General features: G+C 34.6%; 2 protein-coding genes across 3 annotated transcripts; one reads left to right on the top strand and one right to left on the bottom strand.

Annotated features, from left to right (window-relative positions):
• Positions 1–11,810: 11,810 nt before the first annotated feature.
• Positions 11,811–58,593, bottom strand: LOC111049282 (protein NDNF). Of its 2 annotated transcripts, none has more exons than XM_039431944.1 (9): positions 58,135–58,593; positions 51,137–51,465; positions 34,912–35,024; positions 29,847–30,117; positions 21,829–21,982; positions 20,466–20,693; positions 15,870–16,094; positions 14,739–15,037; positions 11,811–12,213 (listed from the first exon to the last, which is right to left on the bottom strand). In XM_039431944.1, the coding sequence occupies exons 2-9, from the start codon at positions 51,463–51,465 to the stop codon at positions 12,078–12,080; spliced, it is 1,755 nt and encodes a 584-aa protein (XP_039287878.1). In that variant the 5' UTR covers positions 58,135–58,593; the 3' UTR covers positions 11,811–12,077. The 2 variants fall into 2 exon arrangements, with proteins under 2 accessions (XP_039287878.1, XP_039287882.1); XM_039431948.1 differs by lacking the exon at positions 11,811–12,213 and adding an exon at positions 13,175–13,577 and having other exon boundaries at positions 58,135–58,484.
• Positions 58,594–74,531: 15,938 nt separating this feature from the next.
• On the top strand, positions 74,532–126,488 carry LOC111064562 (brefeldin A-inhibited guanine nucleotide-exchange protein 3). The gene is made up of 32 exons (XM_039419896.1): positions 74,532–74,911; positions 75,633–75,766; positions 76,117–76,251; positions 77,225–77,390; positions 78,339–78,465; positions 79,610–79,888; positions 80,669–80,801; positions 81,400–81,497; positions 82,717–82,901; positions 84,816–85,036; positions 86,152–86,259; positions 86,640–86,787; positions 87,696–87,856; positions 88,594–88,756; positions 89,961–90,068; positions 92,295–92,504; positions 93,333–93,549; positions 95,146–95,325; positions 98,424–98,588; positions 100,311–100,647; positions 106,755–106,971; positions 107,691–107,832; positions 109,122–109,525; positions 110,819–110,989; positions 111,555–111,669; positions 118,311–118,539; positions 119,874–120,115; positions 120,989–122,066; positions 122,536–122,773; positions 123,238–123,640; positions 124,327–125,404; positions 125,927–126,488. Exons 1-32 carry the CDS (start codon positions 74,827–74,829, stop codon positions 126,140–126,142), a joined length of 7,893 nt encoding a protein of 2,630 aa, XP_039275830.1. The 5' UTR covers positions 74,532–74,826; the 3' UTR covers positions 126,143–126,488.
• Positions 126,489–134,754: the final 8,266 nt, after the last annotated feature.

The raw sequence follows: 134,754 nt of genomic DNA, 5'->3' as shown, positions 1-134,754 counted from the left end.
CCATACTTTCAAGGCAATTTTGCTACATTGTTGATACTGTAGAAAGAATTAAATTATAGGCTATTACTGCTGTCATCTGGGCATCTGGTGACCAACATTTACATCATGGAAATAATCACGCATTTAAGCCGCCTAAATCTCCAGAGAGCCACAGATGTACATAAATAAATACGTCACTCGTCAGGCAGACAACTACGTATGTATGGGCACAGGACTGCAATCTTCGAAGAGAAACCAGTGACTATAGTATACAGGCTGGATTGTGTGTCATTGAAAAAAAGACAGTGTAAGTTTCTCTAAGGAAGGCCTATATGAAGTATGTGAATTTCTTGAAACAAGAGACTGAATAAAAAATAGACTGAATCTATTTTTAAAACAAAAATAAATATCAATAATATGAATTATGCTCTTTGTAGTTACCAAACAATTGTTATATTTTTTCGACAACAATTACTGGTCTTGAATATGTAATAAAGAATTTTGACTACTGCCTATTATTTATCTGATCCTTGGGAGGGGGCCTAGCCCCCCCCCCTAAATGGCGCCCCTGCGTCTGAAAAAACCGCTTAATATGGTCTGGCCCTAAAAGAAGAGAAGTTTCTCTTTTCTGTGTTTCTACCTTTAGTCCAGTCACTATATTATACATTGGTGCATGCAATTTATATTGTAGTTCTGATTTTTTAATATATTATTTGGGTACATAAGAGAAGTCCAGAACCAATTTCTTCATGCAAAATTTCCTTGTGCTAGATACAGAATGGCCCAAAAACCTCGATTTTTTGGCTCATTTTCTAGTTTTAGCCTATTTCTGCCAAATCTCGTAATCGGACAGAAAAATTTGCTCTCACCCTTTTTCTAGATTATGGAATTCTGAATAAAATGAGATCATTCGGAGCTCTCTATCTCCAATGAATACTGAGTTATGATTTTTCAAAAATGAGTTTAAGCTTAATTTGAAGAAAAAATAAATTTTGATGAATTTTAGTTTCTGATCAAAATATCTTCCGATTGTTACCATTAAGATGTATAATTCAAAATCCCTCGGGGCGTATTTTTGTGCTCTACAATCTGAGATTAGGTAGAGTGCTCTATCTCATATGGATTTCCAGGTACACCTGACAACAATGCTCCTTGTATTGAGAAAAACACCTAATTTTCAGCTTCAACCATCATCACCAACTACATTGTCCTCACATTGATATTTTGCACAATGAAATTTTTCCTTCAAATTTCACTCATTTTTGAAAAATCATAACTCAGTACTCATTGGAGATAGAGAGTTCCAAATGCTCTCATTCTATTTAGAATTTTATGATTTAAAAAAAATGCGAGAGCACATTTTTCTGTCCGATTACGAGATTTGGCAGAAATAGCTGAAAACTGGAAAATGAGCCAAAAATACGAGGTTTTTGGGCCACTCTGTATCTAGCACAAGGAAATTTTGCATGAAGAGATTGGTTCTGGACTTCTCTTATGTACCCAAATAATATATTTAAAATCAGAACTACAATATAAATTGCAAGCACACCCCCTTTTTTATGTCTATATTGACTGGACTACTTGGCCGCTCCACTACTTTGACCCTAACCAGAGCTCCACTACAGCGGTCTGTACAAAACACAAATAGGTGAGTGTTTTTAAATTACCTTACTATGAAAATTATTGAGGATTGGAATGAGGCTTAAAATTATTATAAGAATCTGAAAATGAAAACTGAGAAGATTTTACTTGAAATCTATGGAATTTGTCAAATATTTAGAAATATCATTTAGTCCAGGCGCTGGCTTACATTGAGCATACATGAGAGAGGCAGAGAATTTGACTTCGGATTATTGTTAGGGGGTCTTTAGTGTATATGAAACTCGATGTCGTCACGTCCCAGGGTGGTCGACAGCTTGGGGGGAGGGGGGTAAGTTGTAAAAAACGCGCGCTTATAAAATCGCCTGTCCTGCAGTTACTATTTATAGTACAGCTTTAAATTTTTTCTCAAAATTATGTACACATGACTGGCTTTCAATGTGGTCCTGTACATTTTTGCGATAAACCGCACAGTTTTTCCGTAAAAAAATAAAATATCTCGAAAATGTATTTTTTCATTATGGACTTTTGTTATTTCTCGAATATCCAAGTCATTAGCCGACTTAGAGGAAAATGCTACCAATAAACGTTATAGGCCGTTTCTTCCTGAATCCAATAATATATATAGTTTGGGGGTTACGATCATAGATGCGGCGGTGGGAGGGGGATAAGTAGCACTGTTACGCTGCGGCGCGGTCCTCCCTCATGATTAATGCGCGTAATGGCCTGTCTATCGCATTGCTCCTACTAGTCTATGCATTCAAATTATGTATTTCAGGAACGCTATCTTATGTATTTTCGGTCGCTGAACACGATTTTTCAACTCTCAAGCCTCAATAATTGATAATTCTCATCATAATATACAAATTATGGTCAAAATTACAAACTTCTTCTCAGTCTGCAAGGAAACTAAGAAATGACTGTTTGAAATAAACGAAACTTTGGGTTTCAAGGAATATATTACGATTGAATAATGATAATATTTATATGTGTTCATGTTTTATTTCAAATTACTTTATTGTCATGTGCAGCAGGCTAAATTATTAATTACACACTGGCCACGCTTACTTGATATAGTGGTCAGTTAATTTCCATGAAATGTTTGTGGAATTTCTTAGTTCTTCATGGTGGAAATTGAATTCATCATTCATTCATTATCATAATGATTATGTTTAGAATGAAAATGTTAATCTTTCGTGAATCTTCAGTTTGTCGTGAACTTTTGAGAAATATAATATTTTGAGGAACAGTATTTTTATAATGATATTTCACCAACTTTTGATTGATTCATCCATTATGCTATTCCCGTTCAGATTGTTTTGAAATGGTAACAAGTTATTCAGTATCAAAATTTGTGGATTCGAATAGTTTTGGGCCATGCCTGTTATTCTTCCCCAAACATATTTATATGATTTTATCCACAAATGAATGAATGAATGTATGTATTCCTGCACTTAGCTAAGGTATGGATTATTCCTTTATAGATTCTTGTATGTCACATTAATAAATCTCTGCCACAGATTTAGAAATCATGTCTCGATGGTTTGGAGAGCATATTATTGGAGTGATTCTTTTACTCTGCTGCTTCTAATATGTTCACTACCGTACCTTTGTTTGGTTTTAGACCATAGACATGAAGAGCTATGTCCACCTGTATCACTCCATCTTTATTGAGAATTTTCATAACTCTTCTCATCACAAAGTTTCCATAATCTTGCAGCGTATTGAAGTTTTGAAGAGTGAAGTAGGAGTTGAATTCAGGAGAGCCATGTCATCATTATGCGAATTTGACAACGATATTTAGGGATTTAGTCAAATCCACAACTAGTTTCACTTACAATTTCATGGGCCAAGTGAGATTAAGAGTTTTTTTTCAAATATCCATGAGATGTTGACAGAGATTGTGGTTATTGTAGAAATGCATGCTGCACTAAAACTTCAATGCTGAATTATCTTTAAACAGCTACCTAGTAAAAATACAGAGATCAGATCTTTTTGTTCTAGAATTGACTAAGACTAGGATTTTTGTTTGATTGCATCGTGGAGAATGAAAGAACTCTGTTTCTTTTTATAGGTGAGAATACACTTTTACAATTTGCCACAACTATGTTCAGATAAAATTCGTTGGAGACCGAATAACTATTTCTTTCTATACGTTCAAAAGAGAACCACACACTTCTTCACTTGCTTCCAGACCATTGATAACATTATGCAGATTCTGTTGTCCATCAGAGTCTTGAAGAAAAATGTTATGTTCTTTTGAGAAGGTTATGCTTCTGAAAATCATTCTCATCTCTCATTATTCTTGTTTTACTTCATTCGATGACTTTCTTCACAATCTCCAGTGATATCCATAAAGATGTCAACATACTTGAACAGAATATCTTTGATGGAAGATTTATATAGTAGCAGCCATTCTAGGAAAGCCTTTGAAGAACTAGCTATTCCATTCACTCAGTTTTGGATGATTGAATGAGGGTTTGCTCCAAAGCATGATCGGTTGTCACATTTATTAAATTTTCAAGGTTTCATTTGACAGAGTGTCAATGTATTGACTGTATAGAGTTAATGTTTCCTTATTGGAAATTATCTTCTACTTCTATGGGTATTTTTTGAATTTTTTAGATATAACACAGACTCCATAACATAGTTTGTGTGATTGAATGAAAAAATTATGGGATCTTTTCTCGTACATTTTCTATTTGCAATACCAGAGTCCTTCCTTATGAGCATGAATACAATTTAAGATAATTTAAACTATGTTACAATAATCAGTCATAAATTTCAAGTAGTCATTGATTTTGCATTGTGATTCTAAAAAAAATCCACAAATAGCTCCTGACTTCTTTCAAATATACTTTGACAATCTCTCATATTTGAACCGTTCATGAGTCCTTGTAGTTGTTTCATTGAATTGATTGCTTGCTCTCACACCTTAATAATACTGATCTCCCCTCAATAGATTTCCAACAGTATTCTCTCCAAATATATCAAATTCAACAAAGATATCTCCCATTCCACTTTCATTCAAGTACCACCCCAAGACAATCAGTCAAACTCAGCCAGATGAAAAGTATATATTGATAGATATAAGTTACAGAAATCAGATGATAAAGCTGCGTTTACACCAAAGTTATTAACAAAATGTTAATAACTCAATCTTTATAGATTATATTAGATTGAACGGAACTTGGCAAACACATAGACTATGTCCATCATGTGTATGATAAGTTATGTTCAATCTAATAGAATCTATAAAATTAAGTTATATTAACATCTCGTTAATAACTTTGGTGTCCTTTCCCTTGTTTCACCTACCGTATCTAAAAATGAAAAGGCTATTTTTCAAGTCCCAATGATAAAGATATGGATTAAATTTGTTAAATATGCATTGATATTTTGGAACTCCTGGATAATTGAAAAACAGTTTTATTTGGTTTTGAACTTTGTTTTTTCCTTATTATAGCTCTCCTATTTTATAATAGTTATAAAATAATTATAATACGGTACCGTATTATAATTTTTATACTAGGTGTACTGTATTTATAATAATTTATTTCAATAATTATCAACATTAAATATTATAACTTTATATATAGTTTTATGGGTAGGGTCTATCCTATTCTAGAAATTAAATTTCATCAAACATTATATTTAACAATAATATTAATTAGATGCAGTACCTAAATTTGTAAATTATAGTACCTAAATAGTTATTTGTGCATCTAGTGCGCCAAGTGTCAGTTTGCTGCACCGAAAGAAACGTTTATGCCCGAGCCGTAGGCGAGGGCGGAATGGCTTCTTGAGTGCAGCAGAGGAACTTTGCGCACGTATTTCACATTTAATGTTTCCTACAGTTACCATTGAATATGAGAAGTGGTTGATTGAATGATTATAGGTAAAATGATTATAGGTAAAATGATAAAATCATTAGATAGGCTGAAATCCATCAAATGTTTGTGTGTGTGTGTGTGTGTGTGTGTGTGTGTGTGGTGTGTGTGTGTGTGTGTGTGTGTGTGTGTGTGTGTGTGGTGTGTGTGTGTGGTGTGTGTGTGTGTGTGGTGTGTGTGTGTGTGATGCTGTTATTAATAGCAACTTTAATTCATTTAAAAATTAATACTCCAATTGAAGTTGAAAATTCTCAGCCAAAGTTCTCATTTTTATTCATTCAAGAATCAGAAAAAATACAGATGGAACAATAACTTCACATTCAAAATACACGCCAACAGCTTTGTTGGCTGAACCGAGATGCAAGATGGCTGAACACAACAAGATGGCTGAACCGACAAGCGCGCGACCTATCGGGAAGAATCGTACCTAAGTTTGTTTCATCCAACTAAAAATTACTGAAACACAATTCAGAAATTTAGACTTTTGCTCAAATTAACGAGGAAAATGCTCAATGTAAACTGAAAAATATTTATAAAAATAACATAGACAACAGAGAATATTTATTGTAGTATTGTTATGTTTTTTTTTATTTTTATTTACATGAATATCGAACGGTAATCATTTAACCTCAAAATTCGAATTTTATAATGTATATTTGCTACTTTTCTCATTTCTTGGAGTTGAAATAATAATTATCAATAGAAAAGAACTATTATTTATTATTTAATTATGATTTAGATAAACATTATTCTTGTTATGGATTTCTAGATTGGGATTTTATCATAAATGTAGGGTAGCCATTGAAATGATTCTTATCTAAATCTAACCACAGTCATTTTTACCAACTTAATTTTTGTTTTTGTGCACTAATCCTCCATATAACCCACCAACTATTTTGTGTTGCCATGTTGCAAATCTGGAGTGCAGAAAAATTTTTTCCCGCACTAGAGCGGAAAAGTGAATCTTTACTAGAGCGTTCTGTAATCAGTGCAGGAATCGTCACTTTTCAAGGTAACTGTAGGAAAAAAATATTAAACACTATAATATTATTTCTCTATATTGAAGGGAATGAAACAAAATTTTTAACACTGTATTTCTCAAAAAAGAAGTCCAGTGGCGTAACGTTTCCAAACCGGGCCCCCCCGCAAAAAAAATTCCGGGCTCCTCTTTTGAAATTGTACCACCTTTCTCCAGCCCCCTTCTCCCTTAATCCCAAGCATTAAACTCTAATGTGAACGTACATCTTTCATGAGTGAATAACATAGCTTAGTTGAAAAAATAAAACTTGTTCTCGATTGAATTCTACAATTCAAGCCAAGAATTATATTTTAAGCTACAAATATAGAATCCATCCTTTAGAGCTAGAACTAGAGTTAGCAAGTAGTATCTAGTTTCGAGATTCATGAATTATTAAAATAATAAAGATAATACAGTACTTTATAAAAACCTTTGAAGCCTCCAAGTTCTGCAATCACTGCCTGCTGGGTACAGTAGCACCTTGGCTCTTTCTCCCACATGTCTATTTTTTCACATGTTTGTATTCTGATTTCTTGTTCGCGCACTTAAAAAAGTTTAAGTTTTAGGTTTTATTAAGAAGTTTAAATTTTTTAAGGTTTCAAATTAGAGTTCGATTGATAGTATTATTTATTTTATTGATTTGAAAAAAATGTTCAAAAATGGTAGCCTACCTTTGAGTTGTAGGATTTATACTTTTAATTTATTCTGTCATCTTGCTTTTTGAGGTGCAAATATCCTGATAACTCCATCGAGTTCTATTTCACGGGCTCTCTTATTCTCTACGCTTAGTCTTAAGATTCATGAGTTATTAAAATAATACAGATAATACTTCATAAAAACCTTTGAAGCCTCCAAGTTCTGCAATCACTGCCTTCTGGGTACAGTAGCACCTTGGTTCTTTCTCCCACATGTCTATTTTTTCACATGTTTGTATTCTGATTGCTTGCTTGTTCCCGCACTTAAAGAAGTTTAAGTTTTAGCACAGAATTACAAGGATAAGTTTAGCACAGAATTATAGGAGTTTTCTCTGGTTTTAGGTTTTATTAAGAAGTTTTAATTTTTTAAGGTTTCAAATTAGAGTTCGATTGATAATATTATTTATTTTATTGATTTGAAAAAAATAGTAGCCTACCTTTGAGTTGTAGGATTTATTTTATTCTGTCATCTTGCTTTTTGAGGTGCAAATATCCTGATAACTCCATCGAGTTCTATTTCACGGGCTCTCTTATTCTCTACGCTTAGCACAGTAAGATTAGAAAGATGGTCACTACCAGCACACAATTATTGAAGCTCTGTCAATGGAACTATAATTATTATTACGAGTAGATTTGAACAATGACTGTTTTTCTTTCTTGCCTTATTCATTATTTTCTACTTGTATTCTCTTGATATTAATTTATAACCAAACTGATAACATTGTTCTATTGCATATTTCTTCTTACACAATGAATGAAACCTGTCATTTTCCACAATAAAACTTCTGCTTTTTATCAAAAGTTACTTCCATGATTATTTAATTTTTCTTTTTAAAGTATGCAATATATAATTATCATTCCGGGCCCCCTAGACCGGGTAATTTAATTTTTTCAGAAAACCTATATCAGCCTACATATTATCCGGGCCCTAGCCCGGGCCTCGTAGGGACAAATTATAATATTATTAACATTAAATATTATAACTTTATATACAGTTTTATGGGTAGGGTCTATCCTATTCTAGAAATTAAATTTCATCAAACATTATATTTAACAATAATATTAATTAGGTGCAGTACCTGAATTTGTAAATTATAGTAACTTACCTAAAAAAATATTAAACACAATAATATTAATTCTCTATATTGAAGGGAATAAAACAACATTTTTAACACTGTATTTCTCAAAAAGGAAGTCAAATTATAATATTATAACTTCATTATATATTTTTATGAGTAGGGTCTATCCTATTCAAGAAATTAAATTTCATCAAACATTATATTTAACAATAATATTAATTAGGTGCAGTACCTGAATTTGTAAATTATAGTAACTTACCTAAAAAAATATTAAACACTATAATATTATTTCTCTATATTGAAGGGAATAAAACAAAATTTTTAACACTGTATTTTTCTCAAAAAGGAAGTCAAAGCCCCCACTTAGACGTAGAAGTAGTTGAAATTGTTTTGTTTTTTCGGATTGGTTTCTACGGATTTGCAGATTTGACGCCTAGTGAGATCGGACTCCCCGATGTAGTATTGCTTCAGAACTTGCTTATATACTTACAGTGAATCCAAAACTCTCTGCGCGAGTTGAGATGTACCGGAAGTTTTTCATCGTTTTTATGAATTTTGTGGTAACAAATTCCAATTTTATTGTTGAAAATCACTCCTTTATAGTGAAAATCTTGAAAAATTCAAAGTATTATTGCAAGTTTATCAATCTGTGAATTGATATTCTTGAAAAAAGGCCTTTCTAAATTTACATGAAAATGACAGTGATTTTCTTACTAGAAGTTCTACAACGTTCTGTTAGATAGCGCTTGATTTGTAGTGTATGATTTGGCTCCAAGTTCAAAATCCACCTTTCAGTTTCAAGGCTAGAAAATCCTGTGCTGGTGTGTGATTTTTCTCTTCTGAAAATCAAATAATTACAATTCAAAATCTATAATAAACTTTATACTAGTGTAATTTTATTGTGTATGGATGCAAAAAAATATTAATTGGATTGTATTTACCGCCAAAAACAAAATCAATTTACTAAGCATTATTTGTTTTTTGTTTTTGTCGTTTGTCAAGCAACGTTGGGATTTTTGAGGTTAGAGTGAACTCAGATTGTAGAGATGAAAGATTGAAAATAAAATTTTAATTTTCTACTAGAAAAAACAACTTAGAATATAAATGTGTTGACCCTTTAATATTATTTCTGTGCTGGGATCTTTTTCATGAAATCTCAAAAATTCTAAAGAAGAGTCAATCGAGCGTCCACAAAAATGTTTTGAGATAAGCTTTTAAGCAAATAAATTTCAATGATCTGTATAACTTGTATTCTTAGACAATAAATTATTATTCATTTTAGATGTTTTATGGAAAAATATAAAAATGCATTATACCGGACAAATAGGTAACTGATTGAAAATCAGTTTACCAGTATTGTAAAATTGAAAATGATTATTATTTTGGGCAAGAATATTATTTTTATCTTTTTATAACGTTCAACTTGCAGCTACCCTATTGGCCAATTCTGTTGTGTTATTAGAATTTTCATACGTTTTACTATCTTTTATTTTGTAATCTAATCAAGTTTAATGTTATAGTTAATTATTATTATTATTATTGATATTAGGTAACTAGTAGTTCTGTGAACAGTAGACCTCGCGCAGTTATAACGACGTCCCAAACCATAAGCACATCCACACTGATACACTAACTATTTATTTGATCAGATCATGCTTACACAAGATTTAATTATCATATAACGCTTTCCGGAATTTAGCGCGAGAAAACCAGAAGACATCTAGGCGCCCAGACGAGCTGTTATAAGTTCTTTGCATCCTATTTAATAATGCATAAAAATTGCATTCAATGAGGCATGCAATATCATTTATAGTCTACACAGCTGCTAATTTTTTACCAAGTTACATTGAGATATTGAATTGCATGCGTCATGGCATGCAGTATAAATAAATTATTTATAGTCAACTCGACAGCTGATTTATGATGAATAATTTATTCTATAGTCTGATTTTCACTCTAATATTGACGTATGAAGGAGGCTTCTTTTTCCTTTTATATTATCCTTGAAATGCAAAATTTCCAAAAACCTTGTATATACGTCGATGCGCAATTTAAAAAGGAACATACCTGTCAAATTTCATGAAAATCTATTACCGCGTTTTGCCGTAATCCGTAAATGCGCAACATATAAACATTTAAACATTAAGAGAAATGCCAAACCGTCGACTTGAATCTTAGACCTCACTTTGTTCGGTCAATTAACAAAATTAATTAATTTTTATAAAAGTACCTAGCATAATATGTGCATTCTTATATTTAGCCTACTCGACTTACTTTTTCTTGATAGGCTACTGTATTAGTGTACCTTACCAAAAACATCCCTCTCTGCTGCGGTAGATTCTTCCTACCAAAATTTTATTGTTTTTAAATTGTACTTTTTGTTTAGTTTATTGAAATACTCTAATCCATCCATCATTAGTTAATTAGTCCTCAGTCCTGTCGAGCGTGTGGATGACAAGGCCAACGTAGTCAAGCTTACCAGCATGGCCAGCGACTGTGCCAACGTGTGGACTAAGCATAAGACCCCGTAACTATACGGGTGTCATATAGACGCGCTGAATTAATTCAGCTTGTTAACATGATTGTCTATACGAGCGAAAAAGACGCTTCCCATAAGAGGCCATACATTCTTAAGATGCTAAATAGATTCAGCGCGTCTATTGTGCCCGTCTATAAGCAAAATTTATTTTGCTGTTGGGTTTGACTTTTATTTGTCTCAAATGATCGAAATTTCCCTCCCAGCAAGGGGTTTGGAGTCATAGTACCTCTTCTACAGAAGATATTACACGCATATACTTAAGGGTATATAATATCTCATTTGTGAGTAGGCCTATATCATGGGTCATGACAGTATAGGGCTATTCCAAGTTGACTTGGGCCTATCCAATTTTTGGCTTATTGAATAGCTGTTCTAGCAATTGCCTTGTGTAGTGTCACTTATTTTCAAAAGTACCTGCTTGAGTTAGTTTAAAATAAAGTTGGCTAGCAATTTTTTTTCCTTGGTAGCTCTAGAAATTTTTCCAGCAACCTATAGCAGCTGCTTGAAAATTCTATTTTCTTTTTTCTTAAAAATTGAACTGGTTTTGCGCTAACATTTTCTGTTTCAATTAAAGGATGAATTTTTTCAAAAGATTTGTTAGAGATTACGATTTTTGTTTGACTTTTAATTTATGCAAAACAATACTAGGCTCTATTTTAACTGAGAACATTTTAAAGTAAGCTCTCATATTGCTTCAATTTTGTTATTTGTTATTAGTTTTCATTCTTGAAACTGATTATTAACATTACTCAACCGTTTCTGTGAAATTCTTTCCCAGAAAAACTTTTCCACAAGAGTAACCTACTCTTCCAGAATTCATATTGTACTGTTTTAAAACAATACTTACTGCCATTTTCCCATGAAAATAATATCATTTATCAGCTTTAAAACTACCTATCAAATTGAAGAAAAAATTCATTTCAATAGTGAATGAAATGAATTTGAAAGTATTGACATTTTATAAATAATGTAAATTATTAAGGAAATGCACTTGTCAAAGAAACACATCAATTTAAGGAATTTTTATAAAAACAGTTTTAATATTCCAAATGATAATTTACAAAATATTTTCAGGTGTTTCTACAAAACGTTTCTTACAGTTGTACTAGAATAAACTTCTGTTACTCCGATAAAATCACTGTTCTTGGAAATGGAACTATCGTAGATCACTGAATTTGAGCACAGTTTTGATTTTGATTCAGCTTCGATGATGATTCAGTTGGCTATGCTGACAATCAACGATTTGAGGTAATTGTGAGGTTGGTGGAGTTGCTGATGCTACGAACAGCGGGGCTTTGTTTGCACTTTGAGAAGGTCGTACGACAGAGATTTTCCCTGCGCTTTTTTCACTGTCACTTGGATGAGGTATTCATGGCCAGGCTTTAGATGGGCGATCTTTTGCGTTATCACAGACCTGCAGAAATATAAGAATGATTGAGCATCGATAAATTAATTTTGAGTTATCATTGTTATTTTCATAATTCATATTTAGAACATCATTCGATTGTTAGACTATAATAACTTAATTTAAATTATAATACTCAACTTAGTTTAAATCTGTATCTGAGTGAATACTCATGAGTGATCAACATATACAAGTTATAAGTTATACAATACCGTGGTTATAAGCTGCCATGACTGGGTTCCTTAAATTGATGACTATAGCAGTTATATTCCAATAAAAAGAATATCTTATTGTTTTTATTTCGCTTGTAATGTATTTTCGGGAGAATAAACTTATTTAAATTTCATATCAATTTATTGAATGAAATAGAGTAGAAGGACTCTTGTTCTACCTGCGCTAGGGCAGAACATTGATGATGATGATTAATTTATTAGGTAAGAAAATCACCATTTTGGAAAGAGATCAGGCTAAAAATATATGTTATATTGTCTTAAAAATTGAACTAGTTTTGCGCTAACATTTTCTGTTTCAATTAAAGGATGAATTTTTTCAAAAGATTTGTTAGAGATTACGATTTTTGTTTGACTTTTAATTTATGCAAAACAATACTAGGCTCTATTTTAACTGAGAACATTTTAAAGTAAGCTCTCATATTGCTTCAATTTTGTTATTTGTTATTAGTTTTCATTCTTGAAACTGATTATTAACATTACTCAACCGTTTCTGTGAAATTCTTTCCCAGAAAAACTTTTCCACAAGAGTAACCTACTCTTCCAGAATTCGTATTGTACTGTTTCAAAACAATAGACTACTTACTGCCATTTTCCCATGAAAATAATATCATTTATCAGCTTTAAAACTACCTATCAAATTGAAGAAAAAATGTATTTCAATAGTGAATAAGTATTGACATTTTATAAATAATGTAAATTATTAAGGAAATGCACTGCTTGTCAAAGAAACACATCAATTTAAGGAATTTTTATAAAAACAGTTTTAATATTCCAAATGATAATTTACAAAATATTTTCAGGTGTTTCTACAAAACGTTTCTTACAGTTGTACTAGAATAAACTTCTGTTACTCCGATAAAATCACTGTTCTTGGAAATGGAACTATCGTAGATCACTGAATTTGAGCACAGTTTTGATTTTGATTCAGCTTCGATGATGATTCAGTTGGCTATGCTGACAATCAACGATTTGAGGTAATTGTGAGGTTGGTGGAGTTGCTGATGCTACGAACAGCGGGGCTTTGTTTGCACTTTGAGAAGGTCGTACGACAGAGATTTTCCCTGCGCTTTTTTCACTGTCACTTGGATGAGGTATTCATGGCCAGGCTTTAGATGGGCAATCTTTTGCGTTATCACAGACCTGCAGAAATATAAGAATGATTGAGCATCGATAAATTAATTTTGAGTTATCATTGTTATTTTCATAATTCATATTTAGAACATCATTCGATTGTTAGACTATAATAACTTAATTCAAATTATAATACTTAACTTAGTTTAAATCTGTATCTGAGTGAATACTCATGAGTGATCAACATATACAAGTTATAAGTTATACAATACAATAAGTTATACAATACCGTGGTTATAAGCTGCCATGACTGGGTTCCTTAAATTGATGACTATAGCAGTTATATTCCAATAAATAGAATATCTTATTGTTTTTATTTTGCTTGTAATGTATTTTCGGGAAAATAAACTTATTTAAATTTCATATCAATTTATTGAATGAAATAGAGTAGAAGGACTCTTGTTCTACCTGCGCTAGGGCAGAACATTGATGATGATGATTAATTTATTAGGTAAGAAAATCACCATTTTGGAAAGAGATCAGGCTAAAAATATATGTTATATTGTCAGTTGAAAAGATGGGACAACCGCGATGCCACTGCCTTCTATAATAAATAGCATTCTCAGGCCCGGTTGCACAAAGACTTGTTAATTTTTAACCGGGATTAAATGCCACGGGAAACAATCGGAGAAGTCTTCTTTGATTGGTTCTCATGGCATTTAATCGCTTCTCTGATTGGTTCTCGTAGCATTTAATCGCTTCTCTGATTGGTTCTCGTGGCATTTAATCATGATTAAAATTTAACAGGCTTTTGTGAAACTGAGCCTGAGAATTCTATCAACTATAGAAGGTAGTGGTAACTCAGGGAATCGGCAATGCTGTTGTCCTATCTTTTCCACTGACTTTACATTTATTTATTTATTATTTACTCTAAAATGTGGTTCTCACTATAGCAGTACTTCCTATATACTACAGGACCTGAGCCTAGAAAAAAAAATGGCCGCCATATGTGGTGGTCTTATAGAAATTCCTACTGAGAAAAAAATCACTAATCAGCTGTTAGAGAGCGTCTCAGTTTGTCGAAATATCAGTTCGTCTAGTTCCCGTTTAAAATATCAATGCTGGCCACCACATACGGCGGCAATTTTTTTTCGCAGGCGCAGGTCCGGTATATAGGAAGTCCTGACTATAGCCCTATTGGAATTAATGAATAAGATTTGCTCGACTGACAGTGGATCGTTTGGCGAGTTGTCGAGGCACTGAGTGACGGCGAAGTCGGTTGCCGATCGCAGCCTGAGGTCGAGACCGCACTGGTTGGCGCGACGGTGGAGGTTGGCGCGCACTGGGTGGTTGGGGGTGAGAGGGGGTAGGTGTGTGGCGCGCACGCAGTAGTGCGCCGAGTCGCTGGGCTCCGGCACAGGCAGCCAGCCCACTGTCACACTGTCGCACTCGCGCAGCCCCACGTATTCCATGATGCGCGACTGCTCCGGCAGTAGTGGCAGACTTGTCGCGTGCATCGTGGCCAGCACCTGTCCAACAAAGTGAATGCGTCAATGCCTCAACCGTCAACACTTGTCATTTTGTTTGATTCACTGTTCAAACTCTCAGTAAAGGCTGTTCGGTACACCTTTTTATTTTTATTTAAATTGTTTAATCTTTTTCAATATAATTGTCAAGATCATTATAAGAGTGAGATAAAGTAATAACCGAAATCGGTCTTTCTAAGTATCAATAAATCTGTGGTTTTTGACAATCTCTTAGTCTTTTCCATTCAATATGAATAATTACCACAATGTCAACTTCTCAACTACACAAAAAGTGAGAAAAAGTGGCAACTGGAATTTTTAAGTGGTCTAATAAGGGAGTTATGGGTTGTTGAAGTAGAAGAACTCCGTTTTCTTTCCAGATCATAAACTGTTTCGAATTTTCATACATGTATCATACATATTTTAATGTTGTATGACTTGTATAAGTCATACAACATTAGAATATCTGTAGTAATATAATAATAAATGAGCGTGCGTAGGGGTTTTTGTTTAAATTTAGTTTAAACTGGCACTGTGCAAACGGCGCCGCACTAAGTGTCTCTTTGTCAAAGTTTGTTTAGCTATCAAACCCGTTTAATTAGTCTGTGGTTGAATTTATGTGTTTCAATTGAGTCGTCAGCAGATGGTTTAAACTGGAATCCTAGTTTAAACTTTTTTTGGAAAAAGTGGCCCTTAGGCCCTTATGGACCATTTTATTTTGAACGGGGTAAATAAGCTGTTTGTTTGAACTCAGGCTTTAACTCATTGTAATGAATGCATTTATGGTGCTAAGCTATAGTAACTTGTAGCTGCAGTAGCTTGTGTCTAGACTAACCTCGACTCCAGAAACTCGCCTGAGCTGTTCGGGATCTCTGGACATGACGTACATGGAGTAGCGCTGGCCGACCTCGGGGTCGTCCACTTTCAAGCGGCCATAGCCGTCGATCCGCTGCCGAGGCACGATTATTTTCTTCTGAAACCGTATTTCGGCTTCCACTGAACCCCCGCACGGCAACACGTGCCACTCTAGCGTTGAGCCGGGCTTTGCAGTCTTGCCTACCTGCAATCACCAAATCACTTGTTTTATGATCAACATCTTATGCAAATTTGACTGCAATCGATGATTAACAATGATATGTTTCAAGTAGGGCTGGATTGATGGACTGGCTACAAAAGAGAGTACTCGGGCTTGGTGGGAGCATAGAAATAAAATAGAATTTACCAATCACATTACCTTCATTGTTTATTGTTTTTGAAGGGAAGGATTCAAGGATCCAAAGGTTCAAAGAACCCCACACGTCAACCAAAGCTTATTGTGTTACCAAGTAGTATGTTAGTTGGGCAAACCAATACCTGTGACATTTACAAGAACCAGTTGTTTTTCCCTATGCTAAAATCCCATTCATCACCTGGTTGCTTGTCGCAATCCAGTGTGATATGCTTGGCAGTCTCTTCAGACTGATTAGTCCTCGTGACCTACGTGAGTTCCACTCCTGGCCTTCTTTGAAGGTCCTTCCGCTGAGGAAGGGGCGGCCAAGTTGCCTCTAGGGCGTCTGGCCACCCTTGACTCAGCCTATTGACCCACATTTGTGCCTGGAGTTTCACCCATCTCTGGTCTCTTGGGTTTTTCTTCTTACCCCTCCGAAACTCTGCAGGGTTAAAAGCCTCCCATCTCCCAAGAAGTTTTGCCTGAATGGCCGCCCTTCTTTGAGCAGTGGTGAGTTTTGGCCTCTCCACCCACAAACCTACCCTACCAAACCTCACCCGTCGTGACCTACGTGAATTCCACTCCTGGTTTTTTGTAGGTCCTTCCACCGAAGGAGGGGTCGCCAAATTGCCTCTACCTAGGGCACCTGGTCACCCTCGACTCAGCCTCTTGACCCACATTCGTGCCTGGAGTTTCACCCATCTCTAGGCTCTTGGGGTTTTCTTTTTACCCCTCCGAAACTGCCCTGATGGGGCAGATCCCTTGGGTTTGAAGGCAAGGCAACCTGTGGAGTTGCCTTGGGGTCCCTTTTAGTCACCTCCTACGACAAGCAGGAATACTGTGGGGGAATTCTGGTTTTCAACACATTCTTGAGTACGATGTTAGACTCAAAGCTCCCCCAACCCACAGGGGGCTCACATTACCTTTACCTCAAAATCAAAATCAAAATCAAAATCAATTTATTTCCATGAAGAACAAAAAATACAAAATATTCATTTTTTACATTATACTTGGAATTTACACTGCAAGGTCTTGGGACCCGTGCGCAGTGTAAGAGTGTTGTATTTTCATTAAGTAAAATTACTAACAAATTTTTTTAATCGTACTGTATTTGCTATGTTTTGATTTAAACTAGAAGAATATGAAAAACTGTAAAAAATAAAAGAGAAAAAGACAGAAAGAACTGATAGATAAAGAAAGAGAAAAAGACAGAAAGAACTGATAGACAAAGAAAGAGAAAAAGACAGAAAGAGCTGATAGATAAAGAAAGAAACTGAAAGTTTAAAAACTAATATAACTGATCGAAACGCCATTGTTAAAGATAAGTTAAGTTAAGAAATTTTCTGTATAGAGAAATAATAATATTGAGATATAGTAGAAAAAAGGGAAAATATAGAAAGATATATAGAAAAAAGTGACATAATAGATTTATTTTTCATCCAAAATGTATTTTGATCCTCCATATTCAAGCATTCACTCAGAAAAGGCGATCTGTAATATTAGATTCTTTGATCCATTTTTCCATTTCAACAATGAGCTTGTTATTGATGCTATTTGTTATAAAGTGATGAGGGATGAAATTTACCAATCTAGAACAAGTGAACATGAACTGTCTCCCACAAACACTCAAATTTACTCTGGAAGACTCAAAAGTCAGGCTAGACGGTCATGCTGACGTCTATGTCTATGTCTATAAATGTCTATGTCTACGTCTATGTCTAAGGTTATAAATTGATTGTCGTAAATTATACATATGTTTATTTTTTGTTGATATTCAGTAATAAACTTTTTATGTATAGTTGTCTGACAGTTAAGACATTGAACTCTGCAAATAAGTTGCGAGTAGGATAACGTCTAGGCTTGCCTAATATTGTTTTTATTAGAAGGGCTAATAAAGCCCTTTACCTATTTATCTTGTAAACAGAGAACACTTGTATTGCTCATTAAAAAAATGTAACATCATTCTATGATACCCCTCCTGAGTATTGTTGTAGTCAAACTTCAAATGTGAAATATGTATAATCACTCAAACTTTTAATTAGATGGATCCAAACCTCGAAAATCTGGAATGAAAGAGGTCGAATGAGAATAAGCAAATTTGATCAGTTCTCTGTCAGAATTTTGAAGTTTAGTTGCATTTTGGACTACTGTGGGAGAGGAATGGACATTCTATCTTCAGAATTGAATTTCATAAGCGAGTAATTAATAACTTATTATATTTGGATTATATAAGCTCTTCTAATTGAGAAAATAAAATAAACAAAATATTAGCCTTATAAATTCTTCTTCATAGTGGTAAGCTAAGTAAATAAATTGTCATAAAACCTAAACATCTTCTAACTTCTTCTCTCTTCTGTCTTACATTCTCTTTTCTGCCTTAAAATACCTATTGGTCGATTTATAGGTGGTGGCTTCCTCCCTATTGTTCACAAGAAGTTTATATCACTATGAGATATATGTAATAAGGAGAATGCTCTGATGTGTCAATTGTCGAATTTCGATGACTCTGTGAATGCGTGTGTGTGTGTGTCTTATCTTTTTCATATGTCCCATTATTCAAACTCCTATTCACGCACAAGGGCTTTGCGGAAGCTCTTTTGTGAATAGTATTTTTGTTTGCATCGGTTCTCACATAACATGTTAAGGTTCATTTCCATCATCAGTTACTTAATTTCAAAATGTTGTTTTGAGTTGTGTACTTATAAGTTTTAAGTTAACTTTTACTGTATTTTTGATACATTATAATATAGAGTCAAATTGAATTTTCAGAAGTACCTAGTATCTTTAAATTTTTAGTTATAGGTATCCGATGAGATGTTTTGTATTTTGTCGTATTGCTGATGTGAACAATAAAACTTGAAACTTGAAATTAGACTTAAATTGAAAAATGATGGACTATTCTTCACCCTAATATCAATCGTCATTCCATTCTGTTGATAAGTTAATTTTTCTATAATTTTAAATTGGATCTTAGCATTTTATGAAAAAAAGTTAATCGTCAGTAAGGAAGCAATCTTCGGCCAACGTTATTTTGATAACGCAAAATTTCCGGGACTAGGTATTTTTTCGACAATGAAAATAAAAATAAAACTATCAATATTAATGTCGAACAATGTCGAATATTAAAGTCGAACTGTTGTCAAATCTTATGCAATAATCGATATGGCTTTCTTTGCCTAGTACCTTATGAGGTACTATGTGAAATGACTACAGTTAGAAAAACAATAATTTATCATTGCTGAAATTTCACAAAAATATGCATTTCTTCTATAAAAGGAAAGTCTACCTAGATGTTACTACTGAGGTTTGCTGTATCTTGAGTCTATATCTTGAATGATGAAACATGGAAGGTTCATTTTATTCAGATAACGTGACTTTTGTGAAGGCAGTGTACTGTTTGTGACGGTTCTTGTTTCTTGATTCTTGAAGTTGGACATTCGGTGAGATCTGATTTCCTCATTAAAGTAAAGCGTGCCAGTGGCTATTTATATTGAGTTATTGAGTGACCAAATCCAGAATGCAGCTATTGTGCGAGAGGTTTTTGAATATTTGTGCCTTCGTTTAAGTATGTTTCATGGCTCAACAAGCCAATGTTTCTTTATGACTCAATTCAACCATACTAAAATCGCCACATATTACGACTTTACAAGTTTTGAAAACTCCCTGAAGTTTTGAGTTATCAACAGCTGAAGTAACAACTATCCAATTTATGCAGCTTCAAACAAATAATCTAAAAACGGTAAATTATTTAGATTTCTCGTACAGTTTCAGTGATTCATCATGGTATTAGTACTTCTAGTATTACTAGTACGTAGTATCACAGAGCATGTTCATGCTATCTTTCCTCTATGGTGTTACCGGTATATATTTTCTTGTATTCTACTAAAAACTTGGAACGATTAATTTGATATAAAACTACTACCATCAGAACTTGATCGCCATAAATAAGACTAAAATCCAATTGAATTGATGAGAAATCTTAACTCGATCAGATTAGTTGAATAATATGTGATGATATTTTTTGAACTTTAAAAAAACCTGAAGGCGACCTACTAATACTAACAATTTGATTTATTCTAGAGACACATGCTCATTGAATGGAGCAGATTGAATTTGTTTGGAATAGAATGGATTGGAGATCATTGAATGAAAGTAAAATAAGTTACAATTTTGAACTCTTTTTGTTAAATTTTATTTTTTTCTTGATTTTGGAATTAAACCGACCTTGTATCTAAAGATAGCCTTTCCATCGAGGTGTCTGAGTGAAACGGTCACCGGACGGTTGTCTCGCAGACCGAGAGCTTTGTTCCTCCCATCGTAGAGCAGCGAAGCATTCCCGAACGGAAACGTCAAGTTTGTCTTTTTATTTATGGCAAACACGTTGAAATAATACATTTTGCCTCGTTCCATGTTACTAACTGTGTAACTTGTTTTTCTTTTCACACAGGCCACCTGAAAAGTGGATAACGATGGAAATTAGTGTTTACAATACAATTTTAAATAACTGTAACAATTTTTTATTGAAATTTAATGACGAAATTTGATAGAAATAACATGTAGGTATTTAGACGACAATCATGAGCACCACCAATTGAAACTTATACATCACATTTTGTTCCATCAGTATAGAATGTAAACCTAATATACAAATCAATTACATTAGATAATAATACTAATAATAATAATAATAATAATAATAATAATAGTAATAATCATTTCTCTGGATGTTGGAAACATTCCGGAACATTACATTATATTTTTATACATTTTCAATAATATAACATTATTCAACATTTTCAAAATGATACCTCTTTACATAATATGTGTCAAGGATATCATTAAATTAATACAAAATATGCTAAAGACAGATTAATACAAAAAAATCCGAAAATCTAAAACTATATCTATTACCCTAATTATTATCACCTAGTACCATGATACTAAATGCAAAGATGAAAGAGCTATTGATAAGGCTAGTAGGAGAAGACTTGAGCACTAACCGCCAGTTATAAAATAATACTTTAATATAAACCTAGTTTACAATGATAAACAATCATAGAAAAGTTATCAATACTTTTCTCATTGTATTATTCGAAATACAGTTTTTAATGATTAGAAGATTCTCCATAATATGTGATAATGTGTATTTTTTTTTCAAATGAAACTTTTAATCAATAATCACTGATAGTTCATCAAAATTCAATAAATTTATTTTATGTACAGGAATGGATCAACAGGTTTTCCCTAATATGTTTCCTTGATACATGGATTGCCAACAATTATATCACAACAGAATTAAAGTTAAAGTTAACAAGCCAGCTCAAAATAAAATTGAATGATGAATGATGAAATTGAGATGAAAGGATTTGATAAATTACTTCAATCAATCAATGTATCAATTTGATGTGAACCAGTTCTTAATAATTCTCTCTCAAATAAAATAATTTTTCATTGACTAAAAAACAATACATCATCAACTTACAATATTTATCACTTACAATCATTGTTCATTAATTCCCAGAAATCAACATTCACACGCGTTGAGATTGATCAATTGAATGTTTTATGTGAAGAAAAATGAACTCACCCTGACATGAGGAGTGTAATGATGTGAGTGATACTGTGGCTCCCTTGAGTAGTATGTGTTCTGCTCAGATTCGGAAATTGCTTCACACAAACTGTTGTAGTGCCTTTTGGTGCTCACAGTAACACAGTAGTTCATCAGATACGGATCGTATGGGCTGAAATTGGAAATCAATCATTGATTTGAAGATACTTCCAATTCATTAAGCATTTCATTCAATTTTTCCAATGTGATTCTATGATATGGTAGTCAAAAGACTTTAAGGCTGTGCAAAGGCTAAAAATAAACTTTTTACTCGTAATATTTTTCAAAGTTTTTTTATTTGTATATCATCAAGCTATCAAAATGAAAAAGTTTTCTCAGGAAAACATTTTTTTTTCTGATCATTACTTTTTGAGATATGAGCGACTGAAGTTTGAATTTTTGGGACAGAAAATTTCAAATCCGGTACGATATAAATCCATGAGATTTAGAGGATGGATTTTTCATGGTATTGATGATCTAGTAAAACAAAAATTTTTATGAAAATATCAATTTTTAAGATAGTTATCCAATTTTCTAAAAATAACCAAAAATAACTTTTTGTTGAGTTATTTTTGGTATATTGAATAACTTTTCCAAAAATTAATATTTTCAGAAAATTTTTGTTCTACTAGATCATCAATACCATGAAGAATAATCCATCCTCTAGATCTCATGGATTTATATCGTACCGAATTTGAAATGTTTTGTCCCAAAAATTCAAACTTCAGTCGCTCATATCTCAAAAAGTAATGTTCTGAAAAAATGTTTTCCTGAGAAAACTTCTCCATTTTGATAGCTTGATGATTTACAAATCGAAAAGCTTAGAAAAATATCATGAGTAGAAAGTTTATATTTAGTCTTTGCACAGCCTTAATGGAAACGTTGTACTTCCTGATTGAAACAGCAATTAAGTTAATCAAGTAACTTTTTGATTTTATCAAAAACATCAAGGGTACATGATACATTTTATTGTGTTTTAATAATTTCAATAGCCCCAAAAAGAAAAGTGATTACTTTCTGATTCTATGAAACCATAACTCTTGATATACTGACTTTTGAGTATCACTTTATTATCATTGAATTTAAAATCTAAAAACCTACTTATAATAAACAATATTTTCACAATACACTAATATTGTCATCTTCCATATAAATATTTAACTTATTTGATCGTATTAATTGCTTCCAAAAGGCTTTTGCCAAATTTGCTTTTCTTTTATCAATTTATATAATGGTTTGGATGCTCTACCAATACTTCAATGAATTAAAAAAATGCAAATTACCTCCAATAAGCTGTATTTAGTAGGCTAAACATGTTAACTAAAATGAATACTGCAATAAACCCCAATTCCTGCTTAGTCAAGGTGGATCCCCAATAATTATTATCAGTATCAGCGACCAGTACTGTGTAAATATAATTACCATGAGCTCTAATAGCTTTATTCCCACTCGGCCCGACCAAATTAGTATGAATAGTCTCATTGGAACTTATGGAAAAATTATCCTCACTGTACCTCTCATCAGCTTTTACTCATATCGCACTGACATGACTGTATATCTGTATTGTATCTACTCGGTTATTAATCTTTTATATAATTGAAATACGTCTAAATGTATTTTATTCGAAACGTGATTTGTTACAAACATGTTATTGATTCGTTGAAGCCAACTAAGAAGGCCTCGACCAATACTAGCTCGACAATATTGTCACACGGGGATTATCGCGTGAGTTGAGTGAAGATATGCAAAAGTGATCAGAGACTGGCTGGTTATGGATTGGGGCGATTGAGAAGTGGCGAATGATAGTTCAAGTTTGGCCAAATGTTTGTTCGCTGGTGAGAGGCTCGACCAATCGCAAGAGCCGTGACAATCAGTAGGCAGTAGACAACTGACAGTAGATTGATTGATTGATTGAGTACTTTATTTATGTAGATTACAATATATACTGGCTTATACACTTAAATATAATTGCTTACAATACAGCAAAATTATAGATGAATTTACAAAATATAAATTAAGAAAATAATTATTGAGCTGTATATGATATGAAAAAAGCAATTTGTAATAGGCCTAACTATAGATAAAATAGATAATATTGTTATGCATCTACATAAATTGGCGGAGCTTTGGACTTATCAATGTCCATTCTTCGATACTATCATTCTTAGATAGTAGACAACAGGCAGTAGACACTAGATAGTAGTCAACAGACAGTAGACAGTAGACAACAGACAGACAGACAGTAGGCCGTCCAAGTGGGAAGCCACCACCGCGTGCGTGAAAAAATTCTGGCAAAGATCTACTAGCAGGGCTTATGCGCCTGTTGCTCTAAGTAAACTGCCATTTTGACAGGTCTTTGTGCCAGCCATAAACTAGGAGAGTTATGATTTGGCCGCACGAAACCCTTCATTAGGAGTTGCACCTCGTAAAACGTGTGTGAGTGTGTGTGAGGGATGCCCTTGCCCCGCCAGACAGCCTGAAGACGACCAACGACCGACGCAGCTTTCAAAATAGACGTTGATGTTTGTCCGCCTATTTTGCCACCGGCGACTCTCAAATATAATAAGCCTTACTTGCAACGTCGCATCGCTCGGCTTTGTTTGTACGACTTTACAATGTTCGGTACACTAACATACGAATCGGAGAATGTGAGACATGAAAACGAGAGAGATAGACAGAGAGAAAGAAAGGAATGAACAGAGAGGAAAATAGGGATGGACATAAAGTGAATAAGGGACAAACAGAAATTGAAACAGAGATGGGGTGATGGGCAGGAAAAGAAAGAAATGTTGGGAGAAATAGAGGGAGAAAAAGAGTTTAGAGAGAGAAAGTATGTGTGTGAGAGAGAGGTAAGGGACAAACAGAAATTGAAACAGAGATGGGGTGATGGGCAGGAAAAGAAAGAAATGTTGGGAGAAATAGAGGGAGAAAAAGAGTTTAGAGAGAGAAAGTGCTTCACGGTGGTTCGGAACCCACCTAAATCCACTCATCTATCATTCTCATTCATCTCAATAGCCACGAACAAGCCTGGGGTTCATGTGGGCATCATCCTCCGAAAGAAAGCAAGTCATGTTTACTTATAGTGCATTGAATTGTTCAATGGAGGAATATATACGTATAAAACTTTTTTGATAAATTTTCGAAACAATGTTGTTGATGTATAGCTTTTGTAAACAATCAAATCAATAAGTATAGATAATTATACTTATAATAATATTCATTATTACTCTAAAGATTTGAAAGTTATCAGGTTTGAAATTCATTTGAATGGTTGAGTTATAGTCACATCATAAGTACCTATACATCATAAATATATACGTATAAAACTTTTTTGATAAATTTTCGAAACAATGTTGTTGATGTATAGCTTTTGTAAACAATCAAATCAATAAGTATAGATAATTATACTTATAATAATATTTATTATTACTCTAAAGATTTGAAAGTTATCAGGTTTGAAATTCATTTGAATGGTTGAGTTATAGTCACATCATAAGATTCCGTGAAAAATTACGAAGCATCGATCAAACTAATTTTGAATTATTATATTGATGAATTTCCAATTATAAATAGTCTACATATTTCAAGACTTAAAATTTCTGCAATCTGTTCTTATCAGGAACAAAAAATTAAAAAAAGTTATGGGTTAAGCCTATCCTTCCTCACACAATAATTTTATTGTTTGTGAATTTCAATATGAATGTCAGTGGAATTAACCAATCAACGAAATGGAAATGAAAATAGGAAAGAAGAGGAAAGCTTGGAAATTGAAATCAAATGAAAAGTTCATTAGTTTCTCCGCAAGAAGATATTTTAACAAAATAAAGAGTTAGTTTGGGTATAGTTTAGACATTTACAGAGAGCATAGAGAAGAATTCGAGTAGATCAGTAAAGAGATTAAAAAGACCAAGCCGCGGTCTATTGGTGTCTGTGGAAGAGAATTATTATTGTTACAAACAAGCAGCTCAAGCTCTCCATTCACAAGCTTCCCCATATAAACAAGTTGATAAGCCAGGCTCATCAGGGGCACCAGTGTTATCAGGCCGGCTCTCAAGTGTTAACAGCTGCCAATCCTCATCGCTTCGCACTACTTTAGCAACATTTTGTTTGGCGCCATCAACATTGTTATTTATCCCAGTTGGAAGTTTTCAACACATCTCAATGCAACTAAGTAGAGTCGATTTTAAAACAAGCGATGATTACAACTGTTGGTGGTTGTTTTATCTAGTTTGTAAACTAGAAATAATGCTGAGTACTGTTTCAGACTGGAACCATAAGTACTGAATGAGACAGTAGGAATATTGAGATAATAATTATTATTGTTCTGTAGCGTCCGTGCGTTGAAAAAGCGTGTTCCGTTTAGAGTAGCGTCTATTTTATAGAACACTTCCTACTCTGGATATTACTTTTGACAGTTGCAATACACAAATTCTGAAGCCGTTCTATTGCACGTAAAATTTGCCGAAGCATACTCATTCAGTCACTTGGTGGCATGTGGTGGATATACGGATTGGCTGTTAGGGGTGATGTGGAGGCCCGCTATTATTATTTTACTTTCTTCGCCCTATTGTAGCTTGATCCCTACTTGAAGTGCAACCAGGGCTCATATGTTTTAGTACCGAATGGGCTATGTAGCGAATCAAGAATTAAGTTTAGTCGGTAGAGACAAAAATTGAATATTGGCGTTTCTTTTTACTTGCTCTATTGAGTCTTGATCTCGGTTGCACTCATATTACAGTTATTCTCGATAATAGTAGGCTATGTCTGCATTGATTGTGTTACCGAGTTTCTTTATTGTAAAATCATCATTTTAAAGGAATGTAGAATAGGAATATATTATAGTGTATATTGATTATTTCCATCAAATTATTATCGACTTTCACTTCTACCGCCTATGGAAAAAATAGTCAACTAGAATTATCCTAAACAAAAATGTGTACGGTACTAAGAGGTTTTTTGCTTGAATCAAAATCACATTCTCTCGTAATTCTTAACAGGAAATTAAAGCTACCATCCTTGAATCTCCTGTATCGACTACTGTATGTGACATAAATTCGTTCATTTAAATCTTTGATGTGGAAATGAGCTAATCTTCAATTTCATTCAAGTGATTATGATTTTTAAGTCTCCGCTGAGCCTTAAGGAAAGAAGAATGGGGAATCCCATTTGACGTCAATGAAAACTACCTATTGTGCTATTAAAGGAAGATACCTATTCGTTTCTGCGGTCGCATGTCTCCAAAAATAACTTTGAAAAATAATAAGGTCGCTTAATCTTCGTTTATCTTCCAGAACTAATTAACACGTGCCGCTTTTTATCCTCATTTTGTGGGTTTGTAGGTTTTTTGCCGAATGTATAGTATCGTCAAATGAAATAGTCTCTAGCCAACGTGGAACTTCTGGATCAACTCTTGATATTTGATCGCCGAAACCTTGAAAGGTCCTATTTTCTCCTACTCTAGGAATATAGTGAAGCTACAAGCGGCAATCTAAAAAAACAATAGTGGGGAAACACTCATTTAAGCGTAAGAGTAAGATTAGCAGAGAGGCGGAATAAATATTTTTCAATTATAGAAATTTCTTTAACAAATGAGTATTCTATCAAATTTCAAAACGTCTAGTAAAAATAGGATTTGATAGCTCGTGATCTTCAGGTGCCCGATTTCCCCCTACATATGAAAAATACATTTGACCGTGATAAATCAATGCTTTTCAATTCTTTTGTTATGTAGTCTGATTCAGCAATGTCCACGAATAGAAACGCCTATTCGTAATATTCATGGAAGTTACCAAGATAGTCATTTTCAAGTAGGTCGGTTTATTCTTGTTTTAGCAAAGAATAACTGGTGCGCATTCATATTTAAACCCATATCCTATTTATAAGTGTGTTGCAACTATTGTAGGATCAATATGAAAAACGAGAGATACTCACCCTGTCTGTTGAAAAATTGAATCAAAGTATAGTTTTTGTTGATTTGGGAAATCTAGAAAGCTTGGAAGTGTAGGTTCGCCCTAGAGAAGTTGCAAAAGCGGTTAATCTTTTTAGCAGACATAAAACGTTCTGTACGGTTTTTCTCTTCTTATTGTTCTGATCTTAAGCAAACAGTATTGTATTCAATGATCTGTAATATCATTTGTATAATGGAATTTGTCATGTAAGTGATATCATTGAATAAAACTTGATTTGATTCACTGTGCATCATTGATCTGAAAGTTGGGGACTCGTCTGCCTAATAAGCAATTAGACTCTATAATAATACTTTGGAAATGGCGATTCTTGACGACTGCTCGCATTATTTTTTGCGGTCCAGCTATTGTAATGAGCGTGCGATCTTGGAAGTGAGGCACACGATTTGGGTCAATGTCAACAGGAGCCAGGTGGGCAAGCAGAGAGTATAGAATGTAAATTGCATTCTATATAGGCCTACTCTCTGTGGGCAAGCCAGTTTGGCGAAGATGCTATGGGGCGTCACTTTGCCCTAATTGTAAAGCAGTTTCGTCAGCTTTTGTTTAAGCTCTACTCTTGTCCGCCAAGTAATTTCAATGAGTATGTGACCAAATAAGAGGATGTAGTTCTGTAGAGGTAAAAAATCCCAGATTTCTCTCGGTGATATCGCTTTCTCTTCGAACATTGTTCGGTCTGTTTTATTCGGGTACGTCTTGAATAATGGATAGGTTTCGATCCTCGATAATCTTTCGGATAAGATTCTCTATTTTGTAACTTGTATATTTGATCATCAACCAACTGTATTATCATACAGTCATGAATACTCACTTTTCTTCTTAGGGATACTGAAATACAATAAAAGTTAAAAGCACCCTTTTCATTTTACAAAACTAGCTTCAACTCTTCAAGAGCCATTTTCAAGTTGAAAAAATTGAATTGTTTTGCTCAATTTTGCCCAATGTAAAACATAACACTTGAAAATGGATCTTGAAGAGTTGCAACTAAATGTGTTTGGATAAAATAGAAAGGGTACTTCTAAATTTTATTGTGTTTCTATCTTTATCTTTATCTTTATCTACGGTTCTTTTATAAATGTTTCAGGATGAGAATAAATTTTTAAAACTTGTAAATGACAACGATATCAGCTTGGAAGTATGCATCAGTACACAAAGCTTGTCAAACAAATATTGAGTTTCAATTTATGATATAAAAGTCTCCGTTGGACTTGGTAGCTAACTCTCTTGACAAAAAACTAGGAATTTATTGCTATAAAAATGAAAAATGTTGTTAGAAATTAGTGAAAAAATATATAAATTAATTAATAAAAATAATATAAAACATGTAGTACCCTTTTTATTTAAAACATTTTAAAACTTTACAACATTTCAACGATTAATTTCGACCTACTTCGGCCATTTTCAAGTTAAAATGCAAGAATAATGAAGTTGATTAGATAGAGTCTTTTTGCATTTTAACTTGAAAACGGCCAAAGTAGGTCGAAACTAGTCGTTGAAATGTTTTAATGTTTTAAATAAAAAGGGTACTACATGTTTTATATTGTTTTTATTTAATTGAATAAAGTAGCTCATACAAGAGAAGTGATTTTATGTACTCTCAATTTACTTATTCAAGTCAGTTTTCAATTTCAATAATAATTGTTCATCTCGAAGTTGAATTTACGTTTTCTCAAAAGAATATCCTGTTATAGGAGTGGCCGTAGTCGAGTGGATCAGATGCTGGCTTTATGATTCAGAGGCCCGGGTTCAAATCCCGGCCCGGGCAAGATATTTATCTTGGGCCACTCCCGTGTTTCGGATGGACACGTTAAGCCGTCGGTCCCGGCTGCCTAAAAAGCAGTCGTTAGGTCATGTCAGAGGCCCTGAAATTGATCAGTTGCGACCTGAAAACTCTGACACCAGACCTGAGCCAGCCAGGTCACTCGATATTATTTATTATTAGCTTAAGAAGTATTGTACTTTCCTTTCTCCAATTCAAATCTAAAATATTTACCTAATTACGATTAAATTAGCGTATCTCATGATGACACTGACCTCTGTTCCCATCTGACAGTTAGCTTTTTGTCGACTTGTCGCTTCTGCAGTCGAATTTTGATCTGCTTGTGCGAGTTGAGGGGGAGCAGCGCGCTCTGCTGGAGGGTGGCGAAAATGGTGAAGTGTGCGCTGGAGTGGGGGGGCGCAGTTACCTGTAGCATGTAGAGGCCGTTATGTGCCGGCGACACACTCGTCATTTGGGGCACCAGCCCCCCCTGTCCCACCAGGTTCCCCGATTCTCGTATCGGTGCGTTCTCGTTGTTCCCCGTCACTGCCAATCATCAAAAAATGCAAATTATTTCTTTACTAAAAACTAATACAATACAAATATAAAGAAAATAAAAATCTCAGTACCCTTTTTTTAAAATATTTTATCACAACATGTTTCGGTCATTTATGCCATTTTCAAGTTATCACTTGTTCAAGTTATCTACGGTTAAATGACCGAAACATGTCGTGATAAAATATTTAAAAAAAGGGTACTGAGATTTTTATTTTCTTTATATTTATATTACAAGTAGCCCTATACAGGAAAGTGATAATACAATACAATTTGCAATAATTTACTATGTACATGTAATGTTTTCCTTTTTTTGGACCACCCGAATTCTTATTTATTTATTTTATTTTTACAAAATATGAAAGAAAAACTAAATTTGAACTAATTCATTTTGATTTTTGTTTTGAACCCTTCAACCCCCCCCCCACGCCTAAGAATTTCAATGACGCAGTCTGAGTACCGGTTGTACGATTAAATTTTAAACGTGAATAATCTCGAAAGAACCAATCAGAGAAGTCATCTTTTCAAAATAGCCTTCTCTGATTGGTTCTCGTGGATTCAATCATGATTAAAATTTAACAGATTTTTGTGCAATCGGCACTGAGTATTCGCCCCCCCTCCCACTGGGCACCTATGTTATGTTGATAAAGCAGGCTGCACACATGGATAGTAGCTTCCACTTGAAACGGAATTTGAAATGTCGTGTACATTTGACTCAAGAATAGTATATGGACTAAATACTATCCTTGCATTTGAGTTGTTTACAATTCCGATTCCGCGTTTTCGCGGCAGCTATAGTCAATCGCACGAAAATAGTCCGATGAAAATTGGAACGGTGAGTGAGAATTGCCAAAATGAGCGTGAAGCGTAAAATCGAAGCGTGATCTAAAAGATAAGCAACCCAAATAATAATATTTTTGAAGCTTTCGTTGCGTGATTTTACAAACAATTATCTCTGAATTCTCGAAATGTATTCACTTGGCTGCAGGCCTGGATAAAAAATAAAATTTATCATTTGGTTACTATTATCATTGGTGTTACGGATTTTAGTTTCAATATTTTCATTGAATTTGCCTTCAATGCCTTGGAACCAATTATGAGACACCGAATATTTGTTATTAAATAAAAAATATGGTCCACTTTCCTCAAGTAGCATTATATTTTTATTGTCGAAAATTTTGGTTGTAATAGGAATCTTTCAAGAATTCTTTGAAAAACACATAAATTGTTTATTTGGCACTATTGAGAGAAATCCTAAAATGCCATTGTTCATAGATCAGTAGTTATAGTTTGGTGAAATTAATGTTTGTGTCAGTAATTTTCTGACAATTTTCATCACCCAGCATTAGCATTTCTACTCTCGCTGAGCAATCTCTCAATCTCTGCTGATGTAACAGTAAATGAAACTTCCTGGCAGAAAAATCCTTTTCAAAAAAACACTTTCGAATGCAAATTCCATCAACCTGCATTTTAAGATCAATAATTGTTGATTGTTTGGTTTAAAAATCCCGTGTCAGAAGGATTTTTATGAACAAAAATATTCCATGAAAATTGATTTGCACATCTTTTAGCACAGACTCATTAAATTTGAATGTTTGATGAATGAAAAATCGAATAATTATAAAATGATGATCAACTCTCTTTTTTCAGTGCATTCCTAGAAAAAGTCTGATGTTACTGAACAGAATAATATTGGGACGTTTTCTCCAATCTCACCTCTAACCCATGAAAAATGGATTGTACTTGGTAAGTGAATTCAGCTTCTACTTCGCAGATAGGTAGATAGGAATGTTATGTCATGTTTGTAGGTTAAATTCAATATTGAAACTATAATATACAGTATATAAAAATATGGCTGAAGATCTCTGATTTTCACTGATGATGCTATGCACTCCTAATCATAACTTTTTTTTCAATTTTATGACCACATAGGATCACTGTAGTCTCTGGTTAGCCCTCTTTCTTCGTTTATTCGCTTCAATTCTCTTCCTTTCTTCCCAGTACCTTTTCATTCTGTCAGATCTTTCCTTTCTCAATTCATCTGAACAAACCTGTTGCCTTCTCCTTATTGTTTTTAATCATAACTTTAATATACTACCGTATAGACTTTTTGTACTGTCCTTATTGCATATCCAACCTTCTTTTGAAATCTCCTGATGATGGAAGAGAAAAATATTTTTTCTTAGGACAAAATCAGTTTTTATTTGAATACATTTTACGTTGTCAGGTATGATGATACCTATTTTAGCAAACACTTAAACATGATGAGCAAGAAAAGATCAACATAACAATGCTATGATAGATGAAAATACTGTACACTAAGAATAATAATCTCTTATTACACAAAGTATATGTTTTATGTGTAAACAATTTTTTCAATTATTTCATTCAAACTAAAGGATAAGAATTTGTCTTTAAAATATTTGGCTCATTGAAATACAGTATCTTCATACATCTTTTATTTACTCAACTTTGAATCACCTCCAAAAAGTTGGCATTTGCTGTACATAATAAGGAAAAGATGGAATACTTATTATTGCTTCGAAGTACGCCGAAAAAGAATATATCTTATAGGAAAATTCTATAAATCACGACTAGAGGATGTTTCCTCGTATGACTTTGATGATAAATCACAATAAAAATCCTAATCCATGATCCTTTGTATTGTTAGGTTTGAAAAAACTATTTCTCTTATACTTGAATCGTTTCTCAATGGTCAGAAATCCAGAAAAAAATGAATTGGAAGGCCAACAAATTAATGATGAACAATCAGTTAATTTTCCATTTGTTATGAACAGGTATCCTTTCACATTAATTATTATTACTGTCAGCTGCTTTATGCTCTTCTCAAAGAGTGAAGCGGAAAGGTTATTCAAATAATTTTGATCTTACATTTTCAGTTGAATGAGTTCTAAAAATAAAAAATTGTTGGAGAACTTATTTCCGAAACCAGTATTAGAGAGTCATTCCAAAGAAGTTATTCTAAGGAATCATTGCTTAGATGCTATTGCTCAATGAGTCTCTACACGATTGACATCTCATCAATCATTAAAATGTATCTTGAAAGAATTGAATCAAAGAATTGAAGAATGAAATTATGTTTAAAACGTGAATGAGGTGATCTCCAATCAATATTAACCAATGTTAAAGTATGTATCTTTTCTCTTCACACATATAACTCTACGTATCTGGGATATACTCTCATAAACCAATTAGCACTATCATTCGTCTACCAAAATAGAAAGATAAATAGATGTAATTGAATTCAAATTTATTTTTCCTGATGACTTAAGAGATGTTGACGCATCTAGATTCAATGTCTGGAATTTCCCTGGCTGTATAGAATTAGAGGCCAATGTTATACACTTGAAATTAGTGTGATTCCTCCTCAATTCTTGTTTGTTGTAGAGGCTATTTCCAAATGGAATGCCGTCAACCCGTCATTCAACTACTTGAACACATTCATTATTTTCATGGATAAAAATACTTTTCAGTGAGATATATGGTCTGTTATTCACAATCCATAGTTTAGTCTACTCACAAATTAGCCATTATACACTAATTGTGGATTGATTTGTGTAGTGAGAATAATAATTAATGATTTGAAAAATACGAAAATAGTTTTCCCTTGCAGGTATTTCAAAATTAATATGAATCATTTGAAAGCATAATACCTACATGTGGAAAATAGTCATGCAAATATATATACCGATTTTTCCATCTCCAACTTGTGCTGATGGGGTAACAGGAGTCAAATGTTTACAGGTTTTTCTTCTAAATAGATAGTAATTTATAAGGTTGTTAGCTATTTTATTTCAAGTTCATGACCATTTTTCAAAGCCTACTTATATTTATTTTAGTGTGGTCTATGCAAATGTATTCGCGTCTTATCGATTTATTTCACATTTAATTAAACGTTGTTGAAATAAGGAGCAATTTTAATATTCCTTCAGGTAGGAATCCAGTTGCTAAGAATTTTAATAATCGTTTTCAATTACAAGAATCGAAGCCTATATAAAGGTCATACGAAATACGGTAATATATCCAGTATCGGTATTGCAGTAAATAAAAAACAAAATATAATTTATATTAGAACAAAATTATTTATTTGTTGTAAATAATACCATCCACCTCTTATTATGATAAAGATTTGTACGAACCTCATGTGTTTTAACCTCAATTTGTTCTCAAATAGTTTGGGATAAAAAAGTGTAATTTAATTAATCTGAACGTGTAATTAAAATGTATGTATTCAGGGCTACTTATTTTTTATTCATAAAACAACAACATAGTACCTTTTTTCGAAAAGTTTTTAATATAAAATAACAGATTAAAAATACAAGATAAACTGAACGTGTAAATACTGTATTCTTTCATGCTTAGCACATAGAGCATGCACATGAGGAGATAAATACCTACGATCCTGGCCTGGAATGCGAATCGTTTGTACTTGATCCGTCACAATAATGTGGAAGGTATTTACTCCCAACGCAAGTCATAAGAAATCACATTTTTCGAAGGTGAATTAACGAATAAGATCAAAATCTCAAGACCAAAAGAATGAAGAATAACTTTATAAAACACAATTCACATGAATGATTTAATGTATATCTAGGAACATTCGAGTGAAGGAATTATTAGGAATTAAGAATAAATTTCAAAAATACAATTCTCATGAATGATTTAACGTATATCTAGGGACATTCGAGTAAAGGAAACTATTTACTATCTTCAAGTATATTGGTTATAGCATTTGAATGAAGTGTAATAAAAAGGAATGCTCACATATGCCAGTCTCGTTTTCGTATCGATGGCGCAGTGCCCATTTGATTGGTGTGTTGCATGGAGTAATAATAATCGTCAGTGTGGTGGATGGCCTCTGTAGCAGAAAAAAGTACCTGAAATGTAGACGCCACTGATAAATCCAACAAATTGACTAATAAAATAAAAACAGCTCTTGACTCATGAAAATCTGCAATGGTCCGTTAAACTTTACAAGCGCAATTATATGGAATAGCCATGAAGACTCAACCAGCTTTCGAGAGACACTTTAAATAATATAAAACTTGACCAAATAATCTAGTAGGTCTATTAAAATTTCAGAAAAACACACATCTCAAATTATTATTCGCTGGGAAGTTGGTGTTATTAAAATACAGCTATAACTAATGATGAGAAGATTCCTCAACTCTGTAATTAATAGGAATCAACATTTTCGAAAGGCTTTTCCAATTTTAATAATGTTAAAAATGTTTAAAATCTCTTCTATAATACACAAATAAATACCACAAACCATTCATGCCACAAATAAATGGTACAGTAATTTATCAGTGTAAAAGTTTGCAGTTTTATTAATATGTCTGATTCTGATATTGCAGTTTGATATGTCTGATTCTGATATTGCAGTTTGATATGTCTGATTCTGATATTGCCTGTGAGCTATGATTCTTCAATTTTTCTATTAAACCATTCATAGGCTTCATATTTTCTCGCTGAGAATGTTATATGGTTGTAAAATACTCACAGTTCTTCATAGGCCTACTAAAAAAATAGAAATCTCTTAATCTAATAAAAAAAGATTTACACTTGAAAATGGCTCTAATAAATTGAAACTAGTTGTGATTTGTCAAAATAAAAAGGATTCTTGATAACTTTTATTGGGATTCAATGGAATTAATATATATGCCATATGAATGGTGATTATGGTACATACAAATTATTTGATACATCATAGAACGGTGCTGATATTGTACCGAAATAATCATATAATCTATCAGTTACTGTCAATAAAATTGGTCAACTAATATATAAAATAAGTACGGTAACTTATAACAGTATCTGTTACGTTTTACATTATTTTCACTGGTTTTATCCTTTATTGAACTATTACATTTGAAATAAAAGAGATAAACATGCTATAATATCGAAAATTATGTTCACAGATTCCACAGTAAATGATTGATGCTGGAAGCAGCAATTGCAATTGAAGAGGCGATTGAAATGGGAGAAACTAGAAGGAATGAATTACAAGGAGGAGTAGAAGCTTTCTGTTCAACACACAACCTGATCAAGTTGGCCTACTTGGCAAAGGAGGTAAGACCAGTAGTTCTCATTCAATTAAGATCAGCATAAATTCATGAAATTCCTGATAATTCATCAAACATTCTGCTCAACCTAAACCTAATGAAGCAATTCCATTTATGTATGACATATAGGTTTAAAATATGAAAATTCTTACAGATTTTATTCAATTTCAATGTCTTACAGATTTTGTTTAATTCCAATGTCTGCTTTTTAAATATCGTCTGTTCTCCTTAGATTGATCTTTCTTCTGCGATTAAAAATAACAGTTTATTCCATTCATATAGTTTTATACTTCTTCCCTGAAAATATATCATATTTATACATTTATCTTGATGTGCGGTATCAATAATAACATGTTATAATGATAATATAATATAATGCATGTCATATTAACCTCAGAACGGAAGGGTAAAAAAGGTTACAAATCGTTGGTCTGACAGACTCAAAATTAAAAACAATTTTTTAAAAATCTTAGTATAGCTTTTTGTTAAAAGTTGAAATAAGGGTCAGCCATCCACTTCACGTTTATCATGACACAATATTATATTGTAGCATGATTAAGGACAGCTTTTATTTCAAATTGATTAATTCAATAAAGGATAAAACCAGTGGAAATCATGAATATCATGAAGCAATAATATTGTTTGATTTCACTGTTACTTTTAGATGCAACTGTTATTGTTACTGTTACAAACCATATGTCATACAAAATATTTGTTATGTTGATAACAAAAGTCACACAATTTTCTCGAAAATGAATCCTCCTCTGCTTCCCTCTTATTTTAATTGTATCTTTCCACTGAAATCGAAAAAATTGCCAAGCTGAACAAAACTATACCACTCAACTTTGTTGTCGAATGAGCCATTAATATATTGAAACTTTAGGCATATTTCCAATTGAAAAATGCGTTTTTCTTAGAAAACAGCAGCTAAGAGGAAAAGTATCAAATGATTTTCCTTATAATAATTGCTATTCATGCAACATTTACATCCTATCAAAATAACACAAGTTCACATGATTCATGCTTATAGCTGCAGATTTTCGATTAATGAGAGTGATTAGAATATTCCAAGTTATTCATCTGTCTAATGCGAGTTTGATTTATGAATGTATTGTCCTATCTTAATTGAGTTTCCAATGTCTAGTCTAGATCCATAAAAAAAAACATTTAAATAGTTAGCAACAGTGTTGCATAGTGCTGCTATAAATTAATATGCATCAATATCTCAATTCGAGTTATTGTGTTGATACTTTTGTTGAATGTGTGTTGATAACCTATTGTTACGTAACACTCTCATGAATTATTAGCTTCCGACTCGTCAAGCAGGTCATTGTCTTTATTGTGTTTGAATGACCTATAGAAAAGTACACTGTTTTCTAAAACTGATCCGTCGAATCTGTTGAGATTCATAACAATTTGTAGATGAGATTTACGAATTCCTAGGTTCAATTTCTTGGCTTACGAATGGAAGGGATTTAGCAAGCATTTCAGCAAATCACTTTGTTCTGGAGAGAAATTAGAAATCGTAAAATAAATTCTGAGGAGTATTAATGGGCCAATGATTATTTTTATCGTAAATTATGCGATTTTTCCAATCATGATAATTCCGATTTGCTTTTGTATAACCCAAATTGTTTTGTACCTATGTTATGCTTGGCTAGATATTTTGTATGCATTCTGTTGAATTGTACCTGTGTGTTTGGAAGATATGCGGAATATTCGCTTGAAAAATTTATTATATTATTAAGGAAACTTTTTAATACAGTGTGGAACAGACTAATAAACAATAGGGAATTAAAATTTTTAGAATAAAAATAATAGAATAAGTAATGTATATGACAACTACACTATATGGGAATATATTTACCAGGCCTGTATTGTATTGCTTCTACATTTAATTCCCTTCTAAAGGTAGCTGATTTGAGTTCAGAACGTCATTTCCCATTCAAACCACTTGAAAAAATTTGAAGTTTTAGAAATTCGGATCATTTTAACTAGGTATTGCTGTATAATATTTGTATTGGATTTAGAAAAGCGTCGCTTTATGATGGATGACAACTGCAATATGCGAATGTTTTGAGAAAATAGATTCTTAGTCATTTGTCTGTTTTGGACCAACAACTGTAGTTTATGCTTCTACAGACAGCATATTTAAATTCATCTCTCATATCCTCTCTCATTCAATGCAATCTATTCTGACCAATGCAATCTGATGGAAGAATATGTTGGAGTGGATAATTTCTTCCAAGAGAGTAGTCCTTTTAAAGTTTTTTATTAATAACTTTGCTGGGGATGATGCCTACGTAACCCTTATAAGTGGTTAAGTTGTAGAGTGAGCATTACTGTCCAAACTTCGCCACCTCAACAAATAAAAAAGTCAATCTATTCTATAAGTTTGTGCGAAGTTTAAAGCTGTGCTTTTACCAAAGTTATTAGCAAAATGTTTATTTTTCCGTCCTTATAGATTCTATTAGATTTAACGGAACTTGACAAACATGTTCATCATGTGTATGATAAGTTATGTTTAATCTAAAAGAATCTATAATGACGGAGAAATAAAAATTTTGTTAATAACTTTTGTGTAAACGCAGCTTAACAGTACTGGTGAGAGATTCGATGTTCCAGATGGGTTCCGAACCTTTGGGTGCCTAAGTATCGCGAATAAAGAGTCAGATTTTGTTGAAAAGAGTCAGCTGTAGAATTGGTTGAGGTTTAGATATCGATATACGCGGATAGGCTCCGATTTTGGAAGAGTTGGACGGAGAAAAAATAAAAGCAAACGATCTACGCAGCTTGTCTGTTATTTTTAAAGTAACAAAGAGTGGTTCGCGCGAGAAGAGCGTGTCTGTCTTTTCTGCAGTTTTTTGTCGGTCGGGGTACAGCAGCATCACGCACGCTGTCTGTGTTCTGTGTGAGTGTAGAAATGAATCATGCCGCTGAAACGATTTTAGCAGCTTTCTGTACTGAGGCACAGAGGCAGCGTCTGAGTCTGACCTTCGACGGCTACGTCATTTGGGATTGGGAGTCGAATCTGTCTGCCTCGGCTAAAAACTGCCGACTTTAACACGCTTACTAATCTTTGGCCGTCGGTTAAGTGCCAATTATTCAGACTGACACCAGACGAGGAGAAGACGAGTGCAGGAGAAGGAGGAAGCAAGAAGTGAGGGAGGACACGTGCTGCCTGCCTAGATTCATTCATAAATATTGCGCTTTCTGTTGTTGTTACTACACGTATCAACTACAAACCAACGTCTGCTTCCTGGCTGGCCGGCCTCACTACTACACGTTTCCCGCATAAAAGCAATGCAACATCATCGATTGCACTGGTCTTACACTGTTGGACATTGCAGCAACTGTCACTGATAAGGAAAGGCAACTGCACTTGTCTATTCGCGGCATCGTCTCAATTCATTCAACTTTCATTTTTATCTAACTTCAATGTGTTTTTTCGACCAGCAATAATTCATGATGAACTACACTTGACCGTCGATCTTCAAATAAATCTCATTCTCTTATCTAATTATAATGCATTTTACTTGCTGATGTTCATTATTTGCAGTACATTCAATATTGTTGTCAGACGTCACTCCTCTAAATTCTCTCTCAACACATTACTTGTTGTACTTTTATCAAATTCTACAGCGCATTTAAATCCTGCGTTGTGTTGTAAACTTAACTGAAACTAATGAACATATGTATTAAGTATTTGAGTTTTTTCTTTAGGGCTACTTTTAATATAAATAAAAATATAAATCTCAGTACCCTTTTTTTATTTAAAAGGGTAAGGTACTAATACTAGATTTATATTTTTATCTGTATTGAGTATTTTTATTAGGAAAGTAAGGAAATTAGGAAAAAGGTTATCGTATCATTTTATTGGTTATTCTGGAATAAGCTTACGATAAATATTGTCTCTCTCATATATTAGATCTTCAAATTATAGATGTGTGGATTTTACGGTACCGTTATTATTAATTTAATTGATTTGGTTGAATGATTTATCATTAAATTAATTAATGCGGTTCCATCTATCGTTCTTGAACAAATTTCTTGTCCTTTGCAATGCATTTATTATTACAGAATGTTCTTCAATCACTAATTTTATGAAACATGATGAATTATTAGCGAACCATGTTGAAAAATGTATGAGGTGTTTGGAAATTGATAGATTGTAACTGATGTAAGATCAGAAGCCAATATCGACTAGACGTGATCGTGTCGTAAGTGTAGTTTTTTCCCATATTTTTATGTGTATGTTTAGGATTTTTGGAATTGTATCAACGTATTCTCGCTGTGTTGTAATAATTCGTAAGAAAAGTAGATGTATCCGGGCAGATATGTTAGAATATTGAATATATTAGTGAATGCTCTTGTGCGCGAAATATTATCAGGCTTCTCTTGAAATGTTAATTTCCAATAATTTCTTCTAAGGGGTTTTCAATAATTGTTGGGGTTGGTGTATGGAAAAGCTATTACTACATGAATGATTCATTCTTGAGACAACGTGAGCAGGCGCACTCTCAGCAGCCTCCACTCTCCGAGATTCATTTATTGGTACACGGGGCAAGGGAGGGAATGTGGATGTGGAGTACAGTATGTGCTCTGTACTGTGTAATGCGAAGTGCTCTGTGAATGACACCTCCTGCAGCTTCCTAGCACTGCATTCCGCATCACACCTCTGGGCTATTAGCGCCGTTTCGCCCAGAATGGTTGTAGATCTTTTTTTGGTGAGCTATGTCTAAACTAGTTGAACTCCAAACATTTTTTAAATAAAGTGAAAACGATAGACCAGCTTATCACTTTTAAAATTAACAATATTCAACACTATACATCTCATAGCTTAGTAGCTTTAGCTATTTAGATTTAGTAGCTTCAACATAGCTATTGTATTCAGTTTAAACACATTAAAAATCATTTTGAAATAATGTAGCAGGCATTTTGAATAAACTTTTAAATTCACAAAATACAATTTACATATGGAAATTACTGAGATATTGCAATTTATAATTTTATAATTTGGATTTCCGTTTAATAGTAATTCATTAGCATTTGAATAATTGCAATATCTCAGTAATTTCCATCTGTAGACTGGCTGGCCGCTATGGCTTCGTTTAAAATGAACGCTACTATCAAGAGATTGTCAGTTTGGTGTGAGAGTAAGCATTCCTGACTGGCAATTAGGAGGTACTGGGTTCGATTCCCGGGCTGACAAATAATATTTTTGAATAGTAGCGCTCATCGAATTTCCATCTAGCTGCTTACCCTGTTGTCAATATTTGCAGTAGCAGAAGTCTTCGGGATGAATTACAGCATTTAATATGGATTTTCGTTTAATAATAATAATTAAATACAATTTAAACAAAATATCATTGAGAGTACGGTAGTCTTACTTGAGAAGTCTTGCCCGTTTTTGTGTATAGTTTTTGGCAATTTTGAATAAATTGTTAGTTGCATCTGTGATTATACTGAAAACTCTGGCTATACTGCAATTTTGTAAAATTTAATTAATGTAGGTCTATTTGCTAGCGTTTCACCTTCAAGCGTTTCTAAAACACAATGAATTTGAAATTATATGGTCCTGATCCCTGATGCTGATTAAATTCTAAAACACAATAAATCCAAAGTAATATGCTAATTAAATTATTGCAATCATCTCTGTAAAGCTTGGAACGTCACTTGAGCTGAAAATCTGTTTAGAAAGTACAGTAATTGAGAGTCGGCTAGCCCAATCCCTAATGGGTTGCAGGAAATATTGATGGTGGGACATCAAAATAGTCTGGCAGTAAATATGTTTTGTTTGAGTGAGCATTCGGATGCATTTATGCAGAAGGAACCAGCGGCGGCCGAAAGTGAATCGGAAAAGGACCAGACTGCATGCATTTGTCTGTGTCTGCTGTTTTGCATGTCTGAGCGCAAGGCAAGGCACTAACCTAACCTACAGCTACTGCTGCTGCTGCTGCAATGCACCTTGTCCTTGCTGCCCGTTCAGTCTCCAAATTTGTGACAAATTTAACACTTCTCCTTCGTTGCGCTGCGCTATGCTGCGCTTCGGACCCGAATATGTTAAACGAACGTTATTCAACGCCACTGATAAAAAGACCTAATAGAGTTTGTTCGACGAATCCGTCTGGACTTTCCAGACGACGACTTAAAAAAAGAACAAATGGGTTCCAGACTAGATCTGACTGCATGCCACCTTGTCTCCACTCTGCACTCTGTTTTCGCGCTGTCTCGCAGTGACTAGTGACCGATCGGTTTCCGCCAGATTAAACGTGAGATTAGCACGCTTCTCAAATAACTGCCCTGCTCCCCTGCTCCCCTGCTCCCGTGCTCGGGTGGCAAGTGCCAGCGAAAACAAAAACAGTTGTGAATTAGGCTAATGACAAATGGCGAATGCCTGGTTTTACCAGCAATAAAGCTCAGAGCCTTGTATCTGATATCCAAAATGAGAATCACTACCTAATCTTTGAAACTATACGAACTGGTAATAGATGATTTCCAGATTCATTTATATCTTCTATTGGATTCTATATTGCAATCAAGTCAGTTTCAGAAATTCTATTATTTTCATAAGCTAGATCAAAATTGCAATGATTTAGCGAAGAGAAATAAAAAAATAAATAAATTGATAAATAATAATAAATTGGATGGTATAGGTATTACCTTTTGTGTATATCTTCAAGATATGTAAAGCGTAACATTCATAATATATCTGCGTTGTACCGTACAAGTTCCTCTAGATACTGTATATCTAGAAATTGTATATAATCTAGAAAGTAATTTCAATTAATTTTAAAGAAACGTTATAGCCTAAACTATCTGCCTTCATAAAGACTGTAGAATCCATGAGCCCAATAGGCCAATACCAATAGAATCCATACCAATTAGCAGTAGCCTACTCGTTTTTGAATCTTTGGCTGCATGGAATTGGCAGAGAGTTTGCGGAAAATCTTCATCATTATTGATTAATTAATTGTGTTGAGTAAAAGCAATTTTTTTCGACACAAGTTATTTCTTATTCTGAATTGAATTTAAGTATCTATATTGTTCATCTTTATAAAAAATTAGAAGTTTTATTGTTTTCATGGTCCAATAAATGTGATAAATCTCAACCAATATTCTCTATTTAACCTATTCTCTAGCATCAATATTCGTTTATCTATTTCTTTTTTCTATTATTTTCTTATCAGGTAGCAAACTTTTGCGGTTTTCCCTGTATGCTCCCACACTTTAATCTTAAATCCCACACATAAATTTCAACCAATATTCTCTATTTAACCTATTCTCTAGTATCAATATTCATTTATATATTTCTTTTTTCTATTTTTTTTATCAGTTAGCAAACTTTTGCGGGTTTCCCTGTATGCTCCCACACTTTAATCTTTAATCCCACACATAAATCTCAACCAATATTCTCCATTTAACTTATTCTCTAGTATATCCATTAGTCTATTTCTTTTTTCTATGATTTTCTTGATCAGGCAGCAAACTTTTGCGGTTTTCCATGTATGCTCCCACACTTTAAATGTCCATAAATAGAATAAATCTGAATTTGATAAGGATGACACAAAGAAGAATGTTGTTATATACATGATTATATCGAATTGTATAATCATGGTATCGAATGTGATAGTTGAATCACAAGCACAACACTTGTGGCGTGGAAGTGGGCCTTTCTTATTTAGGAGGTCGGCCACTCTGCGCCGCGCCGCGCGTTATTTGCAACACGTGCGTGACAGGCCGGGCCTGAATAGCGTTCGTTAAAGTTCGATCGTTGAATCGCCATCTGCTTCCTCCTCTACTCTTCTTTAACCGGTGTAAAATTGAAATTTCCTTTTATTTTTGGCGCTGCTGCTGTTGTTGTGGTAGTGAGCCGGTGCCGGTGCCGGTGCCGGTGCCAAATTGTATCTCACTGATCCAGCTCATGTCGACTAGCGCCAATTCCTAGCTAACAATAGTTTAAATAGCACAGCATGTGTTACACCAAAAAAGTTCTCATTTTCATCCAAGCTCCGTCTCACGTGGTTTTAGTTTGGTAAATGATTGCTCCTGTTCATTATCCTTAATTGGTTGTAAATGGCTAGCTTGTCTCTTCGAATTCACGTTCAAACTATAAATTTACTTGGGGGTACTTGTAATTTCCATACCAATTAAATAATTCAAGTAGCCCTATTAAACTAATTAATTAAATTCACTTGATTACTTCGTCATTGAACACTTCTATATATACGTATAGAATCTTTATTGTTTTAAAATCTTGTTACCAGACTTATTTGTGTGGTTTAAAATAAACTCTGATAGTATTTTACGTTTTGATATATCACTATATGTCGACAATAAATTATTCTTATTCAATTTGCATATACGCGAGATTAGGCTGCTCTTGAATTTCAACCAAATTCTCGCAACATTTTTCTTCCATTCTATTTGTTGAATATTTTCTGATAGAACAATATCAAATCACTTTTATTGAGAGCCTCGTTTTCCATGATTTCTTTCACTTTTATTTCTTGAACATCGAGGATTGGTATCCTCATTCGAGTGGATGAAAATAAATTTGGGGTTTCATAATAATTGTTTTCAATAGGGTTAATTGTTACAAATTATTTATCGTATTGAGATTCATGAGCTTCTAACAGATCTCTCCTGACTTTGGTCTGGCAAGTCTCAATCAGGTTGATACATTTACAATAATTAGTTTCCTTCTCATCACTATAATATGGTTGGCAGTTTTTCAAGAGTCGATATGTCACATTTTCTATCGACTTTCTTCCTTGCTTACCATTTACTTCTTCCATAAAATGATAAAATCAAATCATTAATTTTGAAAGTTGTTATATTACACCTTCTAACTAACTCTCTAAAATAAATAATGTATTAATATTATTGTATTGTTTCAATATTTGATGAATGACTAATTGGTATTTCAAATTATTGATCTAAACTATTTACAGTTATTTGTTTCCAAGAGCAACAGAGTTCGATCACCCAATGACCAAGTTAACTAGCCTAGCAATGATCAAAGAACGAGGCAGTTCTTTATTACATGGAGATCTGATCGGTTCGATCACGAGTTCAATGTTAAGATTTGAAAATATTGGTTTCAGTTATACGGTACCTTACAGGTTTGCTCCACTAAGATGATTGGAGTAAGATACTAGTGTACAAGTTGGTGTTTATTTGCTATTGTTCAAGATGAACTTATTGATCAGTTTTGTATTTATTTAAAGCAATGATCTCGCTTTTATTAATGCAATGTTCTCTCTGACCTGGCTGAACCATTATCACGCTCAAGAACGGTTCACGCTTGCTCACTGCTATTCACGTCATTCAGTTTATTATTTCACTCTTTAATATTGTTCCTCACTTGGAAAAAGTATCTCACTACTTTGTATAATATTTAAAAATAATGCATGGGCCACTCCAATGTCATGTATGACAACTCTTAGATGAAATCCAAATTGAAAGTAAAGGATCAATATTGAGGAGTCTCAAGTTTTGTAGTTTAGTGGCAGGCGTAAAATCGAGTTAAGTACTTAAAATCAAGTTTTTGAATGCTCCAAATTATAATTAGGCTATTTATTCATTTACATTAACCAATGCACAAATCAAATACATGATTAGAATAAAAACCTGTCATCCAATAACTCTTTTTATTTCTACACCTATATCGATGACCACTCTCTAAATAAACTAGGAATATATAGTGTGATTTATTTTGAAACGTTCCGAGAAGTTATCCTCCAGATGTTTTGGTCCTTGTATACATTTTTAACGAGACGGGAGTAGCCTACTGAAATGACTCCAGTTTCACTTCACACTATTCAGCGCTGGATAAATAGTCTTCTCTTGTCTATTCCATTCGTCTTTGTCATAATTCTACATAATATATTACCTTCCTCTTTCTCTTCTCCTTCTTCTACTCAGTTCAGTTCTCGTTGTCTTTTTTCCACGGTCCTCCAGCTGTCCAACCCATCCTATCAAACACTTCACATTGCAATTGCCACTTCAAAGTAACATCCGCTAGGTGTGTTGTACTTGTACAGCGAACAGCCCCCTGCCTTCCGTGAAATGATTGATCATTGGTTTGGTCGTTCGCAGTCATTCTAAATTAAAACCGGCAATAATTGAGAATTAAAAAGGCGAATACAATAGACCACCGACCGACCGACAAGCTGATCGCTTATCGCGGAAATTGTAATTCTGTCTTCCAATTTCAGATTCGTTAGCAAGTAACAAAGTTTTCCGTCCCACGATGGAATGAAGGTGCCCTTGAATAATGACAATACAATTCGATCAGTGCAATGATTTCAACTAAAGTCGTTCGTCATCCCAATTGGCAAATAGAGGTGTTCTGCTGTGAAAAACCATCGATCAATCAGTCTGAACAATAAATTGATGCCGCTTCGATATTTTAATCAAACAGCCATCATGTAAGCAGAGAACTATTGCAGTACTATTGAGACGTTTGTATCAGTCAAACATGAACCTAGGGCATGTATGTGAGAGATGAGAGGAATGATAAACGATGGAAGAATGCCAGTTGGAGTCATGAATGGCATGGCAGGGGGGTGAAGGGGTTTAGGCAGCTCGCAGCTGGGCATTTGTGGTTGGCACCAAGGTAGGCTGGTTGGTGATTGGTGGTTGGCAACTTGATTCAGCTGATTTATTTATCCATTCTCAATTAGGTCTATCGTGTCCAATTACAGTTCACTTCAAAGTTGACAAAGCAACACATTTCCCAAGGTATACTTATGAATTCTTGAATTTCTTTGATATGTGCATTGTTATTATTGCAGAACAGTAGCTCGAATTATTAAAAAATATAATCATCCTATGTCTTAATGATGCAAAACATCCTATGTCTTAATGTAGAATATCGTATGTTGAAAAGTGTCTGTAGATCTAGTTGTAATACATCTTATGTATATGAAAAATATCTAAATAATGAGTTATTCTTTAAAATCTCCTAACAAATGACATTATTACTGTAAATTGAGTAGGAACAGTTATGGTACATTATTAAATTTCAAAATTTGAGAAAAATATGAAGTTTTTTGCTCTCCTGTAAAGTACACCATTTTGACATACGACCTTTTGCACTTACAGCGACGATATTGGACAGTTTCCAAAATTACTATTCCATTAAGATTAAAAGTTTAATTTTATTTTAATTTTTCAGTTTCAATTGTTCATAAGGTTGAAACGCTCAACCCTTTATTGCAGATGCAAACTTGCATCCTGAATGCAACCTGGGTTTGTAATATTGTTTGATTAAAAATCTACGATCTTGTCCAATCTGTGAACTTCATTGGGGGATGCACCTATATTCAAAAATCATCTTTCTCGTCTTTTGTAAATGACCAGCATTTTTGGCTACTGCTCAACCTCCCTCTAATTGAATCATTCATAGGCCTATGAACTGGATGGACTAGTCAATTACTGTTCTTTCATTCTCAATATCTCATTTTCATGATGAATAGTGACCGATGTTTGGTTATACTTTCCACTTTTCTTAAGCAACTAATTTTTTTGGATGAACAGTTTCACTATTTAACTGAAAACTTCAACATCAGACCTTAGTCAGCAAGGTCACACATTGAAACTACTTTAATAAAACTATTGATGAATTGGTAAAAACGCCGGTGGGTGTAGGACAATGCGGTTGTGATGAAATGAAGATGGTTCTGCGTATAACTTGATGAAAATAACCACCACTTTTTATTGATTTTGGGTATTGCAATGTAATGTAGCCTATGCTATTTAAAAACTGTCTTCATCACTTTATCTGTGGTGGAACAAAGTACCGAAAAGTCAACAGCATACAGATATAGTATAATATAGTTGAATTTTGAGTAAGAGTTGGTTGAATGAATGAGTTCCCTGGACGAAGTACTCGTGTTCAAATCATCCCAAAACGACTTGGAAGCGTTGCTGTTCAAATGAGGAGATTAGCACTCTGCTAGTTGCGGATGGAAATTATAAATTATAATGTGGTTGGTAAGGTGAAAACGTTGTGTTTGGGAGAAGCCGGCGCATAATAGAATTTTACGATCGTCGGGCGCATGCTCCGTTTATTATTCGCGCAGCGATCGTGTAGCGAAAAATGCGCGCCGCAAGATTTCCACCACGAAGCACATTACTCCGACAAACGATTGACGCACGCATGCGCAGGAAAGGTGAGAGCCGCGGTTTAATTGTTACAATAAAGTACATTGTAGCGCTGATAAATAAGTACGAAAAGAGTGGCGAATTCGCCGTCTATCGACAGTTTCATCACACTTTCAAAACGGACCTTCTGGCTTAATGTCGGTCGGCAATTTTTTCGATATTTCTTTTTTGGTTGGTCGTTGCTATCGGGTCGTGAGCCAACTATGAAGAACAACGATGCCCCTCCCCCCTCTGCACCTATACCCTGGCCCAGCTCCATTGCTCCTACTTTATTAGTGTTACTTATTTGACCATCAAAAGCAAGCAACGGAAACTTGGTTCAACATTTTTACTCAAGCATTGTTTTAGTCACCTTTTCACTTAGATCGAAGGAAAATAATGAAAACCAATTGAAGTAGGAGAACCCTACCTATCACATATTATTACAGTCTGGTATGGTATTTATTCTGAAATTGAATACCAAGAATACCGGTAATAATTATTGTACTTGCTTCGTTGAATGGAATGAACCAATTCACAATGAAAAGTGCTATCCATAGCACTTTGTACTATTTACATTCATTAACGATACTCTGTATATTTCCTTTCAAATTTTCAATCGAATGGTGTCCCACTATGAACTTCGTTCAACCATCATTATGGGAAAACGGTGAGGAAATCTGAAAGTCAAGTCATCTTATCCGTCGATTGACAAAGGGTAAATGCGAGAATATTAGGTTGATTTTGACTAAACAATTCAAGAAACTCATATAATATAGTCAAAAATTTATTTTCAGTATAGACTAATTGTTATTGGCTATTGTTCTCTTGAAAAAATTAATTAAAACACTGGTGATGGTAAAATTATGAAAGAGTTTTCGTTGTATTTTATGATTCGTTAAGAATCATCACAAAATACATCGAAAATTCGTTAGTAATGTAACGAAGTTACCAATGTTAATGAGAGGGCGAAAGGAATTCGCTGTGTGCGAATCTATCATCTGCCTGTATGAGTGAACATTAAGATTCCAGCTGGTGCCAGGATTCTTTGCACTCTCAATAAACGTACAGCTTGGCCGATTGTTATTGCAGTATTACGGTGCAGTTGTATGGACTTTGGGTGCATGCACTTAACTCAATATGAGACATTTTGCCATTAGATGATTACTGCCAGCCAATGAGATCGCCTTCAGCACGTTTTTGAAAGTGTCGCAGTACCTGTGTGCTCAAAATAGCAAAGCATTACCATTCATTCACTCACTTCATTCACTATAGGCTAATTGTCATCATTTCTCAGCTTTAAATTGCACTTCAACTGCGTGTCATTACTTGCAACACGGTACATGAACGTGAGTCTTCCAAATAACAATAAATAATCGTGAAGGAGAATTTCTTGACTGATCAATAACCTCTTGGTTATACTCCTCACTTTCAGGCACTCCAATGTCAGTTGTTTGTCTCCCTCTAATGTGACAAATATAATGTTTTCACCCTCTAATTTGCTTGTAATGGATACTTACATGCCTTGTCTTACAAGTCTATCATGCCATATTTTATACTTTCTCATGACGAACTTTGATAGCGGAATGGTTAATTAAATAATGAGTGTCTTTGAAACTATTAGAATAAAAAGCAGTCGTTTGGTCATGTCAGAGGCCCTGAAATTATCAGTTGCGACCTGAAAACTCTGACACCAGACCTGAGCCAGCCAGGTCACCCGATATTATTATTATTTATTAGAATAAAAATTACTAGCGCACCATATTGAGTTGCATTGATCAATTCGTCACTAGTTCTTCACCCCATAAACAAATACACTATTAATAGAATGGTCTTTCACCATCAATGTAAAAAATACGCGTATTTTAAATATTTGGTGAAGTGGAACCCTTGGAATCTCTCTTCTTACAGAAGTCGTAGACAATGATATTTATGTTAATATTGGGCGAATCAAAGTTGTAGTAATTTTTTGCTAGACACATTTTCGACTGTACAACATAATGTAAACCATTGTTGCTACTAATCGTATTATGTGATATGTTATTTATACAGTTTGTTTCATTATTCACACTGATTGTGAGTATTTTTCCTTTCGTAAATAAATTACAATAGCAATTTGGTCGAAGCAAGTGCCACTGACTTTGCTGTACAGTCGAATATGTACAGTGAAACGCATAATTAGTGGCTGACCCAAGAATATTAATGTGATGCCATTTCGGAGTTATCTATGTCTGAAACAACATTTGTTGTTTTGTTTATACAATTTGAACCAAATTTATCATGAATGTAGCATTTTTTCGTAAAGAACATTTAGGGCCGGTTTCCGAGCTCGGGATTTAGCAAAGTCCTAGACTTTAAACAGCTGGAGTCAGAAAATTGGCCTTCCAAAACGGGGCGTAGTCGCAGCTTTTTTAACAGTAGTCGTAGTTTTTATTTTCTCATTTCTATAATTGGAAACAGACATTCCTAAATAATTCAAAGTAGCTGAAACTTTACATTTTTTTCTCTTTATTTTATTTTTTGTTCAATTTTCTAGTTTTTCGAAATTTAATTCAAACGTGACTATGACAATGACTGCGATTACGCCCCGTTTTGGAAAACCAATTTTCTGACTCCAGCTGTTTAAAGTCTAGGACTTAGCTATATCCCGAGCTCGGAAACCGGCCCTTAATGAATTGTGTATAATTGGATCAATAAACGAATGAATGAGTTACTCAATCGTATAAACTGAACGAGTTATTTAACTAAGCGAGTTATTTAGAGTAGTGACTGACCTCTTGGATTCACCGTGATGCAGATAAGAGGTGATCTGATGGTCCTCGTGTAAAATTGGTATGCTGTCGTGGAATGTATCCTCCTTGTTGGCGTTTAACTTGTAGTGGGTGGCGGCGCGGGGGCGGAGTGAGAGGGGAGGCAAAGTGCGCGGGGGCGGTGGAGGTGGAGGCGGCACTCGTTCTGCCCTCTCCCTGAGTGAGGCGTTTGACGCCATACTGATGAGTGAATGCAGCTGAAGCTGCTCAGCTGCCGACAGACTCCTTCCAGCTGCTAGCACCGCAGCTGCGAAGCCCCCACAAACCCACGTTAGCCATAAAAGCCACGGCATCTGCCAACAAACATCAACATCAAAAATATAGGAATCAAAGACTTACTCTGATTTATCTGAATAATTATTAGATCAAAATCATTGATACCCTATAGATTTAATTCAAATAGTTAGGTTAATTAATTATTCTATTATAGAACTTCGTTTCTATGGACAAAATGACGGTGGTCAAATACATACAAATAAAACGCGAACTAGACATGCCTTACCACTCTCTCTGTGTGCACAATCCCTAAATAATTTTTTTTGGGAAATGTTTAAACGACACCACAATATTTTAAGGTAAAAAATAATTTATTGGCAGAAATTAGTTTCTTGGAATATGCAATTGGACTTGTTAGTGTAAATAAGATAGTTAAGATGATTTTGACGCTGGGAAAGTGGAGACTCTGAAGATAGCCTGCACTCTCTTCAATAGTTGATGATCGATATAAACGATGTTAGACAGCTCTATCGCTTATCACAGCTCAGTCAATGTAATAATTTTGAATATTTTTGGAGGGTATTTGAAGTCTTTGGTGAATGAAACATTCGTACATTGCCCGAATTTTTATAAACTATAGAGCAGAAAATCCCTCTAGTCGATGGTTTTTGGAGTGACTGGAACTATTGGAGTGACTGGAGGTTCACTTCAGAGCATTTCCCCATGATTGTCAGTTTCAAAAATGACACAATCTCAACAATATTATTTTTGTACGTTCATAGGTAAGTCAAACAGCATATTCTGAGAAATCTATTTCTGCCAATACATTTTTTTCACCTTGAAATAGTGATGTATTTTTCATTTATAATCCGTCCGTTCCCCGTTGCATTTACCTTGGTGTCCTGTAAGCTGGGTGCTGTACTTGTGGGTTTAGAGATATTCTGATTTCTGGCAATATTATTATTTTGGTATCAGTGGATACGTTACGTCTAAAATTACAGTCTCTGATGGAATTATTTATTTTGTACTATTTTCAATCATTATATTGTTTTGGGAGAATCTATGCATTCTTAAAATTGAGGGATCCTTCTTCTGCGATACGATCCAATCTCTCTTACCTGCTTCAAATAAAACCAGTCATGACTCAATTATCTATTCATGATAATTCCTCTGTTGAAATAATGGAATTCTCCTTTTGCGTTACGATCAAATATCTCTTCCCTGCTTCAAATAAAACCATTCATGCCTGTTCACTCCATTAAGTGTCTTTGTATGTTATATTCGTAATTAGTTTTCAACTATGCAACCTGTCCTTTCAAATCTTCTCATAACATTAATTCCATGTATGAAAATCGAAGTTTCTGTTCGATTTATGGGTCAAAATATGTAGGACAAAGTAATAAAGGAACAAGTTGGAAGTTGCGAGAATCGTCGCTATTGAAGAGTGAAATTTTGTACGCCTTTCATTTAGTGTTCAAGATTCAATTATAGCTGGCTGGCAAAGTGCACAATTATCATGATTCACGCTTTACTATTATTATTGACACAAATATAACTTCAAGATTGGAACTCTCCGGTTTTCCTTATTCAATGCAGGAAGAGTCAGGTTCAACTAAGTTGAAGTTTCTAATACATTGAGTTGCATTAACCAATTTTGTTTGTTCTGAAGCACAGTTTTCGAAATTAGCTGGCGGAAATGCCATTACGGCAGACGCATGTTCCGAAACCACAGAGGTGGTTTTAGATAGTTGGAGCGCATCTTCGACAATAATTTTGGTTATCTGTTCTGTAACTGCGGTAGCCTAATGAGTGAGCTCGTAAATCTCAAAGACATGCTCATGCCCACAGATTAGGCTATTACTATTTCTTTAGCGGTGGCCATCCATCTTTCATACTGCACTGACGTAGGTTGAGTACCTCTCAAATGATATGATTGTATTTTTATCTGATAGGAAAGAGATGGGCTAATTGAAATGAGAAGCTTCATTTCCTTTGAGTATTACCTCTTCTCCAGAACAGATCTCAGTTTACGATTGGAACTAACAATTCGTATGCAACTGCAATCCCAACTTCATTCGACTGATTTCTAATAAAAATTATTATGCTGGCTCATGCATGCAGGCGACTCGGAGAATTCATTATTAGGTCGCATTGGATGAATTTGATTCTTGTAAAAATCAGTTTTTGGAAAAATAGTGGGTTTCTTCCAATAATAAAAAAGTACTTGAAGTCTCTCCAGAAACTTAGTTTCTCTCTATTAATTTGTCAGACAAAAATTGTTCAATATTTCTTTAGTTATGTTCTACAATGTAAATTGAGAAAACTTTTATTGTATTGATTTTCAAGGAAATTAATAATTTCCACTCATCACTAATAATTATCAGTCTCATTACCCACGCACAAACCTAGAGCTCATGTGGACATCACACTCAATAAAGAAAAAATATTATTTGCTGTTTGAGGAGTGATACTATTATAATATAAAATTAAATTGTATTAAGTAGAATAACGTAGTTTATTGTCTCTTCTAATTGGATTTAAATAGAAAATAATATCTGAAGTCATTCAATTACTAGTTAAAAAAAAACTTTCAAGTGGTTTCCCGCGTGTGATCATGCAGCGCTTAGTCCATAAGTATGAGTATTGAATGGGCTGCATGTACTTTCATAACCATCAAGCTGAGTTAACCTATTTTTGGTCTCATTTCAACCATCACGTTAATAGTGACTGCAACTTTCCCGTAACGTAATGGCATATGAATTGTAGGTGAAATTGCTAATAATGAACTGCACACTACTCAAATCACTTTCATTTAATTCTTTTTGTGGTACCACGTTACTTGCATCTCGCATGTCGTGATATTTCCGTAACAATCTCTCTTCAATGAATCGACCTATGAATACTGTATGATCATTATGCCTTCAATCATTTCCCAATATTATATTTTTGACTTCTTCTCCTCCTCGCTTATACATTATTGATTTTATCCGTCTTGCTAATTAGTAATGTTCAGATACGAATCTATTTCAATATTGCAATCAATTTCAATTTGGAATTTCTCCTACCTGATAATTTCCGTGTTATTCACCTAAACGTTTGTGAAATTAATCCTTCTGTTCTATTCTTGTTAGTTTTAAAAAATATATATTTATTTTAATAGGAGTTCTCGTAGACCTATTATTTTTGTTATATTGTGAAAGATAAAATGTCTCAGTACGTTGAAAGAAGCTGAACCCTAAAAAATTGCATAATTTTTATTGTGGAGTGGATTTAGGTCTTTATCAAGTGTATATTTGAAGAAAATACCATTGATTGCTTAAACTTGTCTAAGTGGGAATGACGGGGGATGTTTTTTCTTGGAATTTAATTTATATCGGTGGTTTGATGGTGTCAACATCGAGGAGCTTTGAAGGCTGTCATCAGTGAAATGTTTCCAAAAACCTGATGCACAGCCTTAATTTTCTTCCTGAGGGCTATTTCCACATTATCTCTAGACTTGTGTATGGGTACTGAGTTGGATGAGAGATAAGTGGATCTACAGCTTTAAGTTGCTTCCGAACCACTCACTGGCTACAGCCATAGAACTGTAAACTCATAAATTACAATCTCATATATGATAACTCATAAATAATAATCAAATTATACATGATATTTAGAGGAGTTGGTTATTCAAGTGGTCACCCTCACAAAGAGACTAGCAGACTAGTGTACATTACTGTTCAAACTTCGCCACTCCATCAAATAGAGAAGTCATTCTATTCTATTACTGTTTATTCATTTACTATTCTATTTCGTTGGTTATGTTAAAGTTATAGATTCTTATCCCAACTTATCGACAACTTATCAGCGCAACGACAGAGCCAATTGCTTCTAATTTATATCGGTTTATTATTCAGTAAAGTGATCCTACTAAGGATAGTCTCCTATAGGGAAATACAAATTGTAATTAATTGTATCAGGCTTTTGTTATGTATTTCTTTTTTTGTTTTATTTGGTATTCATATCAATAAAGATAAGGAGAGATGAGGAAATAAATGTTAATATACTTTACCACTCTACATTCGTTCAAATTCATGAATTGTAAAGTGTTGTGTGGCAGAGAGGACCTGGAGTCCTAACTCCGCCCTTAATAAAGGCTATCAATCCGCTTGAATTCAATAATCGAAGTGAATGGTGAAGATTAACTGTGAATAATTAATTGTTACCATATCCGTTTTTTTACATTCCAAGTATAGAAATACTACTCAAATGATAAAACCTTCCTGCATTGATTGAAATGTTATCAAAGGAAAATTACTTATTTGTTTTCATTTGAAAAAATACCAGTGTATCTCTATCTCCTCTTCTTATAAATATTAGCACATTTTTCACAATGATACATTGGTTTCATTTTTGGACACTTGAGAGATCTTTCAGCGCAGAGCTCACCTTGTGTGTTGACAACTATGATGAGAAAATCAACAGATAACTCAACGAAATATAATACATGCCTCTCAACTTTCAAATTTTGCAAACTACAGTTCCATTCATACTTTTGAACAATCTTGACGCTGGTTCACTCTCATTCCAATCTTAATTTCCTACTCCCGTTTATTCATCATTCCAGAGTGGCATTGTATTGTTTATTGTATACTAGCAGGTAACCCGTGCTCCGCAAGGCTCTAATTAAAAACTTGACAAACTGAAAACTTGACGCGATGAAATCTTGAAGAATTGAAAATAGGCCTATAACCATCCTCAGTAAATCTATATGCAAAATCTCAAGTTAATCAGTCTAGTAATACAGACGTGATGATGCGTCATTCGTGAATTTCCTATCCCGCACCTGTATAAGCCAGTTATTTCCTTTATTATAATATAAATCAAAATATAGATATAGAACTACGTCATATTATGAATTTCCTCTCTTCAACTGATCTAATCGAGTAGAACTTTTATCTTTTTTTTTCTCTCACTTTTTTGAAATTTATTCTAAGATATCTTCTATATTTCTATCGTTCCTTCAAGAAATGTTAATTTTTAAGAAATTATTATGGAGTTATTTTAAGAAATTATTTTCAACTTTTCTTTGATTAGTTCAAAATAATGTCACAAGTTTACAGTTTTTATTTAATTTCATTATAATGTGAAATTCAGATCTACCAAGGTTTGGCTTGCATTGAAGTACAATTGATTATTGTATGGTATATTGTATATTGTATGATCATTTATAATTGTATCACATTTATCTTAGAATTTATGAAAAGGAAAGTGATAATGATAATATTACTTCAATGAAATAGAAATATGGGTTATACTATACTGAATAAATAAAACATTCCCCTGTGAATATAGAGAACTAGCCTAAAAGCTCGGACCTCGAACAATTCGTTTATCATTAAGAAATGATATTCTCACTTAGGTTCCTAATAAGAAGTGAGTTAGAGTGGTTTACTGTCAAATGAGTTTGACCGCCAACTTATAGCTCAATAGGAAAGTTAATATGAATGCATTGTTTATTAGGCCGATTAAAGAGTCCTTTCCATTCATCCTAGAAAAAAATCATTGATGTGAAATCATTGTTTATTTCAGTTTCCTATCTAAATCCATCAACACTGTTTAAACAAGATTAGATCCCCCTTTTCTATTTATCATTAATAAAAAAAAGCTTAACGAGTTTATTATCAATTTGTTCAAAAACGTCCAAATATGAATTACGAGGAGATGAAGGAATTGCAGATGTAATTCTCTTCCTTAACTTCGATTGAAACAAATGAAATGCATGAGATGAATAAATGAAATGCCTTCGATCTTCCACGATCAAAAGTTGCCGAATTAGATTTTTGGTGGGTTTGAGTTTTTTCAATCATTAATGTCCTAGTCCACGGTTTTATCTAGATTAAAACTTTATCTAAACACCCAACAAGTATATTTAGCTAGAAGGTACTTGGTCTGATTCAAAGATTCAACTGATTTAATTTGAGATTTTCTAGCAATATTCATTCATTGAATGGGTGCTCATCAAAGAAGAAAGTAATATTTGTCTTAGATCATTTTCATTACTGTTCATCGATTAACTTGTCAACTATGCCTTGGTATTGCTTTCTCTGTTATATTTATTCTATCCCTCCAATATACTATAACATCCACCGTGATACAGGAATCTTAAAGCATACTACATCAGATCTATCCAATATGAAAAATCATAGGATCATCTTGAAACTATACTAATTTTCCTTAAAACTCATTAAATGTGATAGATATTTAGGGCCTGAACCGTGAGATTGACTCAGGAGCATTCCATCAGAGAATAGAATAGAGTAGAATTGGATAGAACCAAATAGAGACAAATAAATAGGCAAATTAAACAGTATCTTTACTCTGATTCCATCTAGTATTGATCTACCTATTACTATCACCATGACATTGATTGATTATGATGCATTTTCGTCAAAAAATTGATATTGTATTATCAGGTTATTTTAGACTGTGTCATCACCGAAATTTGGAAGAAAAAATAGCACAAGTATTACCTTAGTATTTTATCTATCAATGTTATTACATCAGTGTCGTTTGTAACATAAATAAATAAGTTATAATTACCTTATCTTGATTTGACTGTGATTTCACAATAATTTAGCGTTTTTCTCATTTGTGAATGGAAGTGGAACTCTAGACTAATTTTCGGTAGGTAATAAAGTCAAGTTTGAATGCACACAATGAACAAATTGAATTCAGTATACAAAAAATAGAAACGTATGTTTTACCTTCGCTGTCAGAAGTGCATGCTACTCGGAAGTGGTGTGTGAACTGAACATAACAACACTCGGAAGGTCTCAATCGTAGATTGTTTTTTTATTAAAGTTTCATGTTGCGGGAAGGGCTTTCGAGACGGATACTAGTAGAACCCTAAAGAGAAAAACCACCGCACATGTGTGTTGAGTTTAGAGTGAGAGGGGATGAACTGTGAGGGCTTTTTATTGTAGCATCCCTTAGAAAAAAGGGGTAGTTTGGCTAGTGGATGTGGTGAGCTGAGCCGGGCTGTGTTGAACGCGGGAGAGAGTGAGCGCGAACTGGGATCTGGGACCGGTGCCTCAGTCTCCGGCGTTCGCTGGAACTTTTAACACATTTTCTCCCCACCGCACGCCAAATCTCTGTCGCGCATCTCTCTCTGCGCATGGCTGTTGTTAACACAAACATGATACTTTTCAATTATTTTCTCGATTAGTGATATTTCTAATTAATTAGATGCTCGATTGCTACAATTATTATTTTGTTATCAGTGAATAATTGCCAGACTTGTTGTCTGTCGGTTTTTGATTGATTAATTTTCAATAAAATTTGACGTAATGTTTTTTGATTTACGTAAAAATTACAATCAATGTTGCATTGATAGTACGCTCATTATTCATTTTCGATTGGTCCAAACTTGCTAATTCACAGATAATGGACTATTATTAGACATGCATTTCTGTATGCAATTCTGAGTATAGTAATCAGAGTTAGGAAAAATCTGCCACTGATAAGCCAATTAAACATCGATTTTTGGACGTTTGATTTTTTTGCCGTCCTTATGAAATCTACCAGATTAAACGGAACTTGGCAAACATATGATCACATCATCTGTTTGTCATGTTATGTTTAATCTAACAGAATTTATATGGACGGCATAAAAATCGTAAGTCCTAAAATCGATGTTTGTGAAACTAGACATACGTCCTCTGCTGAACTTGACATTTTTATTATAAGTTGTAGGGAAGATATTCTTTCTTATCGAAGAGTACCTTTTTGTGTGGCTGCTTCATAGAGTATTGAAACTTCTTAATGAGTTTCTTACTGTGTCGGATACTTAACGATGCACACGATTCGGTGTGAATAGAGAATTCTATCAACCATTGGGTTGTAAATCCCAATCTTGTATTTCTGCTGTAAAATGTGTTCTCTACTTATGTTATTTTGTTGGAATGAACGACTTTGGTCGTGTTATGTGTCTTGACTAGTGTGTCGCAGCTTTGCAGATCTCAAATTATTATACTGTATTTCAATATTGTCCCAAGATAAGTCTCTAATATACAATATTTGATCTTATCTCTTGCTGGATGAGCTCACATAATCTTTAAAGGGCGAGTCTAAATTAGACGTTTTTTCAAGCGTTTCGGAGTCGACAGGGCAGGAAGCTCTCAGATTGGCTGATTGGTTTGGCGTTTGAAAAATCGCTTGAAAAACCTTATATGGTTTCGCCCTTACACTTTCGATATTATTGAGATGGAATGATGAAACAACCATTTGATTGGTGGTATTCGAACCCACTACCAGTCGCAGCTAAAGCAGACTTGAATGTGACACTCCTTATTACTCTTGTAGACCTACCTTTACCCTCGATTATACAGGGAATTTATTGGAGTATATTATTGGGATTTGTCAAATGAAAAGACAGCTCTGATGATGTCAAATGAAAAGGCAGCTTAAACAGTGCTACACTATAATAACCTTACGAATGTTGTGACTAAAATTTTTTATATGTCAAATGAAAAGGCAGCTTAACTAGTTCTACACTATGATAATCTTATGAATGTTGTGACTAAATTTTTTATATGGCGCACATCAAGTATATATCCGAATTCTTCCCCAACGTTGATGAATGTGCCTTCAGTAAACGTAGCAACAGATGTTTCAATTCAGCTTGATCAGCTGGTAGTGGAGACATCTACTAACAATCCTTGATAAAGCCCTAAACGTAAAAATCATAAGGCGTTAGATCAGGAGAACGTGTAGGCCATGCATGGCAATTGATAGGTAATGTAATATTGAGCCTATCTAGCTCTAAGATACAGTGGCTTTCAACCTATTATAGCGGATTAGAGCGGAAATATTGCACACTGGTGCCAGCAAACAAACCGGATTGAGTTGTTTTTTCCACTTGATATATCATTTCTTCCAAATGTAGGCTGAGTTTGATGTAAAAAATATTATAAAGTGTTGAACCCTTGATATTCATTCATAAACACTTTGTACTTACAGTGATTGAGCTATCATTACGCACTATAATGTAACAAATATAAAGAGTTGAACTGGATATTCATTCATAAACACTTCGTTCTTGCAGTGCTGTGACTATTTCTTGCAGTGGCTATTATTAAGTACTAAAATTATTTTCTAAGAATGATTCTCACATGATTACTAAATTAGTGCGTGTGTAACGGGAGGAATAATGATGTGGGATAAATTGATGTACAGATTTGATGGGTTCCGAACCACCGGGAAGTCATAACTGAGAAGGCCTATTAGTAGTCCTGTTTCTTAACCGGTCAGCCGTTACAGTTGAGCGCTTTTATATTTTAAGTATTCATTTTTCAAACCCCAGTCCTTCTCATCAAACAAGAAAATCTTACTCATGCAACAACTTTCAAAACTCCAGTTTATAAAATTGCATTCTGTAACCTGTTGTTCGAAGCTCCTCCATAAAAATGTGCAAGCTGCAGTATCTTCATATTTCTGTGCAGCCTCTCAACTCACACAGTCATTTGACATGAATATGTACAAACATCGCGTGCTTTGCGATAAGATCTATAATTCCTGTTCATTGAGAACATAGCTATTATCATCGACGAATGCATTTGGTACAACCTGATAAAGATGTAGCATCTAATGATATGTTCATGTGTTGAAGTGAAGATAATGCTTCGTATATCTCAAGTGACAGTTTCCATAAATAAACTTGTTGGGGCGCTTTTCGTATGAAAAGTCTTTGTCGAGAATTTCCGGAGTATCGTAGCTACTTTGAACAGTATTGAGCTGTTAGCACCGTATAATCACGTGATTAGGAGACATTAGCGGCCGAGCTTTCATAAATAGGAGAGCGGGTCTCTCTGCACTGCACTGCACGGCGGTACACCACACCACACCAATAGACCATAGTCTCTCATTTCAAGATTTACATTCGGCTTGATTGAACTTAATTATAGCTGACTAGCCTTCTAATATTCTGCAAAGAACACGATCTATCTCATGAATATTTCTCACTCTTACTCCCGCATATCGGCGTCGTTGTTATGGGATAGAATCAGGTGCCTTACAACAAGTTGTTCTCTGCCACTCTGTTCCCCTCTCGCACTGCCGCTAAGCTCAGCCGCTCTCATCAAGCGTTCAATGTTTATCGTTGTTCACTTGCAGAGGCGCATCCAATAATTCAAACCCTGCCTGTGACCAGGATGGTACACTCTTCCCACAGTGATGGTTACCGGGGAGGATTTTCAGGTTTATGACACACTAAGCATCTTCAAACGTGTTGATTGAAGATTATATATGTGTTTTACAGGTTTTCAACAAAGAATTGTTCTGAAGCAACATAATTCGCCCCAATTTTACTTGCGTTTTACATTTGCGTTTTACTTGCATTTTACATCTACCGCTACCCTCTAGCAAGCTTGAATATAAACGTATGCGAAATTCAAAGTGCAGTGTAATACTCAGATGAGAGCAGCATTACAAATTATTAAGCTGCGTTTACACCAAAGTTATTAACAAGATGTTAATAACTTAATCTTTATAGATTCTATTAGATTAAACGGAACTTGAAGGTGTGTACAGATTTACGCGCCGCGAACATGAGCAATTCACTTTTAATCAGCTGATGCCAAACTTTTTATATCTGTATCTTACCGTTTCTGTAAAAATACAGATATAGTCAGCTGATTAAAAGTGAATTGCTCATGTTCGCGGCGCGTATATCTGTACGCACCTTAACAAACACATATGTTCATCGTGTATGATAAGTTATGTTCAATATAATAGAATCTATAAAGATAACTTTGGTGTAAACACAGCTTTACTTTATTAATGGCATTACTGAAGGTTGAAATTATTTTTCAATTGGATTATAAACGGAGGGACAAGAGAACTCCATTACAATAAAAATTATAATTCAGGATGTAGTTCACTTCCAATCTAGAATTAACTCTGTGCAAAAAGTGATGGCATTTATTATATTCATTCTTTTCCTTATCGCAATCTGTTCTTAAAATATTAGGGTTCAAGAATTCACTAATGTTTTCATTCTTATTGAGGCAATAATATGTCACCAAATAAGTTTCATTCCACAATGAATAATCTTACGTTTAAATTATCGTCAGTAAGTCCTCTTATACCCTTCATGTTTCTTCATACGTGGTCCCTCACACCTCTACATCGTTTTGAAATACGAGAAGTTTCAAATTTTTCTATCGTTTTCTCAATAGAACGCGATGAACTAGGATAATATATGTTGTCAAATAGTCGCGAAATTCCACGATATAGAGCCCGTAACCACACGACCACACGTTTGTGGTTCTCAGAGTCTGCGGAAAAATTTTGAAACCAAATATCACCTTCAGAATAACATGAGCGAAAAAGAAAACAAATGAGCGAATTCCATTTTTGAAGAACTTGAAGCTAATTCATTGTTTAGTTGGCCTACATTTCTCCATTCAGATTATTCAGCAACACTGAGCATATAATGATACATAGAATATTTATTCCAAATCCACGTTAATTTGCTTCCTAAACGTTCAATTCTATAGAATTTTGATATTCATATCTTAAAATTATCTTTAAGGTTCCTATTGGAATATGAATATGGTGGGAAAAAATTCTGGAAACATTATAGAGGTTCAGTTGAAAAATGAGATAGACATGCGTTCTTATTTCCTTATTGACGTACAAGACAGGGAACTATTAAATTTTATCGGGTATACACGATTTACTGTTGAGAAAGTTCTTACTGGAATATTGAGAAACAGGAAGATGCGTTTGCATTTGATCTGTAGTTATTCAGAATTCTTACTCATTTTTAAACTGTTTTGTATGTACTTAAAGTGAATGGAATACTCTTCTCCCATTCAGAGAAGTCCTATGATACATCTCGTGCCTTATTTGGTTTCAGGTCTTCTATGGTTTTACCTATCATACTAATAGACACTATTATTATATGTTTTATGAGTCTCATTCTTGAACGAATTTGAATACAAACTTCACAGAAGACTTAATTAATTTCAACAATTTATCTTATATTTTACTATCATGCACTACAATATTTTCAGTGACTGCATTCATAAACGATTTCCAAGAACGTATTAAGATGGAATCAACGAGGAGGATTTCAGTTTGTTGTTAGGTAATCAAACCTTGTTATAGGCTAAGTTCGTTTTTAATAATAATTGTTGAGCCTGTAGGTCATTTCTATAGTGATAGACCGTATGAGCATATAATTTTATAGAAGTTTTACTACTCGTTTATACATAAGTTGTATAAGTTTAATAAATTCTGTGGGCTCTAGATCATTCTCATCAGCTGTCACCAAAGAGAACTAGAATCTAGAATACGTACGTAATGTTCTCAATAATATTTTAATCATATGTGGTGTTTTCAGTTTCATATTTGTCTATGGGTATATCCTATCTGCAAAATTATGAGGATTATGCTTCAGGTACTGTAGGTGCAGTTCATCTCTAATGAATACTTTATTTATCTAGTAGAATAAGTAAATAAGCTGCTTCTAATCCGGTAGGAATAGAACATGATATTGGTTAGGAAAATATGATTGGCTGCTTTTTCCATAGACTCCGATCATGCTGGAAAGTTATTGATGAAATCTTCCATGTTTCCAGATGTACAGTTTATTTTCCCAGTCTTGCATTGATGAGAGCCGAATCTACTGAAATCTGAATAGATTGAAACAAACAATTGGAGTTTACCTCTTGGGAGGTCGGATCCTCATTCCCAAGTCTTGAAAGAGCCGTTTATAGCTTCAATCCAAATGGATCTTCAAATTGCAAAAACACTAAATGGTTGTGTGATGTCACGATTGCGAAACAGACAAGCAAATGAATACAAACGATTGCCAGTTGCAACTCAAGCACACTACAATGCTACTTTGAACATTATTTCAGCAAATGTCTGAATCCATGATAAGGCTACAGATCATGCAAATAATTCAATCCCTTAATCCAGTCTGTGATAAATTAGTAGAGATAAATGTAATGGATCACGTTCGTCAGCACATTATGCACATCGTGCTATATCATTTAATCGAAATGTTTAGGATTGAGTGATCATATTTTCCCATGTAGAATCCGGGATGCCACCAGATCAAATCCCTTTAATGTATTATAACTCCACTCAGCCATTTCATTTCACGCCAATTTATTGAATACATTATTTTAAAGGATAGAAAATTGACTTTATTTTGCTTGTGTAGGAATGATTACATGATTACGTGAATAAATTACTTTGCGAGAAAATGGTTTCCTTTGCGGAATCTATTTTGCGAGTAGATCCACTTTGAATCTACTTTGTAAGTAGGACTAATTCATATCATAATTCTAGCATAGAAATTTCTATTTTTTTGTAGTAGAATGATAGAATCCGGGTGAAATGACTAGAAAATAGGGTTACAACCTCAGCATTCAGGACCCCTGGAAGAATTGGACCTGTTAAGATGTGAGTAAAAATGTACAATGCAATGTCGAATAGAATTTTAGTGACTGGCACCGTATTTAGTTCATGCAGTCAATTCTGTTCAATGTAAAAAAGCAGCTACTCACCTGTCACCTCATTATGAAGTGTGAGTTTTCGTCAAATCAATTCTGGAACAAATTACTTTGAACTCAGTAAGATGCTAGAGCATTTTCTTGATTCGAATAGATTTGGGAGACTCATAATATGAGAAAAATCTAAGCTCGTACAAATTCTAACAATAGATTATATTTTTTCAAAAAGCTAATGTACTTCTTACAGTATAACTGTACAAGAATTCATGTTTTGAATAAATTATTGCAAAGGTAGTTAGTTGCATGGTGTTCCATCTACTGAGAGGCAGGGAGGCTGTGTCCTTATTTAGTCTTCGAGGAAAGTCGAAGAAATGTCCAGTCCTGATTACTTTTATTCATAGGCCTGAACTAGAGAGGGGTTGAGAGGGGGGGGGGAATTCGCCTCATGTCGTTTGAATTGAGATTGCCGTGTCGTATTCGTTATCGTCTCAGCTACAAGGCAAAAGGCAACTTACCGATTTTTCGTCACAAAAAGCGCCAACTTGAACTTGGTACGCCGATGGGAAATAGGGATGCATCGCAAGGATAATGGCTGGATAAAAACTTTGATTTTTCTTTATGCACGTTCAGTATGCGGTGTAATGGTTATTGCGAACGGCTCTGCAAAGCTAACAAACTTATTAGAAAACTTGGGAAAAAAGTTGCTGCTTTGTGGACAAAACGCTCTGAAACCTAGCAGGAACGCAGCATAGTATGCTAGGCTCAGTCCTAAAATGGCAAAGTGTCGAAGATATTGAGGCAGTCGACGATTTATAAATCACTTGTTCATGATCTCTTCGTATAGCAAACTGGTTGTCGATGCTAATCCTGCCTGCTGACTAGCTTCTTCAGCGGAATTCATTTTGATGGATTACATCTGACTCGCAATACCAATTGCACGTATTAGTGCAGACAACTTCCACTCTTCCACTCATCCATCTACTTAACTCACTGCTTGCCAAATGCATTGTACATATCCATTGACATAACACAGGAAACTCTCGGCTCTTCCGCAATTCATTGTTGTGAATTCATAATTTTTGGGGCACATATTGATTATGTAATTATAGCCTACTATTCATATGAGATTGTTCTATCTATATTTTTAATACAACTACATTCATCAATATTTTCTCCCATTCCACCTTTGCAGAACACATTATCTCCACACACCACACACACCCTGACATAGACAACAACCTCGAAATACTCCACTATTCCCACAAAAACAGAAAATTGAATTTACTAGAACAGTTTGAAATATACAAACACACCAAACAACAGCCAAACAATATTCTAAATGACCAAATCAACTTTTCCTCCCTGTTTGACAAACTCATTTAAATCCTCCTCCATTAACCACCAAAACTCCCATCCACCCCCACCAAATTTCACCCTCATAACCTTAAACACTTCAGTTTCTGTTTGGCTTGAAAATGTGCGATACCAGCACGAAACGAACGTCGCCACATCAAAGAATGTAAGTGTTTTTTCACTTTAAAGTTTTACAAAATTTAATAGTAATATTTTCTCTGCAAACTGAATAATTAAAAAAAGTATTACACTGTTGAACTGACTGCACAGAATCAGTGTTATAGTGAATATAATCAGTCTCATCATGTATGTTCAAAAAACGTCTCGTTGTAGCCAATTGTATCAAATTTCAGGGGAAGATCCACAAATTTTATCTCCACACATCCCATTTCTTACTCAACACCAAGGTGAGAAGTCTTTCAGTACCATACCCACCTTGTAGCTAGGTATTCTGAAAAAAATCCCTGAAGTGAAAGAAATTGCATAATTATTCTATACATGTTTTAATGTATTAGCATTATAATTAATTAACTGTACTATACATTGTTTTTTATTTTTGTTTTTAGTGAGAGTGATGTCCTCATGAGCTCGGTCTAGACTTGTACGTGGGTAATAGGACTGATGATGATCATAGATGAGAAGACCTACAGCTTTTGGTGGGCTCCGAACCAATAGGAAGCAATTTGAAACTTTAAAATTATATTTCGAGGAGATCGTTCTTGAAGTGGTATTTGGAGTTTCCAAATTTTGTGTTTGATGTTTGGATGTAGGATAGCTGATGGAAATCGAGCTCATCAGCAGTCAATCTGAAGGTTTATCAAAGCGAATTGTATAAGCCAAGCCAAACATGTTTTGATTCTGTTACTTGGACTTGCTTCTTGAAACGCTTTCGTTGGTTGCTGGTACTTTTTTCTGCTATTACAATGTGTGTGTGCGCTCGTAAGAGATGGCAACACGAATGATGCAAGCTCTTCTTGTTGCACTTCTTTTCCGCAGAACAAAATGTTGGAGGTCGTGCAAAAAATGTTGAACAAATGTTTTTGCAATGAAGAACAGAGTCTCAAATCTTTTAAGCGTTCATGATTGGGTGCACGGTGCATCAAACTTATTCGCAGTTGATCGGAGACAATCACTCTTACTATATTGACAGTAACATTACCACGAAATTTCTTTGTCATACATTCCTCTGAAGACCTCGGTGGGTACTTTTTATTCGGACCAACGTTGAAAAAGAAGGATCCTTTTTAGGGCAACTGATTCGTGGACAAGAGGGAGGCGAAAATAATGGCGTATAAATGTTTATGTGATCAGTGCCCCCACTAACCCCTTCCACATACATACACATGCAAGGACCCGTTTTTATCAATTGCTGTTCATCTATCGGATGCACTGTCTGTGCTCTGGATGCTTCTCACATGCAAAATATTATTCAATTCGACTTTTTCTCTGATTCTGTATTCGAAAAAGAACTTTACAAAAAATATATTTTCGAATAGTTTGAAGAATTTGTTCGTTACGGATAAACACTGCTGATAACGATATTGAATTTGATTGCTGCAATTGAATGAGATTCCTGTCTCTGCGAACTGTCGCTCAAATCTAATTTTCGTATTGGTGAAAACAATTATTAATTTATTGATCGTTGAATTGAACATTCTCTTTGTTTATCGTTGGTTTGTTCGAATCATTTACGATAAAGAAAATTATCATGATTTGATTATGTACCGTAGCTGGATGAATCGGAACTATTGAAGCAATTCGAATTTGAAGCATCTCAAAATGTTTTTTTAAATTGTTGTGCCATAATTACAAAAAATAGATTAATATAAATAATAAATTCCAAATGAATTGGCACAGCCAGCAAAGCGAACTTGTGTGCTAGTTGTGAGTTCATTTATAATTAAAAAGCATTTCTGAATAGGGCCTACCTCAAATAATATCTTTGTGTTATTTCTTCATCTGTTTTGCCAAAATCCATTGTGTATGTTGAGAGGAGAACAGCTAAAGTCGAAGATCTAAAGCTGGGGGAAGAATGATGAAAAATTCCTCTTTTGTAATTAGAATCCATATCAGTAGAAACATTATTATTTCGAATTCAAATTACTTTACAATATTCGGAAATATTGTCCAATATTTTGGATTTTATTATTTTATATTTTTATTCATTTTATATTGGACAATATTGCCATATCGGAATTACTGAATAATTTGTGAAATCATGTCTGCTGAAGAAGACGCATGCCATGCGTCTTTGCGTTTCAATAAAATAAAATGAAGCCTACATAATCTGTCGAGAAAAATTGGAAAAATAACTGAGAATAACTTCTGCTGATCTTGAGTTTCGATTTTGATTAGTTGGCGATGTCTTTGTTTTCAATTGCATATTTCAATGTCGCATGTCGGAAATAAAAATATTACGTTTCCTCAATGACTAGGATGATTGTTAATTTTTTAATTGTGCTTATTACAACATAAACAGATTAACAGACTGGAGTAAATAATTCAAGCAAAGAAAAATAGACCTTAGAAATACAAAAAGTGTTGTCTAGGATTGGTTTCTGAATTCCATCTTTTTCTGTCAATAGAATAGTTTTTGTTTGAATTCCATAAATCAGAGGAGTCTTGTAGAAAGAACCAAGCAATTTCAGAAAAACCTTATTCTTTCGCTTTATTTTTCTTCCATTTTTCCTAAGGATGATGCTCAAATAAACCCTAGGATTGTGCTTGAGTGATGAGAGAGGCGAATTAACCCATTTTCAAGTAGGCTCCAGGAGTGGAGTGTTTTTGGAGCTTACAACAACTGTCAACGGAGGTGACCTCAAGAAATAGGGCTTCCAACGGGAGGACCCGGGGGTCTAAGAGTACTGCCTTTTTCTTATTCAAATTAACCTGACTGCTAAAACAATCACTTCCTATTTATAAAACGGTATCATGATATTTAAATGGGAGCACAATTAAAATTATTAGCAGCTGAAATTGCATAGATTCTAAATTTGGTACCCTTAGATCAAGAATCTGAAAAAGTGATTAACTTGAAAAGAGTATGCTAAATGAACCAATAAAAACACACACCATCTTATAAGAGGTTTTAATTCGATACTTACAATCTTTAAATTTCTTCCATCATAATCATCATCATTCTTCATATCTATTTTGAAACCAGCTATCACTCCTCTGCAGTAGAAATAAAGGATGAGAGTTAATAAGAAGATAGTAGAAGGCTAAAATAATCACGTAAAAAGCGATTGATCCAATAGGATAGAAAAAGAGTTGAAATAGCACAGAGAAGAATCTATTCCATTTTTGTTTATTTCTTAGTGTACAGAAGTCGATGTTGGTATTATTTAATAGGAGTAAATTGTCGCAATCAATTTGTATCTTTCAAGCATTCCTGTAGGGATATTTTTCAAAAATGAACGACCTATTCGGTTGTACCCTGGTGTTTAGGTCTACTAATTGTGGCACATTATTATAATGACTCCCCTAATGACTGCGCATTCGAATCCATCTATCATTATCGTGTTAAAAGTTTAACATGATTATGCCTTCAGGAAAGAAATTAAGACATTTAGTGAAAGGAGAGCAGCTACTCCTCGATTTCTTGGAAGAAGGATCATCATCAGTTCCGGCCATACGAGAATGTGGACGAGAGCTAAGGAACTTGGAATATTGTCAAGTTGAAAGTGAAATCACACTCATCATTAATACTATATTCATCACAAATGAAATTTTTGTAGATAAAATTATAAATGCCAGAGGGACAACGTGCATTGTAATTCATCTGAACAAACTTTTTATTATATTTAACTTGATCCTTCAACATGTGTGAGCCACACCTCACTCATAAAACAGATTCAGTTCAGGTGTAGAAATATGTTGTGTTAAGAGAACTGTAGAATTAAAATGATGACTGAAAAATACCTAATATTAATCTTGAGCTCAGAGTAAGTTTTCCAGATTTTTCAGGAAAGTCTGTACTCAAAACTTGATACTCAGATCCAGCTTAGGTGACGGCGGGTTTTCAAGCATTTTCCAGATTTTTCAAGTAGAAAGGGTTTGATAAGAATGGTAAGATCTCCTCTTCATTTCTATAACAAATTTTAAAGAAATAGATGTAGTTTGTTGAATAGGAATTATTATTGTTGAATTTTTCCATAATTGAAAAAATTTGGATGTGACAAAAATAAAACTGTGTTTTAGCAATTGAAATAGATCAATTCTCATCACATATTAATCATCCATCTACGTGGGAAATTATATTTTCATCCAATCTTAATTAAATAGATTGAAATTTTTGCAACCCTTAGCTAAGGTAATTAGTTTGAATCAACTGGAATCAAGACTGAATGTTCTCTCCCACTCTATTTGACGGAAAAAAGCAAGTCCAATTGAAAGTCTCATTTCTGGCTGATTCAGCCAAGGGTCCAGGGGATGAGTCCTCTGGCCTGAGGGAAAGGGCGAGCAAAGCGAGCCTGCTAGTAAGGCAATCAAGTGAAGTTTGAGATGTTTGATGGTGGTCTCTCAACTTAATTGATTCGACTATGGAAACTGCTGACTAACGTTGACCGCTCATGATTGGTTAATCAAATGGCGATGTCAGAAGGGTGAGCAGATTTTAGTGCGTTCCATAATAAGCTACATGTGAGGGGCGTTAAGCTGCATCTGCTCATCTAAGATGACCTCTTTTGTTGGTAGATGGTCTTACCTCTTCGCCGGTAGAGACATCAAACTTGCCATCCGATAATGCAGCGCATATAGCCGCTAATAAAGACAGGGCGGGATGATACCAAACAAGAAGGCATTATAAAACAATTCCAAGTGACGCTATAAAAATTATTGCTGTACTTCAATTAGAACCACCTGTTTTAATAATGAGGGTTCGTCTGTTAGTGTGGATGGATAGAGCTGAAGAAAACTATATAAATTCTAGTACATTCTGCGTAGTACTCTACTCGTGAGCACAAAAAACAACGATGCCCAGTTTATAGTCGACAATAGCTCTGTATTAGGAACAAGCACCCTTTGCATCGAGTTGAAAGCCGTAAAATAATAAGATTCCTACTTGCCTGTGCCTTACGTCAACCAAGCTTTTTACGGCTCCATTGAAGCCGGCTCAATTAAAGGTTTGCTCAAAACAGTTACCCTCACCCTGTGCGGGTAATACAAGGCCTACAACAGACGGCTCGGCCAATAAAAGAAGTTGGGAAAAGACGCTCTCCAAGTTGTATACGTGACGAACTTGGCGTAGAAAATTGTAGCCAATAAATTTCCCTCCAGCTCCAGCCGCATGAAATATTATTGAATGAATGATCCAAACAAGAGCAAGCGTGAAATTTCTGCTGCATTCATTCTGGATTTGCAAACTCGTCGGCTTGTGAAAAGTGGAGCGGGGTGGGAGAAGACTGCATGACTGCATCAAATAAGTAATTTCTGAAACAACAGTTTAGAATGAAAAGGGCTCACAGAGTATTGCTTTTCATTGTTTATTTTCACTTGTTGCACTGAAAAGCGACATTTACACAGTATTTGTTTTAAATGATTATTTTCTACTAGTGTTCTAGTGACACTTGTAGCCTACTTGTAGTACATATTCGTAGGAAGAGAATAACTTTCGAAAAGAATTTCTTCCGAAATTACGTTTTCAACTCAAGACGTCAGCGTCGAAATCGAAGCCCATGAAGAATTGAACAACACACATGCAACTCAAAACAGAGCGATACCTGCAGAGGTTCATGAAGGATGAATATCTAAGTAAATATTATAAGTTTTGAAACATTATTTTTCCACTTTCAAGATTATATTCATATCGTAATATTTTTTCTCTATTGGTATATTTTAGTACACCAGTCATTTCCTAAGTATATTCAGTATTTATCACAAAAGATCATTTTAATCTTCGTTAAATATTTCTTTTCTGTTTTAAATTGGTAAAAGTCTTGGGGATACAAGAACTCTTTCTTCTGAGTGATCATTTCTCCCGGCAGATCTAGAATGAGAAATAATGCACATTATTCATACTCCGATATTGAAAGTGTCTAGAATAGACTACCTACCATTAAAAATGAAATTGTAGATTTATTGCATTATAAGTAAAATAGTGTAGGCCTACTGTACGTGTTGAAAATTGTAGAAAATTATCTTCTCTTCCGGTTGCATTGAATAATCTCTACAGATATTTCAATACTCACAGGCAAAGCTTACACTGGGGATACATCCATCCAGTATTTCAATATTTAGAAAAGCTGTACCCCGAACTCAGCTTGAAAAAAAATTCCGATTTCTATTACAAGTTTTCGTCTTGCATCAGTTTCTACGTGAGCAGTCAGAAAAATTTCCGGCTTAATCATAAAGATGACAACTCTCGTGAAGAAGAGCTATAGTGTTTTCTTTTGCTGTATTTTTTATCAGTTTCACATAAACTTAATGTTTGAAGCATGGGTTTTATGTTTTACATTCATTTCAGTTAGTCGATGTCAGGTGTTGTGTGTCGCGTCTGCTCGCCAGTTTTGGCATGGTTATAGATGAGCTATTTCAATTGATTATTTTCAAATACTTATACAGTATTATAACAATAACAGGGGTTCCCACAGCGGAAGGGGTTTAGACGCAGACTACGTCATTGAAATTCGACTGAAAAAAGCTTGTAAAAAGCTGGGGGGGGGGTAGAAGCTGAATTATTTCTCTAAAATTAAGGTGGGACGGCCATGGGCTGGAGGGGGTGAGAGCCCCTGACTATAAAATGGATTTTATCAACTGTCGATCCAAGAGCAGAAATCATGGAGGAAAAGAATTAATTAAATTTGCATGAAAAGTACAAAATCCTGTTTCACCAACGCAACATTCTATTCCTCACTATCTCACACTTCAACATGGTAGGCCTAACAGGTGTACGAACAGAACGGTCAGGTCGATATGTAGCTTTCAGTGTAGGTAGCGATCGACCTTCATGTGAAACTAACTCATTGTAAAGTATGCGAGTGAACAGTACGGTTAAAGTAGGATTTCCACATATCAGTGACAGTGAAAGAGACCTGCACAGTAAAAATTTAATATAATACCCATGAGTTATGATTGGACTGTTTCCTGTTAGCACGGTCTATATTCCAGTCAACGAAGGATTACAGAAGAAAAAGTTTAGAAGACAATTTTGGATCTCGCAGCTCTATTTAGGATAGTAAGGAGGTAAACATATCAAAAGTTCCCACCCATACCCCCTGTTCTAAGGTGGTAGGGGATTGTTTGAAAGTTGCATTTTTTCATTTTTGGCTTACACGCATCTTAGGAACCGATATGGCAGAATGAAGCTTGATAAAATTCCGTTATTTGCTCTTGAATGTATGATATTAAAACACATTTCGTCCACCTTTTTGCTCTTTCAAAACTTATAACTCTCTCACTATGCATCGAAAAAATAAATACTTATCGTACCGTTGAAGAACATTTCATTCTTTTCAACTTGATGTGTATTATTTCACTATTTCATGCTTCCATCAATTGTTATATAGTGAGGTCCACGTTATAATGACAGTATTTGATCAACTTTGGTTCTGCTATCCTTGTCTATCATTCGACAAAGCCGGTGGTACTATCCTTCTCTTGGTCCACAACGATGCCAATTATGTTTTTGACAGTGTAGAAATATAATTAATTAATGCAGAGAAACGGCATCGCTATTCTTCTATCTTTTTCCTTTGCCATTATAACGTGAACCTCACTATAGCAGCTTTAGTGTCTATAGTGAGGTCCACGTTATAATGACAGTGAATAGAGATGGAAGAACAGCTTCGCTTATTATCTGCCTTAATTAATTATATTTCTACATCGTCAAAAACATACTTGGCCTTGTTGTGGAGCTAGAAAAGGATAGTACTACCTGTTTTGTCGAACGATAGACAAGGATAGCAACATCAAAGTTTATCAAATACTGTCATTATAACGTGGACCTCACTATAGGGTGAAATCATCAATTCAGCCACAATACCTGATTTAACAAAGAAATTTGAGGGATCAAAAATTGAAAATTTGATAAAATCGACAAGCAATCCAACAAAAAAAGTAATAATTCACACTACTCTCAAAGTACTCTTTTCGATCAACTGATGATCATCTCCTCTCATTGCCAGCAATTTCAATTTTTCAATTTTAGATGCGTCTAGATAGATGCGCGCATCAGTAATGTCATTGCGCACTCTACAGTAAATTCTACATGCGTATGGCATCTCTAGTATCTAACATGATTGTCTAAGCACCAGCTGAGCCGCTCTTGTCTGCTGCGTGCTGTCAATCTTCTGTTTCTCTTCAAAATACAACGATCGATAAAAAGTATCTTGTGCGTGTTTATCAATATGCTGGCCCTTGAATATAATATTTTTAAATATTCCAATTCAATAATTTTAATTTGCTACATTATAATAATCTAAATTGTAATTGAATTGTGTTCTTATTCCAGAAATAGTGCTGATTTTACTGTTGTCGTGATTAATCCAAACTAAAGAAGGACTGAAGATTTGTCGGCATTTTGTATCAAGAGTGGTACCTGTTGATAATATTTAATTCAATATTGAATTTTTCTTCACCAAAATGGAAGATCTACTTCTACAAATAGTGAACGAAGCGACTGGGCCCAAATTTTCTGATGTAAGGAAAGCGGCTCAAGAAGCATATGGTTAGTGAGTCATTCATTCAATATGTTCATTTTAATTGTGTCTTACATACTAATTTCTTATTTCTTCCTTACCTCATATAATTAATTTATATAATTAGTCAAAATTCAAGTTAGACCGGTGCTCTGAAGTGAAAATTCAATTCCCAATAAGATGAAATTGACTAGTAATTAAGCTACTTAGCTACAATATTGTTTGAGTAGCTATGTTTTGCAATAAATTAAGTTCAATATTAAATTTCAAATAGTTCAAATACTTTTTCTGATAAGCTATATTATTAAATGAAATTTGTTTTTAATCGTCAAAAAATTAAAATTTCTTTCGCATTTAGGGCCTAGTGCTTTAGGTTAGGTGTGTATACCGTGCGTTTGTATTGATCTTTTATCAGAGACCTTGTTTTAGTATTTGATCCATTGACTCTCTGACAAACTTGGCAATTCATTAACTAGTTTTCTCAGTATTTTTAACCACAAGTAATATCCATTATCAAATTCTAAAACTTGTGCATTATTGCTTATTAAGAATATGGATGAATAAGTGGCGTTATATATTTCTATATAATTAACTAAACTTGTGTTCTCTATCTCTTATACCCTCGAGAAATATCAATATTAAGTTTCATCAGTGATTTATATACCCATAGGTCAACATTTATGAAACGTAGGCCTAGTCTATTCAGATAGTTAAAGACATTGATGTAATTGAATTATGATCGTTTTTCAGATTTCTTGCAGTCTCAGCAGTGCATGATTCGAGATCCTGCTCATGAATTGAGAGGAAAGTGCCTATATGCCATTCAGTTATCTTTGGAAACGAAAAAGAGCAAGTTTGTTTCTTTTGGTCTCACTGGCCTTCATGTAAGTCTTTATTGTTTTCTTTGAATTAACTTCTCTACATCAAATTATTCTGAATTTAAAAAAAAACAGACCAAACAAATATGTGTTACTGTATCTAACACGAAAGTGGGCATTAATTTAATACTCTGATTAGTGCTTGAAAGAAACCTATATTATTATTTTACTAATAATAACTTACTCATATCTTCAAACTCTACGTGAAATATTTAGCACTCAGTATGTGGCAGTCTATGAAAGTTTCTTGACAAAGCTGAAATGATAATAATTTCTTTCAGTTCAATATTTACGCGATTTCTTCGTCTCATTATCGACAGAATTATTGAATGATATTGTACTAATTTCTTTCACAGAAATTGCTTCGAGATGACCGGTTCCAGTCGAGTTTTGAGCCCGAGGATGATTCTCAGTGGCTACCTTCTCAGCTTCTCACTACTATTTCTTCTATATTATCTCAATCTGATGACACACAAGTGGATATGCTTAAGGTAAGTAGCTTATTTACTACGAGCTACGAGTGTTGTATATAATGCAATAGCGGTATATCATTTATTTTCTTGTGTTGTAGATATGCATATTAAATGAAACTTTCTCGATATTTCACGTACAAGACTACTGGTTGTTAAACAAGAGAGCTTTAATGTTGTAACAACTGAAATTTGTATCTCGAATTGATTTAATAAATCAGTGGTTTAGACAATATGAAGTAGTTTTTGTTATATACTATTTTCCATCCATAACTAAAGATAAGTTTACTAGTAGTCTTATATTATAAACAAGAAATGGCAGTAGGCTTAGTTGCTTCCTTCACGTTCATTACAGTTGTTCAATTACATTTATGCAACACATTTTTACATTTTTTGGGTGAATCTTTCTCTTAAAATTGATATTTTTTCGAGTCCTATTTATTACTAACTTTGAATCAAACTAATAGTTAATAATAAAGATTTTTTTATTCAATAACATTTGTTGACTGCTTGTCAATTGCAGAGTTCATGAATTACTTACTTGGCAAACCAGCTAATGTGCGTAACAAATTACCTTCTTCAGATTGGAATATATTTTGGCCTATATGTTTTGAGTTTTCTATGCAAATAAACACAAATGTTCCAATATACTGTATTTGTGAATTCAAATTGTTGTACCCTGTTCATCGATCACTAATCAACGATCACTTTTGTATTCATACTTCAAACAATCATACTTCTAAAATCATACTAAAAATGATCATGAAGGTAGATTATCTCATAAGAAATATACATTTCTTATGACTAGAAGATAAATTTCACCTTATGAAATACATTTCTCATGAATCAGAAAGGTATATTACATACTTAGAGTCCGATAGCGTTCAAGTTCCTCAATGACTATAAATTTTATGTTGCAATTTCTGAATTCACATACATAAAAATATAATTTATGATTTCACACCAAGAATAATCCATTCATAATCTTTTATAGGTTCTCCTGAACATCGCATGCTCATCCTACTGGACAATGAATGGTCGAATAATAATTCAAATTCTGACATTGTGTAGTGAAGCTTATGAGTCTGGAAATCAAGCTATAAGAACAGCGGCTCAAGCAGCTACTAGTCAAACTCTTCGATCGTTCTGTAACATGCTCGGTAAGTTTAGTTTCCCTTTATCTGCTTTAAAAATTTAGTATCACTGAAACTGAGAGTGAATTTTCCTAATAAGAGTAGGCCTATATTTATTTGTGAGAATAATCACAATTTTATTTGTTTCCTGCAATATGATTTGTTTATAACTAGTTGAATACGAAAAATTTTAGTTCTGCTGGCTTTTGATTTAATATAGCATTTTAGAGTCTTTAAAAACAGAATTCTCTTGGGTGTTGAAACTCGCTAAAACTTATATACATTTTGACTGTTTTCCCGTTAACTTGTCACATTTTATGTAGAATTTTGCGATGAAGATTTTATAAGCCATCTATTTCGCCCTAACTGTTTCTGCTTCCTCCCCAGAGACGCAGATAAATAAGTCTCCAGCAGTCACACCCGTTAATATGGTTAAGTGAAGATATTGTCACAACTCAAAATGATAAAATCTGAACAGCTTCCTGACCAAGATGAGGATTTAAATCTATTAGATGGTTTAAAACAAAGTAGGCATGATATCGTTTGCATATTTCATGTAGTGACTAATGAATCAAATAATCCCTGATAATATTGATGGTTGAATAAAATTCTTCAGCCGTAGATCCATCCTTGAACAAACTCTTGTACTAGAGGAGATTACAAGGAATGAGTTATGAATGAAGGAAGGAGCTCGTTATGCATAGCATGCTATTCCATATATTTTCTATTATTAAAGTTTTTTCTCAATTTATCGACAAGTAATTTACAATCTTCTGAGACGGCAGACCGGACTCCTCAATAATTTATCCATCTTTTATAACATTATTTATAAGCTTCGAATATATTTTCTTGTAAATTATCATAATCACTTGATGGACTGTTGATTTATAAATTGCTGTTGATTTACTATAATTTGTAGAATTCTTTCTACTCAACCGTCTGAAAATTTGAATATACTTTGTATTGTTTTCACAGATGAGGAATCTCAAGAAGTTGAACAATCAAGTAAACTGAGAGAAGTGGGGAGTGGAGGAATTGATTGCTTCAATGAAGTTATCCCCATTCTGCAGTTCATATGCAGCAAAATGGATGAGACTCAAAGGTAGGTTGATCTATAGTTGAATATTGCTCAGCAGTACCCTATTATGAACTCTTACCTTATGCTTCTGAACTCTGGAGCAAATGATCACGTATTTTAAAGATTATTCATCAGCTGATTCGTCTTACTTTGTTTTTATAGTGAAAGGTTAGAATGTGCTAGGCCTACTCACGTAAGCGCTAAATATGCAAGTGTTAACACCGCTTGTGTTTGGTCGTCTGCTCTGTTCTCTATTCCATGAATTGAGTTTTAGGTTAATTAAATTTCAAATTTTGAAATAATAGCGTAAAAATTTTATCTCTATAATAATCTTCAGCATAATCTTATAATCTCATTAACCTTTTTATAATCGTCTACACTCTCATCTTCTTAAATGTCTATTTTCTATTCTGTGATGGCAGGAACAATAGAAGTAACATGACAACTAGGGCTCTGCCCCCATTGGAACTCCATCCGGTAGGTATCTTTTGTATTTAATCTTTTGTAGGAATAATGGTGATATATAGCATGGAATCCAAAAAGAGTTTTATAGTTCCCAGCTATTGGTTGTGATCGTATCTGGTATAGCTTCCTCTTCCTCACACGGATTAGTTGAGGCATTTTACTATGAGCAAAAGGTGAAAAGCTGCTCTAGACTAGACTCACCTTTTTGAAGCATTTGCTTCGAAAGTTGAGCAAATGCTCCAGTATATACAATTTTGAGCATAAGCTTTACTTTTGAGCAAATGCTCAAACTATTTTTCTTGATGAGCAGGAGGAAAAGGTTTTGCTCACGTTTATTCATAGAAAATTAAGCATATGCTCAATATTTTAGAAGTATAAGCAAATGCTCAACTTTATTCATATGGCCCATTGTCTTTCATTGATCTTAATTGGTCATTTTTGGTTAGTTTTACCAGAGACAACTGAGGCAACTGATACAACTGATACTTACGCTATCTCTTCTCTATGGTTCTACTCAATTTTTCGACGAGAGCACTTGGCTCCAAAATGTCTTGTATTCTGTTGTAGTTTTATTGTGTACTCAGATGATATTCATTACAACCAAGAATTAACGCTGATATTGATCTCATTTTCCTTCCTTGTGACCCCTCAATTATTTTGAATAGTGGCTGACAGTTTCTGTTATGTTTTGTTGGTGTTTTAGCGGGGACAGGAGCGGCCACAGCGTGGTGTTCCTGCTGGAGTGCCTGCACACACTGGTGTCGAGTCTGCCACAGAGCATCCACGCCAACCGCTACTTCACCACGTTCCTCTGGCAGAAGCTGTGCCCGGCGCTGATCGCCTTCCTCGGCTCGCCGCGCGTCGACAAGAAGATCGTGTCACGGGAGGGACGTGGCGGGGAGGGTGGTGAGGTGGGTCGCGGATCGGGAGGTCTGGCCGTCGCACCGAGTTTCGACAGTTATCAGGCCAAAACTGTTTATAGGTGAGTTAGAGTATTTTCAGCATTTGTTTGCTACACACAAAAGAAAATCTGAATGCTACAGTGATACGTTATAATGGCACTACAGAAAGATAAAAGAGCAGCGTTGCCGTTTCTCTGCGTTGTTGAATCATAGACAAGGATAGCAACACCAATGTTAATCAAATACTGCCATTATAACGTGAACCTCACTGTATTCCAAATTAAACTAACAATTCTTCAGAATCAGATCAAGTCAGTACAAAAACAAGATTACCATACTATAAAAATTATCGAATAGAAATAAAAATGTAAGCGTGATCAACAGTAATCAAGAATAGTGAGGAATTTATAAATATATTTATTAACACCATTTGAAATTAATTAACAAATTATTAGAATCACGGTAGATTTTAAAGAAGCTTCAAACTTTTTTAATATTCACTCTTGAAAGTGTCATCCAATTACATTATTGTACAACTTGAGCCATTGAACTCTGATGGGAGATGCAAGGATTTGCAAGAGGTTCAACTCAAACCAAACCACATTCGATATAAAACTGTACATTAACCGATTATGAATGCTTACTCAATATGTTCATTAAATGGAAGAAGAGTAATTAGAAACAATTGTATCTTATCTACTGTTGAGATACAAAAATCTGCTCAAATCAATGTTTACAAAAGAGAAAATAGAGAAGGTATTTTGAAATTTGATCTTTTATTTCAATTATTGTCAATTAGTATATTTTTCTAGTGTTGATTGTTTTTATGTTGTTGAATCATATGACTATTTGTTTTGCAGTATCGGCATAGAACTGGTGAGACTAGTGGGCTGTGTTGGATCTCTACGGCCTGTATTGGAGTCGGTGTATCATAGAATGCTTCTCTATCCTCCACCACAACACCGGCTTGAAGCTTTAAAAGCTCTGAGAGAGGTATCAAACAACCTTTTATCTTATAACATGAATATTTGTTCTGAGAAATTCATTCCTTTTTTCTAACAAATTTGAATTAGTAGATAAATATATCTCTATATCGCCTTTAAACAATACATAAAAGATAGTCATTTTAATATCACACTTCAATTCATACCTGTATCGTGGTATTCTTAATCCACTTCAATTAGTTTAGTATAGCAAAAATGAGAATATGTGTAGATATTTAAAAAGGATGACAATTTCACGTAACAGATTTTGGGTAAACCTTGTTTTTGAAATATAAAAAATGTAGTAATCAAATTGTAAAAAAATATTTCCACAAGGAGAGCCTTGAAAGGACAAGAAGAATCCAATGGATTGGATTGAAGGGTAATCAAAGGGTGAGTAGAGGGCGATATTGTGGAATTTGCTAATTTAAATTGAAAAAATTATATAATTAATTTGATATAAAATATGATCATTGAATAAATTATATGAGTATTATGAAATTTGTAGTTTAGAATAAATATTTGAAATATATTCATGAAGGCTTGTTAATTAGTTGATAAGTTCTCCAAAAGCATAAACAATGAATCCGTTGTATTTGAAATTACAGTTGCTGAGAAGTCCCAGTCGAATGGTGGATTTTGCGGGTCCTCTTCTTGTGGAAGACGAAAAAGCCTGTCAGCAGAGTGATATGGCTCTCACTAGGCTGTAAGTGTTGAAAATAGCCACTTTGTAGCAGCGTTCAGCGTATTAGCGTACCCATATCCAATTTATTATTTTGCATGAAACAATTAATTGTCATATTCTAGAAAAATCCAAGCTAGTCATGGTTTTGTCGATAACATTTCAATACTGACGAATTCATATTTGCTGATACTTATTGAATGATAACATTTTGTTATCTGTTGTCAATCTATTTGATAACGCTACATTTTCTAATCAAATGAAATGAGATATTCTATACTAACTACCATATACTATATTTCTTAACAAAGCAAAATTCTTCTTCTTCTTTCAAACAGGGATTAGGCTATTACCTGTTCCGACTCACATTCAGCTTGTAATTAAAATAATACATGTATAAATTAATAGCATTAATATAATCTAATCCAATAACATCATTATCATCATAAGCACTTCTATAATTTACTGATTTAATTTTATAAGTAATAATCATCGCCACCTTTTTCGTCGCCTGCCTATGTCTCTTTTGCCTACCGGTTGATTCTTGAAAATTCTCAATGGAAGTCTTTCAGCTGACATTCGTTTCACATGCTCTTTCCATTGGTGACGATACGATGCAACTCTCTTATTCAGGCAGAAGACAAACAAAACTGATATTAATATTATCGAGTGACCTGGCCGGCACAGGTCTGGTGTTAGAGTTTTCAGGTCTCACCTGATCAATTTCAGAGCCTCTGACATCACCTAACGACTGTTCTTAGACAGCAGGAGACGACGGCTTAACGTGTCTATCCGAAATACGGGAGTAGCTTGAGAAAAATATCTTGCCCGGGCCGGGATAAAACAAAATGTTTTATTCTATATTAATTACGTTATTAAGTTTCATTTCATTCATTCATTTATTCATAGACAATAAATACAATGCAGGCAAATACAACAGGCATTCGCCCAAAACTGCTTTAAACCTTAATTTGGAATACACACTCTAGAGGTTATGTAAATTATAACTTAATTTACACACTATTTTGAGTTCAAAAAATGTATGTACTACAATAATTTTGAATTTATCAGATTAATTAATTTTAAAATCTATTATAAATCCAAACAAGAAATCTTCCTTCACAATCACAAAAAATATTTAAAATTTCACTTAAATCTACAAATTATACTAATGTTAAAATTCTAAACGACAAAACATCTAAAGTTGTTGATTGAAGTTGTAATAATCAGTGTGTTGTTTCAGTGTGATGGACTCGATAGAGGAGTGCGCGCGCTGCAGTGACCCGGCCATAGTGAATGCGAGTGTGTCGTGCATCGTGGCCATGCTCAGCACCCTGCAGGAGCTGGCATCAGGCAAGTTCATTGCCGAACGCTACTGCGAGAAGATCAACGCCATCTACCCCTCGCTCAAGAACTGTGACTACAGAGGTAAATACTTTATCATGTCTACAGTATCATAAACGTTCTGTTTATATTTGAAATTATATAAAAATAAATTTGACGATTTTTGTAACGCCAGCTGCTATAATTTCCATCCCTAGGTTTTTTCAGAGTCTTACTAATCTCACTAAGTTTTGTTCAATATTCACTAATCTTTATTATTTTCATCCATGAAAATGCATCCAATAAATTAATAAAAACTATTCAACACTTCGAGTTTGGAGAAAGTCAAAGCTCTATTATCAGTAGGCTACTCCGTTTTTTGTGAAGTATGACTTTAAACCTTGGACAATACCTGAAAAATTGGGTTATACAGTTGTCTATAGTATATATAAATCAGTGGCGAGGCGTGACTTTTTGGCTCAGTCATCTCCAGGAACAATTCAGTTGAAAGATTGAATGAAAGCTGCACACCCCTTCCCTATTTAAAAGATAATAATCTTTAATTTTAGACGATTATTTATTGATCAAAATGAAATCTAGTAAAATATAAGTTCACTATTAAAAATCCTAGAGTTGAAAAGTCTAGAACTTGGCTGAATCTCAAGCTTGGAAACTGGCCCTAAATAATTGAAATCAATTGAAAAAATTGAAATGAAACTCTTTATTCTTTATTGATTCATAAAACAAGTACATCAAAAATGACAGGGAGAGGAAAAATAAGGTAATTTTGTGCTATTCCTCTCCCAAATTTAGTTAAGGTTACACATAGTCCGAAATAGGTTTTGTAGCTATTCACTTCACTAAATTTTCAGTTCTTAATTATTTTCACAAAGTAGATTTTTAAATTTAGGTGCTTCAAAACCAAACATACGAGTAGAAGAAATAATAATAAAAATAATATTATCAATAACAAATTGCAAACAAAATAATTATCGTACGGTTTGCAACACTAGCGCGGAACAGTGGGATCGCAGAAAATAGCGATGTCTTTGACCGTTTACTTCACCATCGTTTACGGGGAGATTGAGAGTGATGATGCAGAAGAGTGGTGGTATCCAATGCTAAATAGCATTACTGGAATCGCATATTTTTGAGAATCACATTGAACGGATGGAACTGATGATGCAGTAGTCTACTATATTCAAACTTGGCGCGCTCGCAAACATACGTTTCTCTTTTGGTTTCTTCACCTTTTTTTGTATTTATTTTAAATATTTTCTATTTAATAATATACACATTACATATCAATTTCTGTTCATTCATCGGGGAATCCAGAGATGACCGGACGCCTCGCCTCTGATATAAATCCTAGCACCTCACCTCTAATTCGCTAAATCAACTAATTATCAAGAAGTATTCTACTCTTACAATTTTTTTATTCAAATTACAGGAGCTGGACTTGTTAATACTTGATTTCAGTCAAAAAAGTAAAAGATGATGAGAAACAACTAATAATTTATAAGTTGGGATAGTCGGGAAACTGTATCTGCAAATATTATTGTAAATACTGGTGATAGTTCTGCTACATGGATTTGAAAAGTTTATCATTGAAAAAACCGAATGCTCTTTTAATGTGATTATCTATCCATTTTTTAACAGAAAACAAGTGGCTGTTAAACCAAGAGGCCTAGTCCAAAACTCCTTTTTTCCAGATTTGTAAATATAACTGGCATTTTGGATTATTTGAAGTTTCTACTCTAAACACTGAGTAGTTTATATAGAGTAGATTGGTTGCATTCGATTATTACGCCATTTTTGATTATTTGAAGTTTCGATTATTACACCATTTTCGATTATTTGAAGTTTCCAGTCTAAAAATTATATACCTACCAATTACCATTACCGGTACTTTTAATTTTTCGATAGGTTCCAACACTCATTATTCATATGACATCATTATAAAACGCTGTACTCGTAAAGTATCCCTGGAATTGAATAGATGTATTTGATGGTGTGCAGGACCAGTGACGTATGAGAGTATGGCACGTCTGCCGCGGCTGTACAGAGAGCGGATGGAGCGTGAATGGGCAGGGGTGGGGGTAGGTGCGGGTGCGGGGGAGGCGAGTGACGGAGAGGGGGGCAACAGCAGCCGAAGCAGCAGCAGCGGAGTGCTCAGCAGTGCACACTCGTCCGGACAGACTGAGGGACCTGAAGACGAGTTCAGGCTCGATGACTCTGATGTAAGCACATCAATCACTTTCCTCTAGCTTACATTCACAGAGAATGAGACAATTGAAAAGAAACATGGTCGCTAGAAAGAACATCTCATACTTATTGCGGTGTGGGGCCGGTGCTTTTGGAATTATTATGGACTGTAATAGAAAAATGTTAAACATTAAAATCAATTACAATCAATTAAATCAAATACAATAAATTAATTACAATCAATTGAAATCAATCAATTACAATTATTGTGCTTCACAAACTCTGCCATAAGGACAAAACTAGTCTGAAACATACAAAAAGAGGTATTGTTTTTACAGGAGTAGTGTGTGAATGTTAGATTGAGCATTAAAATACGTGAAAACTTGTTGTTTATCTAATTTATTGTACTACAGGAGGCTTACATTACAATTTTACTATATTGCAGTTGAAATAATAGTGAACTGAAATATCTCTCAAATGAACAGGATTCTGCAGTATGAACAAGATATGGTGGAACCTACTTCTTACTTGTTTATAATAATTCAGAACATCCGGGACTGTTGAGAGCAGAGAACCTATATGCTTGTTTATTTTATGGCGAGCGTTACATTTACGCGACCCATCCGTACCCTGTTATCATCTAGCGTAGGCTATATTATTATGGATCGTGTTATACTGTGTTCAATGTTATACAATGCTAATGGAAAGGCTTGTAGCCTACCATGTCTAATAATAATCTGTTAAATAATGTTCTATTCATTAGAATAATGTAAATGCGGCGACAATTATTTAAGTTTTAGACTATACTACTATTTACTATCCATACTACATTTCTATCGGTCTTTTTAAATTCATTCTGAGGCTCTGATGCTACCCTAATAAAAATGTATGTATCCTCCGTTACCGATTCGTTGAACATGATAAATATGGTAAATGATGAATATGCGTTTACATTTTTGCTCACTTTACAATTGCTTCTCCAAAAGTATTCATCAAAATCATATAAAAAGAATCATAAGGCCAAAAATCGCTTTCCCTGCTAAAAAAAATAATTTTTTTAACTCATTTAAGCTATTTATTCATGTAAAGTCAATCACGTCATTGCGATTGTAACAATACTTGATGACTAACTCTGTAATTTTGCTAACAGATGGAGGAATTGGTGGCTGAAGCAGAAAGAAAGAAAGAAGAGAGGGAAGCTTTGCGCTTGGAAAAACTACCTAAAACTCTAAATTTTGATGATAATACCACCACTCGGGTAAGTTATGTTGTCCAATATTATTGTAGTTTAACAATGATAGATACAATATCATTCCCAACCCATTATGAATGATTGGGAAAGGAACAACAGGCTTAAAGCTCAAAACTAATATGACTATCATTTTCATGCTTTGGATAAATAATCTAATCAACTTGCATCTTAATATCCTTGACTGATTATACAGCATTCGTCAGTATGCATGCTTTGGATAAATAATCTAATCAACTTGCATCTTAATATCCTTGACTGATTATACAGCATTCGTCAGTATGCATGTGTTGTAAGCTTGTAAGTCTTAACCAATGAAATTAATGGAAATTTTTTATTTAATTTAATTTTTTAAATTGATATGTTTTGTTTTGTTTGCTGTTCAACAGACTGCAGCTGACAGTTTCGATGCAGAGAGACAGAATGCTCGTGAGTTTGTAGTTGCTCTAAACAATCTTCTTCCAACGCTTCTGTCTTTGAGGAGTTCTATTCAGGTTGATGAAGCTATACAAGAGTTTTCTTCCAAGTACTGCCAAGGTAAACTCACTTATTACTCATTACAATGAACTTGCTAGAGATGATTGCTGGTCTTATCTATCTATCTATTGTTTTTTGTTTTGTTTATTGTCTATTGTTTATTGTCTATCTATTGTTTTTTTCAACAATGAATTTGACTTTAATATCAACTACACCGAATTTTTATCATGTTTTTCATATCTCATCTAATTTCAATTCTTTCCTTTAATTCGAATGGCTGTTTAAACCTATCTTTTCATAATTCTATTTCATAGAGAACTCTTGAAAATCTTCAAGATTAATTTTTGCAGGGTTAATTTAACTATGTTTTATTAGTACTATGTCATATTACTATGTTCAAATAGTTTATATCTTTCAATTGTAACTAAAGTCTGTGATATATTACTTTTAACATGAAGAGGAGAAACCCATTTCTCCCTCCACAGTTGGTAGCGTAGACAAAAACGGACATCCTGCGCACAATTGGATGCGCCGTGTCATTTTGCTTCATGTTCTTGTGATGAAAACATCTCTGTGACATACACAAACCCATATACCTGCTGACCAGTACACTACTTGGAACATTGCCAGCAATAGCTGGAGGGGAGTGTTGGTGCGACGCGTTGCAAAGCTCTCTCACACCGACACAAAAGAAGGAGAATGCTGCTAGGTAGTGGGAGCTATTAGTGGAGGATAGAGCATCGGACCTCTCCGTCTTCGAGAAAGAGCCGTGTTAAAAGTAATTTATCTCGCACTTTAGTTTAATTATGCAGGATTAATTTATTCATCTATCTATTGACAATAATAATGCTTGACTAATTGTTTATGTCAAACCTTGAATGGATGATATGCATCTACAATGAGTGATTGATTCTTCATGAATCCTGTCTGGTATTATTTTTATTCGAATATTCTTTTTTGTATTTCAGGTCTCTATTCAGACAACAAACACATGGAAGGAAACGCCTCTCCTACAATTATCAACGCAGATGGAATCTATCTTGCAACATATTCAGCGTTGTTGCTAAATTTGAAGCTTATTCAACATGGCTATTACCAGCATGAAATGAAAAATGTTCCGTTGAATGAGGTTTGTACAATGTACACTCTTACAATATACAGCATGATATTGAAAATCTCATAACCGAGTGATTGAATTAACATATTTTGTTTTATTTAATAAATAGAGGGCTACTAACGGTAAATACTTCCTCCTATACATACTGTAGAAAGATCATAAGATGACATATCTTCTGACTTCTGAAAATTTTCAAACTTTGAAAACTTTCTGGCGATTATCAATAAAATTTAGGAGATCTATAATACATGATAAAGGCTCCCACATTCATAAAACCAAATTTCCCTATTTCTACTATACATGTCCAATGTAAAGCTTTCTGCATACAGGGACATTAATAACGTCCACTAGCTGCTGCGGGAACGCGGAATTGGAAATGTCCAGAACTAAAATGTACATGACATTGTCAATTCCGCTTTCCCGTAGTAGCTTGTGTGGACGCTACTAATGTACCTGTGTGCAGCATGCTTTACACTAGACATGGATAGTACGGATAGCTATGTGATAATTATATTGTATGTTTTTTGCCTTTAGAGCCTAGAGCCTTTCAGCTCTTTTATAGGACTTTGTATCCTATTTGAAACAGGCCCCGTTGGTATATCACGTCATTCCACAAGAAGTGTAATAGATTCAAACGTATTGCATTCAAATTTCATCTCAAATTTGATATTTCTCTTCGAAAGGAAGTGCTACATTTTATCGCATGGACTGGGGTACTGATAAATGAATGTATGTTGTATCATTTATAGGAACAGTTTGTTGAAGAGGTTCACGGGAGTGGTGTTCTGGTGTATTTGTCGGCCACTTGGTTGTCTGAGTTGTACCAGCAGGTGTTGGTTTGCAGCTTTCTGCAGCAGAGCGGGTACAGCCCAGCCTCCACAGATAACCTGGCACTCATTAACCTCCTAACAGGTCCACACTAACTTCTAATCATTGTGCTCATCGAACTACCCTGCCTGTCTTCCTTCTTGCTTGGCTTGTCATGTTTTCCATTGTTTTTTAAATTCTGTTTTGTCACAAAACTCCGTTTTACTTTTCAGTTTTTTATCATTTCTAGGCGCTGCACAATTTTCTGTCGCACATTTTCCTTCTGGCTACTGAAGCAACACCTTTGGTTTCTCCACCAAGCACCAACATGTTTTTCCTCTATTGCATCAATACTGTTCCCACCTGCATGTTCAATTAGATAGGAGATCATTTATTATTCACAACCAACCTGTACAAAAATTATAATTAATGCATTGATAAGAGTGTATATTGATAGAAAAGTGTGGCATTAGAAATTATATAATTATACTGATTTCTCCAATCTCATCAAACATTGTTTTCATTTTGTCTTTTTAGATTATAATATTCCTTTCTCTTATATTTTTTTAACATTTTAGCCCCCTACTCCTGCTATAACTTCTACTGGACATGTATATCATGAAGCTTCTTCTTCCAGTTGAAATTCTGAAAGCTTCCTCCGGTTCATAAAATATTTGCTTAGTGCTTCATTATCCAGTCTTTTTTGTTCTTCCATGAGAACCAAATCACGAGGTTCGGTTTTTATTTTGTTTATGTGTGAGAAAGTTCTGTGTTGTAGATCAAACTCGATACAAAGGCTGCATGGTCCTGCATGAAATTTATTTCGAGTATATAATTCTCCTCAATTATTCCTTACTTCAGCTTCATATATATAAGATTTTATAATGTTTGTAGTTAAATATTTATTCTGTTATTCACTACCCAATTCTTCATTTCTATTATTTTTAATTGTTGCATTGCTTTAAGGAAAATTCTAGTTTGAAAAAACTAATTTTGAATTCACTGACATTTTTATTTTGTGTACTAGATGACTTCCTGTTTCTGTCAAATGATTATTGGTGCATTGTATTCATAAGATCAATTCAAAAACGAAATTACTAATATAATCATCATAAAAATAATATAAATATAATTTTCACTTATATAAAATCCAACTATGGTTCACTTCAGTCGAAAAAACTGCAATGGACCTGAGAAAGTTCTGTTTTCAATATGATACTTCAGTATTTCAAACTATTCCTGTCAGTTATAAACCTGAAAAGCAGTTTTGTCCCTTATTAGATTGAACGTCTAAAATCTATTATTTCAGATTTCGATGGATTGGGCAGTTTCCAACAAGGTGGCCAACTGCTAACTGACTTTCAACGTCTTGAGAGGGCCACATCCAGAAGTGAAATGTCACAGGAAGTTGAATCAGGTTAGCTACTATGTATTCACTCTTGCTTGCCTAGTATCATCTAACTTCTTCAAAAATTTTAAAAATTTCATTTTTTTTTTGAATTGAATTGAATTTATTTGGTTCCAACATAATAGTACAGCATACAATGTACATTATTTATACACAGTATACATAATATAAAAAATATAAGTACACAATTACTGAAACTATGCTCACATGAACCTTAAGATTCAATAGTATAAAAATTTGAATTGAATTGAAAATAATGAAATACCGAATTCAGCCTAATTTGTATTTGTACAGAAACAGTAAGATACATATTTAATAAGGATAGCATCAGCTTATGAAAAGTGAAATGCGCTTGTTCGTGCCTTAAGGTTTACACAGAGTATAGTTATTATATATTAATTTATAAACATCATGAGGTATACAGATGGAAAAGGGTACTTGGCAATTGCTTCAAGAATGCAAGGAAGCGTTTGGAAACAGTTGAATGTACGAGGATCATTTTTCCAATCTCCGATCACATTGTTATTTCCATAAAAAAGTGCGGCCAGATCGTCAATTGTTGTCGAGTAATAAGCCCCGAAACACGGCCGCCTTGCTTGAGTCTCCAGCCAAATGCTAGTTGCTTAGCGTTATCCGTTTCTGGAAGCAAAAAGCAACTTTCAGCATAAAACTAACGTATAACTATTCAAGTTTACGCAGGAAACGTTATGAATGATGATATTGTGCGTGAATAGTGTCGGAGAATTGAATACATCATGAAATTAATTCCAGAATCGTTGTGATCCATGACTCACAGTGCTAGTGCAATCAAACGGCTTCTCCAGCAAATTAAATGGGATAATACCAATAATTCCGATCACCCACCGAACACACCTGACTTGGTCACCAGTAACTTGAAAATTTTCCCCAAACTCAAGACAAGACTTCGAGGGCAGAGCCTACAAACTAACGAGGAGCTCCAAAACAATGCCATAGTTCAACTGGTCTGGTTGTCACCCCGACTACTTGACACCTGGTCATTTTGGCCATAGGCGACTACCTGTACCCTCGTAAAAATATTCCATTGCAGTCAAGTTGTCCCCCCGACTACTTGACACCTACTGGACCAAAGGTGTCAACTAATCAAGACCGTAAACGACAACTTGACACCTCGCACTCTCGCGTCAGGGTGTCCCCTCGACTAGTTGTCACCTCCTCAGAAAGGAGACAAGTAGACGGGGATGGCTCACGTCTACATGACACCTTGCACGCCGAATACTTGTCACCTACAGAGCACCAGTTGGCACAACTTACACCCCCGCGGCATAGGGAGGAGGGATCAAGCAATTTTTATTACTGGTTATGAAGTAGAATTGAATTCTTAGCACCTTTGGTTCAGTAACATTTCCCCGTCAAACGCACGGTTAGGGAAATATTCGCCGTCTATTTTTAGGACAAATTTTTTCGAGTTGGTTGTAAACAGAAAAAAATGAATAATGACCCCTTTTGATGACTGAACCAGATGTAGAACACAATTCTAAACACATTTTGTTCAGTTATATTTTCCCATCAGACGCACCGTTTACGAGTAAATTGAGCCTAATGCTAGGACAGTCAAATTTTCATCCATCAATGATATGGCAGATGAAGCTATCAGTCTGGTTATCAACTGAGGTATTACATGAAGTCTTATTATATATCTTACATCATCTAAATTAGGAATCTTAATGCCTTTTCATATAGAACTTGATAGTTAGGCTTCATTTTTCAACTTTCAAATGAAGAGCTAGCCGGAATGGTGCATAAATTATAAATGGCTAGCATAAATTATTATGTTTAAGAATAATCATAAGTGTAGTAACGTTTAGTGAAAAAATTATTCTTCCATATACATTCGCCTTCTATCTATGGGCAATCGGAGGTTGAAAAAATGAACCTCGTATTTATTTATTTAACAACCATGACAAAACAACTCAACCATAAAATGTTTGGAAATGGAAAACAGGCTTGTAGCCCTTACTATTCCATTCCCGAATTTTGATTGCATATTAGCCCGAAAGAGATTACGATTCTTCAGCAGTTTTTAACATACACATTTTGATCCTAAAATAATCACAAAAAATTTGAATCTAGAATGTTAATGTAGGAAATTAATTCAAACAATTAACTGTATATAGTATCAAGTCAAAAACTTGATATCTTGTTTATTGTATTAGTAATATTTGGTTTTGAATGATTTGTGGGTGGTTGTTGTAGGTGTGAAGTTGTCGCGTCGGGTGCTGACATGCTGCTGGGACTCGATGCTGGGAGTTCTGTCAGCGCCGATGTCTCTGAGCGGCAAGCGCTCGAACGCAGCCGGCCTGCCTCTGCTGAGCAGTGAGGCACTCAAGGAGTCGTTGCGACGCGAGGCACTCGTCAACAGCCTTGAGGCACTGCAGCGCGCTGCCACGCTATGCAATGTTTTAGGTGAGTACAGCTCAGTAACCGGCCCTTAGATGTGGCTTATGGTGAACGCTTAGTGAGGAGGTAGAGATAGAGATGGAGAGGTCGAGATAGAGGTAACTCAATGTAACATAATACCATAGAGAAAAGATAGCATAATAAGATATCCCATGGTCGTTGATGTTCAAAATTTCAAGCCGATTTTTTGTTAACTCAACCCGATTACTGTCGACTACTGTCTATTATTACTGTTTCAGCCGGGTGAGAGTATGAGAACGGCACAGTATAAAAGGCTACCAGCGTCACATAGCTTGACGAAAAACTACTACGAAAGCCCCGCACACACACATCGATTTTTGTTTGTACGATTTTTTGCCGTCCTTATGAATTCTATCAGATTAAACGGAACTTGGCAAACATCATTTGTTTGAAATCATCTGTTTAATCTAATATAATTTATAAGGATGGCAAAATACCGTACGAACAAAAATCTATGTGTGTGTGCGGGGTTTAAGACATCGATTTGAGTTAACAGTGAGATTAGGAACATAAACTTCTTATACCATGGGATATCCATGGTGCTATATTTTCAGATATTATCCATTACTAAAATGTGGTTCAGGTTGCCGACACAGAGGTAACTCAATGTAGCATAATACGTTTTGTGTTATGGGCTCAAATGAGATATCATATAATCCATCTATTTTGTTACACGTTATCAAAGATGGAATAACAATAATGATAATGAAAATCATAAATTGAATTTAATAGGAATATTATGAACATTGGAAAGTTTTTCAGATATAGGTACTGTATCAAATGAGATCTCATACAATGTATTTATTGTGATAGGTATGCAGAACCGTTGCGGTGGTATATTCGCCCTGCTGGCGTCAGCGTCGTGCCCGGAGAGTGATGGCGGCTCGGCACTGGGCTCGCTCAGCCTACCCCTCCCCCTCTCCAGGCAGAAGAAGTTGCACGCCTCGCATGCTCTCAGCATGGATGTGCTGCTCTCCAGAGGCGTCGAGCTGGGCAGCCATGCTCCCGACTGCTGGACGCATGTCTTCAGGTGAAAATTAATTAAATATAAGATTTCTGGCAGTATATAACATCAGTATAGATTCTATAGTGTAGGTCTATACCTATATGTCAATTATATATCCTATTTAGTCTCGTTAATTCCATAACCTTGTTTGGATAAATATGTTTTGCAGTAAACTTACGATTAGCGATCTTATTTTGTTTTGTTTTATAACCTTGTTCGGCCATTGTCAATTTTGGTATTGTGCCTAATACCAGGCGTACACCAACGTGAAAGTTTTGTTGCGGTGCGAATTCAATTCGCAGAACTTGCCGTGCGGAAATTTAATACCATTGCGGTGTCAGTATGTGCTGGCGCAAACCAATGCGTTGCAAAATATTCCCTTGCGAATAATTCGCAGCTTTTGCTACATGCAGCATTTGCAGCGCTTTTTCGTGTTGCGAATTTTGTGGCGAGTTCTGGAACTACACTAGTTTCGTCTGCCTTAAACAACATAAGTGAAATCGAATATTTCCGCGCTCCACATTGCGATTATTTCGCTTCCCAGTGTGCGTGTCCCAATAATTCGCAACGAAAACTTCGTTTGGAAACCGCAGTCTGAATTCTTGAAAATTCCACAACGAATTTGTACGCATCGGTGTGCGCATACCTTACGTTTGTAAAAAAATTGAATTTATCGATTAAGTATTTTGATAGGGCAGCTTGAAAGTTCAATAGTAATCACTACTCTGTAGGGTGTGTCATGCTATAATATTATTCGTGGGCCATAATTATTCACAATCCATTCAACTCAATAGGAATTCAAAAATAGACGAAATTTGAATTTTCAGTATTTTAGATAGTCAAAATCTATCCTGGTCATTCTCATTATCAATTCTTCGATGATTAGTTTAAAAGCCAAAGAAATTTATGCACTTGCGTTTTTCAACCACTTTGATGACTGATGATGAAAACTTCAAACACCAGGAAGATAGAAGGATAGATTTTTAGAATGAAATTAAATTTGATATGATTATAAACAATTATGCTCTATATTAAAAACAGTACTTTGCCTAAAAACAGTTGTTAGGTGATGTCACCTGAAATCGGACACCAGACCTGATCTAGCCAGATCACTCAATTTTATTATTATTGTCTCTATACTGAAAATTTTATCAATGCCGAAGTTGTACTGTTTTAAGAAAATAAAACCCCAGGTTACCAATTGATTCATAAAAAAAACTATCAAGTTACCTAGGAACACAAATATAGTAATATAAAATGAAATAATTATATCCTTCAATAATATAAGAAAAATCTATTTTCTAGTTGAAAATAGAATTATTTGAATGCACAATACTAAATGGAGTTGAAAAATTCAATACGAAAGGAATTTTATTGGAATGCTTCTTGAAATTTTATTAAACAGCTATTTTTATCCTCCACCTTTTGCAATCCTGACATCCTAGAGATAGAGTCTATGATTTTAATAGTGACTATCTCAATTCCAACAATTACTCCAGTGGGTTGTGTTCAACTCTGTTACTGACTTTTTCCATAAGTTCATATATTTGTCTTTTGCAAGATCGAAATACAACGTTTTTGATAAAATATTAATATTTTTGAATAACCGTTAATTTTCAGATGCTGCTTGCACGTTAGTCAGTTGGAGCATAACTTTTTCGGTCGCAATCAGCAAGGTGTGAATTTGGCGCCAAAATCCAACGCTAAAACTTCCAGTGCAAATACTGCAGCCACTGAAAAATTGTCCACCGCTGAAAGGCTAAATCTCAGCTTCGCCCAAGAAGAAGATGATGACGTTTGGTGAGTACATTTTCTATTTATTTATATCCTACTTCTCTCTATTCTTCTCCTTTTACATTTTCTATTTTCATCCTATTCTAGTCAAACCTATTTAAATCATATTTTTGATTCACGCTCCTCATCTATTGACATCATTTCCTTTTTTCTCTCGTTGAACTTCATCAAAATTCAAAATTAGACTGAGTAATAATACTTCAAAATAGTTATTTGTGCAACTAGTGCGCAAAGTGACAGTTTGCTGCATCGAAAGAAACGTTTACGCCCGAGCCGTAGGCGAGGGCGGAATGGTTTCTTGAGTGCAGCAAACGAACTTTGCGCACGTATTTCACATTAAATTTTTCCTACAGTTACCATTGAATATGAAAAGTGGGTAATTATGGGTAAAATTGCCTGAATAATGTAGTAGTGTTTGAATGGCGGGGGGCAGCTGTGTGGTGTGTGCTGTGGTGGCACTGTGCTGTCGTTGTCCTTGGTTATAATATCTACTTAATAATTAGCGCGTTGTGCTTCGTTGCACCTCTGCTCACTATAGCAGCCACAGCAGTCACTGTTACCAACTTAATTTTGATTTTGCTGCACTGGTGCTCCATATAACCTACTAACTATTTTGCGTTGTCATGCTGCAAATCTGGAGTACGCAAAGTACTCACTTTGCACACTAGTGCGGAAAAGTGATTCTTTGCAGCCTGCAATCAGTGCACAAATGGTCACTTTTCAGGGTATCTGTAGGAAATAGTATATTTCGCACCTAGGGCCGAAAATGGGACTTTTCTGGCTCGAAATCGGTTTTCAAGTCCGAGGCCGTAGGCCGAGGACTAGAAAAGATTGAGAGCCGGAAAAACATTTTTGCCCATGGTGAGAACGTTATTTTTCGCCACACAGGAAAATAAACAATATATATATGAGAATAATGTCTATTATAAGCACTTCCGAAAGCAAAAGTGGAAGGTCATAGCTCTAGCAAATCTGACGTAATCTGAATATCAAGAAATTGTCCAAGTATTTTTATTTTTTATTCTGATTTGTCTAAATAACCTAAAAGATTATGTTCAATTATGTAAGAGGTTGAGTTTATACTTTTTATTCTTCCAAATGACAATAAGATGATATTATTATAAATATTTTGATTATTGAATGATAAACACAAAGAATGAAAAGTTTTTGATCAGCTGTTTTAGCACACTTGAAATTTGGCCAATCTGAATGTCAACGGAAGTTTAGGTTAGAAGTTCTATCCTACTCTGAAAATAGAATTATTTGAATAGTTTATAATATATATCTTATCTGTATTTTATTCATCCAAATAAAATGATAGTATCTTATTGCAAAAACTTTATTCAATTCTAGAAGCATAAACTGATTCCGTTTCATAAACTATTTTGTAAACACGTTCACATCAAATCAGAATCAGCTGACTTCAAGGTTATTTTACAGCCCTAGGGCCGTAAAAATTTTACCGGCCTGGTCAGAAAACAATCACTTTCGGCCTCCATATGACGCACGTAAACCAGCTCATTACATCCAAGTGGGGCGAAAAGGTATTTTTCACCAGATTTTCACGACGTTTGAACTCGATATTTTCATATAAAGAACCACACATTTCCCTTACAAAATACCAGAGACCGTTGTATCTGCAAACTGTATCAAGCAAACTAATTAAATAAACCTACAATCTGATCACTTACAGATTATATAAACTGCCATTTTCATAGAAAACAACATTATGAGAACTAATTCTCTAGCAAAATCGACTCATATGTTTCACTGTAAGGCTATATAACAATTATTATTAAACTAACGAAACAAATATTAGATACACTAGAGTACCGATTAACCGAGTTAATCAGGACCGCTACAACCTCGGATAGTCAAATACTCGGTTAACACGGAGGGCCTAATCTAAATAAGGGGTTAAGGAAATCAAATAAAAATACGTACCATGTGATGTACACCAACATGAACTATATTCAAAACCACACAACTAGATAATAGTAGTACATACTTTAAAGTATTAAAAAGTTACAAAGGTTTGAAAAAATCTTTGACAGTTCTTTGTGTAATCGAACTGCTTCGCTTCTTAGCTGCCAAACTGACCTTGACCTTGGCCGATCCGAGGCTCGGTTAACACGGAACCTCGGTTGACCGAGACTCTAGTATAGCTATTGGAAAATAGCTGAGAAATGAGAACAGTTACGTTTTGGAATGAGAAAAGTTTTTGAATTAAATTCATTATCATTATCTCATTTAGTTTTTTGAAACCCTTTTAAGCCAGCATATATCTTCTAAATCTTTCGCAGTACAAAACCTATATTCTACTTGAATGACTTTCCATGATTTGAATAGCATTAAAATACAATTTTTATCTGATTCATTCCATCTTTACCGGCAGGTAAAGTCAGTTTTGTTACTACTATAACTTACAAAAGTTCAATGTATGGTGAATGAGTGGTTAATTCACCCGATCTGCTTTCAGGAAATGCTGGGTTTATTTCTTCCCATCCAAATATCATCAGACAGTATTAGTAGCGTTTAGCTATCTATTTTATTGTCAATATTTTCAGTTGCTGAAGCCTTCCGAGTATTTGGATTTTGGTATTGGATTTTAATTTGAATTCTAGTTCAGTTTATTATTACTAATCATTTGAGAGAGGAGGATTGAGGTTATGATGTGAAGTGAGAAAAAATAAAATCTAGGAATCAAAAATAATTTTAAATGTTGAGGTTTAATCTTGCGTAGAATTATTAAAACATCAACCATTCCAATTTATTCCACTTTATCTTCTCATCTAATTGTGAGATGACCGATAACTCATTGGTTTCAATTACTGTGTTTCTCTACACAAGATCTCAAAGAAATTGTAAATTTACAATGTATATATATATGCAGTGGTGCGCAAAACCCCCACCCTCCCTCCAAAGCTCATGGACTGAGTCCAAACCTCTCTCTGTGGGCACCCCCGGTAAAATTTTGCATTTTGCAGTTATTCGGGTGAATTTCTATTTTTGAGGAAATAAATTAGATTTGATTTATGTGTTGTATATCTGCTATACTTCAAATAAAAATAAATAACTGTGTGTCTATGTATTGTTGGATGTAGTGTGGACGTGTATGGATTCCTGGCGTCTCCAAGTGGCAACGTGATGGACGTGGGAAATATAGCGGACATTGTTGCCGAGAGCAAGGCTGATGTGGTGAGCCACGGCATTCTCAATCAGGAGTACGCGGCGCGAGTCATCTGTGCGCTGTCTCAGCTTATTGACAGGTAACTCTATCGGGCAGAACAGAAACTGTCAAATAAACTAAATCATAGTAAAAACAATATAAAAACTTGTAGTACCTTAACTTGAAAATGACCTATGGTCGAAACTAGTCGTTAAAATATTTAAAAGTTTTTTATAAATGGTACTACAAGTTTTTATATTGTTTTTATTAATTTGAACAAAAGTAGCCCATATAAGTGAAGTGATTTTACTAAATCATAGGTAATACCAACTACTTTCGGACTGAACAGAAACTGCCAAAAACACATTGGTCCTTATGGGAGTGTTCACACATTGACTACATCGATAGACTAAGACAACTTTTTGAAACACGTATGAACTCTGCCATTTTCCAAAGTCAATTCATTTAATTATAAAATCTATTGAAGCGATTGCATTTTTCCGTCGGATCAATCTTTGTTAACAGAAAATCACACAGAAGAATTACATTTTTAGTAAAAAGTACATTGGTAAAAAGTTTCTAATTTTATTTGCTGTAGAAGAAATTTTTTACAATGAAGAATTATTGTTCTTCACCTAAGAAAACACTCTCTCTTATTCTAAGATTTGATCTAAATTGAAAAATAAGATTCAAATCAAAGTTTATCCATCAAAGGCAATTACAATACACATTATAATACAATAACATTTAATACAATTAAAACAATGAAGTTTTATTCATTGAATAATTTCTTGATAGGCTTAGATAATTCAGATTAATTGAGATTATTTTTTATAGATTTTAGTCAGTTTAAATAGTCAATAAATAATCAATGAAACAGATGATGAAATGGAACACACATAACAAATTGTAGAGTTGAAATTAAACAATGCATTCATCTATAGTTGAGTGAGAAAGTAACTACATACTTGTTCTATTCTCGCATTCAATATTTTAGAACTTTTGAATATTTTTTTATTATAATCATCGTTTAAATGAAACCTTAGCTATTATTATATTCCAATGATAGATGCAGCCTACTGTATGGCCTAATACTTGTTTCATGATTTATTTAACTACAAATAATATATTCAATATTAAATAAAAATACTAAGAAATTGTCAAAAACCACAGATTACATTGAAAGTTAGAAAGACCGGTTTCGGTTGTTACACCATTGCCAATCTCTGATAAACTCCTAACTGGTAATTATGATGTGGAATAATAATATATATTCGAAGATATCTCATAGTATAAGGCCTTTATATTCCTAAGTCACTGTTAGCTCAAGCCGATTGTCAAATTAGTTCTTTTTCGTGATGCTATGTGATGATGGTAGTTTCTCATACTGTGCCGTTCTTACACTGTCACCCAGCAAACCAGTAATAATAGACAGTAGTCGACAGTAATCGGCTTGAGTTAACAAAAATTCGGCTTGAAATTTGGAACATCAACGACCATGTGATATCTTCTTATGCTATCCTTTCTCTATGGTATTATGTTACATTGAGTCACCCCTATCTCTATCTCTACTTCCGTCGACAGTAATCGGCTTTGGTTAACAAAACATCGGTTAGAAATTTAGAACATAGACGACCTATACCATTGGATATCTTCTTATGATATCTTTTCTCTATGATTAAAGTAAATTATACTTGCCTAAACTAAAGGAAAGTTAACCAAAGTAAATGAATTATTGTATTATTTACATACAATTTTACATCATATTCTGTAACATTTTCTATTCGAAACGCTGATTGCTGTGCGAATTTTGCTGTTGTAGGCTTTTCGAAGAAGCAGCGTTGAAACTGAACCTGCAGGCACTGACGAACTTCATCCAGACACTGTGCAGCGCGTCTCAGAGCCAGCTGTTCTCGCGCTACGAGGCCGGCGGGGGCGGTGGTGGAGGGGGTGGCGCCGGGGGCGGTGGTGCTAAGTGGTGGACTCCGGCCCGGCTGGCGATTGCCAAGGCTTGGTTGCCGCCCCTCGACTCGACGCAGACGGGGTCTGCACTGCTGCTCACTCGGGTCGCGCATGTCATGCTCAAGACCATCCACAGCGGCCGACCGCTCATTCACATCATGCGCGCCTGGTCCGTTGTCGGTCCGCATCTCATGGAGGTACACACTTAGCAAACAACATTATAATAGTTTCAAGTTTCAAGTTTTTATTGGGCCAGTTGAACATATAAGTTACATATAGCCAAGTCACAATTCACATTAGAGAAACATACAATAAATTGCACAGATACAATACATACAATAGACAATAATAAATAAAATAAAACAGATCAGTAAAAGCAAATTTACAATTAGATCAGATAATTTCTCCTGTACTTGGGTATCAATAGACAAAAAAAGCATTATATTAAATTGACTAGGGTGTTGTGATCAGCAGTAATGAATTCCTCTACTGAGTAAAATTGATTCACAATCAACCAGGATCTAAGTACTTGGAGAAAACGTTTATTCGGCAAGGATCTAACTTGAGTTGGTAGCAAGTTATGGAATTTGTAGCCTATCACAGGGTAGCTCGACTTGGACTTTTCAAGTCTGCATCTTGGTATATATATACTCTCACGGTTTCTTGTGAAGTGACTGTGAATGTCATTGCTCTTTGGTAGCCTATCCTGCATCTGATGTATATCCTTCAAACATTGATAGATGAACTCATTAATGACGGATAGAATGCCATTCTTAGATAGAAGGGGCTTACAGTGATCTAGATAGCCCGCCCCAGAAATCACCCGGACCGCTCTCTTCTGAATTAACAGAACTTTAGAAGTGCTAGATGCATGACCCCACAATTTCAAACCGTAACTCATCCTCGAATGAAAAAAAGCAAAATAGGCCTGTCTGACCACCGAAATTGGCAGTTCAGACATCAGCCTTCTCAGTAGATAGACAATGCTGCTGAGACTGGAGCACACCATGTCTATATGAGGTTCCCAGAGTAACTTGGCATCAAGAGTGAACCCCAATAGTCGGACCGGCTGCAAATACTCACTGACATCAGATAGAGAAAACAATATACTTTGGGTTTTTGCCTCATTCAGAGACAATCTGTTTAGTGAGAACCAATCACGAGCTTTATCATACAGCTCCATCACATCTGCTTTAGCTTGGGTGACACTCTTATTTGCAGAGAACAAGGAAGTGTCATCCGCATAGAACAGTACATTTCCCGCTAGATAGTAGTGCAAATCATTTATTGCTACAAGAAAGAGTAATGGGCCTAACAATGAGCCCTGTGGCACACCCCGTTTTACCAGAAGAGGAATTGAGCGCTGATCATTCCAATGTACAATCTGTTTTCTCTCAGAAAGGTAAGACTCAAACACCCGAATTGCGCATTCCTGTAAGCCATAATGCTCCAATTTCTTTAAAAGAACTGTATGAGGAATACAGTCAAATGCTCGTGAGAGATCACATAGCATTGAAAAAGTTGATTTCCGCTCCTCAAAAGAATTGATAATCGATTCTAACAGTGATTCCACAGCCATGACAGTAGATTTTCCCTTCCTGAAACCAAACTGAGAAGGAGCCAGGAGGTCATGCTCCTCAAGGTATTTATACAGTTGTGCAAATATGATTGCCTCAAATATCTTAGCAAAAACAGGAATTATAGAAATTGGTCTAAAACTTGAGGTGTCACAATATGGACCCTTCTTGTAGACTGGAACTGTTCTGGAGATTTTGAGTTGTTCAGGGAAAGTACCGCTAGCTAAACAGTTGTTTATACACAATGCTAATATGGGTGCAATAATAACTATCATCTGCTTGAGCAAATTTGGGGTCATGCCATAAATATCCTTACAATTGGAACTTCTGAAACCTAAAACCGCTTCAATTACATCTTGAGCACATACAGGACTCCAGGTGAATTCAGAAACTATGGCAGGCATGTGAGTAAACTGAATAGGTTCACCGTCATTTGGTATATCATTCACAATCTTCTCAACTGACTCAAGAAAATAATTGTTGAAGTCATCTGCTGTGGCAAATGAGTTGTTGGTCTCTTTTGATGATGGTCTTATTTTGTTTATAAGGGTCCAGGCAGCTTTTATTTTATTACTAGACTCCATAATGAGTTTTGCGTTTGCTTCCAATTTTGTTTCCCTAATTTTATTGCGATACCCATGTCTAAGATTCTTCAATACAATGTTCAGATTAGGGTTTGTTTTACACATGTCACTTACCAACAGAATAAGCTCTCTCAGTTCTTCAAGTTCTGGAGTGAACCAATCGCAACTTGGACGGGTTGGACCACCCCCCAGTCGACCAGCATCCCTCCCCGATGATGAGAAAACCCTTTTAGTCTTCACAGGAAACAAAGAATCAAAAAGTTCCTTAAAACTACAAAAGAAAAACGTAAACCCCTCCCTTGCTGACAACGTTGAAATCATATTAAACCAGGGCTCAATTCGATCCTGTAGTGAAGCACAAAAAATCTGAAGACAATTCTCATTAAATGATCGATACTGGATAGTTTTGAGTGTTTTACCCCGTCTATAGCAAGCCAACCGAGCTCTCAGAAGGATATGTTTGTGGTCTGATATTTGATCCTTGCTAACATTCACAGTGAAACAATCCGGATCTAAGTTTGTTACAACTGAGTCAAGAGCTGAGCATCCTCTTGTTGCCTCACTTATTAAACTTGTCAGCCCAAACCCCTGCAAAACATTCAGAAACACCCTGACATCCCTTGGTGAATAAATTGCATTGAAATTATGGTCAGTTCCAATCAACACATAATGACCCACAGACAGTGCATAAGAAATACAAAGCTCCAACTTATCAAAAAACAGGTTTGCATCCCCCCTAGGAGACCTATACATCGATATCACTATGAGTGATAGCTCAACAATATAAAAACCTGCAAATCCCGCCGAAACTTCAACACAGTACGTTGACAAGTCAAGTGGTTTAATAGTAAAATTATTCCTATTGTTAAAATATACAGCTACACCGCCCCAAGGTGACTGTCTACAGAAACTGCCAGTAAGTGCCAGCCTATCAATATTTTGGTAGAATGGTAACTCTTGTTCAACCAGCCAATGCTCTATGATACACAATATGTCAACATTCTGTGATTTACATAAGATTTCAAGTTCATTCAATTTGTTTCTTAAACACTGCACATTTATGGAGCATAAATTCAATCGGAATTTTTTATTATTATTTCTAGAAGACTCTAAATAATTAGGGCTTGACTCATTTACATGCATATCAAAACTTAGATCACTCTTAGGGGCGCCAGGTCGAATCCTAAAAAAGGCTGACTCGAGTCAGACAATGATTGCTGACCTCCAGAAACATTGAGACAATCCCTTCCATCCTCAAGCAGAGTGTCCACACTTACATGATTCGCCAGATCGAAACCTAGAAAAGGCTGACTCACATCAGACAGAGAAGGCTGATCTCCAAATACATTGTGATGATCCTCCACACCAGGGCACAAGGAACTGCCAACTGCCAAACCATCATCATTCAAACCAGGAGAGACTGAAACACTTGACTGCATTGCCTTGGAAGAAAATGAGGACACTCTTGACGAGGGGTGGCCGATACATCTGCTGTCAACACCCCTTATAATATCATTTATTTTATTAGCAGTAAGTAATTTACCCATTCCATTCAGATGAAGTCCGTGGCTTGTATGGAACCGCCTCTCTAAAGTCCACAATTCTAGTACATGAACCGGATACACATCAGTTAAACGTCTTATGAGTGTATTTATAGCAGCTATAGTTTTATTAATATGTGAGCTTCCAGGTAAATCATAGCGGTAGGGAATAGTGGATATGATTATATTACTCTCTATATATGCTTCAATCACCTCAATTAACCCCTGCATGAATGCTGACTTGCAGATCTCATCAGAGTTATTATTAATACTATTAGTACCGCCCAAAACGACGACCCAATCTTTTTGTTGGCAGTTTTTGACCTCACTTGGGAGAGCATCCAGTCAGTCAAAGCCTCAAGCCTTGCCCCTGGAAGAATGTGGGCAACACAAGAAAACTCATTTGGCAGCAAGGAGCCCACACGCTCACGCAACCCCCTACCATGACTATCAGCCCACAAATGCAGTCTTCTATCTAAACCAAACCCACTAAGCGAACTGACATCTCTGCAGGCAGCATTAATCAAGGAGCATGATCTGCGGAAACTATTCAAAGCCAATTTCGCCAAACCAACATTCTTTCCCACATCTGTCAATAGCTTTTCATTCAATTTCAAATCATTTGCTAGTTCAGAGATCTTATTAAGAAATACATTTTTCTTATCAAGATTATCACTAATAATATTTCCCGCCGCACCTGCCTTCATCGCTCTGCAGCTTGACAAGACATCAGCAACAGAGTCCTCCCCTCCTTTTTTATCGTCTGTTTGAGTCCCAAAATCAATAGTTGTCTTATCATTCAACTCCATAATAATCCTATCATTAACAATGGACCGATCAATTGCAGCATGCTACTGCACTAACAAACGAGCATTTTCCTCAGACAATGCCTGCATTTTCCCTTTCAACTCCCCAACATTAACAGAACATTTATCACAAACATTATCAGAATTGTTTCCCTCATAGCAAACACTTCCATCGAGAGAGTGAAGTGAATGTTGCTCGTACTCAAATCCAGTAGACGGTTTACCCTTATTATCATATACTGGTGTAGAAGATAAGGCAGCTCCGGATGAAGCCAACAACGGGTCAATTAAAACTAGGTGGGGGCGATCCCGATCAGTATCCTCATCAATGATCACTGATAAATCAACATGTTCAACCGTTTTATTATTACATTGCGGGGGATGATTATGTTTATGTGAAGCAGCAGAATCTATTTCTATTATTTTAGATATTGCTTTGTCAGTTTTTAGAGACGCTTTGCACGACTTTGATAAACAACGCCATTGAATCTCACCAGAAAGATTCTCAAACGATTTTCTATAGGAAAAGTCACGGTAAATAACTTCCTTTAGTTTTGTGGATTATTGGCTGCCCAATAACGGTAATTTTGTTTATTCACAAATCCCGACAAATGAAAATGTGCCTTGTCACTTGAAAGAATAACGGCATCATGGTGGACATTTTCGAGAATGATCTCGCAAACAGCTTTGCTATGTGTCCTATCATTTGCATTAAGTTGTTGCTCTAACATTATCTTATATGGATGGAATTTCAGGTCGTCGGTCAGGTTTGTCAGGTCGGACATTTGAAGAATTCGTCGTTCACTTCGATTAGAAATGGCTAGCTTAACAGCATGTTTCGCTGCTGAACGTCGTGGAGACCGTGTAACAGCTACTCTTACCGCGTTAATGTTTTCAGGCATTCTCACAGTCCGTTTTCGTCCTGTTGGTTTCGTTTCACTTGACCACAACATACTGGCTACTGAAATGGCAAGAATAGACCCGTTAACATTCCCGCCTTTTCAATGACGGTGGTTCCAACATAATTACTAAAAAATCGTCAGATTAATATGCCGGTCCCTGTATTATGTTATTAAGTGATTGAAAATTCTAGCTTCCATTTCGCCATTTTAGAGTTTATTAGTATTTACATGCCTCCTCCATGTAAGCTAATAATTGGAAACTTTTATGCTGCTACAATGTTTATGATATATTTTTCGTCTGCAAAATTCGACATCAACGCATTCTGAAGAATTATTGGATAAAAATTCAACTGAGTTGTGGTCGATGTTGTAGAAACGTTACATGATGAAATAAAAACACATAGATGTTGTCAGTTTTCTACACTTTAATTTACACTCCAAATTAAAGTGTAGAAAACTGACAACATCTATGTGTTTTTATTTCATCAATTATTGGATATTCTAACATAGAATTAAAATGGTTAATTCTAAAGAATTATTGGATATTCTAACATTTATTTATTTATTTATTCTTACAAAAATCTAGGAGTGCAACAGGCATAACAGCCCAAACGCACTCATGAATACAGGAAATACATTATTAAAAATTATTACAAAATAATAGATATATAAATACTAGAAAAGTAATAAAAGAGAATGTTTAATATGGTACATGTGAAAAACAGACGAGAAGAATTGTATAATAGCTACTTTGAGAAAGAAGAGATATAAAATAAAATCGTCCGAAGTGAGTTAAAGATAGATAGATAGAACTATTATTATTTAGAAAAAAATTAGTAATGTTTTTTGTAATACCATTGCACTAATTTATAGTATTTTTTTCTGTTGTGTTAGATTGTGAGCTCGATTTGTGAGTTTGTGGAAGCAAATCACAATGAGATAAGATCGGGATGGCGACCGCTGTTTGGTGCACTGAGGGTCGTCGACAGCAGTCATCTCGGCTCATTGCTCGATGTCTTCAAAGTCTTCCTCAACACAAACAACACTCTTGTCTTCTCCAATGCTGCTGTCGACTGTATACTATGCCTACTGAAACACGTCAGAGGAAAAGGTTAGAAGTTTTTCCATGATATTATCTAGTAAGAATCTATCAACAGTATGTGTGAATCCACCGAAAATCTGAACTGATATTTCAGAAAGTACATTGAAATTAAAAAAGAAAACTGTACAGTCCTCATTATCAACGAATTTAATCCAACCCATCTGAACCATTTATCTGAGTATAAGTTTTATTGTGATTACAGTTACTGTTTATAGATTCCAATAACTTCTTCTAATTATCTCACATTTACTAAAGCTTATTTGACCCCTTCAAGTACTTTGCTTAACTACCAAGCTGCCAAGTAGTAGCATGCTTACTATAGTAATCATCATCTTTTAGGTTTCTTAACAAAATTGGTGATATCCGAACGTTGTTCAATCAACCTTGGTTAAACCTAACGTCGATAAAACTCGCTCATCATAGAAAAGAAATGAACACGCACCAGTCTCTTACAATTACAGAAACTGAGCCATTTGTTTCAGTAATTCACCCAACAATACAGCTTACTCTGTAGTGTATTGTAGTATAATGCTCTGTAATTGTTATTGTTATTGTTTCCACGAATAAATAAATAAATAAATAAATAAATATACGAGTAATTTATTATTTCCACTTAAATATGGAGAAATTTCACAACGTATCTGTGTCTAGTGTAAATAGTATGTTTTTACAAGTCGTGATCATGGAATTTGAGGCCTATATCTACTAACTACTTATTTTAATTGCAGACTCGGTGGATGATGGCGTAACAATTGATCAGCAGTCACTGGACCTCTGTAAGGCTGCCCTCCAATATTTGAATCAATGCAGTACTATTCTGTCATCCATGTATGATATGCCAGCCTGTCCAGTATTCCATGTGGTTCACAGGTAACCTGCAATTTCCTCTATTTCAATTTAATTATAAGACGGGTCTGTACTTTGCGACTGTGAATGTCGGTATTAGGTTTGATCTTCAAACCAAATTTAAAATTATTCCAAGAAAAGTACTTTTGTTTTTTGATTACATGAAATGAATGACCAGGCCCTTTGACTCTTCTGAGCAATGTCTATTTTATTTTGTCTAAATTATTTTGATCTTTGAAGATCATTAAATTCACTGTTCTGAAAGTTTTTATGCTAATTAATTAAATCGACCAATGACTATTTTATTTGTATTTAGTGTTTTATATAAACTATTATTGATTAAGTCAACAATGAATTGAAGAGATCCAAGTTCAGTGGGAGAGAGAGAGGTCTCTTAATTCTATGGCCGTTTCACCAAGCTCAGTCAAGAAATTTGAACATGGTCAAATCGCCTCTTCGCTTCAAAAGGAGTGCACTAGAACGCATGATATGGCCAGAGCTTCTAATATAAAGCGTACCCAGTTTGACCATGTCTTGACCGAGCTTGGTGAAACCGGGCATAAACGCCTCAACTCTACTCAAAGCACTTGTTACCGGAAGCATATAACTTGAATTGAGTTGTCATTTACTTGAACCGTTTGGACACTTACTTAAACCTGTAACCTATTGGAATACGTATTTACACGGTTCTATTTACATACATCCAGTAACTAGACCGGCTACTGGAGTCCTGGAAACCAGGCATCAGAGACCTTTCTTCCGCTTAAATTATTGTGTTTGGAGGATTAATATAAAGCCGAAACATATTTTCTTCCTTGATAGTTCATTTTAGTAACGTTAAATGCCATCTCATAATGGTCAGCCACTAATATAACGTTTCTTCTGGTATTTTCGACTGACAGGAAAACATATGTGATTTGTAACACAGTGATTTGATTTCAAACAGTGATTTGTAACTGCTGACCTACAAATAATACAAACTACTGCAAACCTGCATCGGAAATGACGGCCACTAATTTTCTGGTTGACTGTACGGTGAAACATTGCATTAGTGGCTGGCCTTACTTGCGCACAGTATCATTCCTCCCCGGAGATTTTGCTTTGTAATTTTTTAAAAACTTCTATTTTGTTTTTATGGTTTGTAAATATCAATGGTTTGAAAGAGTTTTATTCAATATAATCACTAGTACCCATTGATATTTATAGACACGACCAGTTTTGTCCATTTATGCCATCATAAAATTGCTAAACTGTTTTGAAACAAACTCGATCTGATGAACAGGCTGGTAATCTTGTTGATGTGTTGGTTACAGAATGAAAGTTCTAGCGCCGGCACAACGCGTCGACCCGATAGTGCCGAACATGGAGCTGATCAAGCTGGGCGCTGAGACAGAGTACATCGGTGGCACAAACGACATGTCCTACAGTCAGTTGTCAGTGAGCGGTGGCGGAGGTGAGGAGGGAGGGGCGAGTGGCGACGGTGGAGGCGGCGGGGAGAAGGGAGGGGCGTGTGGAGGTGGCGGCGGCGATGTAGTGGCGGGAGGCGGTGAAGAGGGAGGCGGTCTGGCGGCTCTAGATAGACCAAGCGGCGTGCTGCGTGTGTGGACGCTGCTGTTGGATGGCCTCGCCTCGGCCACCACCGCCTGCCCCCGCAACTGCCAGCCGCACGCACTCGACACACTCTTCACGCTACTCAGAAACGTCTTCCAGTACCCCGGTCAGTGACTACCAAAGAAATTGACAACAAATTACTAATCATATTAATAAAGAAAAATATGTTTCTTGAAATTATTTAGGAAATTTACAAAATCATAACTAATAAAATTGTATTTTTTCATTAGGGCTACCTTTATTTCTTGATTAGAAATAAAAATCAAAGTACCCTTTTTTAAAATGGTTTACTCACAACATGTTTCGGCTATGATGCAATTATCAAGTATTATTATGATGATGACACTCTTTTAGGTTTTTATTTTTATTTCTAATAAAATTCATATGAAAAAATATTATTTTTGACGATTTTAAATATTTTTATTGGTGAAAATTTGAGAAAGATAAGATTAACTTGGATGGATAAGAAAATAAATAATGTAAGATTTTTTACTAACTTGATGTCTGTATTGTTATTTGTATTATTCACAATAATTGTGCGTTACAGCCTTGCATGAACATTTTTGAACATTAAATCTTTTTAAATCATTTTTGATTCTTAAATCTTAAATTGAATTTACTCTAATATATTTTACAGGAAACAATTTATGGAAAAAGTATTAGTGTGTAGGGAAAGAAGATATGTTATAGTTGTATAAATTTCATTCTCATCTGCAGTTCTATGTTCCACAATGTGTATTCATTATTTTACGCTCCTGTATTACAAGAGTAGTTGTCAACAATTCTCAAAACTTATCAAGAATATTACCCTTACAACTCGTCTAAAGTCCTGTTAGGAGTAATGCTAGAGTATAATATGTCAGAATAACCAGTGCTCAAAGATCTTTACAAAATCTAAAGAAAATGTTAGAACAAATGAAAAATTTGTAGAAAAATATGCAATCTTCCGTAATTATTATCTCGTGTAACAAAGCATTTTAAGACCCACCCATGTCTACTTGAACTTTTTTTTTATTTTGATATAAGGAAACCAATCACACAATTTTTTGGTTTTTCCAGTTTGTTGGTTTATTTGAGTTTGTCAGTTTATACACTCTGTATATCTAGCGCAATATTCATTCCCCATGAATTATTACTTTCCAGAAATTAAGCAAATAAGGACGGGAAATTGGCTTTCTATGCATGCTCAAAGTGTTTCTTGAGCACCTGCCATTTTTTTTTTAAATCTATATAAATATGCCGCAATTAAATCCTCAAGAATTACCCATCAGAAATTGAGCACAATTAGGACGGATAACTGGGTTTCTCTGCTTAATCCGATTTCTGAATGTGAGTTCTTATTTATTTAGCATTTTTCTGGTATTATTGATGATGTGTGACACATAATTTTGTATTACAGGTCCAGAATTTGGTTTATATTGCGTGAACCACTTACTCCTACCTACCGTTCAGTCATGGCTTAGGAAAACAAGCAATTTGTACCGTGGATGGGACACTGTAGCTCCAAACTATAAACAATGTTGTGGCCTTACTACTGATCTAGTTGTGAAATTTTTGACTCAATTGAATGGTAAGTGGAAATACAGTACAACCGTGGTTATTTTAAATTATCTTTCAATGAACAAAAATTAGAAGGACGTGTTTTCGATTAACTTCTACTCAAATTTCATAAATTTAGGTGAGGTTTAGGTTTCGAACTTTTAGGGCCGGTTTCCAAGGTCGGGATTCAGCTAAATTCTAGACTTTAAACAGCTGGAGTCAGAAAATTGGCTTTCCGAAACGGTGCGTAGTCTCAGGTTTCATGATAATTTTTATTTTCTCATTTCTGTAATAGGAAACGTTTTTCCTTGCTGAAATGAAAAATTCTTTTCTCTCCATTTTATTTTGTATTCAATTCTAGTTTCTCGAATTTTAATTTAAACGTGAACTACGACTACGCCCCGTTTCGGAAAGCCAATTTTCTGATTCCAGCTGTTTAAAGTCTAGAACTTGGCTAAATGGTTATTCAACAAGTCGATATTTATTTAGTTTTCAAAAATTTGGTTTTTGATATCAAACCAAAAGTTATCATGATAAGTTGGTGACTACTTTTGCAGATCCGGGTAACATTGATAAGTTGATGACTATTTTTTCAGATTCGGGTAACATTGATAAGGGAACGCTGATGCTGCGTCAGTTGGTTTTAGTTCTGGTGGAATGTGTCGTCCAACCTGTCGAAAGCATAGCCAGATTGGGATGTGCTTGCTTGAGGTCAGTCACATTATTTATTATCTATTATTCCAAAATTGAAATATTATCATTGTTTAGTTGAATGACAGATTGCTTTTTCATTAGTATAAGTATTATCATATCAATATGAGCGATTGTATTTATATCATACGTTAAAAGTCATTCTCAAGTGTCAAGATAAATGATGAAAAATGAACGGAATTTTAAATATTGTCACGTGATTATGAGATGGTTCATATTTGTTTTCTTATTTTTTAAATAATAATATGGTTGCTGTGAACCTTTTAGTTAAGTATATAGTGTTTTCCCAATAATAGTTATAAGGACGGTTTCCGAGCTCGGGATTTAGCCAAGTTCTAGACTTCAAACAGCTGGAGTCAGAAAATTGGCTTTCCGAAACGGAGCGTAGTCGCAGGTTTCATGATAATTTTTATTTTCTCATTTCTATAATAGGAAAGGTTTTTCCTTGATGAAATGAAAAATTCTTTTCTCTCCATTTTATTTTGTATTCAATTCTAGTTTTTCGAAATTTAATTTTAACGTGAACTACGACTACTGCCCGTTTCGGAAAGCCAATTTTCTGATTCCAGCTGTTTAAAGTCCAGAACTTGGCTAAATCCCGAGCTCGGAAACTGGCCATTATTTTACGTTGAACTAAATTTCTATTTTAACCCAAAATATCACTCATATATCGTCAGCTATATCTCATTCGCTAATTTCATGAACATGCATTGCTATTCAAACATATTTATCTGATAACTATTATTTTAAAGACATTTATAACTGAAATTTGAATAAAATATGAGTGTTCTTATTAAACATTTTATTCCAACTTCAAAATTAGCTTAAGTAGTAAAACTTATCAGTGTTATATTATAGTCTTTTCATCAAACTTTTCATCAAATATGAAGTTGTGAAATAGAAATTGATTTAGTTTTCAATAATTGAGTTCTTGATATCAAACCAAAAGTAATCATGATGAGTTGATGACTACTTTTGCAGATCCGGGTAACATTGATAAGTTGATGACTATTTTTTCAGATTCGGGTAACATTGATAAGGGAACGCTGATGCTGCGTCAGTTGGTTTTAGTTCTGGTGGAATGTGTCGTCCAACCTGTCGAAAGCATAGCCAGATTGGGATGTGCTTGCTTGAGGTCAGTCACATTATTTATTATCTATTATTCCAAAATTGAAATATTATCCTTGTTTAGTTGAATGACAGATTGCTTTTTCATTAGTAATATCAGGGACTGAGCTTCGCTCTGGAGTAAAAAAGCAGAAATTATAATAACATTCATACAGAAATGTTCCATCTAATAACAGTAAATTGAGATTAATTCCCAGAGGAATGCAAAAATTTCCTCACAAAGGCCCAGTTGCACAAAAGCTGTTTAAATTTTAATCCTGATTAACTTCACGTGAACCAAATCAGAAAAGGATGAAAATAACCCGGCTTTTTTGCAACCGGCACTAAGTACCTGATTGAATGATTACAAAAGCTCAACAGCTGAGTCATAATTTTGACACAGTCCCACACACATGAACTCGCTCACTCACTTCCATCACTAACAGACGACGAAATATAATATTATTATCAGATTATTTTTCAAGGATGAATAATAATTATCCTTTTAATGTCATTCAGCGAGTTTTCTCAGGGATGAGACCTAAAGCAATCGAATCTTTATATTATAACCTACTATGTTCTGAATTTCGTGAGAATCGTTATAGCCGTTTACGAGATCCTATGAAATACAAACATATAAACATCTAAACATCCAAATATATAAACAGAAGTTGCACGTTTAATAGTATGGGATAAGTATCATTCAATGTGAGCGATTGTATTTATATCATACGTTAAAAGTCATTCTCAAGTGTCAAGATAAATGATAAAAAATGAACGGAATTTTAAATATTGTCACGTGATTATCAGATGGTTCATATTTGTTTTCTTATTTTTATAATAGGAGACGTTTTTCCTTGATGAAATGAAAAATTCTTTTCTCTCCATTTTATTTTGTATTCAATTCTAGTTTTTCGAATTTTAATTTAAACGTGAACTTCGACTACGCCCCGTTTTGGAAAGCCAATTTTCTGATTCCAGCTGTTTAAAGTGTAGAACTTGGCTAAATCCCGAGCTCGGAAACTGGCCATTATTTTACGTTGAACTAAATTTCTATTTCAACCCAAAATATCACTCATATATCGTCATATATAAATCTCATTCGCTAATTTCATGAACATGCATTGCTATTCAAACATATTTATCTGATAACTATTATTTTAAAGACATTTTTAACTGAAATTTGAATAAAATATGAGTGTTCTTATTAAAAATTTTATTCCAACTTCAAAATTAGCTTAAGTAGTAAAACTTATCAGTGTTATATTATAGTCTTATATTTGTCAAGATTATTCAACTTTTCATCAAATATGAAGTTGTGAAATCGAAATTGATTTAGTTTTCAATAATTGAGTTCTTGATATCAAACCAAAAATAATGATGATGAGTTGATGACTACTTTTGCAGATCCGGGTAACATTGATAAGTTGATGACTATTTTTTCAGATTCGGGTAACATTGATAAGGGAACGCTGATGCTGCGCCAGTTGGTTTTAGTTCTGGTGGAATGTGTCGTCCAACCTGTCGAAAGCATAGCCAGATTGGGTTGTGCTTGCTTGAGGTTAGTCACATTATTTATTATCTGTCATTCCAAAATTGAAATATTATCCTTGTTTATTTGAATGACAGATTGCTTTTTCATTAGTATAAGTATCTTAATTATCAATGTGAGCGATTGTATTTATATCATACGTTAAAAGTCATTCTCAAGTGTCAAGATAAATGATAAAAAAAAATAATCGGAATTTTAAATATTGTCACGTGATTATCAGATGGTTCATATTTGTTTTCTTATTCTTTAAAAAATTAAAATGGTTGTTGTGAACCTTTTAGTTAAGTATATAGGGTTTTCCCAATAATTATAAGGACCGGTTTCCGAGCTCGGGATTTAGCCAAGTTCTAGACTTCGAAACAGCTTGAACTGAGACTTCAAACAGTCAGAAAATTGGCTTTCCGAAACGGGGCATAGTCGCAGTCTACGTTTAAATTAAATTTCGAGAAACTTTAAAATTGAATACAAAATAAAATAAGGTGAAAGTAGTGTAAAGTTTCAGCTATTTTGAATTATTTTGGAATGTTTCATTTCGTCAAGGAAAAACATTTCCAATTATAGAAATGAGAAAATAAAGATTATCATTAAAACTACGATTACGCCTGACTCCAACTGTTTGAAGTCTAGAACTCATCTAAATCCCGAGCTCCGAATCCGGCCCTTAGCTTAGACATTTCCACAACATTTTCAAAGCGGATAGTCCACTATAACTCATCCTTATTCACGAATGTTCTGTTTTTTCAATTGAAATAATGATTTGAATTCAACTTCTAGATGGTAACTAAACAATTGTTTCCCATTGTACCTTCTATTCTGTGTTTTCTGACGCTCATGAAAATATTTTCAACTTTCAAATCTTTGGTTTTAATTGTATTCACTTTCTCTTTCAAGTCCTTGATTATATTTGTCTTGCAGTCTTGCACTCTCAAGATTATTCAATAATGTGTGAAGTTATCAAACAATAAATAAATTAGAGTAAATTATCACTTATTTAGTTTACATTTTTGTATCAATTATCATTTAAGATGATGAACTTGATTGATATTATTCTGTTCTTCCTTAAGTTTTGTCTTACATGTTACTACTAAATTTTTTCTTCATTCTCTCACTTGAAAACTCTAATACTCCTGCAAGTATTGCCTTAATAAATTGATAACTATTACTATGAAAAGATCACTTCAAGGAAACTATTTTGATACGTTTTTTTTTAATGTGGATGATATTGAATTGCGATAATTTTTTCTGAAATCAAAACTGAATTATACTGCATGAAATACTTCTGAAGGAATTTAATACAGTATCAGTTGTTGAAGCGATGTTTTTATAATGTAATAGAATCGACCAGAAAAGTGATACAGGCAGGCCTATAGCCGTGTGCACTCACTAGCACAAACATCTTGTTTCTTGCCTGACCAGTCTTGCTGAAGAATATTTTCATTAAAAAAAGAAATGAAACGAGAAAAACTACAAACTGGATCGAAATACAATAACCTCGCTCATCAAGTTCTCCGTTATGTGTTATTTTTCAATAAATATATTATGGATATTTATTCTATTCTTAAAGTGAGCGCTCAAGAAAAATTTTACTGGCTATTCTATTCTTAAAGTGAGCGCTCAAGAAAAATTGTACTGGCCATCATTATATTAGAACTAACTGAAGAAGTTTTAAAAGTGTGAATAATATTGATTCATGCATTGATTATTATACATAAAAATTGTCAATTTTCTAATGGATAAATGATATATTTTTGCCTTATCAGTTGAAATGAACAATCAAAATACATGAGATCTAGTTTCTATCAATGTTTTCTTTATTAAGGTCTTCTTTATTAAGGTCTCATTAAATTTATACAATTAAATGCTATATTCATTTTCAAAGAAATAAAAGGTTAGATCAATCAATGCATGAATCCATTGTTCATACTTGAAGCTTAGCATATTAATGGCATAGTTTCCATTACGGGTTATTATGTGAATGAATTCAAGCTTCCATTCTCAGTTGTGTGTAAAATATCGAAATAATCTGTTGGATAGTAAAAAAATGGTAATACTTGCACTCGTAATAATCCAAATCCACCTTATTTATTCTAAATCTACTACATGATAATAATCAATCATTTCAATAATACCGTTCCTATTTAATTTGCTCATCCAAAGTAAATTGAACTTTAAATTTTATCATCAGAAATCATGAAAATATTGACGAACGCTATGTCCATACAACTCAAATCATAAAAAATCAAAGCTTATTCAGGATCCAAATGTTCCACTTGCAGACTCTATGAGATTATTCTTGTTGTTTTTGAAATATTTTGACTACACTACAGTTAATTTTTGAATAATAGTTATTATTAGAATAATTAGTTTTTATAAATTAGACTTTAGTGTTGCAAAATAGTTCAAAACGAATTATTAACTTGCAGTTCGTCATGGAGAGTGGAATAGATCAGTGTTATTCTTGTATTAGTTTGGAAAAACATAATGGGAGTTAATTGTGATGAATTTTTCGCCATTACAATCATGCTTATTCGACCAAATTAACATTCATGTTTTCTTGACCAAACTGACATTCATGAATGCTCAAGCGTCATTCACAACATCCAATAAAAATATAGTAAGATTCAGCCTATCATAGTGTGTGCTGTAATTTTTGTGAAGTGTATGTCGCTTCTGTAATTTTGTTGACAATCCAGGTCTGTTCAGGTCTGTAACTGATACCTCGGTCGGGTTCAGTCGAGCGTTATTGATAGGATTTGACACCGGCCTGTCTTCCACGATTACAATCTTCTCCTTATGAACTTGGCAAATTTCTTTTTAGATATTTGGCTTGATTTGCATGTTTAGGGATCAAATGTTAAATCCATCCACGAACTACATATTATTTTCATGTGCTTTCTATTTTCTATTGATGAATGTGATATGGTGGATGCTGGAATTAAAGATGGTGCTATATAAGTATTCAAGTGGTAAAGTCTCTTTTAATTTTTTTCTTGAAAAAAATATTTTTGCGAACTCAGATAACTGCCACATAAAACGCTATCAACCAGTACAGTACCGTATTGGGTTCGAATCCTGCCAAACGCTTGGCATTGATTTGAGATAATGTTAACACATTTCATCACTCACGTATAATTTGAGTGGGGTGAACATCATTGAGCAATTGAAAAGTAGATTTTCTCAAACTTTTTTACTATTCAATGCCTAATTCTCGATGAATGTATTGTGGTTTAAAAAGCTAGCTCCAACATAACCTATATCCAGGCTCTATATCTCCATAACCTGATAATTATTAAAGATTTCACCCATCTCATCTCAGGGAAGAAATGTGAGTGAGAATCTTCTTGCCCCTATCGAATACTTGGAGAAAACGTTTTTCGTTGGACGGGATTCGGTATACCACTTGAGGAACCAACTCTGCCAAATTTAATTTATGATTTCTGTGTTTTGAATCCATTTATTTTCCACTATTAATTTGAACTTTGAATTAAAAACACTTTCTTCATCGATGACTTACGTCATCACTGCTGAAAAGTAAGTTTCTCAAATTCAAACGTTTTTTTAATTCAATTGAAATTACCTTCCCACTTTGGCACATTCTTAAAGTTGTAGGCATACACATCTCCCATCAACATCTTCCCACGACCGAAGCACAAGCCTGGAGCCTATGTGAGCACCATTAATAAACTGTTGTAGGCCGGCCCACTCAACCCTCATCTAAATCATCCTTCCCATTACCCAAGCACGAGGCTGGAACATCATAAAACGGTTCGGAACCCACTTGAACCCAAGTTGTAGGTCCATCCATCATCCTTCCCATTACCCAGACACAAGCCTGGAGTTTATGTGGGTATCAGAGAATGAAGATTGTGGCCTAAGTATTCTACTTTGTTAGATTCTTTGTAATTTGTGTTTTTCATGACAAATGAATGAATGATATTGTATTGTTTGCTCTAATGAATGAATAAATGAATGATTGTTGCAGACACGTGATGCTGAGCGCGGGCCCGTTGCTGAGTAGTGCCCAGTGGGACGTGGTGTGCGCGGGCCTGCACCGGGCCTGCCACCTGTCGCTGTTCTCGCTGCATCAGCTGATGTCGGCATTCAGGGCCGGCTCACACTCGTTCTACGGTGACACGGCGCACGTCAAGGTGGCGGCTCGGCGCGACTCGTCGCCGCAGGAGAGCCATCGGCTCAAGCAGCTCGCTCAACAGGTCAAGAATCAAGAATTTTTATTTGCTGCAAAAATTTTGTAAATAATGCAACAATTCCGTCTACCAAAACCCATTCCATACGTCTACACACTTCTGTTTAAATTCGAAATTGATGGCAAGTGATTCAATGAAGAGCTTTCCTATCAAGTCTCATTAAGATAGAGGGATGAAATATAGATGGTAAGGTAAAGGTTAAGTAATAAGGTAAGGAAATTTCAATTTATTACACACACAAACAATTTTACATGCCAATTGTTGCAAAATTACGTAATGAAAAGTAATGACCGCCAGTGATTTCTCATCTCTACTCTCCTTATCAACGAGCGCTTATGTTTGTCACTGATTAATCAATAATATTTATAAATTATTATTATTATTAATTTGTAATAGTTGGCTATATCTTTGTGTTTTTATCAATTTAAAATTGTTTCATTGCTCGATAAAATACAAAAAACATCACATTGCATATTCAACTGAGCTTCATAAAACCACTGAGCTACAATTCCTATTCATCATCTCCTATACTGTATATCTTAGATCAATCCTTCATGATGTGTTACTTTTGTATAGAACTGTATATGATAATTTTTTAACAACTCATTTACCTAAAGTAAGGTTCACGTTATAATGGCAGTGGATAAAAAAAGGAGAACAGCGTTGCCGATTCTCTGCCTTGATGAATTATATTTCTACATCGTCAAAATCAGATTTGGCATCGTTGCGGAGCTAGAAAAGGATAGTACTACCTGCTTTCTCGAATGATAGACAAGGATAGCAACACCAAAGTTAATCAAATACATTATAACGTGGACCTCACTATATGACTGGGAGAGAGCAACAGGCTTAGCCTAAAACTGTTCTTTTCCCAAATTTTATAAATAGTAACACTACTGTAACAATAATTCATTACATTCGGCATTACCATAAATGTATAATAGTTATTCATTACCTGGATTGCGACCAGATCGATGTTGTCTTGTTTTAAAATTATTGATAAATACTGGCTCTTAGAATAGCTTATACTCTCTGCATTTAAATGACAAATTCGGACAGAAGGCACAAGATTTCTAGTCGGAAAGTCCTTAAAATGACTTCTGGGTTTATTATTCATTTTTGCATATTCCGAAAAGTAGAGTTGTGTCGGATGTATGGTCAAGAGAACAATCGTTTTATGACCGCCAGTAGGCTTTCTTCGTTTTAGTGTTCCACCTTTTTTTTAACTTGTGACTAAGATGACTTCATTGTATCAATGTTCTGAGATGTCCTATACATTGAACTATGGATAAACTCTCAACCAATTCATTCCATTTTTTAATTATTACTTGTTATTGCAGGTGTTTTTATTAGAAGGACAGCGAGATGAAGAAAACCTGTCGCCACCGACCGATATGCCGATCGACGAACGAAGCTACGTGCTGCTGCTCTACCCGCAAGACCTGGCTGCATCCGCCAACCCTGAGAACTATGTTGTCAGAGTGCCTTTCCGAAATCTGGTCATCGGACTTTTAGCCCATCAAATGCTACTGCAAACCGTTGGAAGCCTCCTAGTTCAGGGAACTTCTCATGTTATTCCAAGGTGGGTCTTGTATCAGGGAATCAGATAACCACAATCCTCTATTTTTTATTCCGTTTTGCAAGTTGAATTGTTTTGATTCCATAAATCAGCCTCCATTTTCCATGAATCATACCTTCGAAATCACGTCACTTTAGCCCTCTACATAAAGTTTAATCCCTTCATTATTTTGATAACATTAATTGATTTTTTCACAACTTAACTGTAGTCTTGACTGACTTTGTTGTGAACTCGATGATGTTGACGAAGTTCAATAATCTGTAGGTTGTAGATTACGTTGTATAAACCATAATTGTTCGGTTACGTTGGAATTTAACTTGAAACAAATTGAATTATAAATTAGTTGGTATAGAGAACTATTTATCAATTTACATTTCATATAATGACATTTTGTGGAAAGCACAACAGGTATCTGTACTCATATGCTACTTCTAAAATTTAATACTTAGCCTATCAAATTTACTTTATTTTTCATATTCCACTTATTTACAAATAACTCTGCGAAGTAACAAATAATTATGATTCTTTTCTAGAATGTTCTAAATCTATTTTTCATTTTAATTGGATTGAAACACCGTAATAATATTGTCATATCTGATTGGAAGGTATTTTCAGTATCATGTCTCTGGGGCACGCATTTTACCCTAGGAAAGGTATTTCCTAGAGCCTTCAAATATAGCAACAGATTAAGATGGGCTGCTACAATCTAAACTTTTTTCAATTCCGATTATTTGATAGCAACAACAATCTTGAACACTTTATAAACCGTTCGGAGCCAATATTTTCTTGAACTAATTTAATCACAATTAACTTTAATCAGTGTAATTTTAAATTCTAGAAGGAACCATTGTGAAGTTTTTTTTTGTTTTGTTGCAGCTTGGCCAATGTCCTGCTGCAAGCACCAGCTATGACTCCCAGTGAAAGTCACTCGGCGTCAAACAAGGATGACAACCTGCCTGGTCTGATGATGTGCATGGCCCAAGGCCACATCCAGACGCTGCTCTCCTGTCTGGACATGTCCTACGAGGGAGCCATTGAGTTCGACTCTCGTCCCGGCCTCAAATTCCTTGTTCAAAAGGTAGCCGGCCTAGACAGGGCTGCAAATCTCTACAGACAAGCAGGAGCTGCTTGGACATTGAAAGTGGTTACACTGTTTGACCTATGTTTGCATAAAGTGGGTAAATCTGGAGCTACACTCGATAATGTGAAGAAGATAATGGAGGATGATGAGTCGATTGAGAGTGTGAAAGGTTCGAAAGAAAGTTGTAAACAAAAAGTGAAGGATAATGGGATAATGCAGAAAACTTTGGCTAACGAGGATTATAACTATAATGATATGTCGACATTCTTGAAGCGACTTAGACAGAGTTTTGATAACCTTTGCGATACCTACATAGATATAGTTTTGGACAAGGATGGACAGCATTCGGCTGTTGACAGGATATCGGATCAGCCGATTTTCTTCCTGATCGCACAGACTGACGATTTTCCCGACTTACAACTGAAAGAGATACCAATCACTGTTGTGAAGAAAGATTTGGATGCCAGTTGCGCCACAGACGACGAGAAGATTGTCGCAGAGAAGGCAAAAGAGGAAGTGAATGAGAAAGAGTCGGTTACACAGAATGATGGGGAAACTGAGGTGACAACATCCAAGCCAACCCGACCGTTCCTGCTATCCGACTTTGCCAACCAGTACCACGAGAGTGAGGCGGACGCCGGTCGCAGCGAGGAGAGTGTGGAGCCGAAGAGCTACGAGGACAACGGTTGTGGGAGTGAGATGGATAACCTGGTGGACGAGTACAAGCGAAGGAAGCAGCAGATGTGTGCGAGTGCGATGCCGGCCCGGCGCAATCCGTTCTCCACTCTGCGCAAGACCAATTCGGTCGACACCACTCCCTCTGAGCCCTTGCCTCCTGAGATTGAGCAGCAGCGGAAGAATAGCTTTTACAAGGTAAGCGCAACATTTTCATGTTCAATTTTTTCCAACAATTGAATAGTTGTTCTCAATTATTATTAACATTCCTTTGAAACATTCAATTTCATCCAAGACTACTCAAAGTTTATAAAATTATCAATTTTTTCTTGATTGATGTTATTCGTATTCAGTAATTTCAACATTACAGTATATTCTCCACCAATTATTAGACTGTATATAAATAGGTAATTATTATTGTGGTTCTTTAATCTTCTAACTTTAACATAAAATATAAAATGGTGGCCAAGTATATCTTGTAATGTTTAAGTTAGAAGGGGCATCAGTACTACAACTGAAGTGTTAGTTTTTATCATGTAGAACGGTTTGTACTGGAGTGTTAGTACTACAACTATGTGTTGGTTTTAACACCAAACTGCATTCCTGTGATCAGTTAATTTTGAATAAATTTCAATTTTTTAAAATTTCAATTAATCTTGAATTTTAGATGGAATATTGTGAACGACCACTTTTTGTTTGTTGCAGCTTGGCCAATGTCCTGCTGCAAGCACCGGCAATGACTCCCAGTGAAAGTCACTCAGCTTCAAACAAGGACGACAACCTGCCTGGTCTGATGATGTGCATGGCTCAAGGCCACATCCAGACGCTGCTCTCCTGTCTGGACATGTCCTACGAGGGAGCCATTGAATTCGACTCTCGTCCCGGCCTCAATCCTAGTTCAAAAAGTAGCCGGCCTTGATAGGGCTGCAAATCTCTACAGACAAGCAGGAGCTGCTGGACATTGAAAGTGGTGACACTTTGACCTATGTTTGCATAAAGTGGGTAAATCTGGAGCTACACTCGATAATGTGAAGAAGATAATGGAGGATGTGAGTCGATTGAGAGTGTGAAAGGTTCGAAAGAAAGTTGTAAACAAAAAGTGAAGGATAATGGGATAATGCAGAAAACTTGGCTAACGAGGATTATAACTATAATGATATGTCGACATTCTTGAAGCGACTTAGGACAGAGTTTTGATAACCTTGCGATACCTACATAGACATAGTTGGGACAAGGATGGACAGCATTCGGCTGTTGACAGGATATCGGATCAGCCGATTTTCTTCCTGATCGCACAGACTGACGATTTCCCCGACTTACAACTGAAAGAGATACCAATCACTGTTGTGAAGAAAGATTTGGATGCCAGTTGCGCCACAGACGATGAGAAGATTGTTGCAGAGAAGGCAAGAGGAGGTGAATGAGAAAGAGTCGGTTACACAGAATGATGGGGAAACTGAGGTGACAACATCTAAGCCAGCCCGACCGTTCCTGCTATCCGACTTTGCCAACCAGTACCACGAGAGTGAGGTGGACGCAGGTCGCAGCGAGGAGAGTGTGGAGCCGAAGAGCTACGAAGACAACGGTGGTGGGAGTGAGATGGATAACTTGGTGGACGAGTACAAGCGAAGGAAGCAGCAGATGTGCGCGAGTGCGATGCCGGCCCGGCGTAATCCGTTCCCACTCTGCGCAAGACCAATTCGGTCGACACCACTCCCTCTGAGCCCTTGCCTCCTGAGATTGAGCAGCAGCGGAAGAATAGCTTTTACAAGGTAAGCACAACATTTTCATGTTCAATTTTTCCAACAATTGAATAGTTCTCAATTATCAACATTCCTTTGAAACATTCAATTTCATCCAAGACTAATCAAAGTTTATAAAATATCAATTTTTCTTGATAAATTCTATTCGTATCAGTAATTTCAACATTACAGTATATTCTCCACCAATGATTAGACTGTATAGAAATAGGTAATTATTATTGTGGTTCTTTAATCCCAGCTAAAAAAGCTGGTATTTATTCCATGTCGTTTTTATAACTCAATTTCCACAGAAGTGATATGTGACCTCTTCATTATGGAAGATAATATCTTAAGATAAATTAAATACAATGAGAAAATCTATAAATTTCATGAATGAATTCTCACTAGTCATAGTAAAGCAACATTTCCAATCACACAGCCCTGTAAAGGGGTTCCCTTGATTCAATAGTCTGTTGAATTCATGAAATTCGTAAGTACTTCAGTCTTTAAATAAACAAATCGTTTATTACTCATATAAATGACTGCATGTCTGTGTTTAAATGACAAAATAATACGTTCATGAATGCAGTTAAGGCAATAGTATCCTATGATTTTTTCAGAATTCTATTATCTTCCTTCATCACAATTAACTTTAATCAGTGTAATTTTAAATTCTAGAAGGAACCATTGTGAAGTTTTTTTTTGTTTTGTTGCAGCTTGGCCAATGTCCTGCTGCAAGCACCAGCTATGACTCCCAGTGAAAGTCACTCGGCGTCAAACAAGGATGACAACCTGCCTGGTCTGATGATGTGCATGGCCCAAGGCCACATCCAGACGCTGCTCTCCTGTCTGGACATGTCCTACGAGGGAGCCATTGAGTTCGACTCTCGTCCCGGCCTCAAATTCCTTGTTCAAAAGGTAGCCGGCCTAGACAGGGCTGCAAATCTCTACAGACAAGCAGGAGCTGCTTGGACATTGAAAGTGGTTACACTGTTTGACCTATGTTTGCATAAAGTGGGTAAATCTGGAGCTACACTCGATAATGTGAAGAAGATAATGGAGGATGATGAGTCGATTGAGAGTGTGAAAGGTTCGAAAGAAAGTTGTAAACAAAAAGTGAAGGATAATGGGATAATGCAGAAAACTTTGGCTAACGAGGATTATAACTATAATGATATGTCGACATTCTTGAAGCGACTTAGACAGAGTTTTGATAACCTTTGCGATACCTACATAGATATAGTTTTGGACAAGGATGGACAGCATTCGGCTGTTGACAGGATATCGGATCAGCCGATTTTCTTCCTGATCGCACAGACTGACGATTTTCCCGACTTACAACTGAAAGAGATACCAATCACTGTTGTGAAGAAAGATTTGGATGCCAGTTGCGCCACAGACGACGAGAAGATTGTCGCAGAGAAGGCAAAAGAGGAAGTGAATGAGAAAGAGTCGGTTACACAGAATGATGGGGAAACTGAGGTGACAACATCCAAGCCAACCCGACCGTTCCTGCTATCCGACTTTGCCAACCAGTACCACGAGAGTGAGGCGGACGCCGGTCGCAGCGAGGAGAGTGTGGAGCCGAAGAGCTACGAGGACAACGGTTGTGGGAGTGAGATGGATAACCTGGTGGACGAGTACAAGCGAAGGAAGCAGCAGATGTGTGCGAGTGCGATGCCGGCCCGGCGCAATCCGTTCTCCACTCTGCGCAAGACCAATTCGGTCGACACCACTCCCTCTGAGCCCTTGCCTCCTGAGATTGAGCAGCAGCGGAAGAATAGCTTTTACAAGGTAAGCGCAACATTTTCATGTTCAATTTTTTCCAACAATTGAATAGTTGTTCTCAATTATTATTAACATTCCTTTGAAACATTCAATTTCATCCAAGACTACTCAAAGTTTATAAAATTATCAATTTTTTCTTGATTGATGTTATTCGTATTCAGTAATTTCAACATTACAGTATATTCTCCACCAATTATTAGACTGTATATAAATAGGTAATTATTATTGTGGTTCTTTAATCTTCTAACTTTAACATAAAATATAAAATGGTGGCCAAGTATATCTTGTAAATGTTTAAGTTAGAAGGGGCATCAGTACTACAACTGAAGTGTTAGTTTTTATCATGTAGAACGGTTTGTACTGGAGTGTTAGTACTACAACTATGTGTTGGTTTTAACACCAAACTGCATTCCTGTGATTGAATTAATTAAAGTGGATTTGACAACTAAAACAGTGTTTACAAAAGTATAAATGAATGATGTTTTCTCCAAGATTATTTTGCACACATTGTTTGTCTGTTGTTGACAGGACAGCGAGGCACACATCGCAGTGTGGGCGGAGATGCTGGTGTCGGTGTTCGACCTGCTGTCGCAACTGGACGACGAACGGTGTCGCACACTGCTGCCTGTGCTCGCGCAAGGAGTACGCGCACTAACCGCGCATGCCACACACGCCGCACTCAAGCACGCCCTTGCCGACTTCTTCCACCGTGTCGCCACCATCTATGGGTTCAGTCCGCAATAGAACAATGCATTGTTTTCACCACTACAGCGACGAGGCATGTTGAAATTGAAATTATTATTTCCATTCATAATAATCATTTTACAGTGTAAACAAATAATAATATTCGTATGGGTTTTATTATTGGGGAGTCCCTGACGGAAGTTCCACCTCGCCTGAATATATCATTTTAGCCGTCAATAGGCCTTACGACTGTCATACTTCAGCCGGGACCGACAGTTTAACTTGCCCATCCGATAACATGTTTAAACAAATGGGTTATACCACAGCCACCTCTAATACAAGGCCGCGGCCTACGATGATGCAACGTCGCAGTGTAGGTCTACAATCTAATACGTGATTGGTGAAATGATCAAATCAAATCAAATCAAATTTTATTCACAATTTCAAAAAAAAACAATTTAGGGTCCTGCCAAACCTGTAGGTTTTTCGGCGGGTGCCCAATCACAAAAACAATATTAAGAACATAATTAGGTAAGTTTACTAGGAATTTTTATGACATTCGAAGTTCGAAATAAATAAAGAAAAAGACAATATGTAATGTAATAAAAACAAGAAAGTATAAACTAAAAAATAACTTTACAAAGTTTGTTGAATAAGAAAAATCAACTGAAAAGTATGAAAAAGAAGAAGAAAAATAGAAAGAAGGATTGTTTCACACTATCTTGATAAAACATTTCATCGCTGAGGCAGGCGGCAGTGTCAACAATGAGAAAAATAGAATTTCAGCCAGCCAGAACTTAGAAATAATATAAAAACTCGCTGGTAATTGTGTAGCCAAATAATAGTAACAATAATAATAATATATTATAGATAATCTAAGTATATAATAAATTATAAGTTTAGTGTGTTCGCATTAGCTGGTATTTTTTAAAATCTTTTCCACCAATCATATATTAGATTCTAGGCCTACACTGCGACGTTGCAATATCGTAGGCCGGGGCCTTGTATTATTGGTGGCTATGCTATGGTTATACACACAATATTGCAAAAAACTATAGTGAGGTTCACGTTATAATGGCAGTGGGGTAAGTTAGGACAACAACTCTGCCTTGGCATTGCCTACTTTAGAGGATAGCTGATACCGGTATGTCTTATGTAATACTAGATGGTAACCCGTGCTCCGCAAGGGTACAATTAAAAAATTGATAAACTGAAAACTTCACGTACTTAAATCTTGAAGAATTGAAGAAATGGTCCTATAACAATCCTCGGTAAATTAAGAATCTATATTCAAAATTTCAAGTTAATCAAATCAAATTTACTTCCTCAATAAATACAACAAAAATATCAACATTTAAAAATTATTCATTATTTATATTAAACTTAATTTCACTTGATTATATGAAAATAAAACAAACTCTTTAATCAATTTGATCAGTCCAGTAGTTAAATGATGATGCGTCATTTATGAATTATCCCGTACGTGTATAGGCCAGCTCTTTTCTTTAATACCTACATTGTAGATTAATGCTCGGTTGCATAAAAAATCTGTTGAATTTTAATCAAAATTAAAATACTAGCTCGGCTGCGCTGAGTGGGAATAGTTCCATAATACCTCATGGAAATCATATGTTCACTGTACCGGTCACTGATAATGGCAATTATGAACCTAATATTACGAGGACGATGATGATGATGATGATGAGATGGCAAATTGTTAGAGACTAAATAGTAGCAATGTTTAAACACTATCGTACAATATTGTTACTAGTGTGTTAAATTAATAAAATGTATTTTGGAAATGAAAGAACGATTCCTCGATAGCGATGATTATTTATGGTAATAGTAATATTTATGGTAAAGGTAATGGCGATTATGATTACTAGTTTTAATATAAAATAATTTATTGAGACATACCACGGATATTAAAATACACTGTAAGGATAGGAGTTATGAGCAGCATTTGCTGAAGACTCTATAAAAAGTATACAGTCTATACAGTGATGAGGGTTAAAGGTAGATTCCCACATATCAGTCACATTGTGACCGGTGGTTCCCCGGTCAATTGAACATAAAATTACCATTCCACTAATATATTATTAAATGTATTTTTTAGTATTCAGATGCATAACTCATGGATCATTATTAATACTAACAATGTTTCATTCAATGGTGCCGTTAACACGTACTTCGGTCTCAATTTAGTATATAGTGTAAAGCCGTGTCCACACTAACAAATGTTCGACATACATGTTCGGCGAACATGTTTGTTGAGGGGCTCAGGGACAAACATTTTAAAAAGTTGGACAATCATTGTTTGTCGAACTAAAAATATTTTAGTTTGTTTTTCCAAACATTTTCAGCGTTTGCTGTAAAACATAAAACCTGTTCTCCCCACTTGCAAATATTTTGTTTGGTGACGCGTTTACAGTGGCCACTAGCAAACATTGTTTGTCAAACAAAATTAAATTTGCCCAAACTGTTTCAAAAAACGATTGTCGAACATTTGCTCAGTGTGGACACGGCTTTACAGTGAACATTCATCAATCAACTAGTCATAGAACTAGTCATACTGATGTGGATCATTATTTTCATGATTGATGAATTATATTTTTATTCCAAGAATAGCCTTATTATATTATAATAATAGGGTTATATTAGCCTATTATTAATTGTAATACCCTTGTCATTTTTTAAAACCCCTTTGTTGTGTGTGTCTCTCTAGGTGCTATATGTGTATAAGTGTTATGCAGTAGTATTATCATAAATATATAATATTGTGTCAAAAATGACAATATTTTAACTATTAAATATTATTTGAAATTTTCTTCAAATATTGAAAAGAAACACCATTCTTAAACAAGGATTGGTCTTTTTCTCAGGAATGGAAAGCATTGTGTTGCAATTTTTTTACTACTTAAGATGGCTATCCAAGTCTTATTTTATATTAAGTTTAATCACAACGTGTTTACGAAAAATATAGATCTATTTTAATTTTTATCAAACTTTATTGTGGACTATGAAGAATAATATGAAATATTACTTCATAATATGATGAATATCAACAGATTCAATGTGCAAATATCTAAAGATACAAGTGAACTTAGAATAAAGGTGAGAGTAGATATTGCTTAGATGAGTGCGAATCATTCAACTGGGTTATATCAGGTCATAATTAATAATTATTATCTAATTAGAAATTATTATCACAAAGTACATTCATTCTAGAACAAAACTCAAGATAATCATATAAACATTTACAATAACTAAACCGTTTGAAATAATTTTCATTAAAAAATTCAAGATTTCTACCTCTAATATTATACTTATATTTTTCATTTTATGATTTCAAATATTTAAATTTCAAGTTCAATTTAGTCAAGTTCTCAACTTTAAATAATGTATTTATGTTTTTGATGATAATCATAGAAATTGAAATTACGTGTTTGTCAGTTGTAAAAGTACTATTATTATACCATTGAGTTCATTTTATTAGATGATATTTTTTTAATACAGTAAGGTAGTCTCAAATTGGAACTTCAATGTATATTATTAATTTTTGCAATTACAGTATTACCAAACGTCTTTCAAGGCTCAGTGCCACTTACGTGCTTACATTAATCCTTCTAGTAACATTTGATTCTCAATTATCATGAGTGTATTTTAAATATGATTGATTTTCCTCTTCTATATACCATCCTAGCATAAATATCAACAAACAGGAAAAATCATAAAAAAACTTGAAATCATCTAAATAATAGAAATACTTTCCACCTTCCAATTTTTCTCACCGCTGTAAAATACTTTAATACCTCTACTATTATCAATCTAGGATCTTATAAAAAGAATAAAACAACACCATGCGCGTTTAATTAGTTTTCGAGTCCTTTCAGTAATGATAGAATAGTTTTGTCTATTGTGAATCCAATCAGCATTTTTCAAAATCTTTCCTCTCCAGGTGCCTTTGAATGCAGAGCTTCCGAGAGTCAAGATCAAATAATGCATTTATCACGAGTAATTAATGTTTCAAAAATTGAAACTGTGAGTTTTCCTGTTATTTTAATTCATTTTCCTGTTTTCTTCTCTGAAAATCATCTTCTTTTGTCATAACTGATGAAAATCCTCTCTCCAATCAGTATTTTGTCCTTTCCTCATCTTTAGACCACTATTAAAAATCTTTCCAACTCTATAAAGATAACTCTATAGTCAATTTTAAATGATAGTGTATTTTTCTCATTCGCACAGCCCATTCACACTAAGTATATTAGATTATTCGGTGTTGCTAGAATAATTGAAAATATTGATAATATTCAAATGTTAACTATGACTTGGAAGATGTACAATAATAACCAGTATTAATTTGTTAATAGCTTACTACAAGAATTATTGTAATATTAACGTATACAATCGATGTCTATGCATGTGTAACCATGAGTCGTTAAGTCATCGTACTATTCATACTAATAACATCCATTGTTAATTTGAATTCATTCTTGGGATAGTGTGTAGTAGCCTATCTGGTATTTATTATTTCATAACAGACTGCTTAGATTTTTATTAAATACTAACATTAATTATTTGTAGTAATACTTAGTAGTAGCCTATAGTAGAGCAAAAGAGAGTTTTTTAATCAGAATCATCACTTTATTTGGATAGATAAAATAAATAATGTATTCTCTATTGCTCTTATTGCAATCAAATCATATGGGAATTATGAATTGCATTTTATTTACAAATCAATTATTAAATGAAATGTAGCACAATATTATCGTTGTGGAAAATAAATTTGATAATAATAGAATATATTTTGTGATGTTATAATTCAAGTAGCAAATATATTTTTACATGAAATGTAAAATTTGAACCAGAATGTACATTGAAAATGTTAATAGTTAGATTCGTGTATCTTGAGCCTTCACAAAATTTATTCTACACTGATTGTCTGGAAATTATTGAAGAGAGATCACCAAGTATAATAGACCATATTTAGTATAAAAAATTTGATTTATTGTAGCATTAGACCTAAATTTTCCTCTGTAAGTGCTCCATATTTCCAAATTTACATCTCAGAACACCCTTGAAATAACAAGTCCTTCCCATAACAAATATTATGAATTGAGAATCTTCAGTCAATTTCTCATGAAATTTAATTGTAATGTCTAAATGTTCTTGAAATTCCCAAATAACTATCATTCGGAACTAATGAAATTTTAAGGGGACCAGGAAGTATATCTTCTCAATTTATTTTTCAAGAATATGTCATTCATAACCAGCTTTGGAGCTGAATAACTTGAAATTTAGAATGTGGTACAGAAGCTCACATATCTCTTGATTCAAGTTGAAAACACTTTACAAATAAAACCTGTTTGAATTTATTTGACAGAAATTAGGTATAGCGGAGTAATAGTCTCATATTTTGAAGCAATCAGCTTTCTTCATTAATAGTGTCGCCTGACACTCGCCATCCATTCAAGTTGTAATTGAATAATTTTCCATTATTGAATTCAAATTCATTTATTTGCCATAAAAATTATATACAAATTAATAAAATAAATATTCTCAATTACAATATTGCACTACCTGCAAAGAACAACTTGTGCGCCGGCAGTAAGTTTGAAAAACTAGGTATGATAAACATGTCAATAGAAAAAGAAAAATTAACTAATATTTTTGTAAATCTTCCTGATCTGTTGTTACTTTACCCCATTTTGAAACAAGATCTGTTCCGTTTAATCTTTGTAAAATGTGAAAACTGACTATAACATTATGAAAAATAATTTGCTATCTTATGGAATAGTTTACAACATTTAGAATATTATCTATATTCATTTAGAAAGGTTTAATGAATTTCAGTTGAACGTTTTAGCCTAAAAAGTTCATATTGATGAGAAATTTATGCTATCTCAAAAATGTGATTGAGATAATTTTTTATTTGTACATCTGCCTTTTTTTTGAAAATTAATAAATATATTGATTGCATAACTTGTATTTCCATTTCTCCAGTCCACACATATTTGAAATTCTATGTAGAGTCATTCTTTACACTGCTAAACTAATTTTTTTTTTTTCAATTTATTTATTATTTATTAAACACACAAAAAACAAGACAAAACAAAATTACAAAGATTTACGAAACAAATAAAACACGATAAAATGTTACAAATATAAAAAACCATGGGCTTAATGTTTGGGGTGTTTGGAGAAGAGAAAAAAAAAAGAGAGGAAGATACCTAGCCAACTATGGTTTCCCATGTAATAGGCAGGCAAAGAAGAGAAGAGAAGTAATGAGGAAAAAAAGAAGGGAGAAATGGGGGGAAGAAGAAAAACAGAGGAATAGGTACTTGAGATATTTTTAAAATAGGACCGAAAAACAAAAACACCGTGCACTGGGTAGTGGAGTGCACTGGTGAATTAAGAAAAGAATTTATTAACAAATCGCGGATTGGTATTGATTGGAGGGTGTGCCGAGTTGGAGACTATGTTGCTGTCTCTCGTTGCTTCAAGTGCCAAAAAATTGGACTTATCAGTAAGCATTGCACTCAAGCACAAAACACCTTGCTCACTGTTCCACTACAGACATGATGTTAAAGAATGCCCTAATAGAGACAAAAGCCCTCATGTTTAAATTGCCGCAATGATAAAAAGCTTTCGATCACAAAGTAGGTGACAGAGAGTGCCCTTCCTATCAAAAAGCGCTACAACAATAATTGATAGAACTGATTATGGAATCTGAAAGAAAAATATTTAATATACTGAGGATAAATAAAAATAATAGTGATAGTAAAATCAAGCAATCAACCCAACACAAAATGATTACTTTAAATTCCATCCTTAACAAAATTGACAGTTTCTACGTAACAACTAATACTGATAAAAGTAAGATAAGTCTAGTTTATAATTTTGGTGAGAGGGTTGATGTTATGATATCTTTTACAAAAATAGGAAATAATATTAAAACATCCAAGGTCTCTCTCTGCTTAGAAATAAAAATATTTCTCTCTTGAAGAATGGAATCACCTGAATGTGTTACTGGATTCAAATTGTATACGAGTTTTGTTTTCTGATAAGAAGATTCCTATTTTCATATTAAATGATGGTGAAAATGGGATACTTATTGATCTTTTGAATAGAATAATGATTGGAGTAAATTCAATTACCCTTTGATTGTAGGAATTGATTCTTTTAACAATCTGGGTGAAACTTATTTTGATCTCTTGAGTACTGTCATAGGAGCTAGAGATTTGAAGTTTATTTTTTATTATCGAGGTTATTGTGAAATCAATTTTCTTAATATAACTAAGCTATCTGATAGTCCGGAGTTGAGTACCCTGTGGGATTCTTCGAAGGTAATAATAAACGTGAAGCATTCATAAACTCTATGATTGAATTACGGACCTACTTCAAAACACTGATAACGAAAATGCTAAAATATATAAAAATAAAACTTTCAGGTATTTAACAACCAGTCTGGTAGATGATGCTGTGGACAAACTAATTAAGAAACTTAAATTCATAGATAGTGAGGGGCTTGTTAAATGGAACAAGGAAAAGAGAAGTGGACCTGATGATATAAGTTATGAGTGATACTGAAGAAGTTCTTAATATTTTAGAAACAGAAAATGAAACAGATGTAATCGACGATTATTTGAACTATCACTTTCACGAGGACAGAAATAAAGATGCTGAGTGTTTAAACATTATGTCTATGAATATACGTAGTTTGAATGCTAATTTCGATCAGTTTATTTGCTGCCTCAATGAATTGAAAACTGATATTCACATTATAATATTAACTGAGACCTGGTTGACTGCAGATATGCCGTTCATTTTCAACATTCCTGGATATACGGCAATAAATAAGTACACTAAACAGAATAAATGTGATGGATTATGCATGTACATAAAAGATTGCATAAGATTCAATGAAGTTTCACTCGATATCTCTGATGCCAATGTAGTTAGTGCTGACTTAAGAATTGATGATTTTATTGTGAAGGTGATTGGGGTTTATAGATCACCAAGTAATCAAAATATTGATAATTTTCTTAATAGTCTGAGTAATGAAATCAGTAAAATTCCTAATGGAATAAATGTATGTGTGGCGGGAGACATGAATATAAATACACATTCAACTAGTGTTCCTGTTCAAGATTATCTGCATATTTTCAATAGTAATGGCTATAAGTCTTACATAAATGGTGATACCCGAGTAACAACCACAACAAATTCTTGCATTGACCACATTTTTTATAAAAATTCAGGCAACCATTCTATGTCCACTAAAGGAGTTATATTTAGGACAACCATAACTGACCACTACGCGGTTGTACTGAACTTGGTGAAGGTCCCTATCAATAAGGATAATAGAAACGTATTGATAACACATTAACTAGAACCAACTATCATGCACTATTGGAACGCATAAGGAATGAAGATTGGGGAGAAATCTATACCGTGAATGGAAGCATTGACACTATTATGGATAAATTTGTCGATCGTTTGACCAGTCTCATCAATCAATGCAAGAAGGTAAAAGTGATACCTAACAGACTTCGTCCCCTGAAGCCCTGGATATCTGAAGGCATCATAAGATCAATAATCACGCGGGACAAAATGCATTCTAGACTCAGAAGAGATCCTAATAACAATATCTTAAAGAATGAATATAAGGC

This window comes from Nilaparvata lugens, chromosome 1, assembly GCF_014356525.2.
Source record: "Nilaparvata lugens isolate BPH chromosome 1, ASM1435652v1, whole genome shotgun sequence".
Classification (NCBI taxonomy): Eukaryota; Metazoa; Arthropoda; class Insecta; order Hemiptera; family Delphacidae; genus Nilaparvata; species Nilaparvata lugens.
This window is presented reverse-complemented; position numbering and strand designations above follow the sequence as displayed.

Bases quoted from the DNA above. Each gene is read 5' to 3' on its own strand.
- LOC111049282 (XM_039431944.1), bottom strand. From the start codon at position 51,465: ATGCCGTGGCTTTTATGGCTAACGTGGGTTTGTGGGGGCTTCGCAGCT. The intron at 20,694-21,828 runs GTGAGTTCATTT...TCCACTTTTCAG, and splicing joins ATTACACTCCTCATGTCAGG to GTGGCCTGTGTGAAAAGAAA. The intron at 12,214-14,738 runs GTCAGTCGAGCA...ATATTTCTGCAG, and splicing joins AACTCGCCAAACGATCCACT to GTCTGTGATAACGCAAAAGA.
- LOC111064562 (XM_039419896.1), top strand. From the start codon at position 74,827: ATGGAAGATCTACTTCTACAAATAGTGAACGAAGCGACTGGGCCCAAA. The intron at 81,498-82,716 runs GTAAGTGTTGAA...GTGTTGTTTCAG, and splicing joins GATATGGCTCTCACTAGGCT to TGTGATGGACTCGATAGAGG. The intron at 86,260-86,639 runs GTAAGTTATGTT...GCTGTTCAACAG, and splicing joins ATGATAATACCACCACTCGG to ACTGCAGCTGACAGTTTCGA.